Raw genomic sequence first — 131,409 nt, forward strand, 5'->3', positions numbered from 1 at the left:
CTAGTATAATATTATAGATATCGAGACTAGCATATGAAGTATGTAATATTATTTATAAGAGCCCTCGGAACCTTTGAATATGGAAGAGCAAGGAGGTGAACAATAAAATGAAGAAATGACGCTTGACCCTAATGCATTATGGTTGTTTTAATACTTCTTTATTTGTGATAATATATAATATAATTCTTTGAAATATTCTTGACAACAAATTATTACTCGCTTCTAAATAGGTTTGATCATCACTCTGTATCAAGTACCATCACAAAGATTATATAATCCTTTTATGATGGACCATACACATGCTGGAGGAAAATGAAAAATCTGAGAAAATGATGAGTGGGGAAGATGAATTTTGATGTAATCCTTTTGATATCTTCTGTTGTTCCTTGAAAACGTTAATTGTTATGTTTTTATTTGCAGATAATGAGTGGGGAAGATGAATTTTGATGAATTTTGGAGCGTTTAACTGTGATTTATTTTTGGGAAATAGAGATAAAGGATTTTGGGGTGTTTAACCGTACATTTTGTGGCATTCTTTAATTGGTTGGTTTAAAGTTAACTTGGTTATTTATTAAATTTCAATTCTAAAGTTTAGTTATATGTTTTCCACTGCAAAATTCTGAATAAGTCGATACGTTATCACACGGAAGATAATGCTTTGATGATTCTCTATGTTTTATATTTGAAAAGTATTTTTGGAAAAGAGAGAATTATCGTGGTGTTACAATAATAATTTAGGTTGTTCATGCAAAACCAAAATCTAGTATTCAATTTACATAATATAATAATTTAGGTTGTTTATTCAAAACTAAACTCTAATTTCTCGTTATCCAAAACTCCTCTTATGTATTTATACATATGTAGAACTCTATATTTTAAAATATTTTAAAAAAATAATTTACATGTAACAAAAATTTACATGGCGATTTCTATTTCATAGGTTGTATAACTATATTGTAAATGGATCTTATTTCTTCAAAGCATATTTCGAGCACTATCTAATGGAACAAAAATTTAAATATTCTGAATTACGTCGCAAAAGTTATACGTGATTTACTTAATATAATAATTTAGGTAGTTAATGCAAAAAAACTCTAATTTTAACTTATCTAAAACTCCTTATGTGTATTTAAATCTATGTTCAGATTATTATGATATCTTTTATTGCTCCTTGAAAATGTTAATTGTTATGCTTTAATTTGCAGATAATGAGTGGGGAAGATGAACACTTTGATGAATTTTGGAGCGTTTAACTGTGATTTGTTTTTGGGAAATAGACATAAAGGATTTTAGTGTATTTAACCGTGCATTTGGGCATTATTCCACTAATATAAGGATTTATTTTATAGTAGTTAGTTGATAACACAATTGGAAAGTTATTTTATTCTATGTTATATGATTTCCTTGTTAACTTTTTGTGTTTTTGTTTTTTTAAATTAAAATAGTTAGTTAGTGATAAGCTGTCGTACACCTATCAAAATAATTCCCGTAAAACCTTCTAACAATATAGTAGGGTCGAATCCACAGAGAGATGGCCGTTTTAATCAAGCTTTTAGGTATAGAGAAACTAAATAAGATCACAAATATTTGAGTTAAAGGTAAGATCACAAATATTTGAGTTAAAGGTCTAAACTAATCAAACCACGAAAATCAAACTAAAAAGAATCTGGGATAATGTTTACCATGTTTATAAATATAATCTATCAAAATATCATCAACTGTTTAATTAATCAGATATCTAGAGCATAGGTTAATCCTAAGGTCGGGTCTTAACGCTCTCGAATCAACATATGATAGTACGGTCGCTCAACATAATCAGATTTGCTAATTGTAGGTAAGCCTCTCGAATCATGTGGGGTCTTGTTTGATTCGTCTTGATATGTAGTTATAGAATATCGACTTTTTATATATTTTTTACAAATACAAAGTTAGAGATATAAAGGCTCAAAGTAGTGTATCGGCATGCGTGAAAAGTGTAAGTGTAACTATTAATTTGAAAACGAGGTAGTACCACGTAACCTAATATGACTAGGAAAGTAAGTTACAAATATAAGGAAAGTCGAAATATCATTAAATGGGGCGTGCCACCTTCAAGAAGCACATCAAAAGTTATGATCAGAAACAGTCCAACTTCAAAAAGGCATAACTTCTTGGCTAGAAGTCTCCTCGGGGCGTGCCACCTATCGTTGGAAATCTCTTCAAGTCTAGTTTCCAAATATTCTGAAATTATTTGATTCTAAAAAGCACATCAAAAGTTATGATCAGAAGAGTATACGTGACTCCTTTTTCACATTTCTTTTAATGATTTTCCGCTTTGTTTTCGCTCAAACTCGTATTATGACATATTCATACAATCCTTATGTATTGTAGCTTGCTTCTTTCCAAATACTCCTAATCATTAATTTTAGCTAATCATGCTCCAAATACGTCCTCAATCCCTGAAATTCATCAAAAACAAGAAAACATATCAAATAGGAGTAAAAAAACATAACTTAAGAATATAATGCAACAATGAACTAAATATGAAACTAATGCTCTAAATGCAACCGAAATTCACCTAAAAATTATATATAAATATGACTTATCAATTAGCTTCACCTTTTCTTTTTCTATTTTCTTGGTGTTAACTTCTCTTGACATATATAATATAGATACTAATGTACTTCTAAAATTATTAAATTAAATATATTGATGAAATTGTTTGTTTATAGTTTTTCATATGTAGTGATAACATAATACATATATATTGCGTTAAGTTTGTTATTGTTATTACTATTATTAGCATCAATGCTACTATTACTATTAGTATTTATATTGTTATTGTTAGTATTCCTGATTTTATTTATATTACTATTGATATTGTTCGCATTGTTATTATTACTGTTATTATTTGTAGTATTATCATTATTATCATTATCATCGTAGCTATTTACAAACTTATATATCAATCATATTGCTTATAATAATAAATTATTTATACAAAGCTTGGAATTGACCTTCTACTCGTTATTATTGTCGTTGGTTATAATATATAATATTAGAACATATGAACAGTTGTTCTACTCCTTTACTCATTATATTAGTTTTACGCAGTTGATTAGTCGAAATAAGAGTTGACTACACTAGTGGAAAAAATCCTATTTGTCACTTACTAACAGATGCGGTTTTTACAAAACCGCATCAGAGAATCAATTAAAAAAATATTAAGGAAAGCCGGCAAGAAAATCTGATGCGGTCCTCTTGTGGACCGCATCAGATTAAAAATCTGATGCGATTTTTTTGAAAATCTGATGCAGTTCTTACGACAGCATCAGATTTTCTTACTTTTTTAAAAAAAAAAAAACCGGAAACCCACCTCACTCAACTCACTCAACCCTTGGCCCATTTACTTTCACCATAATCCTCTCCTCTCTCTTCTCACTCAACTCACTCAACCCTAATTCTCTGCCCTTTCTCCTCACCCAAATCAACCCTAATCCTCTCCGCTCTCTCCCCACTCCGCGGCGCCCCCTCTCTCTCCTCACTCCACCAACATCGCCCCCCTCTCTCCTCACTCCACCCACATCGCCCCCCTCTCTCCTCACACAACTCAAGCCAAATCCTAACCTTCGACAGCATCGTTGTCTGCACGAGTCTTCAAGAACCCCTCGAGTCTTCACGAACGTCGTTGTCTACACGAGTCGAAGATGAATCAAGGACGAAACGAACGTCGAATCGAAGACGAAAATTTAGTTGAATCTAGAAAGGTTTTTTTCGTTTTATATTTTAGACGAAAATTTAGTCGGATCTTTAATTTACATTTTTTTTCTTTTCTTTATTTTTATTTTTGTAATTTTCGTTTATTTTCTGTAATTTATTTTTTTAGTTAGATCTAGTTCCTTTTTTTTTGTAATTTTTGTTTCGTTTATGAAATTTACGTTTTTTAGTTTGATTTTTTTTCCGTTCATTTTCATATGTATCGTTATTTAGTTAGATTTAGTTTATGTAATTTATATAATTTTCGTATGTATTGTTATTGTATATATATGTATATATACATTTTGGTTTTATTATATATATGTGTGTGCGTGTGTGTGTGTGTGTGTACCTTTGTGGTACACAAGCTTCAAAAAAAATTTTGTGTACTTGTGTGTGTGTGATCATACCCGTAAATGGATCGACATGTAAATGGAACGCTCAAACCTGTCCGGCATCCGACAATCCCATGATTCAAATGTGATTAACACAGTTGAACAATACATGACCAATTACGACTTGGGGCACTAACTGTCAGAATCCTGACTTGTCCGGGCCTGACCTGGTTCGTTGTGGATATACCTAGAACCTATTTGGGAAACTTTTTTGACACCTCTAATTAAACATATCACTTATTAATAGTCTTAGTTATGAAACCATGCTTTATATATGGTTGTGGTCTTTGTGAAGATATTAACTATCAATAGAATTCATTTCAGATGGATTGGTTGTGAAGTCTTGGTTTGTCTGTTCATTTCAGATTTATTTGGTAGTGTGATAAGTCTGTTTATTAGTGAATCTCAAAATTATATGAGAGCATCATATTGATCCTTCTGGACCTCTTCAATATCATGTATGATGCATTTATTTTACCTAAATTTACCTAAAACAAACCTAATAATTTATTAGAATTAGTTGGACCTAATTAACGACCATGATTCTTTATTTTAAAACTTAGACGTTATTATTATTGTTATCATTATTGAGTTTTGTCAGAGGGCTCTCCAAGGAGTGAAAATAGAGAGCTACTTCTTAGTTTTTAGCCAACAAAAGTGTCTCTTAAAGAATACACCATCAAGGAAAAATAGAATATCTTTTCAATGCCCCAAACCATCACTTGGTGACACATAAAAGAAATCAATGAGTTTCATTACTTGACATGGGATAGGGACGACAATTAATCTTGGACCTAGCCTAGATCCATGGATCCCTAAAAGTTGGACCCGATGGATTTGGTGCTCGGATCGCGGAGGCAATTCGATCCGTTTTAAAAAAAAATATATTGTAGTTTTACTCTTTTATATGTTAAACTCCTTCACGTTCTTTTTAATCTCCTGCTCTCTCCCCTATGTCAAAACCCTAATAACTCACTCTCGATTGATCTTACACCTCCCCTTATCTATTTCCTCTCTCCAGCAGCAACTACCGCACAACACCCCTTTACCGCCGATGACTCTCCACCAGCACCACTACCCCTTTAATCTATCCACCACCCTTCTCAACTTTCTCACCCACAAACACCCTTTCTTTTCCAGTCTCTCTCCACCAGCACGCAACGCTGCGACGCGCACCATTATCTCCACCATCGTTGCCACCAGTAGGCATGCATCTCACCACCTGTTCGATGTAGATATGAGTATCACTCAATTGGTCTATCTACTGCCTACATCTCATAATAGTCTGAACACTTCCCTTTTACGTTTATCCAAAATTAGTTTGAAAACTTCTCTTTTTTGCATGGTACCACTATCACTATATTATTTGGTTTACGCTCTTTTTGCCCACACTCTATATTTATTACTATAAAGTTACTCAACTTTCTCTCTTTTCTAATAAAAATACCCCCACTAACTCCTATCATATCTAATTTTTTAATACAATAATATTTGATAACTACACTATAATTTATGACAGCCTTAAATTACATGTTCCAACAAGTGTTCAGATCATTGTGGGACAGAGGGAATACTAAATACGCTCTACTATGTTGGTCAACTTTGATGTCAGGACAAATAACGCTTGATGGAACTATTATGTAGATTGGTTCATCAATTTGTGCTTATTACACATTATGTGTAGATCTACATGTAATATCCAAAAATTTTAAACATATTTAATAACATAATAAAGAAAGTTAAATTATTCACTTAATAATTATTTTAGTTAAGTAAATCTAATTATGAATTATTTTTGAGCTTTTAAATGAACTAAATTATTAATAAGTTTTGTCGTAGGAAGTAAGATTATCAAAGCTAAAAAAAACCATTAAGGACTGGGTCTAACAAATTTATACAACAAAAACTTGTCACAACTTCAATAAGAGAAATTAATATAAAATAAAAAAGGAGGAAAACTCCCTAAGAAAACCCACAGTCAAACCAACCACCCCCCCATTCTTCCATCTACTCCCCTCTTTGTTCCCTACTCTAACCTCCCCTATGTGAACCACCACTCATCATCTTTCCACCTCCATTTTGCCCCCCTAACTTCAGCTATGAAGACCCCATTGATTTGAGCTGCTCCTGCCTTCTTGCCACTGCCAGAGCTCCGAAGACCGACGGCCGACGCTGGTTGGTTTCCGCCGCCGACCTCCCATGCTGTCACATACACCGTTCGTCAGAGCTCGCCGAAGGCTCCTGCCTTGTGTTGTTTTGTCCCTGCTCCAAGTGAGCAGAGGTATAACACCTCTTTTTATTTTCCCTCTAAAACCTGATTTCAAGTATTACTAATGCAAGCCCAATTATTACCCTTTGATAATTAGTCTAAGTTGGGCCTAAAAACTGAATTCCACTAGTTAAACCAACTTAATTTAATTGTTGCATGTATACTAATTGGATTCAAATCTGATTTTTATAATGTTAGTTGAGCTACTTAATAATTGATGGGCTAATGGAGTTAAACTCAAACTGATTTAGTACTTTGTTAAGTCGTGTTGGTTTAATTTTTTAAGTTAAACATAATTTTGGGTTTAGAATCTGGTTTACTTAGTTAAGTCACCTGAGCTAATCTTGTTGCTTTGTTATATTGGGCTTAAGTGATTTGTTTTGTTGGATTTAATAAAATCGCTTGGTATAGATTAAACCTTTAACTAGTTGGGTTAATAATTACCCGTCTCAAATTAGGGGCAGAAAGAATTTCAGTCACAAATCTGCGCCGGAAATAAAATTGCGACGAGGTCTTTAGTGATGGAAAAAATAAGTCGTTAATCCGTCGCAAAATACACACACACACACACACACACACACACACACACACACACACACACACACACACACACACACACACACACACACACACACACACACACACACATATATATTGATTTATCAAGAGTCCTTATACTAACTTATAATCAATAGAGTATTAGAGTGGTTTTACAATTATTTTGATATCTTCTGTTGTTCCTTGAAAACGTTAATTGTTATGTTTTTATTTGCAGATAATTAGTGGGGAAGAGGAATTTTGGAGTGTTTAACTGTGATTTATTTTTGGGAAATAGAGATAAAGGATTTTGGGGTGTTTAACCCTGCATTTTGTGGCATTCTTTAATTGGTTGGTTTAAAGTTAACTTGGTTATTTATTAAATTTCAATTCTAAAGTTTAGTTATATGTTCTCCACTGCAAAATTCTGAATAAGTCGATACGTTAGCACACGGAAGATAATGCTTTGATGATTCTCTATGTTTTATATTTGAAAAGTATTTTTGGAAAAGAGAGAATTATCGTGGTGTTACAATAATAATTTAGGTTGTTCATGCAAAACCAAACTCTAGTATTCAATTTACATAATTTAATAATTTAGGTTGTTTATTCAAAACGAAACTCTAATTTCTCGTTATCCAAAACTCCTCTTATGTATTTATACATATGTAGAACTCTATATTTTAAAATATTTTAAAAAATAAATTTACATGTAACAAAAATTTACATGGCGATTTCTATTTCATAGGTTGTATAACTATATTGTAAATGGATCTTATTTCAAAGCATATTTCGAGCACTATCCAATGGAACAAAAATTTATATATTCTGAATTACGTCGCAAAAGTTATACGTGATTTACTTAATATAATAATTTAGGTAGTTAATGCAAAAAAAACTCTAATTTTAACTTATCTAAAACTCCTTATGTGTATTTAAATCTATGTTCAGATTATTTTGATATCTTTTATTGCTCCTTGAAAACGTTAATTGTTATGTTTTTATTTGCAGATAATGAGTGGGGAAGATGAAATACTTTAATGAATTTTGGAGCGTTTAACTGTGATTTTTTTTTGGGAAATAGACATAAAGGATTTTGGAGTATTTAACCGTGCATTTGGGCATTATTCCACTAATATAAGGATTTATTTTATAGTAGTTAGTTGATAACACAATTGGAAAGTTATTTTATTCTATGTTATATGATTTCTTGTTAACTTTTTGTGTTTTTGTTTTTTTAAATTAAAATAGTTAGTTAGTGATAAGCTGTCGTACACCTGTCAAAATAATTCCCGTTAAACCTTCTAACAATATAGTATGGTCGAATCCACAGAAAGATGGTCGTTTTAATCAAGCTTTTAGGTATGGAGAAACTAAATAAGATCACAAATATTTGAATTAAAGGTCTAAACTAATCAAACTACGAAAAGCAAACTAAAAAGAATCTGGGATAATATTTACCATGTTTATAACTGTAATCTATCAAAATATCATCAACTGTTCAACTAATCAGATATCTAGAGCATAGGTTAATCCTAAAGTCGGGTCTTAACGCTCTCGAATCAGCATATGATAGCAAGGTCGCTCAACATAATCAGATTTGCTAATTGTAGGTAAGCCTCTAAAGATTACTATCTCTCGATCCATGACTCGATGTTAGCAATATTTAATCAGACAATTGATCAGATTACAAGTTGAACAGTGAAAATACTAATCAATTAGAGATATAAGTAACTAATCAACCATCAATAAATATCAATCAATAATCATATCATATAAACATGGATTCCCAAAATAAGACTACTCAATCATGAAACAAAGAATAAGAACTACATCGTCTACCAAGGAATACATAACCAAACAAATCAATGAGAAAAGAGATGAAAATAATAAATTCATGAATTAATGATGAAGAATAACAACTAAGGTTTAGTAAACCTACTCCCTCCGTTTCCTAAAGATCTTTCTTGTTACTGTTACTACAGATACCAATGACAATTAATTTGTGTGGGGTGTGGGGTGTGGGGTGGGTAAAGTAGAAGAGAAAAAGGGGTTAAGATAAATAAACAAATAAAAATGGGTTAAAGTAGGAGAGAAAAAGGGAGTAAAATTGATTAATAATTTAATGGTGGACCATATGAAAGGGACATGAGAGGGTAAAAAGGGAAAAAAAATTTCAAATAAGGAATAAAGTAAAAGAGAGAAGATCTTTTGGAAACACACTTAAACGGAAAGAGGAAAGATCTTTAGAAAACGGAGGGAGTAGAATACAAAAATAACGTGATAAGAAGGGAGGGGAGAGAGAGGAGAGAATTAAAAACCTAATATCATTAATACTACCTCCGTTTCAAATTAATAGTTACACTTTCACTTTTGACACTATTCACAAATTTCGCTTTGACTATCATTTGTGAGTTATGGTTAAGAGAAAATATAGTCATGGCGGGTCTTGTTTGATTCGTCTTGATATGTAGTTTTAGAATATCGACTTTTTATATTTTTTACAAATACAAAGTTAGAGATATAAAGGCTCAAAGTAGTGCATCGGCATGCGTGAAAAGTGTAAGTGTAACTATTAATTTGAAACGGAGGTAGTACCACGTAACCTAATATGACTAGGAAAGTAAGTTACAAATATAAGGAAAGTCGAAATATCATTAAATGGGGCGTGCCACCTTCAAAAAGCACACCAAAAGTTTTGATCAGAAACAGTGAAACTTCAAAAAGGCATAACTTCGCGGCTAGAAGTCTCCTCGGGGCGTGCCACATATCGTTGGAAATCTCTTCAAGTCTAGTTTCCAAATATTATGAAATTATTTGATTCCAAAAAGTAAATCAAAAGTTATGATCAGAAGAGTAAGCGTGACTTCTTTTTCACATTTCTTTTAATGATTTTCCGCTTTGTTTTCGCTCAAATTCGTATTATGACATATTCATACAATCCTTATGTATTGTAGCTTCTTTCCAAATACTCCTAATCATTAATTTTAGCTAATCATGCTCAAAATACGTCCTCAATCCCTAAAATTCATCAAAAACAAGAAAACATACCAAATAGGAGTAAAAAACATAACTTAAGAATATAATGCAACAATGAACTTAAATATGAAACTAAATGCTCTAAAATGCAACCGAAATTCACCTAAAAATTATATATAAATATGACTTATCAATTAGCTTCACCTTTTCTTTTTCTATTTTGTTGGTGTTAACCTCTCTTGACATATATAATAGAGATACCATGTACTACTAAAATTATTAAATTAAATATATTGATGAAAATGTTTGTTTATACTTTTTCATATGTAGTCATAACATAATACATATATATTGCGTTAAGTTTGTTATTGTTATTGCTATTATTAGCACCGATGCTACTATTACTATTAGTATTTATATTGTTATTGTTAGTATTCCTGATTTTATTTATATTACTATTGATATTGTTAGCATTGTTATTATTACTGTTATTATTACTGTTATTATTTGTATTATTATCATTATCATCGTAGCTATTTACAAACTTATATATCAATCATATTGCTTATAATAATAAATTATTTATACAAAGCTTGGAATTGATCGTCTACTCGTTATTATTGTCGTTGGTTATAATATATAATATTAGAACATATGAACAGTCGTCCTACTCCTTTACTCATTATATTAGTTTTACGTAGTTGATTAGGCAAAATAAGAGTTGACTACACTAGTTGAAAAAAACCCTATTTGTCACTTAGTAACAGACGCGGTTTTGAGAATCAAGTAAAAAAATAGGAAGGAAAGCCGGGAAGAAAATCTTATGCGGTCCTCTTGTGGACCGCATCAGATTAAAGATCTGATGCGGTTTTTTTGAAAATCTGATGCGGTTCTGGTTCTTAGGACCGCATCAGATTTTCTTACTTTTTTTAAAAAAAAAATAAAAAACTGGAAACCGACCTCACTCAACTCACTCAACCCTTGGCCCATTTACTTTCACCATAATCCTCTCCTCTCTCTTCTCACTCAACTCACTCAACCCTAATTCTCTGCCCTTTCTCCTCACCCAAATCAATGCTAATCCTCTCTGCTCTCTCCCCACTCCACCCACATCGCCCCCCTCTCTCCTCACATAACTCAAGCCAAATCCTAACCTACGACAGCGCCGTTGTCTGCACGAGTCTTCAAGAACCCACGAGTCTTCACGAACGCAGTTGTCTACACGAGTCAAAGATGAATCAAGGACGAAACGAACGTCGAATCGAAGACGAAAATTTAGTCAAATCTAGAAAGGTTTTTTTCGTTTTATATGTTAGACAAAAATTTAGTCGGATCTTTAATTTACATTTTTTTTCTTTTCTTTAGTTTTTTTTTGTAATTTTCGTTTATTTTCTGTAATTTATTTTTTTAGTTAGATCTAGTTCCTTTTTTTTGTAATTTTTGTTTGGTGTGTGAAATTTACGTTTTTAAGTTTGATTTTTTTTTCCGTTCATTTTCATATGTATTGTTATTTAGTTAGATTTAGTTTATGTAATTTATATAATTTTTGTATGTATTGTTATTCTATATATATGTATATATACATTTTGGTTTTATTATATATGTGTGTGTGTGTGTGTGTGTGTGTGTGTGTACCTTTGTGGTACACAAGCTTCAAAAAAATTTGTGTGTACTTTTGTGTGTGTGATCATACCCGTAAATGGATCGACATGTAAATGGAACGCTCAAACCTGTCCGTCATCCGACAATCCCATGATGCAAATGTGATTAACACAGTTGATGAACAATACATGACCAATTACGACTTGGGGCACTGACTGTCAGAATCCTGACTTGTCCGGGCATGACCTGGTTCATCGTGGATATACCTAGAACCTATTTGGGAACGTTTTTTGACACCTCTAATTAAACATATCACTTATTAATAGTCTTAGTTAGTTATGAAACCATGCTTTATATATGGGTGTGGTCTTTGTGAAGATATTAACTATCAATAGAATTCATTTGAGATTTATTTTGGTGAGTTGTGATAAGTCTGTTTATTAGTGAATCTCAAAATTATAATGAGAGCATCATATTTGATCCTTCTGGACCTCTTCAATATCTTGTATGATGCATTTATTTTACCTAAATTTACCTAAAACAAACCTAATAATTTATTAGAATTAGTTGGACCTAATCAACCATTATTCTTTATTTTAAAACTTAGAACTTATTATTATTGTTATCATTATTGAGTTTTGTGAGAGGGTTCTCCAAGGAGTGAAAATAGAGAGCTACTTCTTAGTTTTTAGCCGACAAAATTGTCTCTTAAAGAATACACCATCAAGGAAAATAGAATATCTTTTCATTGCCTCATACCATCACTTGGTGACACATAGAAGAAATCAATGAGTTTCATTACTTGACATGGGGATAGGGATGACAATTAATCTTGGACCTAGCCTAGATCCATGGATCCCTAAAAGTTGGACCCGATGGATTTGGTGCTCGGATCGCGGATGCAGTTCGATCCGTTTTTAAAAAAATATATTGTAGTTTTACTCTTTTATATGTTAAACTCCTTCACGTTCTTTTTAATCTCCTGCTCTCTCCCCTATGTCAAAACCCTAATAACTCACTCTGGATTGATCTTACACCTCTCCTTATCTATTTCCTCTCTCCAGCCGTAACCACCGCACAACACCCCTTTACCGCCGATGACTCTCCACCAGCACCACTACCCCTTTAATCTATCCACCACCCTTCTCAACTCTCTCACCCACAAACACCCTTTCTTTTCCAGTCTCTCTCCATCAGCACGCAAGGTTGCGACGCGCACCATTATCTCCACCATCGTTGCCACCAGTAGGCATGCATCTCACCACCCGTTCGATGTAGATATGAGTATCACTCAATTGGTCTATCTACTCCCTACATCTCATAATCGTCTGAACACTTCTCTTTTACGTTTATCCCAAATTAGTTTGAACACTTCTCTTTTTTGCATGGTACCACTATCACTATATTATTTGGTTTACGCTCTTTTTGCCCACACTATATTTATTACTATAAAGTTACTCAACTTTCTCTCTTTTCTAATAAAAATACCCCCACTAACTCCTATCATATCTAATTTTTCAATACAATAATATTTGATAACTACACTATAATTTCTGACAACCTTAAATTACATGTTCCAACAAGTGTTCAGATCATTGTAGGACAGAGGGAATACTAAATATGCTCTACTATGTTGGTTAACTTTGATGTCAGGACAAATAACGCTTGATGGAACTATTATGTAGATTGGCTCATCAATTTGTGCTTATTACACATTATGTGTAGATCTACATGTAATATCCAAAAATTTTAAACATATTTAATAACATAATTAAGAAAGTTAAATTTTTCACTTAATAATTATTTTAGTTAAGTAAATCTAATTATGAATTACTTTTGAGCTTTTAAATGAACGAAATTATTAATAAGTTTTGTCGTAGGAAGTAAGATTATCAAAACTAAAAAAACCATTAAGGACTGGGTCTAACAACTTTATACAACAAAAACTTGTTACAACGTCAATAAGAGAAATTAAAATAAAATGAAAAAAGGAGGAAAACTCCCTAAGAAAACCCACAGTCAAACCGATCACCCCCCCCATTCTTCCATCTACTCCCCTCTTTGTTCCCTACTCTAACCTCCCCTATGTGAACCACCACTCATCATCTTTCCACCTCCATTTTGCCCCCCTAACTTCAGCTATGAAGACCCCATTGATTTGAGTTGAAATTCATTCCCAAAATCATAACAAAAAAACTCAAGCTTTCCTCTCTTTTTTTTTCTATCTCGGGCACCCCCGTCCATCTCTTGGTGTAACATGCCACCACCACCAGTGCACCACATTGGTGCAGCCAGGACTCCAACCATCAGTCACTCTCGCCAGCAACCTACACCGCACCTACAGCCCGTCGCTGCTCTCTCTTTCTCTCCTCTTTCCTTCGCTAACTCCCCTGCTTGGGCCAAGCTCATTGCTGCTCCTGCCTTCTTGTCACTGCCTTCTCTAGCTCTCATAGTCTCATACTTCTACCACTCTCTATCTCTCCATTAACTCTCATGCATAGCTGAGAAAGTACTCAAGCACTCATACTTGTAATTACTCAAATTTATTGCCTAGTAGTGGATTGGTGATCAAGACTCAAGAGTATCACCCGTGGTTTTTCCCATCATTGGATTTTCGACGTCAACAATTTGTTTGTTTTTATTCTTCTTTTATTTTCGTCATTTATTCTCGTTATTTGAGTTAATCATTCGAAAAAGTATGTAGATTTTGTTGTTGCCTTCCCAATTCCTTCTGCATACTTAGTACAAAATCGACATAAACGAGTGATATTAGGATTTCTTAGTTACAAGTTGCTGATCAGTTTTTAAGAATATAATAGCAATAGGATTGGATGATTTACTACTTTGTAGTAGTAGTACGTAGTTTAGAAGAAAATCCCAATTGTATAATTAGATCGAGTAATTTCATATTACTACTGTTAAGAATAGTAATTTCTTTATATACCAATCTATTTATTTATAATTTTTAAGGTTTATATAAGACTTTTAGTACAACTTCTTTTAGTACCCTAACTAGTATTTGAATCTGGCTGTGCCCTGAGTTAGTATTGTTTTTCAAATTTGATATGCATTTTTTATATTTCCATTAAAATATATTAAGGAAAACTCAACATTCTAAAGATACAAATATAATAATGTGAACACTTAAAACATGATTAAAAGTTGGAAGCTAATTTTACTTTGATTAGTTGACATGACTTGTGTACACATTGGACAATTCTAATAGAGTAACAGAGGTACCACGTGGCATGTATATATTGTCACGCACGCCATTTAATATATTTGTATAGATTCCAACTGTAGTCGCTTATGATACTTTTTTTAGCAACCCTAGTTCCAAGTGTAACTGATAAAAACAAGAGTAACTGACTAAGTGTTGAGTTAACAAGTTACTATCTATTGACTAATAAGTACTTGTTAACTTATTGATTTTACTTTTTAATAAGTTATGGTTAGCTTTTATAGGGGAGAATGATTTGGAGGTATGTTGTTATGTTTATTATTATTGTTGTGCAAATTTCTGAATAAGTCGATACGTTATCACACGGGAGATAATGCTTTGATGATTCTCTATGTTTTATATTTGAAAAGTATTTTTGGAAAGATGAGAATTATGTTGGTGTTACACTATAATTTAGGTTGTTCATGCAAAACCAAACTCTAATATTCAATTTACATAATATAATAATTTAGGTTGTTTATTCAAAACGAAATTCTGATTTATCCTTATCCAAAACTTCTCTTATGTATTAATACATATGTAGAACTCTATATTTTAAAATATTTTTTAAAAATAATTTACATGACAATCCTGGTGGCGCTTTCTATTTCATAGGTTGTATAACTATATTGTAAATGGATCTTATTTCAGAGCATATTTCGAGCACTATCCAGTGGAACAAAAATTTAAATATTTCGAATTACGTAGCAAAAGTTATACGTGATTTACTTAATATAATAATTTAGGTAGTTCATGCAAAAAAAAAAACTCTAATTTTAGCTTATCTAAAGCTCCTTATGTATATTTAAATCTATGTAGAACTCTATTTTTGTAAAAGATAAAAATAAAATATGATGACATGACAATCCTACATGGTGCGCTCTATGCACCCGAAAAGTTCCTCTTTTATATATAATTTTTTAAGTTAAACATAATTTTGGGCTTAGAATCTGGTTTACTTAGTTAAGTCACCTAAGTTAGTCTTGTTGCTTTGTCATATTGGGCTTAAGCGAACTGTTTTGCTGGATATAATTAAATAACTTGATTTAGATTAAACCTTTAACTAGATAGTTGGGTTAATAATTATGTTGAGGATTAGTTTAATATGTTATGTTAAATTAATTAACTCCTAGTTCATATAATCTGAATTTTATAATTGAATACTAGGAACACTCTAGTTTGTAAAAATGACTTTATATCTAGTTCTTAAGTATTATAATATATTAGTGGACATTAGATTAATGATAATAATAATTCAAGTTTAGTAATAACCACACCTAAGATTATTTATGAAATAAATTAGTAACTTGATGGTAATAAATAAATATCACTCATTAGCCTAGTTTGTAAACATATTAAAAATTAGGAATATCATGTTGTTATACATGAGTGTTGTTAAAATTAATCCATTTAGTAACATGTACTTATAGTTTATTAAAACATGAATTATAGGACAAGATTAATTATCATTAGAATCACCTCATTATAACTTGTATATTTAAAAGATGTAAAACATAGGTTTTATTAGAACCTCATTAAAGGAGAATAAGAATTAATATGAAGTATGAACTTTTTCTAAAACGCCACTTAGTTAGTAACAAATCTTGCTTTTTAATTTTTTATTAGATTAAAAGAAGGAACATTACAAGCCTCCCACGGCTCTCCAGAAAACTTAACTACGATATCAGGTAATGTCTTCTGCTAACGCCCACAATCCCTTTCTAATGATGTTTTATGGTATTTCACACTACGCCGTTGATGTATGGATTGTGGGATATGAAAGGTTTTACGAATATGATGATTTTCGATGATATGAAATAACATTGATGTTTATGAAAATATGAGTATGATAACACTATGATTTTAATTATGTTTTATGATTCCGATTACAATGATGTAATGTAATTATGATATGTAAAAGAAACGAGACATGATAAAGTAAAGTGAAAGATGGTTCTTGGCAATATATGGGCAACGAAAATGTCACCTATGATGTGGCGGTCGCCTTTTTGTGGGCACCGAAAGTGTCACTTATATTGTGGTCGTCATTCTGTTAAAATGTGGGCACCAAAAGTGTCACGTTGTGGCCGCCTTTCTGTGTGTTTTTGGGGAGACGTCCCTTATGTCATACTCGCCAAGTTAACAATATGATAAAGTAAGATGAAAAGATAATGATGAAGCTTATGATATATTTATGAAATGATCAGATATGTTTATGAAATGGTTTACTATTTATCTCCTCCCTGTTTGCTAACAAAATGATCTGAAATAATGTTTTACGATGTTAGAGTAGCATGTTACTAAGCCTCGACTCATGACATTTTGCCTTTTGTTTTAGGTACTGATGATGATAACGGGATGGCGTACGTAGCTGTGAGGAGTTGTTTAGTTTTAAGCTTTCTTAAAACATTTATGGTTTAGTTTATGTTAAACTATGTTAGTTGTTAAGTTTCAACTTTAGTCTTTATTAAAGGGACAAATTATGATGCTTTAAGTTATAATATGTTTAAGTTATGAATTTATGTTTGCCTTGTGCTCTCCAATCGGGAAGTACGGCGGTAACGCACCGACCTTCTAGGTTCCGCTGCTAATGACCCGTTAATTAACCTAATAACGATTATTAGAGGTCGGGGCGCTACACTACACCTGTTATTTGTATAATTCATTGTTCTAGTTGCATATTTTCAACAATGTTCTTGTTGTCAATTTGTGATTTTATTGAATTGAATTTGTTGATTTGAAGATGTCATAAAGTTGGTGAATTTAATTTCAAGTTTGTGGTAGTTGTTGAATTTTTTGTTATTTTGAATTGAATTTTTTTATTGACGGATTTGTTTTCAACCTGGAGCCGTAGGATCTACATTATATGGCTTTGGGGTCCTACTTATTCAGACCTGCTGGATTCGTTTCAGATTTGGAATCAATGGATAAATATGGGTCTAACATCTAAGGACCCGGTCCAGAATTGACTCGTTTACATCCCTACATGGGAATCACTATATAGTGAAAAAAATTAAATAAATTAAAGAGCTCTTTGAAGTAGGGGTGTGCAGCGGTCCAAAATTGGATAAGGACCAGCTAGACCGGTGGACTGAAATTTGGAAATTTTGTGAGCCGGAATCGGAATTTGTTCGGTCTGATCTTATTTTGCACTTGTTGGACCAGAATCTCTATCAATTTTTTTACTTGATTTAAACATATAAATTATTGATTTTAACAAAATTAATCATAAAGGCAACAAATAGTACTAGGTTTTTAGCTTTCTAACGTTATAACCGTTTCATATTTTTTACGAAAAAAATATAAACTTCATTCCTCCAATTCTATCGAAATTTTTCGAGTTTAGATCATGCTAGATCAGAAACCCGAAATCGAGACTTATGTGGACCGAGGACCGTTCAATATTTTTTAGTCTGGTAAGATTTTCGATTCGACCCTGATTTTTGTAAAGCCTTTTTAAAAAGCTTTATTTTTGTTAAGTATTTTAAATTTAGTTTTGAAGAGTAGGTTGAATAATAAGAATAGTTAAGACTTAAAAGTGTATTAAAGTACCATTATCATCGTAATCCTACATGCTTTATGGTGCTATATACAGCAAAAAAAGGCTAAATACAACATCTAAAATTATGCCTAAGTTAACCATGGTTAATTTTAATTTTTTTTAATAAAAAAAAAAAATCTCGTACGCAGGAGTGTAGTAATGCAGCAAAATACGTTACCATAAGTACTTGTGCACACAAGCCAACGTGTCACATTTATTTATAAAATTGGATGCGTTAGGGTTGGAAAAAAAGTCTATCGCATCCCCCTAACATAACAACCAGCGCCTAAAGTTTTCCTGTCAAGTTATATTATATGTTTGACGCGGCAGGGGTATGGCGGAAATGAGATTTATAGGAGGTCATTTGACCCCCATATGAGAGGTTATTAGTAATAGATGACCCCCAAAAGATAGATTAGTCTTTTAATATATTTTGTTGTATTAAATTTTTTTTCTCTATATAGCACGCCCCTTATGCTTATGCCTAACCGACAATACTAACTCCGCCTAATCACACCGCGAGTGTTGATAACCCCGCAATATATCAGCGCGTATAAACCAAGTTTTTAGGCGGTTCCCACTTCCTACTCCACGTCTTACTAGTACTACTCCTATTTTAGTAATTCCAAAACAAAAAGTATTTTAAATGTTTCCTACTTTCTCTCCCTATAAATACCCCCCTTCTCCATCATAATTATCATACCCATTCATAAATCAGGCACCGCACAACAGTAGATTAGATCGATCAATTAAATCATCACACGCCATAAAAAAAAATCCCCAATTTCTCTCTCTTCTTAGAAACTTTCTCTACAACCCTAAAGAAAATGGCAACAGGTGTTCTCCGACCTCACGATTGTTTGCGTAACCCTAACCAATCTTCTCGTTGTCGTCGCCGTAAAAGGAGTCCATCCGACGGAAATCGCCGATCAAATCGTGATTCTCTCTCAACATCGCAGCCATCAAAGAAGCTTGAGATGGGACAGGTGAAGATCCTTAAAAGAGGCGAAGAAATGAAGGCGAAATTGTTATTTGGAGGAGAAAACAACGATTTAGGGTTAAAGTTGTGTTCTACGGATCGTTTAGGTCCAGATCCAGATGTTGTGAAGAAAGAAATTGAGGTGCCGGATCTTTACGCTGGATCGACGTCGATGATTTCGCCTCCTCCGAGTTCGCTACCTTTTCCGGCGTTTTTGGCTCGCAGAAGTTTGATGGAGAGTAATTTGAGGAAATTGCTCGGAATTTGAATCTGAATCTGACCTAATTCGGTGGTTTCAGAAAGTTATGGAGAAAAATGATGGAGATCGATCTGAGAAAGTTGTGAATTGAAGATTTGATGCCGTTGAAAAATTGAGAACGATTTAATTTGGTTTGAGAAAGTTACCGATTATTGATCGCTGAAGATGCTCATGATTTTCATCTCTATCCTCGTTACGATATCATTATGGTCTACTCTTTCCTTGATATTTTTTCCAGAAGGAAAGTTTAGATTAGGTTATTCGATGTGTTCTGAAGTATGTTTTAGCAGCGGTAGTATAGTAGATTGTTGTACCTATGATCTTCTATTGTGGTAGAGTAATATTAGGATTTCTTAGTTACAAGTTGCTTATCAGTTTTTAGGAGTATAATATAGCATTAGGATTGGATGATTTAGAGTACTACTTTGTAGTAGTAGTTTAGAAGAAAATCCCCTAGGTTTTTTATGTACTTTCTTTACGAATTATGAATAAAACTCTTAGATGCTTCATTTGGAATTTGTTTTTTTGCTTATTACTGCATTGTATCATGTGGTGTCTTTTTCATTAGTTTTGTGTTTTCCATTTGAGTATACAGTGTCACATGACATATGGTTCATTGCAAGAGGTGGTTGTTGGTGATGGTTAGATTGTATCGGCTTGTTGGTTGGTGCAGATGTCGATGAACTATGTCGATGTTATCAGGCATATAATGTTTGTGATTGATTGATGATGGAAGAGGAAGTATGTTTAAACCAAATTATGGCAGAAGCTTGCATTTCAGTTTTTCATTGTTTGGTTTTGGAAGGTTTTCATGGTACCCTGTATAGAATTTGTTCTTGTAATGTTGGATGAATCTTGTTGTTTGGGTTTGTTTGGTATCTGAGTTGAACATTTTTCTACTCTTTAGCTTCTGAAGAGGCATTGAGATGATGTTGATTTACTTATGTATATTGATAATTTGTTTTTTGGAACAAGTATATACAGAACAATTGTTTTCTGAAGATTGGCAAAAGGAGAGCTGCTGAAGTTAGTGGTACTACTTTTGTATAGTGCCTCAGAGCTTATGTTATGTTTTCTTACTTATTTTGGTTGCTTTGGTATTACTGTGTATGCATATTGAGCATCCACTTCCTCTGCTTGGTGGCTTGGCCCATAGCAGTGCCTATCCCATAAAATTGCTAAAGAACAGAGGTGATCAGCTCTCCCTATGTACCTTACTTTGGGTACATAGGGAGAGTCTAATCCAGTTACCCCAGGAAGCGCGCAGAAGCTCTCTCCCGGCAATGAAAAAGCACACAAACCTTTTTACAAACCCTATAACGCGCAGCAGAGCAAAGATCAAGTGATACAACAATGTCAAAGCCTTAAACTCCCAATAAGCGGGGGTTGGTTGCAAGATGAATACTGAGTGGTGCTAGATCCTTAATGGAAAGAGGGGCCTATGGACATGCAACTTTCACTTTCCCAACAAAGTTCGCATTTTCTTGTAGGTTCCCCATTCTGCACTTCTGTTCTGCCATTCAATGCATATGCCGTATTTAATTGATGTTTGTATGTATGCAGATCACTTCAAACGGCTCAGTGTTGATATCGGCTCCTTTTGTGTCTGCTTTAAGGGGACTTATCAGTTGTTGTTCAGTGATGATTTTCAATTTTCCTGAACCTGGTTCAAGACAGCACGGTTCTCGTGGATTATCCTCAGTAGGACGCTTCTTTTATTCTAGCAGGCCATGATCACGATCTTGACTATGCAGAATGAAACAAGTAGATCATTTTTCCATGAACTTTGCTCGATGTTGTATCGTTTTGTCTCTCTCTGGGTTTCTCTCCTTGTTCACCTTTGTTTTATGTGTTCTTATGATTTCTTAGAGATATATATATATATTTTTATAACTCCTCACTATATGTTTGACATATTAGAGAAGCTCTACACTGTTTTGAGTGACAGTTTTTCACGATTCCTTTGCTGGAAATCCATTAAGGTTAGTTTTTAGAATAGCTGCTCTTGTTTGATATTTCCTTTGTTTTTTTCGTGGTGCATGTTAATATGCTATGCTTGCTTGTTGATCTGCATACACAGTAACATATTCGGTGCAGGTTTTGATTTTCCAGTTTCTACCCATTGTCTAAACAAAGCTTGCATAATTGTACTGTATTGGCAGTTGGAACTCTCCAGATTCCCCTTTTTTTTCTGCAATTCTGCTGCATGATTTATATTTCGGATCTCATTTCTGCATCATCTGAAGCAGTAGTGGTAAATTAAGGTTTTGTCGCCGCTGCTTTAGCCTACCCCTAGTCTTTATGGCTCTCAATGGAGATAGAATGTTCCTTATTCCAGTATCTACAAAATCAATGTGATAATTACGCTAGGTGCTTGGTTCAATTGACAGCATCTCAGTTACTTGCTATGTTTTTTTTTTGGGGGGGGTAAATGTTACTTGCTATGTTGAGTCTTGCTTCTTCGCAAGCTTTACATTGTCTTCTCTGAAGCGTCTTAAAAAGATGCCTTTCTTTTGACATGCTTTTGATATTTATTCTTTCTTCACAAAGAGGGCATTTTCTGGTTTCTGAAGAAAGGTTATATCGAATCAGATCTATAGTGCCATGATAGACACACTTTTGGGTAATATTTATGTGTACGAATTTTAAAAATTATGCATTTGTATGCATTCATGTGCATCATATTTGCTTATCTGGATTATGTGAGCATCAATTATCACTTATCACTTCGAACTAAAATTTAGATTCATATTAATTCACATTGTAAGTCGATGCGTATTTCAAAAAAAAAAAAAGAGGATTTTGAGTCAAAATTACGGAACAATGATTTTCTTTGATGACCAGGAATATGTGATTTTGAGATTAGCAGAGTCTTGACAATGGTTGGGAAGATAACCAAGGTAAATCCCCAAAGGTATATGGGCTAGAAGAATCGTACTACCAAGAGAGAGTTCATTAACATGTGTGGAGGAATCCTTTCTTTTGTTCTGTATATATTTCCATGCCTTTTCTTCTCTAAGTACACAAAAATCGTAGGGATAGAAAACAAAATAATTCAGCAACCACTATGCAGTTGTGTAAGCAGCACCTTTTCCATTATGGTTACCATCAATTTCGGCCTCTTGAGGCATTATTCTCTTCCAAAACCAATGCTTCCTCCATAATAGGATCATCTCTTCAATAGGGACACCCTTAGTCTCAGGCAAGAACAAGCATACAAAGATTGTCATGATGGTGATCCAGCCAGAGAAAAACAAGAAAATCCCGAACTTGAGGTGACACAGGAGGGAGAGAAAAGACTGCGCGATGATGAAAGTAAAGAGGAGATTGACTGCCACTGTTATACTCTGCCCTGCTGACCTCGTCTCCAGTGGGAATATTTCACTGGGTATAGTCCATCCTAGGGGTCCCCATGACCACCCAAAAGCCAACACAAAGAGGCATATTACAATCACCACTACGACGGAATAGCCCTTAGAGAGTTCCCCATTTGTTCCTAATTTTACTCCCAAGATTATTGCCACAATCACCTATTTGATGCGTGTCAGTCACAAAAGTGTTAGTGTACAATTTAATATGAAATGACATTTGAATTTAGATTTTCAGGATCCATGTCAAATTGTCATGAAAAAATTGAGATTATTTAAGGAATGATTATGCTTGAGGAATTTGGTAGATAGTGTCATGATCCTAACCTGACATGTAATCATCAGAATTCCTCCACTTATGAGCAACACCCGTCTCCCTAAACGATCAACAGCTGCAATGGAGATCAATGTTGAGAAAGCAAGCACAGCTCCTGTTAGAGCAGAGGAATAAAGAGAGGCATTTGCACCAAACCCCATACTCTGAAATAAGACAGGAGCATAAAACAGAATAGAATTTATTCCTGTAAGGATTTGAAATGTAGGCATGAAGATAGCCATGATCAGCTGTGGCCTGTTCCTACGCTCTAGGATGTTTCGGAAGGGGTTTTTGATTGATTTAGCAAACTCGCTTGCATCAACCATGTCCTGAAACTCTGCAGAAACATTTTCTGTCCCTCTAATTCTTTCAAGGACCTTGCGCCCTTTCTCGGACAATCCTCTCTCGATCAAGCTGTTGGGTGTCTCTGGGACAAGTAGTCCTCCGATGGTCATCAAGGTTGCTGGAAGTGCCGCTAGGCCGAGTGAGAGCCTCCAACCCCATGGTTCGAGTTTTGATGTTCCAAAGTTGATCATGTTTGCTGTGAATATCCCTAGGGTTGTTGCTAATTGAAACATCATGTTCACACCCCCTCGGATATGTGTTGGTGCCATTTCAGACAAATAAAGAGGAACTGCCTGAAAGAACAATTAGTGAGTACTTTTGTATGATATGTTAGGTACTCAGTAAGGAAATAATTACTCCACTCTATATTACTTATGATAGGAAACACTGTGATACTATGTTGAGAAGCTATACCTAGCTAGAAATTAAGAAAGTTTTGTAATAATAGCCAGTTTAATAACATATTCACTACCAAGCAATTCTATGGCTTTTTAGCATAAATTTCTTTTCCATCTGATAGGAGACGAGAGTAAATTATTTTCAACTCGAAATTTTCTAAGCTCACTACTACATTTTAAGATGCTTTACTCTATCAAGCCATAACAATACTACTTTATGTAATCTGAAGCTTTGTTAAACTCAGAAATCAGAGCTACAGTCTCTGTTTGGTGTATAGGACAATATGTGTAAGATTTCTTTTCAAGCTTTTCTAAAAGCTTACTACATAGATGATTTTGTAGGTGAGCAACAGTTTATGTAAGATAGAGGAATCCAAGGGGCTGGAACCTGGTTTCCGAATCCGATGCCAAAACCGAGCATGATCCGACCCAAGAGAAGCATGGCAAGGTTCACTGCAGCAGCATTAAGAGTAGCCCCAATAAGAAAGAAAATTCCACCGCAGATTATGGTAATGCGGCGTCCATAGTTCCGAGTAACAGGGGAGGCAAGCAAAGAGGCAACCAAGCCAGCAAGGTAGAGAGAAGATGTGAAAGCAGCAAGGCCTTGATCATTGAATTTGCAATAGTTGTTTTCAAGGGCATGTTTTTTCTTCTCGTATACTCCGCGGAAGAAATGATGTAGAAAACCATCCATGGAAGTGACTCCACCTGATCATCCATAAATGAAGTCAAATTAACAACTGGATTGAAGTTCATATCAGACCAAGTTACATAGGTGGGTCATTATCCAACTGTAAGTACACATTTTACTGCATGCACATAACTCGCATTGATGTAGGATAAGTTGTGACTTGTTTCTATTAATATAGTTGACCGTGTGCTCAAAAACTTGCTACTGTTTTTCTTAGTTTATGTAGTCTCATTATATATGTGCATCTGAAAACTTACATGATGGATCAGTGAAAACAATGCAAGCATATGATGGATGATGTATAACCTGAAAATATTTTTTCATCTTAAGAAAGTTGCAAGAAATTATTTAAAGCCATCATCACTTTAACCGTTCAATGATGTTTAAGCTTTACTTGAGATATCTACCTAAGTTAGGAACAGGAAGGAATGGCACTGGGCCATGGCTGGACTATGTTCAGGCTTAGTCAGGCACGGGCCAGGCGCGGCACACTGGCTGAAGGCCCAGGCATGGCATGATATTGTATTGTGCTTCTACACGGCCGTGTCATGCGATGTATTAGAATGGTCCGGATCATTTCCATCTTTAAATGGATATGTCTCCATATATATATTTCAAGTAGACAGAAAAGCTGGTCATTGGAGAGCAAGATTTTGTGGTAGTTGACCAGAAAAGATAACCCAGTTTAAGAAAGATCAGAAATTGGTGGGTTTTTCTTCTTCTTCTTTTCTTGTGTGGTTAAAATAAGAAATGATGTTAGAGAATAACTGATAGAGTATTAAAACTATTCTTGGGACTCCAACCATCAGCTTAAGCTTTTGGTTGAGTTGCTCCTCTGACATGGTATCAAGAGAGCGCGAACCCGTGACCTTTTTGTCACGCTGGCTCTTAATACCACATCAGAGGACCAACTCAACCAAAAGCTTAAGCTGATTGTTGAAGTCCCAAGAATAGTTTTGATACTCTATCAATAACAAAGGAAAAAAGGATTCTGTTATAACTACCTAGTACCTTTTTCTATTACAGCAATTAATTTACTTTGTTGCTAATAAATTTTCATAATATCTATAATCAGACTATATAATTAAAAAGGATAGGAAAGATGAGGCTAATTTTTTCAGTGTGATGCAAAATAGCATGACCAAAAATATTGGGAGAATCCAAAAGTGCAGGCTTTTTTTACTGTTGTGAATTTGCTTTTTGGGAGGTTGGTGGGGGAACCTTAATTGATCCAACTTTATGATCATGATTGATTCTGGTTCTGGTATCATGAATCATTGAATCTAAATCTATCATATTCCTTAACAATTAAGAAAACAAAAGCCAAAAATAGAATAAAATACAATAAAAAAAATGGAAGAAGATTACCAGAAATACCAATGTCATAACCAAATAAGGAGCCACCAACAGCAGCAACCATACAAGCAATGATAACATAGGAAGTGACTTTGCCTTGATACTCTTTTGCTCTTTCCTTTGACACCCCTGTCGCCGCGATCGATCCTCCTGCCATACCTTCTTCTCCTTCTCCTTCCTACTATTACTGTTCTCTGCTCAGGTAGTAGCAGTAACAATATGGAGTATTTCTTGTGGAACTTGTCTTTCAGAAATATTACTTATTCAGTGATTGTATATATTTATGTAAGAGGAAGGGTAAACTGGGAATTATAAGATGAGGAAGGTTGGTTTCTGGTTGTTCTGTTAGTGCTAGGCAAGTAGCACATGTTTAGTCAGTTTTCAGCCTTGACTATTAGCAGGAATTCTGAGACTTTGGGGAATTACTAACTTAAGTATTTATTATGGTTGGGTGATGAAATATAGAATGGTTTAAGTTAGTTCTGCTCAACCAGCAAACTAAACTGGGTTAGATGTTTCCTAAAGAGGAAGAATGAGCTGAAATTTATAGGTGACAAGGACTGCAAGAATGAGTGAATACCAAAGAGGTATGTTGTTAGTTCCTTGTTTTTTGGGGATGTCTATTTTCTTCCATGGTCTATAGTGTGGAAACGTAAACCATCTTCTTGATCACTTATTGATTCTTCCTTTCAACTATATTGTTTCTTTAATCATTCTCTTACATTAGATAGACCGGTATATCTGGCATGATGCATCCATGCCAATTTGAGTATTATTTAATTCTTACTTGCAGGATGCAGATTATCCCCTTCGTCTCATTTTAGTTGTCAAATTTTTCTTTTTAGGATGTTCTAAAAAGCGCAGATCTAATCTTGCTTGTTGATCTGTGGATAAAAATGGAGAATTTAAACAAAGAGTGAGAAATTAAGAGAGAAAGTTCTGTAAGAGAAATGAAGAGAGGGTTTGGAGAATGAAGAGAGATAAACTGATAAAGTATCATTCAATGGAACAAAAAATAAGGAGAATAGATCTGAAGTACTAAATGCGAGAGTCAAAACCCATGTAATGTGAAGAATGAGTACAAATTATGCCTAAATTTATGCTCATGAGGATATTTTTGGAATAAAACAATTGTATTAAAATGGAAATAAAATACATGAAAAGGACGTTTGGGCCAGTTAAAATGGAATATGATAAAACTATATTTTGGGACGGGGTTGTAACAAACAACAAAAGCATAAATGTTTAGCCAAACTCAACTTATATGGGAAACAACATGGTAATTGATGTTCCCTTATTCATTGTCATTTGCTAAATTTGACAACTTCCTCATCTTAATATATTCTCATAGGGTTTGTTTCTCCTATTTCATGGGAATTAGAAAAAGTGAAAAATGTTATTATTTGTATTATAGTATTCTTTATTAATATACTTGTACGCTGATTTTTTTTTTTCTCTTTTCGAAAAAAATTATGGCTAAAAGAACCAAAGCTACATTAACACTAATAAGTAGTATTTATTTTTTGGTATATACAAGTACTCTTAGTATTTATATGATTACTAACCTTAAAACATAGAGAGGAATAAAATTTTGCATGAATCTAAATAAACCAAAATTAACTAAGAGGATTACCTTAAAATTGTTCTTACAACTAATAGATTTAGAGGTCACAAAATTATTTTTTTAAATAAAGTGAACAATTTTTCTGGACCATCCAAAAAAGAATTTGTTTAGGCCCATTAAGCTCTAGTGGGCCACCACATTTCCAAAGTCCTTTGCCAGCATGGCAAGCCTGCCGTGAGACCCACCCATCTTGAATCCTGCGCCAGCCTGGCAAAGACATTTTCACACATTTCAACACCTATAAATATCGAGCAGATCCCCATTTATTAAGGTAATAACTTCTAGACAAACAGCTTCACAGATCCCAATTAATACACATCAACTGACTTGATCGTCGGATGGGAGATCCTGGATCCACCCCAGGGTAGTCTAACCTCGTCTTGTGCAGGTCTCCCAGCAATTTTCGAGCATCCGGCCCTCATTAACCTTAATCTCGATCCATCCTACATAATACAAGTTTTTACCCGAAACAGAATCTAAGAATTATATTGAGAGTTGAGACAGAGGGAGTATTATTGAATGTAAGGAATATTTTATTTGAACTAATTAATTTTATTATTTGATATCCTTCTTAAGGCAGATCTCCATCATTCCTTCTACATCGTATTTTCAGAAACTTACTCACTGTATTTTATAACTGTTACATTGGTGAATACATGGCACACCAATGATAATAGCATTTTCTTTTTTTTGGGGTTGACAGCAATGAATATTCAATACAAGTTGACATATAGATTGAGGTACCACATAGCTGTCTTTTTACGTGATTCTAAATGAGAACTCCCTAAGGATAAGTTTTGCTCCTGTATTTTATTTTATTCTACCTTCAATTTAATGCTTCATTGACCATTTCGCCTGTTACTCAAATTGACAACAAAATTTAATTTTGATGCATGTGCTCATGATTCATGCCACACACTTGCGTTGCTTCATTAGTTTCCTACTCTATGTATTCTATATAAGTTTCTCTCATAAACATGGTTTTGGGTGTTAATAAGATTTCTTATGATAAATTTATAGATCATTCAAATGTTCAATAAATAATGAATATGACATCATAGATCATCTTATTCCAACTTCCAATAACCGTTCAACTTTTCGTACAAATAATTCCGGTTAGTCATGAGTTACGACCTTGTAAATTTTTTTTTTTTTTGAGCACCTTGATAAGAAGAAAGACCTTACTGGACTAACACCTCGTTCAGGTCAGCAACCCCACCTACACAGGTCAACACTTGATAGTAGGGCAGAAATAAGGTAATCCCGGCTTCCAAGCATAAGTAGGTAGTGGGATTTGAACTTGTGACCTCCAAGTTAAAAGGTGAGTTCCCCATCACCTCCACCAAGCAAGCTTGGTTAGTTACTTAGATATGAGGGCGTATGATCATGTGACAAAAACTTGGAAACCAAAGATATATAGTACTACTTCTGTAGTTCTATGATATAGACAAATTTGATTATGATAAAGTTGCTACAAGGCATGTTAATCACAGTTAATTTACAACAGCTCACAAAACTGTAGATAAGAAATCTATAAGAGGCAAAAAAAAGTGTGTCAACTGTACAATTATGCCTTCAGTTCAAGAATAAAAGAAGCAATTCACACAATCTGCAATCTTGCATAACATAGACTCAAGTCACTCAACGGAAGGAAACAGATTGTCTTGTTAACCTCGTTCGAACTTTAACTCAGAATGCCACTCAAGAATCCCCTGCCAAGACATGCAACATAAAGAAATCAGCATTAAGGGGATGTGAATTAACTTCATGACAGATAACAAGAACTTATCTTACCAAAAACCAGACGTATCCTTCGCTTCTCTGCAACTCAACCATGAGAATGTAATAAGCCAATGTCACAAAGATATTGAAATACATATATATAGGTAAAATGTTTATTTGATCAAATATGGAAGTTTTTGTATTTTCAGAATAAGTTCAAGAGTTACCTTGGCTTTCCTAGGAATGCATTGTTAATATCGTCAGAAGTTGGCTTCTTGTCGAATGTGGACAACATGACATACTTCTCATTTCTAGGAGCTTCATCTACCCTCTTGTATACTTCATATGGAAAGGGATAACACATTCTGTTGAATCAACATTGTCATATGATTTTAATTTCTTGCTCTATATGATACAACATATATTTTTGGGTACAAGTGCTGATTAAATTCACTAGTCCTGTCACCTGAGAGCTCCCATGATCGGATACTGAGTTCCTGCATAATAGAGAAGCCGAAAGGAGTAGCAGTCCTCAAATGATGCAGCATACTCCAAACGCTTGTCACGACCCATTGTCTTTAATTTGCAGAACAGAAGATCAGAGTGAAAAGTTAGCTACTTGGTAAACAGATAAGAGGCAAAAAGGAAGATAATGGATATCCATACTGCGATATAGTTCTTTCATTTAGGTCATACTGATCTTTTTCTTACCTGCATAACGCCACCTGAGCCAGGCAAGTCCTGCACTCAAAGAAATCCAAAATGGGAATTATAATAAACTCTTTGAACAGTTTTCCTCACGGAAAATGGCAGGACACCGAACCTTAAGTCGAGGATTAATGAGAATAACTGGACGCTTCCCAGCAGCTTCAGTCATAGCTCTAAGATCCTGCCAAGAAACATGGTCAAACAATCAAAATGAATTGTTTTAAGATTTTGAGAAATAAAGCTCCTTAAGTCCTTACATCAATAATACAATTTCCAAAAGCATTCTGTGGAGCCACTAGAATAAACATGTCATCCTGCTCATCAACCTCATCGCCACCTGCAAATCATCCTGATCATAAACCTTTCCACTGTTGGGCATGAAGGCAACATATAGATATCACAAGAGCTTAAGTAAGAAGGGTTCTGATGGTGCTGATACCAATGGAGCCTATATTGATGAAAGTCCCTTTGGCCTCATAATCACCCCAGTCCATGAACTCTAAAATTTTTCGAGTGCCAGCCAATTGTAACGGCATTCCTGCTAGTGCACCTTCACCCATGGATCCTTGGACACAAACCTAAATAATAGGTGGAAGTTAGAAAAATGATTAAAAAGAGTTGTTGTTAGAAAACTAACAAGTACACGTTTTAACAAAATTTTGATTTTGTGTGAATGACAAATACCAACCTTCACACGTTTTCCATCATCAGCAAATGTAAGAGCTATGACTCGAACAAGTTCCATCAGAGTCCCGATTCTATAGACATCCTAGTAAAAATCAGGTGGCACAATCAAGTTCACTTGTTTCTGAAAGGCGATATCAAAAGAGAAATTTTCTTACCGTAGATGGGTCCAGCTCAGGAATACTGATCTCCACCTGTTAGATAACTTAGATTAAAGGTAGGAATCAGGAAAAAACTGGGATACAATTATGTATCGTCTCATCAATTGAAAGAAAAGGCAGGGGCCAAAGAGAAGCCATTTTCTTAGAACTTCATAATACTAAAAGAGGAGCTTATATATTATACAAAAGTTGGGGCACAATGAAAGGGAATGGACAATTTTGATGCCTTGCCTTCAGCCTCGTTTTCCCATCAATTACAGCTCTCAGTGTAGCTTGCAGTACATCATCATAGAAATACTCCCTGATTTCCCTAGAATGTGGAATGTTATTTAACTTTGTAGGAATCCCTCTCCATTTATCCTGTATAAATCTAAAGCTCAGCAAGGGATCAAATATAACAGATAAGTACAAACAGAGGGAATTTCTTTTACTCCTATTCTTGCAACATCTTATTACCCAAGGAATAACCTCTAAATGATAAATACCTTGGTTGAAGAAGCAAAATTAGAACTGCTGCTCTTACTTACTGCGTTTTCTGACACAGGAAAGATACCAGCAGTGTTAATACATAAAAGGCAAATATCTTCAACTTGGAAGATTAATACAACAGGAACTCGTGAAGTCATGAAGTCAAATCAATGAGAGCACTGGCAATATGCATCCTAACTTTGCTTCCTAACACTTTGTTTGGATGCGAGGAAATGGAGAGAGAGGGAAGGAAGGAAAAGGGAATAGCAAGTTCCATTGTTTGGATAAGGGATTGGGAGAAGGAGAGTGAAGGATCCATTTTCTCTCCCTCTTTAATAAACATCGTCCTCCCAAATTGCAGAGATTCGGAAGGAAAATGGAGCTCCATCTTTCCCCTCCTCTTCCTCCTCTATCCCTACACTTCCTTTCCCTCTTATATTGCTATCCAAACAAAGTGTAATGTTTTATGATTCTAGTTGTCCTTGAAACTATAGAATCTTTTGCAAGTTCATAGCATTAACAAGGTCCAGTTCTCACCTGTGGTGGCTGCCTTCTGTTTCTCATCCTGCACTTGGTTCAGTGAAGATTTTATTTCTTCAAAAACCACTTCTTTTGGGCGATTCCCATCAATCTGAATTGCCATACATAACATTAGATAGAACTTCAGCACAAAATTTTTAAGATGTGACCTGCTAGCAGAGAAGAAAATTGCATGATATCACTTATTAGTTTACCTTGTTCGTTATTTTCATATATGTTGCTAAGACCTCCTCCACATTTTTCTTGTATATCTCCAAACGAGAGATTACCTGGAATAGAAGTACATGAGTCTATCAGGGATATCGAAGAATGTAGGGGGGAAATGACAACACCGACGAACTTTGACATGCCAGGTGCTTTCCCACACAGTAGATGTCTTCCTAATGTGCAACATAACTATCAAATTTGTCTTTGGGATTATATAAAGCTAATTATGACCAATGAATTGCTTATCAATAATAAGACAATTATAGACTCACCAAACTTGTCATTTAGGTTAGTTTCAGGTCATGTAATATCATATTTGGGTCAGTTTTTAAGTCAAGCCCATTTCAAGTGGTTTTAGAGGTTGTTCCACAGAACATGTTCTTGAGACCTACTTTATTTATTGCCCTCTTTAACACGTAATTTTTTCCTTGCTTCTTTCATCATAATTCCTTAGAATTTACATACTTGGTTGGAAAAATCTCAATCAACATTATTCAATATAGAAGTTTTGTGATCCTGATTGAAGGTAGATTGACGTGTCAATGCCATTTTGTTATGGAAATGTCGTTGTTTCAACAATCTCTGACAATATACCTTTAATAAAGATCTACAAACCTTGTGCTGTACATTAGATGACACTTTTGTTTCACCTCAAAGCACCGTAATAAGGGATAAACTGATAAAGAGAGAGAATGAGTAAAAATGATAAGAGAAGGGATGCAGAGGGGAAGAGTTGCAGTTGCATACCTTTTCCTCAGTGTCATCAGGGCGAGTGACGAGTCTTGATTTAATTTCTTCCGTCTCAGGAGGAAAGTTTTTGATGTGGTAAATCTTCCCTGTCATTGGATCAAGCCGTCTGCCAACACATCTGTTGATCAGAATTTCATCAGGAACCTGAGTATCAGGAACCAAATTCATGTAAACAATCATTTCTATCTTGGGTTTAACAATGATTTTCCATCAGTACTCACGAAAACCAGGGCTCACTCTTGTTAGAAAATAGTCTAATTAACATTAGAGGCAATAAAGTTATAACCTCTAGCACAATATAAACATCTGGTCTGATCCCCAAGTCTTCAAGACTCTGAGCTTGTGCTGAAGTTCGTGGATATCCATCGAGAAGCCAACCTTTCTCCTTCGCATCTTGGAGGGAAAGTCGTGCTCTGACCATCTACCAATAAATGAATTAAATTCTCCTCTGAATAATAGTAGAGTAAGTCTATAGTTCAGGTGAAAATTCAAGACATAAAGAGATTGGAATAGAAGCTTATACAGCTGTCACAATTTCATCAGGCACTAAACGGCCTGTGTTCATGTACTCTTTTGCTTTGATCCCAATCTCTGTCTCAGCTGCCACTTCTGCCCTCAGAAGGTCTCCAGTTGATATGTGAACCAATCCAAACTATGAACAAAGAACACCATGTAAAGCGATTTGATAGTCAAGACACAAATTCTAACTCCTAGATCTTACACTCTAGATTCGGAAGTATGATATGCAATATGCTCCTGGTTAATGTATTCTTCATTATATACCTACATATCCGTTAATTGTATGTTTTTTATGTTTATCTTATATTACTATTATCGTACATTCAATTTTGAGCTACATGTGATTTAGGGTGCAGAATCTAATTCGCATATAAAAAGACAACCACCCCGAAAGGAATCTATGAGTGAACATCATAACCCATAAAAAGAACACCTACAATTTTGTTGATGATTAAGAACAAGACAGATGTTATAATGCACCTTTTGGACGATCATTTCACATTGAGTTCCTTTCCCAGAAGCCGGTGCCCCTGAAATCATGACCTTAAGAGGCTCATTGATGGTGCAACTCACCTGCAACTTCTATCAGAAACATAAATAAAAGAGTTAAAATGATCAGAAAGTTACTCAAATAAGAGTAAGCAACTAAATTGAAGAGAAGAAGTGAATGCTTACCTTACATTGGATGCGTTTCTTAGCAGGACATTCTTGGCTAACACAAAGATGGCGGCGAAGAAGAGAAGTCGACAGGGAGGAGGAGGAGATAGAGGAAGCAAAAGAGAGGGAAGTAGAAGATTGGAAAGAGGAAGAAGAGATACAAGTAGAGAGAAGGGAACAAGATGGAGTTGGAGAAGTAGCAGTAGTTGTAGCTTTCAGGTGAGAAGCACAGTGTAATGGACTGAGAAACATAGCTGATCAGCAATAGAATGATTCTGGTGTTCTTCAGGATGTGCACAAAAAGGTTGTGGGGGTGAGAGAGAGAGAGGGAAAGAGTGGGAGGAGTGGCTAAAAATAACTGAAAACGACCACCAGGGGTATATATGGAGCCAATACACTCAGTTAAGAAGGGTCACACTTAATGCACATGAGTGCACACTGTATATGTAATAGGAGTACTTCATCTGATCCGAATCCGATCTGTGCATGTGTTATCTCTACTCTCTCCCCATCTGGCATAGAATGTTATGGTCTCGAAAATACACTTTTGACGATTAATATCTTTCTTGACGATTAATATCTTTATTTATGTATTTAATAAATTAATAGTTTGAGAAGACACATTGACATGGATTGAGAAAAAGAATACATCATTGTTTTATTCCTACATATTGGTGAGAATTTATGGTCAAATTTTAAGTGAGAATATATGCTAAGAGAAGAAATCAACCATAAGCAAAACAAATAATCATCTAAAGAAAATTGAGAGAATATTACTTCCTTTATAAGAGAAAATCACGCGTAGGCCATAACCAAAAGGCATTGTCTCAGACTCTCAATGATTTCCACGTTTTTTTACTACTTCAAAAAGGTCATGTAATGTGTTTTCACTATAATGGTATTTTTTTCCTCCTAAATTGAACAATAATAACAGTTTAGTGTAATTAGTCCCTGTAGTAATGACAAAACCAATTTGTTCAAAAATAAAGATCCCTAAATAAGTTCTTGAAAAACGACGGCATAAGTTATTTCTAGAAAAAAGATCAGAGTTTCTCTTTGTTGGACAAATCCAATCTGTTTAATTGACTAACTTTTCACTCAATTTCAACATTTAAGTACACCTTAAACCTAGATCTAGATTTGAATGGTTACTTGCAATCTACATACAATTAAACAAAGGCTAGATCAAGCATTCAAGCCATTCGTGGTCATCAATAATAGTTCATGCCTTCAGGAAGATCTGTTTAATACATAATTTGGTGTGCCTAATTTTGCAGCAAGTGACAGCAAATTCTTTTGCCAATTAGGTTAGGATACTAGGATCCAAAACTACTTTTTTCTCGCCAAACATCAAACATGAGCAAACCATAGAATTATACCCTAAATACATAGCATGCTCTACGAAAATAAGTAGAGAAAAAAACAAAACCAAGTGCATCCTTGATGTGGGAGGAAAACACCATGATGGCAAAACTAGTGTTTTCCATGAAAACATCTTTTCCAAATAGCCAAATTCAGAATCACATGTTTTCCATGCTTCGTCTACTGGGTGCATATACTGCACATCCATACACCAGAGCATGAGGAATTTCCCCCATCGTTTGTTTCGATTCGTGCTTCTTTCCTATCCCTACCAAGGGAATGAGACGAATAATGTACAAACTAAAAGCAAAAGCAAAAACAACTCAACTTCCATTTCCATATCTAAATGTCAAGTACAAGAAGTTTATCATGAACCACTAGGAGGAGGGAAAAAAAGAAGGAAAATAAGCCCTAGATATGCAAGGTTGCAAGTAAACTATGTAAAATGATGCAGGTATCCCCCATGTTGTAATCAAAAAATCATGCAAAAGTTTATTATTACAAATCTTTATCAAATTTCCTAGAACACATAGAAGAACCTGAAACGGGTAACATATATTAAAGGAGCAGACTAAACAACCATCTTCCACCAGGAAAGATACCTCTACTAAATCTGGAAGAAACCTTGTAGTTGCGATAAAAAGCTTCAATCCAGCTTCACCGAGGAGAAGAGGTAATGCACAAACCAAAACGAGGATAGGAATCCAACAGTACCGGTGACTAGCATGATGGCCAAAACCATGAAGAGTGAATATCCCAAGTAGAGTGTAGCAGAAACAGGGCCGCTCAAGCTCTTGAGGTCGAATATGAGGTAGTTGATGGAATACAGGAAAATGTAAATGGCAACTGAACCAGAGGCAAAGAAAGATTTCCACCACCACTTCCAATCCTCAACACATAGATGCATGTATGTTAGAACAAGTGAGACCTCAGCGCACACAACCACAAGCAGGATCAGAACAATGAAGAGGAATCCAAAAACATAGTAAACTCTTCCCATCCAAAGGCTAGACATGATGAAGAAAAGCTCAATGAAGAGGGTTCCGAATGGGAGGGTCCCAGCACCAAGGACTAACAACCATGAAGGGTATTTCTGAGGTGGGATTTCTCGGGGAATTTGGTTGGTTCGCACAGGGTATTCGATGTGAGGAGCCTTTGCACCAAAGTAACCACCAACCAATGTGAGAGGAACAGAGATACAAAACCAGAGCAAGATAAGAATGACAAAGAGAGAGAATGGAATAGCTCCAGTGCTGTGACTTCCCCACAGCAAGAAATTCAAGATTGTCATTATCAAAAAGGCAACACCTGGGAAAAAGCAAGCAGCCTTCCAAGAAACTGATACCCATCCCTTGTGATCTCCACAACCAATAGTCCTCCACAATCGAACAGCCACATATCCAGCAGCAATACCAAGAACCAAGTAGAAGAACACCATCCCTGTGAGAAGAGTTCCCCTAGATGCAGGCGACATAAACCCTAGAGCAGCAAACATAATTGTCACAACACCCATTCCAAGAAGCTGAATACCATCTCCAACCATCACACAGAGCAACGACGCGTAGCCAGGAGCCCGGAAGACATCACCAACAACAAGCTTCCATCCCGACAGTTCCTCATTCATTTGAGCTTGAGCCTCTTTGTCCAATTCCTCATAACGAGTCAGATCTCGGCGAACAGTCCTCAAAAAGATCACAAGAACAATTCCAGCAAGGAAAGTGATCACCATCAAGGAGTTAAGAATAGAGAACCAATGAACCTTGGCACCTTCCATTTTCAAGTAAGCATCCCATCTAGATGGCCACTTGATATCACTTTCCACAAATGAAACCTCATAAGTGAAAGCCACAGGCTGGCTTTCCTTGATTGCCATCGACACAGTTGCCGGATCACAATTAATCTTCCCAGGGTACTTATCATAGATCTTGGAATTCTTAATTGCATTCATATCATGCTGAACACTGCAAGGAACAACCTCAAAACCAACAACCATGTAACCAGGCTCTACAGGTCCATTAGCTCCATTAGGGATCATCTCAACCGCATCTCCCGTTCCCATGACACGAGCCACATTGGGCTCCTCATACTTATGAACTAAAACATTCAACTTCAAATGATTGAATACATAATAAGCATCCTGAACCTTAATCCCAACAGGGTATCCCGTCCACCTCAACAAGAAATTATCCTTCTTGGTGTATCGAATAGCGGGGAGATTATCAAGGATCAAATTAACCTGATACATCTCATCAATTCTCTTTTTCATGAGCTTAAACTCATCCGCCGAAAGCGGGCTGGTTTTACACAAAAAGATCTCTGTCTCATTTGTGTACATCTTAAACCTATAAGGTGAGTTCTCAATCCTATCACCCATAAGAAGCTCACCGAGATTCTCGGCACTATCTTTTACACCCTCCTGGGGTTTACAGAAGGGTAAACTATAATAACTAAAGGGCATTTCAGTATCAATGGAGGTCAGAGAATTCACCTTCACTGAAAGAGTATCCCCAACTACATACTTGTGAGGGTAACTACCAGGTAAATAAAACCCATTTCCAGATTCACAAATCAAACAAATCACAACTATAAAGATCATAAATTTACCTAAAAACCCCATCTTTGACCCAAAATCAACAATTCTTCCGTCGGATCTGGCAGACCCAGATCAGAAATTACCCTAATTAGCCAAAAACAAACCAGATTCTTTATAATTGCGATATTGGGTATTCAAGATCTAATAATGTAAACCCTAAAAAACCTAAAATTGGGGATTTCAACAAGTCTAAACAATGATACTACGAAGATCTGAAATCGAGAAACTTAAAGAACAGAAAATGGTAGAAGAGAAATCAGAGATCTTACTGATTTTTCTGAGAGTGAAAATTGACAATGATGCACCGACGAAAGGACGTTGTGTTTGTGTAGAACTGCGAAATTTGGAAATTCGCAGGAGAGAGAAAGAGAGTGAGTCAGGGAGTCAGGACTAAGGAAGCGTAGTACTCCTCGGCACAGTTTATAGCGTAGGTTTTGCACCTTTGATTTGCCACCGACGTGTTTACAATTCTCTGACTTGTTTGGGTTAGAATGACTGATATATCCTTATTTCTTGAGTTTTAATTTGTAGATCTAAGGGCTTTTTAGGGATTATTTAGTCTACTCCACGATATTCCATGACTATGATTAATTAATAAATGGATTGGTGCTTAATTTATGTTTCTTGGACTTTTCAGATCTTCAAGACTCATAAACTAATATAATTTTTTTTTTTGAAAGAACAAATATAATTAGTAGCAAACAAGAGACCCATTAGCACATATAGACTATAGTTTGTTATTTAGGATCTCTTCTCATCAACTTTTTAAAATAAAGTATAAACTAGTATTTTTAATTCGGACGATGCCTCGTGTAGTTACAATAATAATCAAAATTACTCCCCCGTCTCAATATAGTTGCTACATTTTGACCATAGGCACTATTCACGTCATAACTTTGACTATCTTTTACTACATATACCTAAGAAAAAACATAATCATGTTAGATCTTGTTTGATTCGTCCTAATTTGTATTTTCCAAATATATAATTTTTATAATTTTTTTCATATATGTAACTCAAGATATTGGTGTTTGAAGTTGCATCTCGTAAACTGCGATAAAGCAAATGTAGCAACTAAATTGGGACAGAGGGAGTATTATTACGGTTTTTTCACCAAATACCCCTGACAAAAAAATTTATTCATCAAATACCCCAACTTTTTTCAAAATTCACCAGATACCCCTAACTTTTAAAAAAAATCACCAGATACCCTTACTATTAACGGACGTTAGTGCTCCGTTAGCTTATATTTACAAGTTTGCCATTAGTCAATTTAATTAGCCCTAAGTCAATCTAATTAGCCTTAATTAAGCCCTAATTAACCTAATTAACTTAATTAATCTAATTAACCTAACTAACCCAACCCCAACCCCAACCCCAAACCCTAGACCCACCACCCAACCCAGCCACACCCCTCCCCCTCCCCTCCCCCTCCCCTCCCCCTCGCCGGCCCCTCCCCTCACGCCGCCTTTCCGGCTTTCCCCCTCCCCTCCCTCACTCTCGTCGCGTCCCCTCCCCCTCCCTCCTTCCTTCGCGGTTCTCTTTCCGGCAGCGAATTCAACAGCAGCGAAAACAACAGCAGCAGCGGCGGCCGGCAAGAGTGAGGGAGGGGGAGAGGAGGCGCGACGAGAGCGAGGGAGGGGGAGGGGAGGCGCGACGAAGGGGGAGGGAGGCGCGCGCGACGAAGGGGGAGGGGAGGCGCGCGACGAGCGATGAGAGTGAGCGAGGGAGGGGGAGGGGGCTGCCGGAAAGAGGAGCGCGAAGGAAGGAGGGGAGGGGAGGCGCGAAGAGAGTGAGGGAGGGGGGGCTGCCGGAAAACTTGGCGCGAGGGGGAGGGGGGTTGCCGGCGAGGGGGAGGGGGGCTGGGTGGGGGGTTGCCGGCGTGGGGGAGGGGCTGGGTGGGGGAGGGGGCTGGGTGGGGGAGGGGGCTGGGTGGGGGGGTGGGTGGGTTAGGGGGGTGGGTGGGAGTTAGATTAGTTAGGTTTTTTAGGGTTTTTTAGAGTTTTTTAGGTTTTTTAGGGTTAATTAACTCTAATGACTAACGGAGTTAACCGCCGTTAGTCATTAAGGGCATTATTTGTCATTTTTTAAAAAATTTGGGGTATCTGGTGAATTTTTTTAAAAGTTAGGGGTATCTGGTGAATTTTGAAAAAAGCTGGGGTATTTGGTGAATAAATTTTTTTGTCAGGGGTATTTGGTGAAAAAACCGGTATTATTACTTATAAGTTTCATAATTGATTTTATTAGTTTTTCATAATTTCCTTTCTAGTGCGAAATTGGAAAATGGAATTTATGGCATGATAAATTATTCTAAAAATAGCAATGTCAATGAAATTGGGGTAAGAGAATGTTATTACTTTAATGAAAGTATTAGAGATCAAAAGACTTTGTATATGTCTTAATAGTTACATATAATTATAAGACTTTATTATATTTTACTTTGAAATATATATATTAAACATTGAAATTTGTAGTGGATTGGTGGTTAAACTCTTACATTTTATTTGAAAGGTCATGTGTTCGAATCCTAGTATCTTCACATTGTTAATATTTTTTAATGAGATCATAAACATGTATTAGAAGCTATGGAGTCTATAATGTCAGGCATGCCAAACTCCGTGATGCTTTTTTTGATCAGCTCTAGTTCAATGTAAGTATGTTAAGCTCGGCAAGATTAAGTCCAGCAAAATCATATCTATTTAGTAAAGTTAGATTTAAGTTTAGCAAAAATAAGTTTAGCGAAAAAAGGCTATTAGCTCTTTTCATATATAGCGTGGAAAACATTTACAGAATTATATGTATTATAACCTTGCATTCCATAACTGGAAAATGAATTTTGTGGGTGGTATCCAGAGGTGATCATGGGACTCGAAAATTACAAAATCTATACAAATATATTAAAAGGCGTGCATAAACAAGAAACTGCGCCACGTGGCGCTCTTCCTATGGAGTTTTAGTTCGTGTAATCCATGTACAATAAAAAAAATTAGAAATTGCGTAGTATATGGTTTGATCCCGAGACCTCAAGTACATAACTAAAGTTTAACCACTAGGCTAAGTTGAATCTAGTGTTATTATTTTAAAGTATTACATTAATAAATGAAAATTTTTCTTACCCGGGAAATAGCTCGGGCCTAATAACTAGTTACATGTATTAGATCTTGCATTCTGTAGGTTAAATTTTAGTTTGGTCGGGCCAAGCGTGCTTTTTAGGTCTACCCAAAATTTAACCTTAATACCCGGATTTGGGTTGCCCATAGCTTTGATTTTTTTACCTAAAAAATCGGGTCGAGCTTGAACCATGGGCCGAATATATTTCCCAAAACCCGCTAATTTTCGGGCACGATCCAAGTTGATCACCTTCATGTCTAATCTATCTTTATTTTCATTTAGTTTTTTTTTATAATTAAATTCGAATTTACAACTTATTTCTTAGTTTCACGTTCCATTTTTATTTGATTTGTAGGAATTGAGTCGGATTTGGATGATATTATCACCAACGATTATAAGATCGCAAATATTCAAATAGTTATACTATATTCATTTGATTTTTATTAATGCAAACATAATTATTCAACTTGTATTGTACTTTTAACCTATTGGCGGATGCGGTGACAATAATAATCATATTTGATCAGATTGTAAATAAGCTTCACTTTATTACACTCCCTCCATTTTCTTTTGTTGTTCTTGTATTCTCTATTGGAAAATTTTAATATTTTGTTATTATTTTGAATCTTTACATAAATAATATAATATTTGAATTAAATTTCATATTAGTTTTATGTTGCAATAAATGTGTTCACACTATTTAGTAGTCATTTTTTTTACCTTTTAACACCTCAAACTGTTATCTAATTGGTTGTCTAACATAAAGTATCTCAAAGAGCAATACATGTGTTCACACTAGTTTGTAGTTATTTTACTCTTTTATCCGACCCTCAAAGTTTTTGTATCATTGGTTGCATAACATAGGATAACTCACAAGGACTAGAATCTTTATTTTTAGTTAATTTAATTTATAATGGTGGAATCTTGCCTTTTTTTGAGTTGCATTGGTTTCTTTCTCGATTCCAAATAGGAATAACAAAAGAAAATGTAGGGAGTATATAGTAAGAAAAATGACTTTCTAAGGATTTCAATTTGTTTGGTATTTTGGTCCACTATATATGTACAAGTTAGATGCTTTTTTTAAAGTTGGTAAGATGAAGGATCCTACTGAACTGTCACCTCACATATGTATAACCAGCTAGGTTTGCAGGTCAGACTCCTTGAAGGAAGGGGGATGGTAAGGGAAACTTCACTCCAAAGAGCTTCTAGTGGGATTTAATCCCATGACCTTGAAGTCATGAGGCCAAACCTTTTACCACTAGGGCAAGTTTTTCTTGGTTACAAGTTATATGCTTAGGAGTAGGGAAAAAGAAGGGATCAAACTATAGAGTAGTATTGAAGTATCTATACAAATATATTAAAAGGTGTTCATAAGAAAGTTTGTGTGTCACGTAACACTCTCCTCTAAGGCTCTAATGCAAATACTTATTTTCAAGTCAAATCCTCAATTAAAAAAAAAAATAATGTTGCGTATTTATAAGGTATCGAACACGTGACCTTTGAAATGAAAAGTGAAAGTATAACCATTATCCCAACATAACACCATTTTTTAATAATTCAAACTATAATATCATAACGTCCTATAATTATATCTCATTAGTAGTTAGATACCTAACTTTTTTATGATAATAACAAAAGATTATTATAGACATGAACTCTTAATCCAATTCCTTGAGAAATTTAAGCTATGGCTTTCATCCCCAAATATATGAGGGTTTATTTTTTAAAAATCATGCAAAGTAACAATTTGAGGTATTACTCTGGACACTCACTAGTTGTGAATTGTGATATTGAAATTTAGGATATGGATGTAAGGAAAAAAAAAAAAGGCAGGATAGTTGAGTGGTTATTCCTCACAGCTCACAGCAAAATGGAAGTAGAAACGAACAACGTTGAAAAAGTGGTGATTCATGATTGTTACATGGAATTTGCAGAGATTAGCAAGTCACGATTATTGGTTTAGTTTGTTTGAAAAAGAAAGTTTGTAGTCCTGGAAAGTTTTTGAGCTTTGCACTTTGCTTGCAACGGTCTATGGAGAAATCAGGGGAACTTACCTAGGCTACATGGTATTCTACCAAACAAAGTTGTATTTTCATAGGCAGGTGATCACCCACTCTTATAGTACTTGTACGGGGATGATTAAGTTTCATATCGGTCCCGAGGAACTGCTAAAGACCGTCATGGTCAACATATTTGCGATAGGAACGTTGACTACATCATACTGGTTTTGTCAGAATACTTTGATGGTGCTCCTAACCTGGGCCATTCTCTTATGGGCCTGGTTCTGGTCCAGTGATTATCTAACATACCTATAGGCCTAAAAGATAAGTATCGAAAGAGGATAGAATTGTATCCAACCAATAGGAGTAGAGTCTTATCTCAGTTAGGACGCTGTCGACTCCTATAAATACCCCCTGATCTGAGTCATAAGGTTCATTCACATATATTATTATACTCCACTTGAGATCTACCGGTTATTACCCTTTATTGACTTAAGCATCAGACTGTCAGAGGGGTGTTTCTCGGATAAACTCCTGAGGTTAGTTTGCATGCACAACAAGAATCCGCGCTTTTAGCGTCTGCATTTTACCGTCCGCCTAACAAACAGATGGTAAAATCGAATTTACCGTCCGCTGGCTGTCCGACGGTAAATACCGTCCGTTTTTACTAATTTACCGTCCGCCTATGTTAACAGATACTAATTACTGTCTGCTCCTTAAGTTTACCGTCTGATATACAGACGGTAAAAGCATTAAAATTTTAAAAATATATATTAAAACATTTATCGTCCGCTTCTTTATTTTTACCGTTCGCTAAAACGGACGGTAAAAAGGTCGTCAAATCTGTTTAAACAAACAAGTGGGTCGTTAATCCCTTGATATATATATATTTGTTTCCCTTGTCACTCTCTCTGTTCCTCAAACGCCGCTTCAGGCCTTCTCCATCTCTCTCTCTGATTCTCTAAATTCTAAGTTTCACCCTCTCTCTCTCTTCAATCTTCTGACCCCAAACTCTCTGAAACGCTTCTCAAACTCATCCTTTAACCCAAACGCCAGGTGATTTTCGTTTTTCTAGTTATTTTCATTTTTCTTGGTTTTGATTTTCGGCTTTATGGGTTTTGATTTTCATCTTTGTGGGTTTTGGTTTTCATTTTCGTGGGTAAAATTTAGGTTTTTAGATCTATAAGTTCGTTCATTTCGTTTGATTTGAAATATGGTTTATTTTTAGTGGGTGAAATTGTTTTTGGGTATTCCGATTTTGACCGGGTAGGGTTGGGGTTTTTTTGGTTGCGGCGGTTAGGGTTTCGCGATTTTGGGGTGTCGGTGGTTAGGGTAAGGGGGATGGGGTTGTGCTGGGCTGGGCTTTTGGTGGGTATTTGGTGGGGTTTTTTTTGAGGGGTTTCGTTGGGGGTTACGGGTTGGGCTTTCGGGGTATGGTTTTCAGGGTTATAGGATGGTGGTTATGGGGATATGGGTTATCGGCTCGGGGTATGGGTTTGGGGATATGGGTTATTTGCTCGGTGGAAAGTGCTAGTATGAATTTTTTTTTTATTGATTTATGATTTTTGTATGATTTATGATTTTTTGTATGATTTACACAAGTATATGATTTTTTATTTATGATTTATTATATTTTTTATTTCTGAATGTTTTTGTATATGATTTTTGTTTTTAGTTTTGATTTATGTACAGTATAAGATTTATGACATTGATTCTTTTTTTTTACCAGATTGGAAAGATGGAAGAAGCAAAGATTGAAGAGAGATTTTTCAGTTACTCTATTGACTAAATTAATGCTGTAATTTATCACAAATTTTGATGTTTTATTTCTATTTATATTGTAATTTTTGTAATTGATTTAAAACTGTATTAATAATTGTTGTAATTACTCTTATTGCATTTAATAATAATTATTTTTTCCTTTAAAATCTGTTGGATTAAGACAAATAACACTATTGTTGGTTATTTATTAAATAAATTAGTTACTTAATATTAATTGATTAAAAAAAATCAATTACTAATATTAACAAAAAAATAAAAAAATAAAACAAAATAAATGTTGTCTGAACAAAGTATCTGACATTAGCAAACTTTTAAGGTCATAAAAAAGCAAAATAGAGGTACATGAATATTGGAATTAGCAGGGATGGAATTACCGTCTGATACTTGGACATTAGCGTCCGAGTCTAAAGACGGATGCTAATTAGCATCCGATTCTACAGACGGACGCTAATTAGCGTCCGACTCTAAAGTCGGATGCTAATTAGCGTCCGATACTAAAGTCGGATGCTAAATTTGAAATTTCGGATGCTAAACAAAGAATTATCGACTAGGGGTTTTGCATCAGCCTTTTAGCGTCCGTTGACGGACGCTAATAGATTTAGCGTCCGATCCCGCGTTTTTAGCGTCCGATTTTGGCAGACGGAAAAGGGTGACATTCTTGTTGTGGTGCTCTATTTTGCAGGACACCAAATTGGCTTATACATTTGAAAGATACCGGTTCACTCCGAAGCATTTATGTCATACCGGAACAATACCTTTTTTCTAATAAGACTTTATGGAGAAACAAATACTTGTAAATGTAATTATAACTAAATTCAGTAGAAATATACAGGAAAATAACACATATGTATACATTTTAAATGTAAGGAGAATAAAGGTGAGCAGAACTCAATTCTTATAATTTCTTGGTCCAGTATTTGTGGGTTAGAAGTATTAGAGTAGAGGGGCAAAGGTAAAGAGACACCGCCTCCAAACATTCTCGCTTGGCAAGATTCGAACCCAAGACCTTAAGAATTTAAAATAAGAGTCTTATCAAGTGAGCCAAACCTTAGAGACGGAATATTGATAATCCGTCTCTAAATTAGAGACAAAAAAAAGCTTATATAGCGACGGATTTTTGGAGACGGATATATATCCGTTTCTGATTTAGAGACGGAATATTGATAATCCGTCTCGAAATAAATTTAGAGACGGATTTTGAAAATCGGTCTCTAACTTAGGGACGGATATTGATAATCCGTCCCTAAAGTTAGAGACGGATTTAAAAATCCGTCTCTAAATTTACATATGAATATTTTATTGCACGTATTTTAATTTAAGAGACGGATTTTTCAAAATCCGTCGCTAATTTAGGGACGATTTTTAGAATCCGTCTCTAAATTTAGAGACGGATTCTAAAAATCCGTCTCTAAATATATCAAATTTGAGATTTTAAAATTTTAAGACGCTTCTCTCTAATTTAGAGACGGATTTAAAAATCCGTCTCTAAGTTAGAGACGGATTTTAGAAATCCGTCTCTAATTTAGGGACGGATTTGAAAATCCGTCTCTAAATTAGGGACGGATTTTTGAATCCGTCTCTAATATTTCTTCTACATATTACCAATATTATGTAGAGATACAAGTTGTATTTGGTGTAGTTGGTTGGAGCTTCTTCTCGTTTCTTTGAGGTTACAAGTTCGATTCCTACGAACAGCGATTCTTGCGACTGTGGAGTCTTCTTATCCTTTCCCTTGTAGAGCTGAACCGGGTTTACTTAAGGGATATTCCTAAATGGTAATGAGATCAACTTGAACTAGGTAGGTAATAATAGGTGATTAAATATAATCATGATAATATTAGGAACTATCGTGTTGTTAATTTCGTTTATATATTTTTTATATTTTCAGCGAATTTAGAGACGGATTTTCGAAATCCGTCTCTAAGCTTAGAGATGGATTTTCAAAATCCGTCTCTAAGTTTAGAGACGGATTTTAAAAATCCGTCTCTAAGCTTAGAGACGGATTTCGAAAATCCGTCTCTAAACTTTAGAGACGTATTTTTAAAATCCGTCTCTAACTCGAATTAGCGACAAGGGTTTTAGAGAGGGACAATATCCGTCTCTAAGCCCATATAGCGACGAATTTGACCTATTTAGGGACGGATTTTGTCCGTCTCTAAATGGACTTTTTTTTGTAGTGGCATTCATAATTTTGGATACGTATAAAGGTGCATGTACGAATAAGTGCATGTAATTTAAAAAGTTCTAAACCTTTAACATTATATTGTTTGTGCTTTGTCCTTACAGTACTAATCAATAATGATTTAAATATTATAATTTTTTACTGAAAGAAACAGAGGGATATATCCCACTGTCCCGAAATATAGTGTTTGTATTCTTTCACGGAATAAAGTGAGAATAGATGATGAAAGTTGTGGAAAGAGAAAGTTGAGGCAAAAGGGCCTAAGATTCTAAATTTCATTATGAGTACAAATTTTCATGGAAAAATGAGGACATAATGGGAACAAAATTATGACAATAATGATAATTTAGAAAAAATGTTTTTTGATTAAAATAAGACATTATATTATTGAGACACCCAAAATGAAAAACAAGGATTATATTTTGGGATGGATGGAGTGTTATATAGTATTTTTTTTACAGGAAGAAAAATGATTTCATTCATAATGGATAGCGAAACGATACTTGCAATCAATTCCTGAAAAATCGAAAATTCCGACACAAGTATATAACACCTTAGGATTAGATACATCGCAGGTTCGACTAAAAATAGCCTTAATAAAAATAATTCATTTGAAACAATACAATATGTGAGTTCGCTCTGATTCGGCTCGGCATAACTTCTCTGCTGATGCATAGTCGTTTGGCATAACTTTGACGATATATATCTCTAGTTTGTATTTGTAAAAATTATAAAAAGTGCATATTAATAAAATACATACTAAGACGAATCTAACAAGATCTCATATGACTATGTTTTTATTCACGTATAAATCACAAATGAGGGTCAAAGTGCAATTTGTGAATAGTGTAAAATGTCAAAGTGTAACAATTAATATTAAACGGAGGGAGTAGTAGTTAGAGCATATTTAATGGTTAAACTTTTCAATGGGTTTATCAAATACTATATTAATTTCTCTCTCCTCCACATCACTCATACAATCATACCCAATCTACTCAAAAACTTCTATTTTCTTACTCCCAATGGTTAGACCAACTTTTGAAGTCATTAAATTCTCTCTCCTACTATTTATCATACCCCCACTATATTTTCTCTCTCCAACGACCATTAATATATCACCGAATTTATGATTTTCGGTTAATTCAACATATACTTTTTTCTTCCCTTTGTATGATATTGATTTTTCTCTTTTGATTCGAAAGAACGTTTTAGATTGACCCTCTCGATATGTGTTAGTCTAACTTTTTTCTCTCCTTGGTAAACAAAATAATTATGACAGGTACCCCTGAGGTTTCACAATATTCACATGGTACCCACGCGTTTTCCAAAATTCACCAAGTACCCCTGTGGTTTGGAAAAATACCTCACATGACCCTACCGTCAACTTTCTGTAAAATATAACCCTAAAAAAACTTAATTAACCTTAACTTCTACCCTAACCCTAACCTTAACCCTCCCACCACCCCTACCCCTCCCCACCGCAGCCCCTCCCACCACCCCTGCCCTTCCCCATCGCATCCCCTCCCCCCACCCTTCGTGCAACGCCTCCCCCACCCCCACCCTTCGCGCAACGCCTCCCCCACCCCCACCTCTCGTGCAGCGATTCCCCTACCCCCTATCAAATTTCGCGCTCCCCTCCCTCCATCCCCATCGAAAATCGACTCATGGAGTATTTAAATTGTCAAAATCGACTCAAGGGAGGCGTTGCGCGAAATTCGACGGGGGGTGGGGGAGGGGAGCGTGAAATTCGATGGGGGTTTGGGGTGGGGGAGGCGCTGAGTGAGGGGTGGAGGTGAGGGAGGCGTTGCGCGAGGGGAGGGGCAAGGGTGGTGGGAGGCGCTGCGATGGGGAGGGGCAAGGGTGGTGGGAAGGTTAAGGGTGGTGGGGTTTGGGTGGTTAAGGTGAGGCGGGGTTAGGGGTTAGGGACAATGACAGGTTAATTAGGTTTTAAAAGTATTAATTAAGTTTAATTAGAGTTAATTAGGATTAATTAATATTAATTAGGTTTAGTTAGGCGTTAATTTGGTTGATTTAACCTTAATGACTAACGGAGTTGACGATAGTTAGTCATTGGTATTCTGAGTATTTTTCAAAACTTCAAGGACACCAGATAAATTGTTGAAATTGCGAAGGTATCAGGTGAATATTGTGAAACCTCAATGTACCTGGTGAAAAAATCGAAAAAATTAAGTGAAAGGGGGAGCACAATATTGAGGACACCAAAACCTAGACTTGGGCATGGGGCGGACCGGGATTGAAATTTCCAGATTTTGTCCATGGCCCGGTTCAGGCCCACGGGCCGGGCTTGTGCCTACTGCGAGCTTGACTCGTGTTTTATGTTGTTTTTTTTGTATTTTTGACCGTTTTAGGCTAAAAAACTAAGGAAAGGAGCGTTCGGCCTGCGGGCCCGCCTACACGGGCTTGTGCCAGTGCGGGCCTAAAATAAATTTTCTTGATCGTGACAGCCCCACTACCTACGTAGTGGACAATAGACCGGCCCGGCCCATGCCCACCTCTTCCAAAACCTTATCTTTAAAAAACGAAAAAGAATTTTATTTGTCTGAAATTCTACCCTTTTAAATACGCACAAACAAAAAAGAAATAGAAAAAGACAAGAGAAAAAACCTGGGCCTTCTTCTTAGTTTTTGTTCTTGCAATTTCATTGCAATTTCGTAGTCAAATTGTGTTTATTTCTACTCCCCACATTTTCTCTCTCTTCATATCTTTTGGTCTGGAAATGGGTTCAGGCAGTAGTCATCTGGGTTCTCCTCCACCACGCACAAAAGTCAACCGTACCAAACAAAGGCTTGCCTCCTTAATTTGTGGTGCTTCTTCTAGTTCTCAGGTTTTAAAAACCCCATCTTTTACTTTTTTTCAATTTCAACTAATTAATTTGATCAACGCGTTTTTGAACTTCAGCAAGATCGCCACTTTTTGTTATATGCTGACTCTTGATTATTTGGTTTATGCAAAAGATTGAAACTTGAATTTAAGGATCTTCCCATTTTTAATCTTGAGTTTAATTTGATGAACCATGGAGTGTTTCAGGGTATGGATTAAGAGTAAAGTATTATTTAGTGGGTATATGTGATTTAAGGGTATTATGAGCTGATTTTAGAATTTAGATTGTATATTAAGTTGGGTAGTTTTAGAACTCAAGAAATAAGGTTATAGGAAAGAATTGGAATAATTCAGATTTTATTGGGAATTTGTGATTAATTGTGGATGATTGAGCTTTTTCTAGTTATAATAGTACTAAGCTGCTAAAATGTTTAACTTATCAGGTGTGCAATGTTGATTAAAACTAATATTGTGTCATTTTTTATTCATGTATTTTTGTTTTTTTTTGCTGAGTTTTGATGTTTATCATTGTCAAAAGGAGGATTTTATGAGTGTTAGATGAAGGGATTTTCTGATTTCGGAAGTTCGGCTGTTTGTTTGAGACTTTAAGATAGTGGTCCTTTCGTTGCAGGAATCAATACTTCAGTTATCATATAGGAGTAGCACATAGTTGTGAACTGTATTTATATTGCAATCTCTGTGCGAAGTGAGAACCTTCTGTGTAATGCATGCGGAGGTACTGATGCAACTCTTGCACTTAATGTAAGATGAAGATGTTGAGCCTGTTCTTTATCTATATAAACCCCCCCTCCCCCCTTTGTGATTTACAATAGTCTGCTTAGAGTGTTAATTGTGTCTTCCTTTAATTCATACATGCATCTTTGAGCATGACCTGAGGTGGCTGCAAATTTTTCGTAAAGTTTGAAGGCGTAAGCTAATTGATCCGTACCTGGAAGTTTATTTCTTTGAGCTAAAAGCTTTAATAGTTTGGAAACCTTACACTTTCACTGGCATAGTTCTGGCTGATGCAAAGAGAAAAAAGAGGTGTAGCTATGTCCATGCTTACTGAATTACGAAGTAGAAGTATATGACAACCAATTTGAACCGAGGCATTTAGCTCTATCTTCCACAGTGTTTTTAGTCCTTTCAAGTTTCAAGTATTGCGAGGTTGTGATTGTAGTCTTATAGTCTGGCTGGCTGCTGGATTTCCTTTGCTTGGGATTTTTCCAGTCATCAGTTTGTATATGTTACTTTTGATACTATACTTCATGCATACACTAAGATATGTGCTTTAGACCATGGCGGAGACAATAATTCAACCTTTTTCTCCCTTTGTTTAGAGTGAAGATTGTGCAGCTGGGTCTACATTAAATTCTGCAGATTACTGTCAACAGAATACTAACAAGTCTTCAATCCCTGTAAATGACTCCATTTCGACTTCTAGTGTGGGGACTGGATTTAGTAGCTATTCCAGTCCTAGATTTGGATCTGTAGCCTCGTCAGAGAACAGTATTGTAAGTAGTGAGTGTGCCTCTATTCACGACGATTCTCATGTAGAATCATCTAGTAAGAGGAAGTCCTTTCCAGAAGGTGATGAAGCTGTTCCTTCTTCTGGGATTAGGCCTGAAAGTAAATGTTGTCAGCAGAGACTGGTTGATTCTATTAATCCATCTTCTGCAGGGCAATTACATCATATAAATCATACTTCTAACAGACATGTGACCAGAGAGATTGATGACTTAATCGACTATACTAGTTCAGAGGTTTCACGTCCTAGTGGTTTGCAGCATGAGGAACTGGAACAACCTACAATTCTTGAAGAAGTAGGTGATGTTATCGGAAGGGGAAGTTCCGATTCTGGTCTAACTCCAGCTGTTTCTGACCCTAGCATAGCTTCTCAGTCACGTGGAGATGCAGCCATTGAAGAGGTGGTTCCTTCAGGATTAGAGCTCTTTGTGTCAGATGGGCCCGAAGCTCAGCCGGAAGGAAGTTTACTTCATGTTGATGTAGTGAGTATCTCCCCTAATCTTTTGCCCAACATCAACAATGAAATAAGCACCCATGAAGCAAGAAGAAACAGTAGAAGAATGTTTTGGGATACATTTTCAAGTCGCAATTCCAGACGACATGCTGATTTCCCCGCCATACTTCTCACAACTGAAGATTCTGATTTAGTGGGATCTCATCGCAGATGGCTTCTTGATATCGGTGATGACTTTTTTGATGACGGGGTGGGTGCTGAACCTTGGCGCTTTGGCCGCAGAAGTCGCTTTTCACATGATCGTCGCCGAAACTCAAGATCTGAGGTGAGCTTCTATATGCTGTCTTCTGGCTTTCTTTATTGGTTTTGTCGGTGTCACAACTGCTGATTGGGCACAATGGTATACGACTATTGAAACCCCAATGATTTTGGATCTCTTGTTTGCTGGATTTGCACGATTCACATTCAAGTTTGAATGTTCTTAAAGCAAAAGTTTTGCATGATAACATGAAGTGGAGAGCAATTTATGAGGATTTTCAAGGAAATGAAAGCTAGCCTTTGCCTGTAACTCATACACACGTTTATCTGTCTTGGAGGATTCAGATGTCATTTTGATCTGAAAAAAGTAACAATTGATTTGAACAATTCATATCCACTAACTTTATGGATTTCTGCTAGTCTTTTACCTCCTTCTGCCTCAAGCCCTCAACACAATCCCCCCCCTCCCTCTCCTTATTCAGTTCATGCTTTAGTCATATTGCTATTCTAGCGGTTTGCTTATTTCATAGAAATGTTGTCAACCCTCCTGCAGTTCTGGGATAGACTGCGAGGTGCTACTACAGAGACTAGTCGTCGTACGTCCTGTCCGTTTGATTTGCATCCTGATGGTTCCTGCACATGTGAGGTTGATGAAGAAGCTAGCGCACTTTCAAGCATATCTCGAATTATCCTGCTTGCAGAGGCTTTATTTGAGGTATATTTTTGTATAAATTCTTTTCTTGCTAACTTGCTGTTGTAAAAATAGCTCTGCAAAGACAGTAGATGGATAACAATGTGGGACAAAAAGATTAATGTGTTAATGAAGCTGTGACGTGTTAGAACATTGTCTTAGAGGCAAAATTCGCCCCGACTATGGTGCAATAGGAAGTGGTATTGCCCCACAGCTATTCCCCCTAATGTGCACTCAAATAAGGGAAATTAGGAACTCATAATGCTCAAAAATAGAGAGAGAAAATCAGTACAGCAGAGAGGAATAAGATAATATTTTCTGTGTGTTCCTGAGGGCAGCAAAAGGCTTGGTTTTGAAGCCAAAAACAAATCGTAACTGAAGAGAGATTTTAGGAGAGAAATCTGCCAAAATAAATCTGTCAAATCAAGTCAGAAAATTAATCCATAAAATCTCTCTGGTTTTAAAGAAATAAATCAGATTTGGGGGAGTAAATAAAGCGCTTCTAGTTTAGAGAGATCAAGAAGAGTTTGAAACAAGGATGATTCCATGATATGAAATTGCAGATGAAGAATTTTGCTACTAAATTGTCTTTGACACTTCACAGCTTCATCAACACGTTAATCTTTTTGGCTCACATTGTTATCGATTTACTGTTTTTGCGGAGCTATTTTTACAACACTTGCTACTGGAGTATGTCCATGCTAATCAAGTGTTTTCCACATTGTCGACATTGAGAATGCTAATCCTTTTACTTCATATCACTCGTTGGTGGTGAACTCGTGTATTGCTTTTTATATGCTCTCTTGATGCTGCCTTCTTGGAGTTGCTGATTCTAATTATTACGGTCTTTTGCTTGTTTGAGTTGGTGCCCCACTGTTTTGTGCTTCTTGTGGCACCTCGAGGCTCAATGAAAAATATTGTTTGTTTAGTAATGTATGTAATGCTACCTTTATACGCTCTCCGTCCCAAAGATGTTAGTACGTATTCCTTTTTTGGATTTTCCAAATTAGTTGCTACCTACCTTTTTTAGCAAGTGTTTTCTCGTATCTTTTTCTTCAAAACTGGAAACCACACCCATCTGCTCACTTTTTTCTCTCTATTTTTTTTTACTTCCGTGATTATTTTTACCAAAAGTTTATGTATCAACATGTTTGCGACAGAGGGAGTATCTGTTTTTGTTACCTTTGATGGAGAATTTGGGAAGTTTTTGAGTTGCTTTCTGATGTTAGAGTAGTGGCGGATCTATGAAGGGGCCTGGGTGGCACGTGCCCCACCAAAGAAAAGGAAATTTTGTTAACACTGGACATATTTGTCAGATAGGTTAAAGGTATTATCTGTGATATATTTTTGTTAAATTCCACTTTGCTGCAGTGGTTAGACCTTTGCACACATAGGACGCTTGGAACATTGACGTGTGGGTTCGATTCTTCTTGTAAACCTACTTTCAATTTTTTGTTTTTTTTTTTTTATTCTCTTGAAGCCTTATTTCTATTTTTTTTTCATTTACTTTTTGGCTATTTTTATTTTTTCTCTTCATTATTGCAAGTGTAGCCATCTATTTTGATTTTAAGTCCAATCGCAAGTCTTCAAGACTTCAACCATATATTTTCTTATAACATACATTTACTAGTTACTCCCTTGTTCTTAAGAAATGCACTAATTTTGACTTCATGCATATTTTATATAATAAATTTGACTTTTTTTATGTAAAATATTTCATTTGCCTCTAAATTTATATTTTGTAGTTTTTTAACTTCTTATAAACATTAGTATATATTATTTAACAGATAGATCATTTATTAAAAAGCGTGATCATCAAAGTAGTATTTATTAGACACCATAAGTGTATCAAAAAAATTAATGAAAGTGTGATAGGACCCCCCAAATACAAAATTCGGGATCACTGTGTTAAACATGATGCTTGTCTAAATTCAGAGCTGATAATTGTGTCTTCATAAAGGGAGATTATCTGCTAAAGATTGGGCCGAGTAAGATGAGTTATGTAAGCTATTAGTTGGTTAATGTCATTGGAGAATTTTGATTTAGCATGCCATTCACGAGGTAGGAAGCAGTAATCATGTGTAGGGAGTTGAGGAGGATGATGTGAAGCAAGAGTGTAAAGGATCATGTTCTTCTGCAGGAAGGCAATAATTTATGGGGGGAAAAGGATTGCAATTCCATTTGTGGCTTTTGTCTATAAATGTGCTGACTCTCAGGGCCATCTGAAGTTGATACATTTCTAAAGAACATTTGATACTTTTAACTATTAATGAGTGATTACAAGGGCCTCTAGACTCTTTACTACTCTCTCCATTTCTTTTTAATTTACTCACTTCACTTTGGGAGAGAACCAAGGAGAAATGACTAAAGTATGAAAGAGAAACTGAAAATTGAGAGAGAGAAACAAAAGAGTGGGTTAAAATATTAAAAAGTGAATGACGGGTGGAAAAAGAGGAGAAAGTAGATGTGATATGTTACCAAAAATAGAAAAACAACAGTGTTTAGATTAAAAAGAAACGGGCTAAAAAGGAAAGTGTGTAAATTAAAAAGAAACGGAGGGAGTATTAAGCATAATAGTCGAATAAGCCTATACTGACATCCTTTTATACGGGCAAGTTCTAAGTTCTAACAAAGTGGTGTCTTAGATTGAGAACCTGTTGTTGCTAGGTGTTCTTGTGTCACTATTGGCATAGGAGGTTTTCAAGGTTGCTTTTAGTATTCCAATTCAGTAATGTATAGATTATGAAAGTGCAGTTTATGTTAAATTGGTAATGACTTCTAGTCTTGTAGCAAAAATGAGCAACTTTCACATTGAAGGAAAACTAAGCAAAGAAATATTTTCACAAAAAAATTAATATTGTAAGAGTGATTCTACATTTTAATGAATTTGAAGATTTCCAATATTATTTTTCATTAAATATGTTATCATTAACTATTCATTAAATAAGTGAACATTTAGGGGTAAATCAGTCCCTTGAGTTTCTCTAATTGTTTTGTTAATGTGTGTGCAGCACTTGGAATACTCCCTTAGTTTCTAAATCCAACACAACATGCTCTCCATAATTTAACTTTGACCACTAATTTCCCTGAAAATGAACAATTTATAATATGTATTTAATGTAGTTTCTTATACAAACCTAATGGTACAATTTTATCGTTCTTATCAGTATAGTCTGAGAGAAATCAATGATCAAAACAATTTCTCGATTCGCGTGGCTTGTGTACATATATTATGAAACTGAGTAACTTCTATCATGAGAGTTCCTGAAATGCTGCATTGTTTTCCAATGGGATATAGCAGCAAAATATCAAGCTTTTTTAATGTTCTTGCTATTGCATGACATATATTAGCATTTTCAGGACTACATCTGGAGCATGTGAAGCTAATTCTTTCGAGCTGTTTAAATTCTTGAATTTGTTCTGCGGCATTTGTTCTGAGTTATGACTTACTTTTGGAGCTCACAGGGCTTGTGTGTTTTTCATTCAACCCTCTTATGATATACTTTTTTTTTGAACTTGGAAGGTTTTGGATGAAATTCATCGGCAACCGGACTCATTCTCACTGTCTATGCTTTCAATCCCTGCTCCTGAATCAGTCGTGGACTCACTTCCTCTTAAAACATATGAAAAACCTAGTACAACCGATCATGGAGAGGATGCAGATCAGTAAGTTACCACCACATTTGTTTACGTCAGCTTTCAGTAACATGCTTATATTTGAACCTTTTATGATATATGGTTAGGTGCCATATTTGTTTGGTGGAGTACGAGAAAGGTGATCAAATACGAGTTCTTCCTTGTCAGCATGGGTATCACATGTCATGTGTTGATAAATGGCTGAAAGAAATTCATGGGTACCATTTCCTCCCTCCCTCCCTCCATATCCCCATCTCCATCATCTATTTGATTTCCTTAATACTAAAACTTACATCGTTGCAGGATATGTCCGCTTTGTCGTGGAGATGTACGAGGAGGGGCCACGGAGGTCTCTGCATCCAGCTCAGATGCAGTTGTCACATGAAAACTTGTATATAAAGACTGTTTGGTCTCCTTCAAAGTAGTTTAAACATCTTTCCTATACCGAGTTTTGGTCGTACCTAAATCAATGTTAGTCCGACAGTTGACATTTTCATGTAAATATGAAGTCAGATTTGCAACAACAGTTGCAAAATTCTGTACACAGAACTTTACTTCTTTTTTTCATCAAATAATATTGGCTCCAAATGAAGCTCTGTATGTATTATAATCACTGCCGCGTCAAAAGCGAAGGCGAAGATGGGTGTGTTCTGCTGTTCTTCACTTGGATTCAGGTGTCCAAAGTCTTCATCTTGTATTGTATATAGTTCATTTCTTCACTGTTTCTGCTCCATATTTTTGCCTAGTTCTTTCGAGTAATATATGTAAAATCTAAGGTTATGTTATATTTCATGAGATTCAAGAACTTTCACTAGAGGTTTTTAAAGTTATCTCTAGTTGTGTTGCTTATAGAAATAGTAAAAAGTGTACACACAAAAGATGGAGAAGGGATTGCAATACTTCAATATACTTGTATATATAATGAATTAGAATAATCGGATAAAGAGTTATACATACAGATTAACCCTTACAAACATAGTTTTGTATAAGCCAAATCATGTTGTTAAGAACTAGAAATAGGAGTTTGCTTTAGAGTTTGCAGGAGAAACTCGATTAGGATGGCAATTCTCATCATCCTCAAAAGTTGTCCATCTCTTGGAGCTGGTATACCTCCTCTCCAACGTAGTATTACGCATATTCTCCATTTCTCCTACATGATCTTTAAATTCCTTCTTCACCACGTCCAACACCACGTCACCATATCGTTCACACCAAGACCTACACCCACAAACGCGTGCAACAGAGAGAGAGAGAGAGCACGTCGTTAAATATTGGACATGCATAGTCATGTATTATTCTGATTGTTACTGATCAAAATGTTTTCACTATATATACAATTTTTCTAGTTGAATTGAAGAGGCCTCACTTGGGAAAAAATTGCTTAAGATCAGACTTGTCAACCGGCAGCTTTGTGGAGATAGCATCCATTTGATCATTCCTACAGCAATGGCATGGAAAAAGTCACAAGAACAAGTAGTATGAGAAAGCAAATTCCAAACAAGAATGTACTTCAATGAAAGCACAAAGAAGTCTGTCAGAACTCAGAAACAACACATACGAAAACTGGAAGTTCGGATTTGTGCTTGACAGTTCTGATTGAATTCGCGACAGCTCCTTCTTTATGTTATTCCCTACAACCTGAAAATTCATTGCAATCTTGCATAAAACTGTGCTGCTTCTGAATCAGCAAAAATAAGTTTAGCTCGTAAAGAACTCAGTCTGACTAATTGAAAATCCGGTTTTAACAAGTAATGAGATTGTTATTGGCCTTATTGTTACCTTATCAATGTAAAAACCAGATGAAGAACCATCAGAAATAAGCTTTCTTCTAATCTGTTTAGTATCAGGACCTTGCATATAAACACCACTTACATCAGTTGATCTCTCACTAAGTGGCATAGGAGTTGTTTCACTTTCATCATCTTCCACATTACTCCTCTTCCATTTCTTCAACCCATCAAACCCCCATTGCTTCTTAGCTAATTTCGCTTCTCTTTCGTCTGATTTATCTCCTTGAAACAAAGCTCGAAACGCTCCCCTCTTACCTTTCTCCACTCCATGGCATTGCTCCTCACCAAATTTATCAGAGTCTGATGATGTTAGACTGATGTCTGACATAAAAATAGACTTGGTTTCAGTTTCACTCTCTTTGTGAGTGTCATTCCAAAATGGGTTATCATCTGGGGTTTGATTGTGATTACTACTTGCATTATCAACTGGGAATTGATTACTACTTGCAGCAGGAAGATCAAAAATACTCTTCTGTTCTTTGGTTTTCCCCAATTTTTGGAAAGACCCAAACCCGAAAACTGAGGCTGCATCTTTTATGTGTTTCACTGCTGATACCCCATGCTTAGATTTGTTCTTGGAGCTTGAATTATCCTTGTTAATCAAACTCTGCTCGTCCTTTAAATCAATAACCGACCATTCCTCTTCCTCTGATTTTTCTGGCTGTTTCTGTCCTCCAACGATCACGTCCCTCGCCTCGAGCTCGGCTCCTTGTACTGCTAGTCTCTGTAGCAACGGCCGTTTTGATGCATGGTAGTCCTCTGCAGATATGCATTTTGCATATAGCAGCTCCTATTTGGACAAAATAACTCAAAATTCATTGTCTAAATTCAAAACAGCTCACCCACATTTTAACATTTCTATCAGAATACATTAAAATGTGAGCTAAAATGAGATACTTCATCAGGCTTAACACAAATGTTAGTCGTTCTCTCTCTATTTGTTCAATGTGGGACAACTAGTCCCGACTCACATAACTAATGCAATTCACAACAACAATAAAGCCTTAATCCGAAAAAGGACTTGGGGTCGGCTAACATGAATCGTCATAAAAAAATAAAAAAGGCGAACCTGGAGAAAAAGGAGCTTATCCCTCAGAATAGAAGGCTGCTCATTGTGGGGTCCCTTAGAAGCGATAAGGGTATCAAGGAGGTGAGTTCTGAAAGCAGAAACTTCAGTTTCAGCTAAAATGCCTTCTTTTTGAAGACCCATCATATTCAGGATTTGATGGTATGAATTTTGCTGCCATTTTAGATTATCAGATTGTTGCTTTGAAAGCTTCTGTTCTGCTGCTGTTAATCTTCGCTTCTTGAAAGAGAAAGGAAGGATTGTTTTGCAGATTGAAGTGATTGAATCTTGCAAAGATGAGTAGTATGCTGGTGTGTATGTATATCCCATGTTTTTAAGTGTAATTTTTTTCTTAAGAAAAGAAGATATTGACAAGATTAAGTTTTAGATGGTGAGATTTTTTGGTGAAGGAGAGATGTTTGTTATGAATCAGAGTATTATGAAATGTTGATGATTTTTTTGGTGATGTTGATTTTGAATTTTCTTTCGGTTACCTCAACGGTTATGTGGAAATGGAAGTAGCCGTTGCAAATTGCAATAGTCTCACATTGGCGGGACCCTCACTCTTTTTTTCTTTCCCTCGTGTGTTTTGGGCATGAGAAGTTTGGGCCCAGAGACCGGGCTATGCATGTCACACCATGGCTCAGCTAGACACTGTGGAGATTTTTTTAATGTAGAGAGAGTCACAAAGGTAAATGATATAGACGAGATTTGTGTTGGAGTTTATAATAAATGATTGTGAAGGAAACTCAAGAGTTGCTTCAAAAGAGAATATGAAGAGTCCCACATTGATAGAATAATAGGTAGTGTAAGGGGTTTATATACATTACACTTTCTATACCCTTTGAGTTGTGTGACATAAGGACTTTTAGTGGGCATGTGGTGAGTGGAGTCACCACACGCGCGCCCGGTCCGGGCCAGGCCCATGGGCCTTGGGCCATGGGCCATGGGCCTTGGGCCTTTTCCCGGATTTCCTCCCTTAATGAGCCGTTATTTCCTAATTACGGGCCATTATCTCCTCCCACTAAGTCGGCTGGTAACCACGTTTTAACCCTATTATCCTTTTATAAATACGTAGGTTACTGTTCTCTTTAACACACAGAAAATCATAAACACCTTTTTCTTCCTCTCTCGAAAATATTCTTTCTGGGCAATATTCAAGATCGTTCTCAATCTGTTTTTCCATCTACACTGGAATCTCAGAGACCGTGTAACCCTGGAGGTTGATTGCTAAGAGGCCGTGTGTTGTAGCGGGGCAAATTCAACTTTAGGGCAGTGAATTCTTCACGCCACGGTTTTCAGATAAGTTAAATTTATATTGTTAGCGGTTTTAGTTCCTACATTCTAAAGTTGAATTTTTTCGATTTTTTTTTTTTCCGGAACTATGGCTGCTGATATTCCTAATGAAGGTACCCGTATTTTAAATGATGTTCCTATAACCAATCCCTTTGTCCCTGATATGTCAAAGTTAGAACCTTTTGATGGGAAAAACTATAGGATGTGGTCTGATAAAATGGAATTTTTCTTGGGTCAGATTGGTGTTGATTATTGTTTGTCTGTTGATGTTGCTTTGAAAATTCTGTTAGGGATTTCGTAAAAGAAATAAGACATGTCGTGGGATGTTATTGCATTATATGACTGCTTCCCTTTATCTGATTTATAGTAAGTCTAAAAATGCTAAGGAGATTTGGGATGGTTTGAATGCGAAGTATGGGACTGATGATTTTGGGACTAAAAAATATGCGTGTAGTCGTTGGTTGAAATTTTCTATGAATGAGAACCTGTCCTTGATCAAGTTCATGAGTATGAACATTTATGTGCTGATATTGTTGCCGAGGGTATGGCTATTCCTGACCTTTTCCAAGCCAATTGCCTCCTAGAAAAATTGCCTGCTTCTTGGGAGAATTTTGTTCATTCCTTAAAACATAGGCAGAAAGATTTTACCCTTCAAGAGTTAGTGTCCCATATAAAAATTGAGGAGCAGAACCGTATCCAAATAAAGGGAAAATCAGTTGATCATTCTTCTAGTTCTGCTAATCTTGTGGAAACAAGACTGCTGCAGGTAAAGGACCAAAAGGCAAAGGTCAAAATAGTTCATGGTACCAGGCAGAATAACAACAACTTCAAGGGAAAAGGCAAATTTAAGGGTAACTGTTTTGTGTGTGGTAAGTATGGGCATGCTGCCAAGGAGTGCCGTCAAAGGAAGGAAACCCCAGTCAAATCAAAGATGGCAAACCTCAAGCTAACCTTGTGAAGATGATGATGTCATTGCTGCTGTGGTGTCCGAGGTAAATCTGGTAAGCAATGTTTCAGAATGGATCGTGGATACTGGTGCAACCCGTCATATCTGTGCCAACAAAGAAGCGTTCCAGGAATACCAGAAAGTTCCAGAATCAGAGTGCATCTTCATGGGAAACTCAAGCACTGTGAGTGTTTTAGGCAAAGGAAAGGTTTTCCTGAAATTAACATCCGGGAAAACCATTGCTTTGCAGAATGTCCTGCATGCTCCTGATATCCGCAGAAATCTCATTTCTGGTTCACTTTTAAACAAAGCTGGGATTAAGTTATCTTTTGAATCTGATAAACTTGTATTAACCAGAAATGGTATTTTTGTGGGTAAAGGCTTTTGTAATGCTGGACTTTTTGTTTTGGATGTTGTTATTGATAATAAAAACTCTGCTGCTTCTGTTTATATTGCTGAGTCTGTTTCTTTATGGCATTCTAGACTAGGTCATGTGAATGTTGCCTCTATTAAAAGGCTAAAACAACTTAGTCTTATTTCTGACTTTAGCAATACTTCTTTTGATAAATGTGAAGTGTGTGTAGAAGCTAAGCACCCTAAGAAAGCATTCAACAAAAATGTGTCCTTTATTAGAGTTAGTCCATAGTGACTTAGGTGACTTTAAGAATTCCATGAGTAGGGGAGGAAAGAAATACTATATTAATTTTGTTGATGACTTTTCTCGTTATACTAAGGTTTATTTATTGAGTTCTAAGGATGAGGCAGAAGAAATTTCTTATTTATAAAGCCGAAGTAGAGAACCAATTGGACCTTAAGATTAAAAGGGTGAGATCAGATAGGGGTGGAGAATATGATGGTACTTCCCTTAAGAAATTTTGTGAGTCTAATGGGATTATTCATGAGGTTACAGCTCCTTATACCCCAGAACAGAATGGAATAGCTGAGCGGAAAAATAGAACACTTAAAGATATGATGAATGCTATGCTTATTAGTTCAGGTATGCCTACTAATATGTGGGGTGAAGCTATCCTTTCTGCTTGTTATGTCCTTAATCGAGTTCCCCATAAGAAGTTAGATAAAACTCCCTATGAATTGTGGAAAGGCTTCAAGCCGAATTTGGGATACCTCAAAGTATAGGACTTCCTGACTTTCAAAGGAGTAAAATTGGACCTAAGACTGTAGATGGTATTTTTATTGGTTATGCGTCTAACAGTGCTGCATATAGACTCATTCTTAAGGATGCATCTGGTTTTGGTCCGATTAGAGAGTCAAGAGATGTTGAATTTTTTGAGCTATATTTCCTATGAAAGTTAGTTTGCAATCATGCTTGCCTGCTGCATCTTCTTCTGTTTTGCATCGTGACATTGCATCATCTAGTGAGACCTTAGAACCTAGAAGGAGTAAGAGAGCTAGAACTGAGTCTAGTTTCGGACCTGATTTTATTACTACCTTTCTAGCTGAAAAAGAGTGCTTAGATGAGCAAGATATCAATGCTTTTGTGTTAGAAGAGAACCCGAGAACCTATGCTGAGGCCATGAGATCGGTAGACTCAAGTTTTTGGTTAGAGGCTATTAACAGTGAAATAGAGTCTATTATGAGTAATAACACTTGGGTTTTGACAGACCTTCCTAGAGGTTGTAAGCCATTAAGCAGTAGGTGGATTTTTACAAAGAAATGCAAGCCTGATGGGTCTTTGGATAAGTATAAGGCTAGACTTGTAGTTGGAGGGCATCGCCAAAAACAAGGGTTAGACTTCTTTGATACTTATTCTCCTGTGACCAAGGTAGCCACCATTAGAGCTTTAATTGCACTTGCATCTATTCATGATTTAATTGTGCATCAAATGGATGTGAAAACTGCATTTTTGAATGGTGAGTTAAACGAGGAGATCTATATGAAGCAACCTGAAGGATGTGAGGTTCCTGGTCAAGAGGACAAGGTATGCAAGCTTATTAGATCTTTGTATGGTTTAAAACAAGCACCAAAACAATGGTATGATAAATTCCATCAAACTATTACTTCAAATGGTTTTTTGGTAAATGATTCTGATGCTTGTGTTTATTCCAAAATTGATGAACTTGGTTGTGTTTTCATATGTCTATATGTGGATGATATGTTGATCTTTGGGACCAATATAGACGTAGTAAATACAACTAAGTGCTTCCTAAATTCTGCTTTGAGATGAAGGATTTAGGAGAGGCTGATGTTATTCTTGGAATAAAGATTACTAGAACTTCATATGGGATATCTTTAAATCAATCTCATTATATTGAGAAAATATTAAAGAAGTTTGATCAATTTGATTGTGTTCCTGTGAAAACCCCATATGATTCTAGTATTCATTTGAAAAAGAATAAAGGTGATAGTATATCACAAGAACAATATGCAAAAATAATTGGAAGTGTAATGTTCTTGATGAATTATACTAGACCTGATATAGCTTATGCTGTTAGTAGATTGAGCAGGTATACTCACAATCCTAATCGGGAGCACTGGGTTGCCTTGATTAGATTGTTGAAGTATCTAAAAGGCACTACCAATTGGGGTCTACATTATCAAAGGACACCTTGTGTTCTTGAAGGATTTTGTGATGCTAATTGGGTGTCGGATAATGATGAGATACAATCTACTAGTGGTTATGTTTTCACTCTTGCTGGAGGAGCTATATCATGGAAATCATCAAAACAAACATGTATTGCCAAATCTACAATGGAATCTGAGTTTATTGCTTTAGAATTGGCAGGTCAAGAAGCTGAATGGATAAGGAGTTTGCTTGCTGATATTCCATTGTGGGGGAAGCCAGCTCCATCAGTTTCTATGCGGTGTGACTCGCAAGCAGCAATTGGGGTAGCGAATAATCAAGCCTATAATGGAAAGAGAAGGCATATTCGCTTAAGGCATGCCATAGTTAGAAATCTAATTAGAGAAAATGTGTTGTCACTCGAGTATGTAAAATCAGAGAGGAATATTGCTGATCCTCTCACCAAAGGCCTTTGTAGAAAAATGGTGCTGGAGTCAGCACAAGGAATGGGTTTAAAGCCTATTGGTGAGTGAATTGTGATGGATACCCTTCTTAGGAATTCCTAAGTTCAAAGGGTCAAACGAAATCACAAAACAACTCAAGATATATGTACTACTACCATTCCTATTAATAAAAGTGATGTAGTATTTTGTTTTAAATTACTGTTATATGTGTAAGGTTGAGTATAAGCTCTTAATAAGTTCATAGCCTTATTTGAGGTGGTTTGTGACAGTACAAACTTGATGAACTTACCTATGTGAATGTGGGGGTTACGCCCAATCCCCTATGAGAGTCCAAAGGTTAGGCTCTCTAGAGCATTCACGAGAATCCAGGCTAATTGTGGGGCATCTTATTATATTTGCGAGAACGTATCTTGATTTGAAAAAGGTTGAGTGCGCAACTATGTTTTGCTAACATCATGAAAGGTTCAAAGAGAAATCTACCTCTTATGACAGTAAGACATATTTGTATGCACTGAGTGTCAATTCAAGTCCATAAGACATTGATACTTCAAAACTCAGTATCTATTGCCCAGATCATCTGTTTTCACCCTGTTTTTTCCTGTTTTCTCTTTTGAATCATGTGGGGATTGTTGGAGTTTATAATAAATGATTGTGAAGGAAACTCAAGAGTTGCTTCAAAAGAGAATTGAAGAGTCCCACATTGATAGAATAATAGGTAGTGTAAGGGTTTATATACATTACACTTTCTATACCCTTTGAGTTGTGTGACAAAGGACTTTTAGTGGGCATGTGGTGAGTGGAGTCACCACACGCGCGCGCGCCCGGTCCGGGCCATGGGCCATGGGCCTTGGGCCTTGGGCCTTGGGCCTTGGGCTTAACTTAACTAAAGTTTTGGGTTAAAAATATGTTGTTTTTAGCCAGTAACTAGGTTACCGTTTTTTCCCGGATTTCCTCCCTTAATGAGCCGTTATTTCCTAATTACGGGCCATTATCTCCTCCCACTAAGTCGGCTGGTAACCACGTTTTAACCCTATTATCCTTTTATAAATACGTAGGTTACTGTTCTCTTAACACACAGAAAATCATAAACACCTTTTCTTCCTCTCTCGAAAATTCTTTCTGGGCAATATTCAAGATCGTTCTCAATCTGTTTTTCCATCTACACTGAATCTCAGAGACCGTGTAACCCTGGAGGTTGATTGCTAAGAGGCCGTGTGTTGTAGCGGGGCAAATTCAACTTTAGGGCAGTGAATTCTTCACGCCACGGTTTTCAGATAAGTTAAATTTATATTGTTAGCGGTTTTAGTTCCTACAATTTGATCTTAGATTAAATATCATCTTTTAAGATTTTAGCCAACTAAGCTAGGTATTGTAGAAATGTTGTGTGGATAAGTTTATATTATGAGTTATGACAAGTGAATGTTACGTGAAGAGAATGTACGCACAAGTAATACTGAAGGTAGGAATTGAGGTTGGTTTAAGTGGTGAACTTTTTCATCTTTTCTAACAAGGTCTAGGGTTCAATTCCTACCCCCACATATTTGTTTGGAATTTAAGAGGAGGGAGGGGATTTAGGGGTGTCTCAATTCCTACCTTCAGTATGTCTCAATTCCTACCTTCAGTTACCTCAACGGTTATATTATTTTTGGATGTCTCAATTTCATCTGATAAATACCTCTTTTGGTTAGGTTTATTTCTATTTTCTTTCTTAAGTAGACCCCTTAATAAAAAATTGTGCCAAAATCAAAATTTGCAATAATTTTGAGATACAACCATAAGACCAATAGTGTTGAAATCCATTAAATGCCCACTTGTGAGTGTCCCATATTGAAGAAAGAGGAGAGAATAAACCACTTTATAAGATTAGGAGTTACTCCTCTTATCACCAATTGGTTTTAGGATGGAACCTCCTAGCTTGTAAGTGGGCTAAACTCCCCCCTCCTTATTGAGTCATCCAATCCCATACTAAAAGTCCGTTTTGGGTTCGATCCTTACCCCCAGTTAGAGGTGTTCACTAGGCCGGGTGCCCAATGGCACCCCGAGCCCAGCCCATCAATAAAAGGGTTAGGGTTGTCTTTTTTAGTTTTTGAATGGGTTTCAGATGGGTTATTTATTAGTAGGGCTGGGTAAGGGCTTTTAAGGATTTTAAATGGGCTTTAAAGGGTTTAGAATGGGTACCCATTTTTTTTATTTTTCAATTCCACTTTCCATTTCTTTCTCCTAATAACTCACGTCTATTTCATTTCTTTCATTTTCTCTCTCCTAAAACCCTAAATCCCTCTTTCAATTTCGATTTTTGTCCCTTTTTTTTCCCCAATTTTTCCCCAAATCATAAACCCTAAAATTCTCTCTCCTCTTCTTTTCTCTGATTTTTTTTTCGTTCCTCAATTTTAGGTAAGTCTAACCCTAAATACGAATTTCTGTTTCTTATGAAGATTAAAATGATTCAGAAAAGCTGAATTTCTGTTTTTCGCCATCAAAGGTACGTACATCTCATTTCTTGTTTATAATTTGAGTTTTTTTACTTGTTTATAATTTGAGTTTTTTTAAGGGGATAATCTTATGTTTATTTTCGTGTAATTATGTCTATTTTATTTTGACTTGCTTTTTTTACTGGGTTTTACTTCACTATCTTAGATCTGCTGCTCACTATATTTTTCATCGTTTGTAAAATGTTCATTTCATTTTTTTTTCCGTGAGTTGATTTTAGTATTGGATCGAAATTATGTTATAGTAGCAGCAATTTCTGCTACAGCTCAATAAAAGCTAATTCACTCCAAATTATTATAGTAGCAGCAATTTCTGCTACAGCTCAATAAACATATAACATGTGGTAGGAAATCATTTTTGTTGATTCTTGGACAAGTGAGCTTTAATGAAGCTTAAATGGTAGGAAAAAAAAAAATTCATTAACAGCATTTGAGCACACTCCGAATCGCAATCAAACAATTTTCTGGGATTAGATGATTTATCTGGTGTTAGATTATTATGATTTTAAATTGTAGATTGTAATGTGAATAATAAATCATGGTGCCAGATGTTATGATTTGTGTTGTTTGATGTGAATATGGTATCTGTTATGTTTTATTTGTTGCACTAGACAGTTATATTTGATATGCAATTTCGACTTAATAATGTGCTATAGGTAATATTTGTAGCTTTAATTTGTTATACTTGCTGTAAGTCTCGATTCTAAGAAAATGCTACTAAACTACTCTCCTGGTGGTATTTGTTTAGTATGCACTAACTCATGTTTTATGGATTTGTAGATCGATATGGACAGTGAACCATTGTCAAGGCCAACAGAGGATGGATATAGCGAGTATTCCGGTCCGGCACCCAAGAGGAAGAAGACATCGAAGGTGTGGCTTGAGTTAGTTGAAGGGATGAATGAAAAAGGTGAGAGAATAGCTACTTGTATTCATTGCAAACTTGGCTTAGCTGCTGGCCCTAATAGTGGAACATCTCATTTAAAGCGTCATCTATTGGAAAGTTGTTCGTTAAGACCTCTTGGACTTGCACTTGGGGAGGGGGTACTAGTAGAGAAGAGGGTGAATTTGTGTTTGATATGAATGAGCTAAGAAAAGAAATTTTACTCTATATTGTGGAAGGGGCTCATCCTTTTTCAACAGTTGAAGAAAAAGGTTTCCGACGGATGATGTCTAAAGCAACCCCTCATTTTAAGACATGTAGTCGAGCTACCATCACTAGAGATCTTTTTTCATTATATTACTGTGATAGGGAGAAAGTAAAAAATATGTTAGTGAATGCTCCTGGCCGAATTTGTTTTACTACTGACAATTGGAGATCATCACATACTTGGCAACATTATATTTGCATTACGGCTCACTTTGTTGATTGTAATTGGAAATTACACAAGTTGATTCTTAGGTTTAGAGGCCTTTCACCCCCCTATGATGGACAAAGCATTTCTGAGGAGATTTTCATGTTTTTAATTCAATGGAAAATAGAGCACAAAGTGTTAAGTGTGACAGTGGATAATGCTACTTATAACGATACAATGATTAGTCATTTAAAACTCGTCTTTTCTTAAGGGGATTGTTGTTTAGTGATGGATCTTTTCTGCATATTAGATGTTGTGCACACATTATTAATTTGATTGTTCAATCTGGTTTGGATGTTATTGCAAGCATTTTAGACAACATTAGGAACTTAGTGAAAATGGTCACAAGATCTTCATCGAGAAGTAAAGAATTTTATGACACTGCTCAAAAGAACTTTGATTTGGATGTTAAGAGGAAACTTAATTTGGATATGAAAGTTCGTTGGAATTCCACTTTTAAGATGCTTGATAACATACTCTATTACAAGGATGTGTTTATTCATTTGGGGTTGGTGAGCTCTAATTTCAAGTTTTATGTGCCTCGAGAGTCGGAATGGGAAAACTTGTTTGTTTTTCACCGGTTCTTAAATATTTTCTATGATGTCACTTGTATGTTTTCGGCTGTTAATTCCCCGACCTCCAATTTGTACTTCAAGGGGGCGTGGATGGCTCATCGTTGCTTGATTGAGACGGCAAAAGGCCCACATATTTTTCTATCTAGTGCAGTGGAACCTATGTTAGTGAAGTTTGACAAGTATTGGTCCGAGTATAATGTGATCCTATCTTGTGCGGCCGTTCTTGACCCTAGATTTAAAATAAAGTTTGTGGAATATTGTTTGGTAAAGTTGTTTGGTGAAGAGGATGGTATGATACAAGTAGGAGAAATCTTAACTACTTTGAAAACTTTGTATAACGAATATAAATTGCAATCATCTATTTCTCCTATTGTTGCTCCTTCTCCTCCTAGTAGTGGGTTAGGCCAAAACTATTTTGAGGATTACAATAGCTACAATCCAAGAAGTATTAGTACGCAAATTGGAAAGTCACAACTTGATGTATATTTGGAGGATGAGGCACTTGACATGAACTCGGAATTGGATGTATTGGAATTTTGGCATCAAAATGCAATTCGATTTCCGGAGCTTTCAAAAATGGCAAGAGATCTACTAACAATTCCGGTTAGTACAGTAGCTTCTGAATCGGCTTTTAGCCTTGGAGGGAAAATTATATCTCCTACTAGGAGTTCATTGAAGCCAAAGACTGTGCAAGCACTAGTGTGTGTCCAAGATTGGCGCCGTGATGAGCATGGTATTTCTGTAGACTTGGAGTCTGACCCATATTCTTGTGACGAGGATTTAAATGAAGAAGAGGATGATGATACTAGCCTTTTCCATTAGGTAAATTTCTCTTAAGTCTTGAATAAATTTCTTTAGTCTTCAATAACTTTTTTTTTGTGTGAATGTAGAAATATCTGATTTATACTATGCTTCCAATATGTTTGAAGTCCACAAAATAATTCTCTGATTTTTGATAGAGAACGAGAAATCGAGTGGAGATGAAGGGATTATGAAGGCGAATGAGCGTGGAGAAATGGGTGCTGTTGTTTTTTTTTTCTGATTTTAGATGTATTGGTATTTCCTTTTAAGTTTGTGGAGTTCTTTATGCCAAGTTAGTGTCTGATTTTAGTGCAAATTTTATACAGGTGGTTGAAAGTGAAGGAAAGAACTTAGAAGTTGTTGTGATGACGAAAGCAGGTCTGCATCAGCTTGAGGAATCTGAGATTGATGCCATTGTTGCAGAGATTGAAGCAGAGAAGGCAGCAGCTGAGGCTGCAAAGAAAGCTCCTGCTAGTTCATGTTAACTTGCAGACTTTTGTTCTAGGCTGTTCACTTAGTGTCTTAATGCTTTCCAATTCCAGCTTTGTTTAGACTAAACATTGAATTGTTGCAAATCAGACTTGGATTTCATTTGTGCTGTTAGTAGACGTATAATATATGTGATACCATTGAAGTAGCTACTAATCAATGGGTGATTGGCTGATTTTGCTTCATTATGATTGGTAAAAGTATGTTCTTGCTGCTGTTGGTCTGACATTTTACATTTTAAGATGAGTTGGTAAAAGTATGTTCTTACAGAAATAATGGGCTGGGCCGGGCCGGGTCTCGTAGGCTTAAGCCCGGCCCGGCCCGATGTTGTTTTGACCATAGCCCGGCCCGGCCCGGTTCACTTCGGCCCGGCCCGGCCCGAACCCGGCCCGATGAACACCTCTACCCCCAGTATTATGCTGGGGTATTCCTTTGCATGTTATGCATGCCTTACCAGCCAATGTGTTGGTGTTTCCTATAGACTAGCAGTTTTGTAAGGGTTAGCCTTTGGACTGACTTAATTTAAAAAAAAAAAAAAAAAAAAAGCAATGTTTCTATCTGTATCATGTACGAATGAAAAGACTAGTACTCCACTACTCCCTTTGTTTCGTCCTCCAGGTGGCTCTTGGCTAGAATTTTATTCCCAACATTATTATTGCTTTCTAATCAAATACTTTTGGTGAACGATATCAGATGGCCGGTGATGGTTGTCGTATTGTATCATGATTTTTTTTGTTTGCAATTGTTCTCTTTCTTCGTTTTTCATTGATCGATATTTTTTGAGGTGGTTCTGTGTTTTAAGAATTTTTTTTTACATCATAAAAACTTACATCAATTAAAATTCGAATTAATTAAACGAGAAAGAGAGTGTTATATTACTAAATATGTAAATATTTTGTGTATCTTACTTTCCTTATTTACTATCCTTGCTTGTAAACCCTAGTTTGTATTAGTATATATGGTTAATTAATGGAATAGCCTCACTCAAGGGATTATCATATTCTGACAATAAGGTGATTACAAAGAGGTGCTTCATGAGGCTTTATTTGCCTCATAACACATTATGCGCTTAATAAACTCATGAGTTACATCTCATATTCTCACTCCACCCATCTAAAATCATCCAACCCATTTCACAAATGGATTTGGGTAATATCCAAGGATTGTCACATTGTGTGTGGTTATAGGACCCAATATATATTTGTGATTGGCCCAATTATACTAGCTCAAAAAATCGCAATTAGCTTCTAGCAAAATGTTAAGGTCACCTAATATTATGGAATATATTATCTCCATAATTTGTCCATATACATTTAGTTTGTTACACTTGATCGAGAACAAATCCTTCAACTGCTTCACTAAATTTTGAATAACCATAATAATGGTGCGTTCATTTTACCAAAAATTTCCTGAACATAATTACACTGAACTTATCTAAATTTATTAGAAATAATAAAATTTCATTTTATAAGGTAAAAAGAACACACCTTAATATTAATTTGAAGCCACTTGACAATGAAAAAAATATTTTCCGTCCGGTTCTAACAAGTTTAATGTACATGATTCATATACCAATCAAATCAAATCAAATTTGCCATACTTTTATTTTCATCCTCACCAAATTATGATTTATGAGTTCTATGAGGAATGATTTTTTCCCTAATAAAAGACTTACTTCTAGAGATCAGATTCTATTAACGTACACTAGAAAACTCAGATTGCTACCTAACATTTTTCATATATTTTAAAGCATCCAAAAGTTAAGGAATCAGCTTAAAGTCCTTTCAAGATCTCCAGTCACCAACCATTTGCATGCATGTGCCTCGCATTATGGTTTGCTTTCCATGCATATCATATTATATTTTTGGAAAATGTCATGTAATAATTGTCGTGATATATAATGTGTTTTTGGGTGCAAAATGGTACAAAGAATAATATATAACATATATTTAAATGGTACAAAGAATAACATATATAAGACTTAAAATTATGTTGCAAAATTAAAGATATTTAAGCTATAACTATCAATAAATGTATTATATCTCTATTATGTAAGTTAAGGGAAATAATGGTGTCCCCCTTGGAATTTACTTAAATGCCCCTCACAACATTCCACAAACAACCCTTCTGGCAACTAATCAAACGATCAACGCACAAACTTGCCAAAACAAAAAAATTAATCAAATCTCTTTTAACCCAATCAACTGATATAATGTTCAATCAAATAAACGTGCCAATAAAAAAAATCAATCAAAAAGATTCATTATCAATAACTTACCAAAACATTAATACCATATACATAACAAAAAAATTTACACGGCACAACAACATTACACAAACTCAATTACAAGCACAAATTCCAAAAGAAAAAAAAAAACAGTTTTCTTCATAGATTGGAGTTTCACGACATTCTCAAATATGGAACTTTCAATTTTGCCGATTCTTTACTATCAATCAGGTAGGCAGTTAGTTATTGAAAATAAAGTTATGTGTACTATTCTATGTTCAATAAATCTTAATAATATGGAATATGTTCGAGTAAATTAAACTCAAACTACACCAACTCTTAAAAATGTGCTGTATTAGGTTTTTTTCAAAAAAAATTAAACTTAAATTATAGTTTATTTAGAATTTAATTCGAAAATAGTTGAAATTCAAAATTAAACTTACTCATAAATACTCAAAAAAAAAAAAATGAAACTTCGACCAAAATATGAGAACTCGAATTGTTTTTGTGGCCATATATTAAAAAGAATTTGAGAAAAATAATACTTAAACTCATATATTAAAATCAAAAAATTATGCCTGTAATCGAATATCAACATAAACCTTAATTTGGGGGAAATTGAATTTCATAATAAACGGTAGAGCTTGCGCCATGACTTGCTTGAGATAATCCTTAGCTATTAATCGACGGTCTCAATTGAATATATAGAGACAGAGAAAAACGAGTGTAGTTTGATTTGGGGGAAATTGATGAAGATGATGTTCAATTAAATATAGAGAGAAAAAATATTGGATATTTAGATATATAGGTATGTGAATTGGGGGAGTAGTGGTTTGATTTGGGGAAATTGATGAAGATCCGATGTTCAATTGAATCAGGGGAAGTAGTGATTTGATTTGTGTTTGAGAAATATGGGTTCAGTAGTAGAGCGAATATGGGTTTGTTCAAGAAATAAAAGGAATGACATAAAAATGGGAGAGTAGTCAGTGAAATTTTTTTGTCAGTAGCTAATGTTGAAGAATTGAAGAGAGAGATAGAGTAGACTGAGTAATATGTCTCTTTTGTCATGGGACACATGGGGTGAATATTAACATTTTAGTGCAATATATCTATTTCTATCAAGCTATAATAACCAATAAAAAATCAAGCTATAATAACCAACAAAAATCAAGCTATAATAGCTGCATACAAAATGCAACAACAATTATATAACGTTGAGAGCTATATTTTAAAGTAGCATAATGTTTTAGTGCAGTGTTATCTCACCTCTACCTTTTTGTCTTAAATGGATATTTAGAGCTTTGACTTAAAATTGTAAATTGTTATGTATCTTATTAACTTAAAATTGTAATGCTAATTGATATAGTAATTGACTTAAAATTGTTATGCTACATGATAGTCGGCTAACTTAGATTTATCTTAATACTCTAAGTTAGTTCTATTATCTTAGATATATATTTATTTAATTGTTTATAAATACTATTTGTAAGTATTTCAAAAAATCTCATTCACAAAATGAAGATGAACTTAAATATACGAGTTTTCGTTTTTGGTTTATTTTACTACCAAGTAACAGTTATGTCCAACAATGTATCGCACGCATCGCGTGCATAAAAAGCTAATATAGATTATTACCTTTGGTCATGTATAGAAAATCAAGTTATGGTAGTTTCCTCTTTAATTAATTAGATCCTCTCTATGGAGTATCAATTCTTATCATTTTAGTAATTTTAAATAAAGCCATACTCCAACATCATATTTAGGCCTCGTTTGGTTCACATGGGAAATAATTTTTCATGGGAATTTACATTTCATTGGGAAATTTTTTCCCTTGTTAATTTCCTAGGAATTAGACAAAATTGTTTGGTTGACACCATAGGAAATTGCATTTCCTAGGAAATGACTCACCAGGGGGGGGGGGGGAGGGGCTTGGTGAGTGATTTCCTATGTTTCATGGGAAATTCTATTTCCCTTGGAATTTGTATTTCCTATGCTTCTTCCATTTCCCTCCAACCAAACACAACACCCATAATGTATTTCCTAGAATTTGTATTTCCAAGGAAAATAGCTTCCAACCAAACAACACTTTAAATGTCTAGTTGTATGCCTTAACATTCCTTAATTTCCAAGAAAAAAATTAATAAGAGAAGACAATCCATACAACATATGTTTTTATTTGTTGTTATTATTGTTAGAGAGTGACTAAGCGAAATGATGAATATAATAAGATTTTGGGTACTATTCTTATAAGACATTATCGACTAAACTAGATGACATTCCCACATGTAGCATATATTAATGATTGAGATTGAAAATTTTGGTGCGGAAATTAATATAATATCTAAATGAATGAAAGACTATTCCAAATTTGAGCATAAAATTACTATGATGAAATAGAGAAAGTACTACTATAATGGATATATTAGAATAATTTTTGGATGTGTTAGATGTAAAAACTTACATTTTGGATGTACAAGCATAGTTTATGTACAAGAAAACTAATGGATGCAAGATATACAAAAATCATTATGAATGTGCAAATATAGTTTTAAGATGTACAAAAAAATCATAGATGGATAAGATAGATTTTGAATATACAATATATACTATGGATATATGATAATTTTTGAAAGTGAACATAAAAAAATTTAGAGAAAAAAAAGACTAAAAAACAATAAGTGAACATTTCGCCATTTAAACTTAAGTCTTTTTTCTAGTCCTTTTGATGTCTTTAGGTAGTACACTAGAGTCGATATATTAGACTTGAGCTAATAGATGGAGTGGGTGTTTCACATTTTTAGGGAGGCTAACCAGGCAGCGGACTTCATGGCTTACAAGGGTCACTCGTAGCGTGCTCCTCGCTGCTATACTCGTTTCCTCCTTACGTGAATTTTCTCTCCTCATCCGGAAGGATGTTTTAGGTTGGCTCCAGATTGATGGGGTCTCTTAAGTTTTTCTCTCCTTATCAAAATAAAAAATAAAAAATTAAAGTGGTGATTTTAGACGCTTTGAATTTTTGCAAGAATTGTCACTGGATTAGACTTTGTCGCTTAAAAATTTGTCATTGATCGAACCCCATGTACTAGTTTTCCTTTTGTTGAGGAATTTTGGATTTTGCTACCTTTCTTCTATTATCTTTTTGAAATAACTATCTTTTTTTTAATTTCTTTTCTAATTTAACTACTTGTAATTTTTTTTTTTATTTGAAATTGTTGGTTTTGCTACCTTTAAACGGGTTCATCCAATTTTTACATTAAGTGGGATCCACTTTTGCTTCCCCTATTTCCTCGCATCTTTCCCTTAATTTTTTTTAAATATTGCCTCTTTCATCAAACTTCAAACACAATTTGTCAATATTTATACAAATTTCAAATCAATCTTCACAAGTCTGAATTAGGAGGTTTAGAATTATTGTTCATTGAATTTACAAAAGTTTGTCAATATCAACAACTAAAATTAATATTTAAGTTTCAATTTTGGAAACTTGAGCCCTTAAGAAATTAGGGCTTTTTCAAAATCGAAAGTGTTTCAAACTTGGGACTTCCAATACGAATTGAAGTATATACTATGTTATACATTAATCATGTCAAAGCTTCAATTTTGCTGAAAAACTATTCAATTATGCACATTTCATTACCAATTACAAGCTGTATTTTCATGAAATTTCCAATTGAAATAAGATCCTCAATTTAATATGGAAACTACCCCTAGAGTGAAACAAAAATGTGCAACGAACTCAAAATTTAGGTGGAAATCATTCACCTTTCTAGTTGAACATAAACCATATTTGTATAGCTCTCTCTCTAGATTTAGAGTCTCTCTCTCTAAAAAATTTTGATCACTGGGGATTATCTTTAGGTCTTTGACCTAGAGGCCTTGGGAGTCAATTTTTTAGAGATCTCCGTTGTTTAGTCCATGCATTCAAGCAGCATCCAAGATAAGGTTCCTCCGGATGATTCTCATGGTATATCTGATATGGATGGAGTTAAATCTCAAGTGGTTGGTTCAGAGATTAGTTCTGATAGAATTTCGTTCAAAGAAGTAGTTTCTAGCTCATCCCAATGGTTTCCCGAAGCTAAAGCTGTTTACCTCAGCTCCATGGAATGGGATGAGCCGGAATTAGAAGCTCCAACTGGTGTTAATGTTGTCCAATTTTCGAAAGAAAAGTTAACCCAGCTTCGTAAGCCTTGGGGTTTAACTTTGATGGAGAAATGTCTGGGCATTTCAGTAAGGCCCTCCTTCATCACTCAAAGAGTGAGGTTGATGTGGAAACCTCGTGGTACTCTCGAAGTTATTGATTTAGGTTATGTTTAGTTCACCTGAAATTTTCTGATATGAACTTATCTGATCTGATCTGAACTTATTTTTTCTGATCTGATCTGATCTGATCTGATCTGAACTTATCTGATCTGATCTGATTACAAGATCTTATCTTTTAGATTTTTCTCAATATAGAAGAAAAAATATAGTCATGTGGGGTCTTGTTTGATTCGTCTCAATGAGTACTTTATTAATATTCAATTATTATAATTTTTACTAATATGTAATGAAAGATATAATGATTTTTAAATATAAGCATAATCTGAACTGAACTGATCTGATCTGATCTGAACTTATTTTTTCTGATCTGATCTGAACTGATCTGATTAGATCTGAAATAAGCAAAAATAAGGTGAACTGAACATAGCCTTAGGCAAGGACACATATCTTTTTAGGTTCAGTCTTCAGGATGATTATGAGAGAGCCTTATTTGGCGGTCCATGGTATGTGTTAGATCACTACTTAATGGTTACTCAATGGCAACCAAATTTCAGACCAACTCATAATCCTTTTAGTTCCATGGCAGTTTGGATTCACCTCCCAGAATTACCTGTTGAATATTATGACAAAGAAGCTCTGTTCACCATAGCAAGTAAATTGGGTAAGCCAATTCGTGTCGACTATGCTACCAATCATCTCACAAGAGCCAGATATGCTCGTATTTGTATCGAAATTAATCTTTCAAAGCCCATTACCTCCAAAATTTGGATTGGAAATCAATGGCAAGTGATCCTATATGAAAATCTTCATTCTCTATGTTTCGTTTGCGGTAGGATTGGTCATCAGAAAAACCAGTGCACTGAATCCAAAGGAAAAGCTGTCATGGCTCAGCATGAGTCAGGAAGTGGGGAAGAGACAGATGGCTCTCAGTTGTATTCTTCTCAGAATATTGATACAGGTGTTTCCAATGCAAAAGATGATGGGGGGACATTTGTCTCAAATAATCAGAAGTTGCAAAGTCCAACTAGGAATCCTCCTAGCCCACTGAAAGTTTCTACTAAGGAGAGTTTAGGGGAGGAATTTGGGCCATGGACCATGGTCTCACACCGTAAAAGATTTTCTAACTTCAATTCTCAAGCCCAAAAACAAAAAAGTTCTAATAAAGGGAAACTTCCCATTCCTACTCTCGCTCCTGTTTCGTCCGAAGCCCGAAAAAAAACAAATAACCTTTCTTCTTCCAATGGCGTCTCCACTAATAATTTTTGGAGAGTTTTAGACAAGGGCAATAATGCTTCTCAGAAAGATTTTGAGGGAATCAATGCTGATTATTCAAATATCGAGGCTTCTAATACTTCTCCAGTACCTATTCCTCTTCCGTCTTTTCCCTCTTGTTCAATTCCCAGCAACAGTCACCCTACCCAGATCCTCCACATGGCAGTTGAGAAATCTAATTCTTCAGTTGATAATATATCCCCCACGTTACAAGATATTCACATGCAAAATCCTTCATCTTCCACTGAAAATTCTCCTCCTTTGTCTTCTCTCTCCAATGGAAAAGAGCTCATCTTCAGAGAAAACTCCGTCAACCTCTTCGTTGAACCCAGTACTTCCATCCAATGTGTCTCTTCCACCTCCCCAACCCCCAATTTCTCTCTCATCTCCTCCTCTTCTTCGATCACTAGCATTCCGCCAACCGTTCTCGCACTTCCCCCCCTCCTCCTCCCACTGCTCTGAAAACCTCTCGCCCATCTCCTCCGACACTTCTCAACCTTTATCCGGCTCACCCTCAACCTCTTCTCTGGAGCTCCATCGAGTGTCCTCTCACATCATCCAAGATGGAAATGATGTTATCCTCCCTCAAATCCTTATGCCCCTCAAACCCATCCTTTCTCTCTCTTGCGAGGTCTCCGGGTCCTCCAGCAGTAGGTTTAAGAGCCATGCAACCCCCCCTTTAAACATTCCAACCTTTCCCTTGTTATTAAAAAGTCACGGGCTAGACCTAGAGTCGACCAAATTCAACATCATTATGTTCCACATTCAAAGAGAGGTAGTGGGAATTCAATTAGAAACTCGACACTCCTTGTTTGTGAAGGAAAAGTTGGAGATAAATGCGATGATAACTCCGATCAGCTTAACGGACACATGGAGCTTGGGAATGTCGCAGATTTGGAAAAATTGGGAAAAGTTTATACCTCAAATATCGAGGAAAGGGAAGGAGATAGTTCAAAATAGCTCTGGTTCTCTATCACCCCTTCCTAACCTAAATATGAAGATTATCGTATGGAATGTTCGGGGAGCCTCGAATAATACTTTTGTACCTCATGCATGGGATGTAGTCAGGTTGAATAAACCATCCATCTTTATTATTTTTGAAGCCAAGGCCGAGGAATGTCGGGCTCGTCAAGTTACTAGGTTACTTGGGTTTGACGATTTCAAAGCCATTCCTCCTCATGGCCTGAAAGGAGGGATATGGTTAATGTGGAAGAATTCGGTTGAACTTGTGAGTTGGAGTGAGGTATCTCCCTACTATTTTCATTCTCTCTTTAAGTTCAGCCCTAATCATTCGGAAGCTCTTATCACGGGCATGCATGCTCCTAGCACGGCTAGAGAACGTCATGAGCTTTGGAAGAACATGGAGCAAAATCTTCCGCCGGATCAGACCCCATGGATGGTTGTAGGGGATCTAAATGAGGTTAGAACTCAGGCAGAAAAGTCCGGAGGTAGGGCGTTCCGTAATTCTCAGTGTAAGGCCTTAAATTCCTTCATGGATGCTGCTTGCTTGGTTGATCTCGGGTTTGACGGTAACCCGTTCACTTGGACTAATGCAAGGGAAGGGGTTGCTCTTATCAGAGAGAGACTTGATCGGGCCTTGGCTAACCATACCTGGATCTCTGAATTTCCAGGAACACAGGTAAGTCACCTTCCTAGGTCCTATTCGGACCATTGCCCGGTTTGTGTTAATCTTAATCTTTCTTCTTCCTCAAACCAAAAGATGTATCCCTTCCGATGCAAAGAGGTTTGGTTAGCTCATCCGGACTTTAAAAAATTTTTCATCAATAATTGGCTTAACTCTCCTGTTGATTTTTTAGCTGGTAGAGATAATTTCCTAAATAATATTAAATCTTGGGATTGCCGCATTTTTGGGAACCTTTTTCAAAAGAAAAAACGCATCTATGCTAGGTTAAATGGCATTCAAATTGCTTTAGCTCGTTGTAATTCTTCCTTTCTTTCTAATCTGGAAATTCAATTGCTCAATGATCTTAATGAAATCCATCTGATTGAAACGCGGGTTTGGGCCCAAAAGGCGGGGTTTGATTGGCAACGTTCAGGAGATCTTAATACCCGCTATTTCCATGTGCTTGCGAAAATTAAAAAATCAAAAGGGAAGATTCATGCTCTTCAAGATTCAAGGGGGGTTTGGGTGTATGACGATTCTACCCTAAAAAATATGGCTCGCCTAGCCTTCATGGACATTCTCTCAACTAAGCACTCTTCTAGCTTGCTTAATTCCTCCTTCATTTCTCCTGTTGCTCTTGCATCAGAAGACGCTTTAAGTTTAGGTAAGCTAGTCTCTCTAGAGGAGCTTAGTCATGTGATTAAGTCAATGTCCCCGATCAAGAGTCCAGGTCCTGATGAAATTCAACCTGTTTTTTATCAACAGTATTGGGAGGATCTTCATGAGCCTATTGTTTCATTTGTGAATAAATGTCTTGTTGAGGGTCGTATTCCTGAAAGTATTAATAAGTCCTATCTTTGCTTGATTCCTAAGAAAAGTGCTCCCTCTACAATTGGTGATTTTCGGCCTATTGGTTTGTGTAACACTATTTTAAAAATTTTAACCAAAACCATTGCCACTCGCTTGAAAACTCTCATGCCAAATCTGACTAGTCCACTCCAATCTAGTTTTATAAAGGGTAGATCCATTGACGAAAACATTATTATTCTAAAAGAAGTAGCCCATTTGTTTAATCGTGCTAAAAGAAATAAGAGCATTATGGCCCTAAAAATTGACCTTACGAAAGCCTTTGATAGTCTTGAATGGTCTTTCATTAGAGATACTCTTGTTGGTTTTAATTTCCCAAAACACCTGGTTGACGTGATCATGAGTGTTGTTACTTCCCCTACCATTTATGTTCTTTGGAATGGAGAGGTAACTCCGGATTTTTGTCCTTCGAGAGGTATTAGGCAAGGGGATCCTTTATCTCCCTATATCTTTGTTCTTTGTATGGAACGCCTTTCCCTTCTTATACAACAAAAATTGGATATTAAAACTTGGAAACCTCTTATGATCACTCGTGATATTGGCTTATCTCATTTATTTTATGCGGATGATGTTTTCTTATTTGGGAAAGCTTCTTGGGATAATCTGAGCCTAATGATGGAAGTTCTCAATGATTTTGGCGTTCTCTCAGGTTTGTTTCTTAATAAGCTTAAATCTACTATCATTGTCCCCAAAAAAATGGACCATAATGTTAGACAATCTCTAAATTCTTTCAGTGGTCTGCTTGTCTCTTCTAATTTTGGGAAGTATCTAGGGGTTCATATTTCTCCTAATAAACTTCGAAAGTTGGACTACTTAGATTTACTAGATAAAACTACTGACAAAATAAGGGGGTGGCAAGCAAAGCTTTTAAATATGGCTGGAAGATGTACCCTAATAAAATCTGTTCTAAACTCTTACCCCTTGCACGTAATGCAAACTAATATCTTGCCCATTGGTATTCTTGATGATCTTAAAAAGAAAATTAAACGTTTCTTATGGAACAAAGTTGGTCAAAGACATTATATCTCTCGTACCTCCTGGGATCATGTCTGCAGACCAATGATGGAAGGAGGGCTTGGAATTAGAGATTTACGTCACTGGAATCTTTGCTTTATGGCTAAATTAGGCTGGAAATTTCTGACTCAACCTTCGAAACTTTGGGTTAAAATTCTAAACAACAAATATTGTAAAGGAACTAACTTCATGGATGTCATTCCCAATGCCTCTCAGTCTACTATTTGGCGCGATATTTTAAAAGGGAGGGACTTACTTGCTCAGGGTATTATTATGAATGTTGGGAATGGGGAGGATATTTCACTTTGGTACCATCATTGGGTTGGGAGGGAACCTCTTTATAAGTGCCCTGACATTGTTATTCCGGATTCAAAAGCTCATTGGAGGGTAGCCCACATAATTAAAAATAGAACTTGGTCTCTTGATCAGATTGCCTATTTATTACCCCAGGAGATTATTAAGGAAATCAAGGCTATTCCCTTGCCTACAATATCTTCCGTCCAGGATGAGTTAAGATGGGTGTTCTCATCGGATGGTGACTTTTCTATTAAATCTGCCTATCGAAAACTCAACCCAAATATTCATACTCCTTCTCAAATTCCTAACTTCTGGCCAAAACTATGGAAGATTAAGGTTCCTTTTAAATATAAAATGCTGTTCTGGAATGTTGCTCACGAAATTTTACCCACTGCTTCTAACCTTCAAAAAAAAATTCAAGGTTTTGATGCTACCTGTCAGTGTTGTGTTCAAGATCTGGAAACTCATTTGCACCTATTTCGGTAATGTTTTCATGCTGCTATTCTTTGGAAAGGAATTTTTCAAAATTGCCATTTAGCTAAAGCCTTAGATGTTCACTGTTTTTTCAATTTTGATTGGGACGATTGGATTACTTTTAATCTCAAACAATCCCTTGATTGGTTAGAAATGTTTGTTATTGCTTTATGGCATATTTGGAAAAATCGTAACAGGGTGGTGTTTGAAGGAGCCATGGCTAGACCTTCTTCCCAATATAATCACTTCTTTCTTGATTACATTCATAACCGCACTGTTTTTCAGAATCAGGGCAAGATGAATACTAATCCTCAGCACCCAATTGCTTGGAAACCCCCTGTTCATGGCTATTTGAAGTTAAACACTGATGGTTCTTGGAAGGCAAATGACAAAGCTAGCGGTGGAGGGGTGATTAGAAGAACTGATGGGTCTTGGTTCATGGGTTTCTCCATCAAGTTTGGCGCTGTTAACCCGGCTGCAGCAGAGTTAATAACCATAAGGGAGGGTCTTTCTCTCGCTAAAGACCACAACATCTCTAGACTTGAGGTTGAAACTGATGCGCAAGCTCTCAAGATTATGCTTGACAGAGCTGAGCAACTTCCCCATCACCAGTTGAGTGCCATCATTTGTGATATTGTTAAGCTTCTCAAAACCAACTGGGTGGTAGTTTTTCTCCATGCAAAACGCAATGCGAATATGGTAGCTCACAAGCTCGCTAGATTCGGGATGGATATGGAGGTGGACAAGACTACTCATACTTCTCCTCCTCAATGTGTGATGAAAGATTACATGCAAGAATTGGTCAATCCCATGGCTTAGCTGTGTTTTATCGGTGGCTGTCTTGTTTTATTGTGTGTAGGAAGGTGTCTCCATCTTTATCTAAAGTTGTAATCTTGTGGTTATGGTGGATGCTTAGTTTAGAAGCTGTAACAAACTGATGTTTTAAATATATGCCATCTTTTGTGTTAAAAAAAAACCTCAAAATTTAGGTAGTTGAAGATTGTTTGAAAGAACTTGATGAAAAATTTGATCAAAGGTTACCTTGCAAAATATGTACTCAATAAACAAATGAGTGTAAATAAAACCATATATGGAACCTTGACAAAAGAGTATAACACATATAAACAAGTTTGCGACATAATAGAATTACAAAAGGTATTAATTTCTTACACGAAACTAATTGTATAGAAAAATCTCTTATATGAAAATCAATTGTATAACTTAGCTTTCTTTATTTAGTTAATATATTTTGAGAGAGATATTATTGGACAATAATCGATCCAAAAGAGCTTTATTATTTCTAAAGAGCATCCTATAATATATTCATAGAACAATGATTTTTTGGAAAAATGGTCCCCATGTAGTTAAGAAAAGCAACTCCTATCTAATTTATTGCCTATCTATCTCTCAACCAACTGTATCAATTTCAAATGAATGTCATTTCATATTCATAAACTTTCAACTATATCATCAAACCTAACCCAAATTGATTGTAATTGAAGATTTCTGCTACAAATGGTTAAAAGAGTACTTAGTCACACCAAATTTTGGACTTTGCCAATTAAATCATATTTCATATAGGAGTATCGAGTATGACTGTATGGGAGTGTTTTACAAGCGTTGCTTTTTTGTAAAATCACATGAGAAAGAATAAAAATGAGGTTAGGTGAGAGATGAGGTAGCTAAATCACAAGATACACCAAGCAAAAATGGTCAATATACATCAGCAATTCAATATAGTCTCACACTCAATCTGTGGCAAACCTCGTAATACAACAAACCTCATAAAAAATGAAAAAGGTGATGTAACGTTGGGATACTTTCACACTAAGTAACATTAATCTAACCCTTCTTATGCGAGTTGTTCTAAAATAGTCTTAATAAACATGATCGTGAAATCTAGTAGTTCAAAATGATTCTAAACCATTAGATCATAAACATGATCATATATCTATATCTATTATGATCACCTAAAAATCATCTATCCAATACAAAAAATGTGTGCGCGCACGGCTAGCTAGCTCTGTGCACGCACGGCTAGCTAGCTCTGCGCGCGCACACACAAATGGAAATTTACAGTGTGGGTAAAAATGTTACTAATGGAATAATCTTGACCACTGATATGAGTAGATGGAAAGAGCTAGGAGAAGATGGAGGTCCTGCAGCAAGGGCATTGGGCATTGGTGTGAAGCCAAGGCACCAAACACCTGGAATGAAATCTATGAGCACAAGGTAAATTCACCAGATTTTCACCCACCTTAAATTCATCCAAACAAACTGCACATTCTTCTTGCTCCCCTGATTTCCACCCTAACTTTGCCCACCCTATTAACCTCTTTGCTCCTCCATTCTTCTTTGATCCAAATACCTCTGTTTTCAACTCATATCTTGTATTTACTCTTGATCTTCCATTCACTCTCTCTTCACTCAAGTCACTATTATTCCTGAAATTTAACCCATTAAATAATTAGTAAAAAAACAAAAAACTAGATTACCCTAAAAAAAATTAGAAGAACCCACTAAAAAAGTTTTTATAATACAGGCCTAAGAGTAGTAAAAGTCCCTACTATCCTTTTACATACAATAATACTCTAATATTCTTGATCAGACTATCTTTTTACTTTTTACCTAGATTTACTAGTTGAGTGCATTCATCATACATCCGGGTGTGAGATAAAGATGTTACACTTTAAACAACTAAAATGTTTTCTCTATTTCACTTATTTTAACATACTTGTATGAAAATAATTTCAAAAACAAGTTGATAAATAAATTTTAGCTAGTGACTCCTAGTACATACGGAGAATAAGTTGAGATAAGTACAAGTTAAAGATAGTCAAAATCAGCTTAATACAAAACACTCTTAAAATATGAGATGATTCAAGAAATTATTCATAGAATTTCATTATTCAAAAACTCATGTAGTGAAAGAAAATATGATTATTAAAAAAAAAGTAAGTAGAACTTTAGATTTTGGTTTTGATTATAGTTTGTACTTTGTAGTAACAATTTGTACCTAATAATTGATTTAGTTTGAGCTCTGAGCTTCTCATGAAGTCTTTCCTTAGCTTGTCGAGCCAATTGTCCTAGCTTCTCATCATCGTGGTATGTCCGGTTCGCTGAATGCGACTACATCACCATGTAACAACCATCGTCAATCGTCATTCAAATAGTATACTTCCTCTACTCGTTATCGATAAAGTCGAACTAGGAACATCAATATGGAACGGAGGGAATATAATTTATAACTCGTAAGTCGAAACATTATTTTTAAGCTTAACTCAATCTGAATCCCAGATCTCAAACAACCAGATCTCAAACAAAACATATTTATATATGGTCAATATGTATCAAATATTCAACTTTCACTAATTGATGTAGAAACTAGAAAACAATGATACCATATTAATTAATATATACTCCACCCGTTTTCGAAAGTTCTTATTTTCCTTTAATTAATAAAAAGATTTCGAATAGGAACAACGAAAGAAAACGGAGGGAGCAGTAATGGAGCATAATGGTAATATAAGGAAAGAAAAAGTACCAAGAAAGAGGTGGAGGAGTTGGGAGAGAAGAGAGAGAAAGAAGAACGTCTAGAAGATGGAGATGCACCATTTCCATTAGTTCCACTGCTTTGATGAAATCTTCTCCTTCTTGCTGCTTCTACTCCTGGAAGCATTCCTGCCATTTTTTTCTCTTTTTTTTGGTGATGAAATGAAAAATATTCCTGAAGATTCTTCTTTTAATAAGAACAATAATCAATGAGTGATAAATCGACAGGAAACAAAGTTTCACAGCTGCCAAAAGTGACTACCAGAAAAAGGAGAGAGAGAATATTGATATGAATGATGTGATTTAATTACGTTGTTGCAAAGATGTAACGTTAATATGATGGGGGTGGGGTGAATTAGGGAGGAAAGAGGGAGGAAATTACAAGGGAAAGTTCATAGTAAGTTCACTGAGTTTGTGTGTTTCAGGTGATCCTATTTTTCTAATCAACAGGATATGAGCTACTTACTAATTTGACTACGACATTATTTGACCATTCCATTTTGGATGATTCTATTGTAGGACCTCAACTCTTAGACTCTCACCCACACTTTCAACCCCTTTGTATTCTTTAGGTAGTATCCTAGGTGCTCCCGGGCCCAAATTAGATCCTACACCTATGTGGTTGGCTTTTGTGGCAGTATTTTTGAAAGTAGATCAGCTCTTTTTCTCTCATCACTCACTCATTCACTCTCTTTCTCTCTCATTTATTTGCTGAAATAATTTTTTTAATGTACAAATGCATATGGATTGGTGTACAATAATATACGAGTGTACATTTGGGGATGTTCAGTGATCAAAGTAATGACCATCAGTGTATATTGTGATTTATTGAATTTCGGTATGGGACTGTAATTGTAAATATTGAATTTCATTAGTGAACAAACATCAACACACCAGTGTACAAAGATTGGAAATCACTCACTTGACATATTTCGGTATGGGACTGTAATTGTACATATTGAATTTCATTAGTGAACAAACATCAACACACCCAGTTTACAAAGATTGCAAATTACTCACTTAACATCAGCTTCAGGGATTGGGTTACTTTCAGCTAGTGGACTATCATTGTACATTTTGATTTTGTTAATGAACAACCACAAAGCCAAGAATGTACAAGGGGGTTGAGTGTGGAAAAGAGAGAAATGGTGAACAGTATATGGGGGGAAATGATGGCGGTTGACATTAAATCAGTTATTAAATGGTGAACAATAACTGTCAAATCAGTTACTTTTTGAATTTTCGACATGTACACTGGATGTAATGAGAATGTACTTTGGCTATCAAATCAATTACTTTTTACATGTAATGGTGCGTTTCATTCTTCTTGCCTTGCGTTTTGGAGCTGGTGTAGGATGCTCATCCTACACCTTGGTCCAGGATCTAATAATTAGCTCCCGGGAGCATATGTGCTACCAAGTGACTAAGGACTCTTTAGGTTAATGGTATGACTTCTTATCTTACGACTTACACATGAAAAATGAAGGAATCTTGGTGGTAACATACTTTCATTGTTGGGGGAGGGTTGGAGCTTGTTGCGTCTTTGAGTGAGTGACCCTACGCGAGGGGAGCATAGAAGAAATTCTTCTTATTAAAGGATTTTCAAAAAAAAATGTGCTACCAAGTATATTCTTTCACTAATCCGTCACATATTCTGCTGAAATGTGTAAACTATAAAATGTGTAAAAAGTGCAAGAGGAAACACTAGAAAAGCTTTATACTTTTTTAGGTTGATAATAATTGTTAGTTAATAAAAACATAAAAATGTGAGTTTAGAATCATTTTCCATTGTTAGTTTTTTTTTTTTTTGTTATAAAAATTTAATATTCAATAATCCATTGTAAGGTTAGCGTGAACGTGTTATGTGTCCCTTTTATTACATGTGACTCTTTGGGCTATCAAAGTGTCTTTATTCTTTTATGTGATTTTGTGGATGAAAATTGGTTATTCTTGCCAAAAACAAGGTCCAATTATTTTCCATATAATTGAGCATGTAGAGCCCACACATATACAAAAAATTAGAACGTTAGAACTCAATATTGAAAAAAAAGGGAGAAATTGCTCACTATCCAACTTATGGCACATATATATGTCGAAGGTGTCAGCTCGTGTGATGCATACTATGATACAAACATGGATTTATATTGCTATGAATACTTGAAGAGCCACCATGTTTCAAAAATCCCGTTAATTTGTTTCCGAACTTCCTTGTTTGCTTATTCCCTTTGTGTAAATAATCTTGAGCAACAATACTATAATATTGAAATTTGAAAGTAAGTTTCAAATATAACATACAAGGTCTATTTTATCCTACTATGTTGTTATGCACAAACTTCCAATGCAGTCAATGAAACTATCATATACTTTAGATCATAGAAGTCGGAATATCTATACAAATATATTAAAAGGCCTGCGTGACAATGCACACACGCCACGTGGCACCTCTGTTACTCTACTAAAATTGTCCGATGTGTACGTAAGTCATGTCAATTAACAAAAGTAAAATTACCTTGCAACAAGATCTGAACCCGTGACCTTTGCTATTATACATGACACAATTACCATCTCAACCAGCTTTTAATCATGTTCGTTTTAAGTATCTACATTATTATATTTGTATCTTTTAAATGTTGAGTTTTCCTTAATATATTTTAATGGGAACGGAATAAAATGCATATCAAGTTCGGAAAACAATATCAACCCGAGGCAACGCCCGGAACCAAATACTAGTTTTACCTCACAATACGAAGATAATGATATAAATGAAAGAGCATCATATAGCTAATTAATATGAGCAAAAAAAAATAAAAAATTCTTGTATGTACCATACTTATAGTCCACTTAAGTATATAATAATAACGTTTTTACTGTTTTTCAGGGAAACTAGTTATTAGGCCCGGGCTATGCCCCGGGTAAGAAAAAATTTCATTTATTAATATAATACTTTATGATAATAACAATAAACACAACTTAGCCTAGTGGCTAAGACTTTAGTATATGTACTTGAGGTCTCGTGATCAAACCCTATACTACACAATTTCTAAATTCCTAGGGGTAGTACTGTAGTGGTCAACACTGCTCTTCAAATGGTATCATGCATACATAATAATTAATTTAATGAACATGCAAATTTATTTATTTTTAAGGAGGCAAGGGATATGTTTAATAACATTAACTGTGGAAACATGGATCACTAAGAGAAGTTAGATGAAATGGTGATTCTTTGAAAACCCTTACATACATAGTCAGGGGTTCGAGCCCAAACTTCAGCTTCTGGTGGCAGGAGGAGGGTGCCACGTGGCGCATCGACGTTGTTTCGCATGCCTTTTAATATATTAGTATAGATTTCTTTTGTTGAAGTAAGCAAGGTTAGAACCTGTAACTTCAATTTTTAACATTATTTATGATTGTTTAAAGTAATTCTGAAATTCGAAACTTATTTTTAAGAGTGTAAGAGCAACGCCCGCACTCCTGATTACTGTATCCGAGCTAGGCCAAAAGAGAAATGCGTGTGATGAAACGACTTGAGAGTTGAGACGCTGGGTTTCGGCAATGTGATAAGATTACCCAATACCCACTCACGGCCCATAGTATTGTCGTGTAACATCAAGATAGAGATCGATACCACAAATCCACCAAACAAACAATTATACCACACCTAACGGACTAGAATCCTTATCTTTATTAATGTTAGCTTCAAAGTTCTGATTGGAACTCCAATTTGCCACTGGATACACTACCAACTATAGATAAATAATTAAGAAATGAGATTGATGTAGGACTTTAGATATTTAATGCGGAAAAAGAGTATCATCTACCTAAACATTTAACCGCAAGAACTTTGCATAAATTAACATGAATCTAAAAAGAGCATAAAATTATACCTCTTGATGCGTGAATTCCTTTTACACCACAAGCCTTCTAGTGAAGATCCGTTAGAACGTCAAACGTCGTTCCTCTAATGTCGGTCCACGAACAACTCTTGGATCACCACGTATGCTAGTACGGAAGAGAGAAAAAAAAACTCTGTAACTTTTGGGGTGTATGATGGTTGAATGGGGAAAGGAAGAGCAAGGAGAAAATCAAAAATTTTCCTCTCTAAAGATGATGTAAAAGTTGTACTACTTTGTAACCCCTATATCTCCATATATAGAGGTTACAAAGAGGTGTTTCATGAGACTTTATTAGCCTCATAATGTCGCACATTATGAGCCTAATAAACTCATGAGTTAGTATCTTATTCCACCCATCTAAAAAACCGCCAAACCCATTTCACAAATGGGTTTGGGTAATATCCAAGGGTTGTCACATTGTGTGACCTCATAGGACCCAATATATATTAGTCGTTGGCCCAATCATATAAACCTAACAAACCGCAATTAGCTTCTAGCAAAACGTCACGATCACCAAATATTATTGAATATATTATCTCCATAATATGTCCATATACATTTAGTTTATTACACTTGATCGAAGACAAAATCCTTCAAACTTCTACTTGTCTAAGAACAAGTGTATAACCTTCAAACTCCTTAAGTCGCTTAATGTCTAACTTGATGACATGGTAAAATCGTATGTAAACCATAACAATATTCATGTTGTTTCTTGAAATTCGAGTTCGAACCATCGAAGCAAATAATTAACTCCTTAATCAATTTGAGCACGGCTAGGGGCACTAATCGAGTTGAGCAGCTCGCGAGCATCCTGTGATCGACTCGAGACCTTAACAAGTCGAGTTGAGCAAGCTCCAACTTGACTCGATAAGCTCGTGAGCAACTTCTTAAAATTTTTTTTATATAAATTGTTGAAATGAGAATGAAAAAAAATACACTTTAAAAGAAAGTAAGGTAAATAAGTTAGAAGGGGGGGGGGAACAATGCATAAAACTTATCCCACATTGGTATAAAGACAAAAAATTAAAGCCTATTTAACTTTATAAAAAGATGGTGGCTTAAACAAAAGTCCCACATTGGTTGGAAACTAAAAACCAACGCTTCTTTTCTTTATAAAAGGGAAGGATGACACTTGAGAGTTTGGGTTGAGCTTGATGCGTTTGTGTTGGGTTGAGCATAATGAGCCCAAGTCGAGTTGAGCTTAACGAGTTCGAGCCGAGTCGAGTTGAGCATCAATAATTCTTATCGAGCACGAGTCGAGCTAGGAAATTTTGTTCTCGACGAGTTTCGAGTCAATTCGAGCACAAGTTAGTCGATTTTCGAGTCGAGGCGAGCATACCCCAGCTCGCGATCGACTCGCTCGATAGGCATTTTTCATTTCTCGCTCTTTAAGAGGCCAAGACACCATACCTAACTCTTAGGAGGACTTATCCAGTCTTGTATAAATAAAATTCCCGCTCAATTCGTAGTAGTTCCAATCACTGTCTTTATATCCTCCCTTTATGGACAACGTTTTACAGTGTCTAAAACATACAAATCCTTAAGTAAGAATAGCGTCATACTCATGTCAAAGGAATCCACTAAATATATTAATGAGACTCTCATAAACCTTTTAGAAAACTCCCACTAGGTCTGCCCGAAGTGTATCAACTAACACCTATGCAAATGACTAGACATCTCCGTGTCCCCATAGCCCTTGAAACTGCACTATCAATCAACTTGCAATCTAGTCCATGAAACTGAATCATTTATGTTCAACTTTGATGATTTGAACTAGGGACCAAGGTATATTATAACTCCTGTTCACTAGATACGGTTTCATTTGTCAAATCACGTATTTGACAAACCTATCAAACGTTATAGAATACTTTGAATGTTTTATTTAATATTAAACCAAGATTAAATAACAATAATATAACCTTTTATTGATAAATATAACCAAACATATTATAAGAGTAACTACAATTGTGAACTAATTAAAAGTAAATAGTACACAATCAAAACCACTCTCGCTCCTACATGCTTAGCCATGTAGCCCTACTATGGCTCTCATGCTTAGGCTGAGGAAATGGTTTAGTAAAAGGATCAGCGACGTTGATGTTCATATGAACTTTGCTAACTATTACATCTTTTCTCTCAACGATAGATTTCTCGAATGAGTTGAAACTCCCCAAGTACATGTTTACACCTTTGATGTGATCTTGGTTCCTTAGACTGAGCTATGACACCATTGTTATCACAATGTAATAATACAATACCATCTCCAACAGTAGGCACTACTCCTAGCTCCAGAATGAACTTCTTCATCCAAACAACTTCCTTTGCTGCATCTGTTGCATCAATATACTCGGGTTCAGTTGTAGAATCAGCAACTATGCTTTGCTTTGAATTTTTCCAGCTCAATGCCCCTCCATTTAGACAAAAGATGAAACTAGATTGGGATCGAAAATCATCTTTGTCAGTTTGGAAGCTCGCATATGTGTAACCTTCAACAATTAACTTACTTTCACCTCCATACATTAAGATATTATTCTTAGTCCTTCTTAAGTACTTTAGGATATTCTTAGATGCACTCCAGTATGCGTCGCTTGTATTTGATTGGAATCTGCTACACATGCTCAAGGCATATGAAACGTCTGGGCGAGTATAAATCATGGAGTATATAATGGATCCTATAGCTGACGCATATGGAACATTACTCAATCGCTTAATCTCATCAGGTCCAGAAGGACATGAGTCTTGCTTAGCGACATGCCATGTTGAATGGAAGAAAACCGACCTCTCTTAAAGTTTTCCATGGATAAGATCAAATAAGATAAATAAGATGTTCTTTTCAACATATCTTCACTCGTTTCAGAAAAAGATAAGATAAGATCAGATAAGTTAAGAGAAGAGATGAGATAAGATAAGAGAAAATAAGTTGAACCAAACACTAGTAGAATAAATAATTATTGATGTGGTCATTAAGTAGCCTATTGCGGCGGTTTTGGCAGCAAATGTCTTCAGATTCGAAGATGGAGTTTGAGAGAAACCTATCATGAATCTGAATTGCAACCCAGTCCCGAAAATTGCAGCCAATTCAGAATCTGAATTGAAATCGAAATAGTTGAGCAAACCAGTAGAAACGAGATTATTGATAATAAGAGAAATGGAAGTTAACGACCGACGGTTAAGGAGAGAGAGGACGAAAGCAGCACCGAAGAGGAGAGAGAGAGGAGAGAGGAGCCACAGTTAATGAGAGAGAGGGATAAAACCCTAGTGAGGAGAGAGAGAGGGCGAAAACCCTAGTGAGGAGAGAGAGGAGAGAGGATAGTGAGGAGAGAGAGGAGAGTGAAGAGAGACGGCTGAGCTAATGAGGGAGAGGGGTAAACAAAACCCTAGTTGGGCCTCAATTTTTTTATACTTAAAACAACCTATTGCTGCGATTTTTTATAAGAACCGCAGCAATATATTAAAATAATATATTTTTTTATATTATTTTAATATATTGCTGCGGTTTTTTCGAGAAACCGCAGCAATATGTTTGCTCAAATAGTAAAAAAAATTTCAAAATTTTTTCTTTGAAACCATATTGCTGCGGTTTTCGGCCGAAATCACATCAATATGGTTATTTTATATTTTGCTTTTTCTTTTTACGTGATATATTGCTGCGTATCGGTAAAACCGCAACAATATCACCGCAGAAATAAACAAATATTCTACTAGTGAAACAGACCCTTAGAATACAACTCTACCTTTTTTATTCAACTAGACTACTTTTTAATTTTGTTTGCTTTCTTTTAGTATTAAGTTTTATGGAGCATTTGTTCATTTATTTTTTGGGAAAATTTCTCAAAGAACCCCAGCTTTTACCCACCTTATAATAATCTATACTTTACAATTTTCAAAAACACCTAAGTTTAAGGGCTACCTTATCGAAATAATATGAGCTCTTAAATTTTCTATATACAATATACCCAAAATATATTTGATAATGCAAAAAGATAAGAGTTTGGATTAATATGAGAACCATACCAAAATGTGAAAATATATAAGGATCAGTCATATTAACTTTTATCCACTCTCAATTATTTTAAGAATCAGAACTGTATGGGAATAATAATGACGCTACCTAAAGCGGTCTATATTCCCGATTACCTTAACAATAACATATAGGCCCAATATGAGTATGATCGTTCCTCTATTGGGAATAACTCGTTATATGGCCCGTAGGCCCTAAGAGGCTTATTTTCTCTAATTAACCTAATAAGTCATTATTATAAATAGGGGACTTATGGTCAAGGTAAAGGGATCTCTCTACCCTCTCTACAAATTACCTACTTTCTCCCCTTATATTTATCCATCTTTGTGTACTGACTTGAACGTCGGAGGCCCCGTCATGCGGACCCAACCCCATGTTTGGAGTTCATATTGCACATCTTACCGGCGAGGTTCAAGGACTATTATACATGACGACCTCGTAATATCTGGTACTGGCGCTAGAAGGAGGGGTAATAATAATTAATTATTGCTCCGAAATCTCTGGGAGAGATAGCGGTGGAGATTGCGGGACGGTCAACCTATTAATTACATACCTATGGCATATGGAATTATGGATGGCGTTCACTGACTTCACGCTATAATCAATTATAGAATTACCGCTCATAATTAGCTACTCTACTTGGCAAAATTGAAAAAATCAGAAAGATACATGGAAGGAAAATCATGGTCAACAAGAGAGAAGTACAGCCAAGCGTGTGATTCAATGTTACTGGCTTACTGCTAGTACAGCCGCGATACTACGAATTTTTCACCAGGGGTTTAAACAAGGTGGAGTCTTTCATTTACTACACAAACATATCAGATGAATGTGACTCTCAAGATGAAGCTACTGGAGTAGGAGAAGAACTAGGCAGTCTAGGCTCTGGTATATGTTGTTGACTGTTGTTACTTGGACGACCTTCAGTACAACTAATGCCAGATTTTCATCGGCTTCTCTCTAGAACAAGAATCACAACGAACCTTCACAAACAAAGAGAAAGAATCAGAACTTTCCCAAACAGAGGGCAAGAACTCAATGAAAAGATAAGTTCTCTATCTTTGCCATTATTGTTGATATACAATTTAGAACTTGAAATTGTGTACAATGACTTGAATTTTGGTCTGCTATTGTTGAGATCAATGTATGTTTACATCAAATGAATATACCTTTATCATTTTGGGGTTAGATTAATCAATGAATGTTAGGTAGGAAAGCACATATCGATAATGCACATAGAGTGTTTGATAATATGCTTCAATGAAATCCCTGCATCTCCAACGTTTTGCGTCAAGTATTTCAATCTGATTTTGCACCCAAAATAAGGTTTTCATTGTCCAACATCTGCATTCTCTTTTCTTTTCTGACTAGTGAGAACATCAAGCTAGTGTTATGTGTGCCTAGGTAGCACCACTATTGAAATCAATATGGTATTAATGTGGTAGGGTGACTTGAGTTCACCTACTATTCTATTGGATAATAATCACTAAACCAAGTCTCATTGGTCTTTAGAAATTCCAATCACAGCATATTACTACAATATGACATTAATTTTCTTGAAGTTCCTTATTATTTGATGGGATCAATTAAGCATTTATTTGGACCTGTTGTTTGCACATTAATCATTCAACAAACTGCTCAGGAGAAATTCATTTGCTATTTAGACACCCATGATTTGTGCACTCTCTAAGCAACCATGTGTACTCAGGAGCAAATGCACTCAGATTATCTGTGAAGTTACTCTAGTACTCAGGAGCAAATGCACTCAGATTATCTGTGAAGTTACTCTAGTACTAAGAGGGCTGGCAGAGGCATCCTCCGGAAGTCACGGAGCATTCAAACCTTGATCGGCCGCGAGTTCTGCCGACCGACTTGAGCTGGCTACATATGCAGAAGCTGCCAGAGGAGTAGATACGCTAGCAGTTGCGCCAGTTCTACGCTGATAAACAGCTTCAGTATTATCATCGCGAGCCATGACGGTAGCAATTGAATCGCTGTCGTCACCTGAATTAATAACAGGAGGGTTAGGAGTTGCAAACTCCTGCAAGCGGTCGTAAAAATCAGACGACACCCTAACTCCGGCATCCGCTAGGCTATCTAGCCAAGCATGCTCTCTAAGAGGGGTGACATCAAGGCCAGGAACGGCATCGGCTGGCGGATGTCTACGGGACCGTCTAGCAAGGATCTGGTGCCTAAGTATTCTAAGCATAGGCCCTAAGAGGCTCATTTACTCTATTTAACCTAATAAGTCACTATTATAGATAAGGGACTTATGGTCAAGGTAAAGGGATCTCTCTACCCTCTCTACAAATTACCCTACTTTCTCCCCTTATATTTATCCATCTTTGGGTACTGACTTGAGCGTCCGAGGCTCCGCCATGGGGACCCCAGACCCCACCCCATGTTTGGAGTTCATATTGCAGGCACATCTTACCGGCGAGGTTCAAGGACTATTATACATGACGACCTCGTAATATCAGGTACCTCTTGTTCAATACCGAAACAAGAACTAATATTTGATTGTGACTCTATATATTATTTTTGAACTTTTGCGTTCCAATTTTCAGTTTATAAATAGTTAATATGTAGCTATTTGGATTTGTATTTATTCCAAAAGAGTTGAGGATATAATTGTCCTTTTGTAAATCTATATTTTTGAATGCTCAAATATGTGTTGCTGCTGGTAATGCATAAACAACTTTAATTAAATTTCTCCCGGGTTTTCTAAAGGACTTCGAGCCCAAGTGAGTCAAATCCTAGATCCGCCACTGTCCAACACTCTCTCCATCTTTTTTTCTATTAATATCATGATTCTTGACCACGAATAGTTGCTGCCTTCTAAAAGTAAAATGTTTGGGAGCTTCAAACTTTAGTGATTCATGTACACGAAAACAAAATCGGTACCAGTTAATACGTTCTAGTCAGACAAAAAGGATTACTAAAAGATGGGCATGGGAGCATGTCTGATGCATAAGCCATGATGTTCATGACTGAGTACGCCCGTTGAAAAGGAATTATTGAAACTTTCGCGTGTTGTTTAAAGAATGTCATTGAAATATATAGAAGGAATGAACTAAAAAGGCAAAGAATGTAGAAATAATCAACAATATGAAGTATATTCTCAGGAAAAAAACTTTCCCAGATGAGAAATGAATAAACTAAAGCAGAAGACAAGAAGACTGAGTAATGATCAAAACAAATAGAAATATGATAACTGTCAAATTGATCACTAACATTTCTACTGATGAATAGACAAAACATTACCTCACTGACATTCTTTTACCCCACTCAATACCAATACCTGGTTATGATGAAGATGGCACAAATCAAGACTCATAATTTAAGTCATGGTAGTAACAAGCTTCTTGTGCTTCAATTGTTGCTACTGGTTGGTGCAGTTTGTCAAGGATGGTGCTTGGAATTCTCCTATTTAAGTTTTCCACAAGAAGTTGAGCAAGATTTCGAAAGAAGTGGGGATGCATACATAGTTGGAGATGCCCTTCAAGTTACAAGGGACAATCGTGATTCCATCCACAATCTTTCAGGAAGAATCCTATATAAGAAGCCCATCATACTATGGAAGGAGGGGCATGTTGCAACTTTCAACTCTACATTCGTGCTCAATGTGACACCCGAGTCTAATCCTCCTGGTGATGGGCTAGCCTTTATCATGACTGAAGATATGAGGGTTCCAGATAATAGCTCAGATCAGTGGCTCAGAATAGTTAACCCCAGCACCAATGGATCCTCTGCCAGCAGAATAGTCGCGGTAGAAACCAAACCACATTGACTAGTTCAGAAATTATTATTGCATGTGGTAAAAATCTTACCGCTATGATCATCTATGATGGTCGGACAAAAACCATGACTATATCTGTTTTTAAAGGGAATTTTGTACAAGATAAATCTGCCGTTTTATCAATTTCTAATCTTAACCTTTCTGAGTATCTTCCTTCAAAAGTATATTTCGGGTTTTCCGCTTCAACTGGACCCTATACAGTTGAGCGGAACTGCATTCGAGAATGGTATTTCAGCATTAACGGCATAGATGAAGACCCTATACCTCCATCAGAGCTAGAAATCCTTCAAGTGCTACTTTGGATTGGGATATCTGTGATCATTTTGGGTTCATTCTGTGTAGTTGGTGGTTACTTTTACCGCATAATACGAAAAGGGTCATCTGATGTGTACAATTTACCCATATTTTCAGGAGTTGGTCCGAAGAAGTTCAAACTCAAGGATCTCAAGGCTGCTACAGGGAATTTCAATAAGAAAAATGAACTTGGGAGAGGAGGCTTTGGCATAGTTTTTAAAGGAACTTTGGGGGGACAACTAGTGGCGGTAAAAAGAATAAAAAACGACACACCAAAAGGAATGGAAAATCTGATTGCTGAAGTCACCACGATTGGTAGCCTTCATCATAAGAATATTGTAGAACTAATTGGATGGTGTTATGAGAGAAACGAGCTCCTCTTAGTATACGAGTATATGCACAACAGAAGTTTAGACACATTGCTATATAACGACGAAGGGAACTTAAGCAAGGAGACTTATGATATAAAGATAAGTTGGTATAAGAGATATAACATTCTCTGTGGCGTTGCCCAAGCTTTGGATTATCTTCACAATGAGTGCTTAAGAAGAGTATTAGTGTATTACACAGGGATATAAAAGCCAGCAACATAATGTTGGATTTCGAGTTTAATGCAAGACTTGGAGATTTTGGACTAGCTCGAATGTTTAAACTAAGTGAGAAGACTCATCATTCAACAAAAGAAATTGCCGGAACACCTGGGTACATGGCACCAGAGATCTTTCTCACCGGTAAAACAACAACAGAAACAGATGTATTTGCATTTGGTGTTCTGGCACTAGTGCTAACCTCTGGGAAAAGAACAGGAATTCGATGGGAAAATGAATATGTTGACAATATAATTGATTGGGTATGGAAACTTTATTCATCAGAGTCGATTACCAGTGCTATAGACCTTAAATTGAAGGGGAATTGTGATGAAAAGCAAGCAAATTGTATGCTTCTATTGGGGTTAGCTTGTTGCCATCCAAATCCAACCATGAGGCCATCTATAAGATATGTTCTGCAGGTTTTGATAGGTGAAGCAAGTCTACCATCAGTCCCTATCGAGAAGCCTGCCTTCGTATGGCCAGCGCCTTCCCCATCTTTCACCTCTAATGATTCTTGTGGCGGAGGAATGCTAAGTACAATGTCTAGCCTCAGTGGAAGGTGATTCGTCTTTTCAATGTCATCATCTTTTTCTTAACTTCTGATCATGTTCTCGTTTAACAATGTAATTTTTTTAAAAAAAATTTCCATGATTTAATCTGTATTATGTATGCTTTGTTTCAAAGTAATTGATGTTGTTCTAAATTAAATATTACATGTGAGTACTTGAGAAGTTGAATATATATGAATAAAAGATCAATTTCCCTTCCATATATAGTTGTGCAGATCAAGTGGATTGCTAGTTCTTACATTTGAAATTTGGTTGAATAGTATTCCCTAGTTAAGACCCTTTTTTTTTTTTTTTGCTGAAACCATGTTTTATAAGGTGAACAAGGTTATAAAATTACAAAATATTGCTAGAATGTTTATTACAATATTTTGTAGAAACAACACAATCTGGGTAGATCAGAGAAAGCATATATTGTAATCATCCTTATTTTATTTAGTCTAAACAAAGAGGACATAGTTCAATACTTTAAATATTTGTTCTCATCCAAATATAACTCCGTCAATCAATTTGAGTTAAGCAATGTATGATCTAAATCAAGAATTAGATATAGTTAGTTACTTTTGGTTTAATAAAGGATTAACTTCAGGATTATGTAACTAAGTATTAACAATAATGGGGACATAATAAAAGGCTCATCTATACACCAATTGTTGAAGGGATTTATATGCAGACACGGATGATTTATGTGCTCTGTTTTAAGTCTTTTGATCAATGTGAAATGGTTATATTTAAAAAAATCAATACATTATTGTGAAAAAACCTTCAAAACAAAGATGGTAAGATTCTCTTAGATTGACTATTTCCCACTAATGGTCTAATGGATACCAATGTCAAAGTTCACAGAATGACATCTGAGGACATGGTGAACTCAAATCATGTAGCAACATTAGACAGCTTGAGACGTTGAATATCTTCAATAACAGAAGTTAAATCATCATAAGAAGAACCACCTTCCTCAACTGCTTTCTTAGCAGCAATTCCAAACTTGTTAGCTCTGCGTCGTCTTTCCTCAGCTTCCTCATGATCACCCATCAACTCCCTCAAACCATTCTCTATATTACCTCTTTCCACTAACTCATCTGTTCCATCAATCATGGAGCTCCACTTCATGTTCCCTACCCCAACTCCGGTCTTCAACACATCAATAAACAACCTTCGATGGTAGAATTGTTCCGCGGATAGAGGCCAAGCCACTACAGGTAACCCTGCAGTGATGGCCTCCATCGACGAGTTCCATCCACAATGAGTCATAAATCCGCCAGTAGCTGGATGCTCTAATATCTTCGCTTGGGGTGCCCACGCCATGAGAACCCCAATACGTTTCTGTGTTATCCTTTCCTCAAATCCCTCAGGTAACCATTTATCCCCTTCTTCCCCTGTTTCCTCCTTTTTCCTGACCACCCATATAAATGGATGGCCTGAGGATTCGAGTGCCGAAGCAATCTCAAATAACTGAGCTGAACTGAATCGCGACAAAGTTCCAAAACTTACATATACAACTTTTCCTTTTGGCATTGTGTCCAGCCATTCCAAACATGGGTGCTTCTTCTCTTGCTCTACTTCATTACTTTCTTGGTTGATATTGGGGTTGAGTTTGCCGAGTACAACATCATGGTGTAAGAAAAGTGGGCCGAGGCACCAGGCACGACGACCCAATGTGTTCCTGTAGTACTCTATGTAGTCCTTCTCCAAGTCATAGAAGCTATCAACAAGAGCACCATAACAATTGCGATCACCCTCAGTGACTTTGTTGGCGAAGGTGGTGTAAGGACTAGGAGTTTGGATCCATTGTGGAAGTTCTGATCGGGTCATGTAGATCGGATGTGGGAGGCCTGGAATGAGGAAGGGTTCTTCATCGGATTGGATACCCTCATGAGGAGCAAGCCTACATGAACAACAACATACTATGATCAACGAGTGATCCAAGTAGAGAAACAGAGAACAAATAAGCTTAAAAAGTGCAAATGTTGATTTTATTGTGATGCATTCACTTTTAGTAAGTGTTAAGTTCATAGATAAAAGGATGGAGTTGTAGATTGTAATGGATGCAGTCTTACAGAACAACTACAATAATAGAAATATTATACTTTGCCAATCGATTTTTAAACATCTTTCATAGTTTTGGTTACTCTACTAATTAGGATGAAAAGAGTGTATTAGGCCAACAGTTTTTTGGCAACAAATTTAATTTTCATGTGTCTTTCATTTGAATTGATGGTGAAATAGTGTTCAATAAAGTAAACTTTAGTTGAGATACTGTTTTTAAGGACATTTAGAAAATTCGCTTTTAGGTCTATGTATATAAATATAATAATTATTGTATACTAATCTAACAAAGGACTAGTAGACTATCAATCTAATGATTACAACTAGCACAACAACTAACCTCTACTATAACCACTATCATTGTTAAACATTACTTATGTCATTTTAGAGGCCAGGATAGTGTTTGTGATAAACTAAATGAGAAACGATAACTAATAGACCGTAATAAACTAGCATTGTAACTAACATCTATCACATCTACTTATGTCGAGAAACCATATGTGAGAATAGTAAAAGCGAATTTTGAATGATTGTGCTAACCACAACCTATACCTCTACAAATGGAACTATTCAATGTTTACTAGATATGAAAGAAAACATGATTTTGTCATGGATTCCTGACAATTCTACCAATTTGAAAATGTATATATTGCGTTTTGGCCTAAGATTAACAAATTTCCAAAACCAGAGTACACTTGAAGACATAAAAAGCATATAAGTATTAGTCCAATCAACCAGATAGTGTAGAAATATTGACCAGCATGTATAGAATTGATTGATCTAGTAGTAGAATTAAATTGGCTTTTAACATAATCTATTGAGTATAAGCAATAAATTAAAAATAAAAGTGAAGTTTATGGTACCTAGCAATAGCATCAACAGCAGCCAGAGCAAAAAAAGCTCGAACATGATAGATCAAGCGAGGAATACCAAGCTCAGCAGCAAGCTCAGTAGCCCAAAAGCAGTGCATATCAGCAACAACAAAGTCAGGTTTAGCCGCCCTAACCTTAGCTTCCATAGGACCTTGAAGCATGAAAAAAGCTCGAAAAACTTTTCCAGCTACATCCAAATTTGTTGCAGTGCTAAAATTCTCAACCCCCTCAGGTAAGCCAACTTCCTTACTAGGGAAGTCGACATACTCGAGATCAATGTGGAGGCCAAGTTTGTTAAGGGAGTCGATGGTGTCGCGAAACGAGAGCGCATTGTGAGGAGTGCTTAGGAAAATTACGTGCACTCCGCGGGATGCGAAGAGCTTAGCAATCTGAAAGAGGGGTATGTAATGGCTTGGTGTTAAGTATGGTAGGAAGTATGCCGTGAGCTTGCTTTTTGTGCTTCCATTTGCTACTGCTTTTGACTCCATCTCTTATTTGTTTTTTTCTTGATCAAAAGCTTTGGTTGAACAAGGGTTGGATTCAAGGATTATATATGTTGGACACTTTCGTTATAGCAATGCTATTGCTAGCTCGTGTTGCTCGAGGATACGCAAGACGGCAAGAGTACGTAAATAGATTTTAGATCTAACTCTTTTTTTAGCAACAGGTGATAGCCTAGCGAGGAACTTATATATTCTGGGATCGAGTCGTACTCCATACAGAGAGAAATCCCCAATCTCTCCCCTACTTGCAAGCGATTTCTTACCTTACTAAAAAAATAGATCCGTTTATTATATTTCCTCACTTTTGTTTTTTACATATTTCAATGCACTACTTAAATTATTTATTATCGTTTCAATTTAGTTGTGATACTTTCTATTTTGGGAAGTTTTAATTTAGTTGTGACACTTTAATTTATTTTGGGTAATAATTTCTCTCTATCTTTCTTCTATCACATGAGACCATTTTATTTCTTTTTCTCTATCTTTATCCTCTTCAAAATTTGTCTAGGAGTTCGTGATTTTAAAAGCATCACAACTAAATTGGAATAGAGAGGAAGTATATTTAAGTATCGATGAATAAATCTCTATACATTTTGAGACTAAACCATCAATACGTTACTTCTTCAGTTCTAAAATACGTGAAACATTCTATATTTATATGAGCGTTTTTTCAAACAAATTTTTCAGTTATTTTAAAACAAATAAGGTGTATGATAGCATTTGTATTATATATTAGTTTTAAAATGCGATCAAAATTAGTATTTAAATAGCGCAAAATTTTCTTTAAACTCGAAAGTAGTATCTATCAAATTTCCTTGCACACTAATATTATTAAATTAATGTTTATATTCTCCGTACAAGATAAAGCAATTACAAGAAACTACAAATAATATTCATCGAAAAGCTAAAATCTTCAGGAATCACCCCCCGTCCCCCCGTGCCACACGAGGCACCAAAGGTGGGATATTGTGGATTTGTGGGGGAAAAAAGCTTTAAAATATTAAATTTTATCAAAGTGACACGTGAGTATGTGAATTTACCATTTAGCCATGAAAACACCCAACTCCCTCGCGCATCACGAGCCAACCAACAATATATAAAATATTTCACAGAGTAATAACCTTTCATTATACCAATAAGAAAAATCATAGACCAAAAATATTCGATTATAAATATATGTAGCATCATAAAGTGATAAAGTATTCACAAAAGCATTTTCAGCAAGTAAAAAATCGAAAATGAGGTCAAGTTTAAGGAGCTCAAAAGCAAGAAATGAAATGGGTTTTCTGGGTTTAGTAATACTAATAATAGGAATATCAATATGTATTCCAAAAATTGCGAGCTCAGAAAATAGTATTAGTAAAGATGAGCAAAAGAAGTTAAGGTTCAATAAAAATGGAGAATTTAAGATACTTCAAATCTCAGATATGCATTATGCTAATGGGAAAGATACACCTTGTGCTGATGTTTTGCCCTCTCAAATGGATACTTGCTCTGATCTCAACACTACTGATTATCTGCGCCGTTTTATTCAGATGGAGAAGCCTGACCTCATTGTTTTCACTGGTAATACTACCTCCGTTTTTTTAGTTGCAACGTTTGACAAATTGCACTATTCATGTTATCTTATTTGATCACATTTATTGATTTATATGTTAAACAAAATATAGTCATGTGGGGTCTTGTTTGATTCGTTTCGATGTAAGTTTTCATAATATCAAATTTTTATAATTTTTACTTACATATAATTAGAGATAAAACGATTTGAAATTATACATTGGCAAGCGTGAAAGTCAAAATATTGCAACTAAATAAAAACAGAGGTAGTATTTACTTTCCTTCATGTTTTTCCGCATGTCTGAATTATTTCAACCTACCTTTTTTCCGTATAGTGTAGTTGCACATATTTTTATTTTTTATAAGGTAAAGAAAAACCTTGACAAGTTGGGAAATAAAGAGTTCGCAATTTATTTAGGGCCGTCAAAAAAAATTGTTTAGGATGAGAATTAAGAGAAGCTGTAACTACTAGGCCATTCCTTATTCTTAATGGAGTTGCACATATATCTAGTCTGTTTTCTAAGATGCAGTATTTGTCTTTTCGGTAGGTGGATTAATTTTTTTTGGTAAGGTGAATAACTTGTGGGTTGCTCTTGCATAAGGGCCGACCCACATGGTCATACACTTGGAATAAGGGCATGTTCTCTTCGGCATAAAACAGCTGGACTGAACTGAACTGAACTGAATTAAATTGAACTGAACTGAATTGAATTAAATTGAACTGAATTGAATAGAACTAAACTGAACTGAAATGAATAGTGATATGTGAGAGCAAAAGTATTGTCCAGCTGAACTGAACTGATCCGAACCGAACCGAATTGAGCTGAACTGAAAATAAGCTGGGGAGAACATGATCTAAGGGGGTAATGTAAGTGGAAATCTCCTCCAAATGCCTTCATTTGGTCACTTGAGGTTATGAGATAAAATGTTTATTAAGTGAGCGAAGCTAAACTTGATATTCAATTACTTCTATATACTAAAAAGATTGTTACACTTGATATCTTTCACTATTTACTAATTTTCCTTCTAACCATCATTTGTGAGTTATACATAAGGAAAAATATCTATACTAATATATTAAAAGGAGTGCGGAAACAAGAAACGGTGCAACGTGGCGCTCTCCCTAGGAAGTTTTAGTTCATGTTATCCATGTACAATAAAAAAATTAGAAATTGCATAGGATAGATTTTGATCCCATGACCTCAAGTTTATGTACTAAAGTTTTAACTACTAGACCAAGTTTTATTTAGTGTTATCATATCAAAGTACAATATTAATAAATGAACATTTTTTTCTTACCCGGGGCATAGCCCGGGCCTAATAACTAGTTGTCAAATGAAATCTTGTTAGATTCGTTGTAATATGTATATTAAATAAATATTTAATATTTATAATTTCTAAAGATACATAATTACGGTATTGGTATTTAAAGTTTTGCATTGACATAAGTGAAAAATATAAATGTCTTTTTGAAAATAAAGATAGTATAATTTTTTATTGGACTTGCCCAGTGCCCACATGTGATGAGAGCCTCGCCATGGGTTTTACCCTAAACCAGTGTAGTACCTGCATGATGCCAATATAAAATAAAAAAATTATTTTTTTTGGCAAAAAAAAAAAGTCCGAAGGATATTCTATACTAAACCAAATGAGCTTTTGTAAGAGGAGAGCTCGGTTCACATACAAGCCCAAATAACATTTCATATTAAAAATTATTGACAATGGTGGGAGTAGCTCCTCTAACTTACAATGTAATAGTTTTTATCTTCTTTCTCAAATGTGGGACAATCTATGTTACTCAGACACGAATTGAGTGTCTACTCGGATACGGGTGTCCAAGTGTCCGACTCGGCTATTTTGTAGAAAAAAGTCAAGTTTTTAGTTTAAAATGAAGTATCCATGTAAAGTGTCGTGTCAGTCACAACACGACACAACACCCCGATTTTGAGGTATTAACACTGGGAACAACTATTTCCAACTGTGTGTTATACTCTTAACAGCCCAAATGTGCAAAAATTACAATCTTATATACTTCTCATACGGACCATATAATATAAATCACCTTAAATTAGTACTACTTTATATGAGAGGTTGGATGCTCATGTTTGTAGCTTCATCAAAATTATACTCCCATTTTTTGTGGATTAACTAACTAATGCATAGTTTACCTTGATTTCTTAATCTTATAATTGATAAAACTTAACACAATTGTCTCATAAATGTAGGTGACAATGTGCATACAATTGATGCCTATAACTATAATAGATCCATGGATCAAGTATTTGCACCAGCAATTGAGTCCAACATTCCATGGACTGCTATACTTGGCAACCATGATGTGAATGTTCTGCAGACTGGAGTTTCAAGAGAAGCAGTGATGGAATACATAGCGGGAATGAAGAATACCTTATCCCTTAAGAATCCTGCCAATCTTGAAGAAGGTGAGGAAATTTGGGGATGGGGAAACTACAACTTGGAGGTTGCTGGTGTTGAAGGTTCCATTTTGCAAGATAAGTCTGTCTTGAACCTTTATCTCCTTGATACTGGTGATTATACATACAGCTTGGTTCCTCCTATCTACTTTGGCTATGAGTGGATCCAACCTTCTCAGCAATCATGGTTCCTTCGCACTTCGAAACAACTTCAGGTAATTATCTCATCTGATCCCTCCCTTTTCTGCTTAAATGATTGTTTGGTTGCCATCTAGGGGTTGTTCGAATTCTCTGTAATGTCAAAAATTGTGTGGTCGACTATAATTTGTGTGCGAGTTAGGCTGTATTCTCCTCAACCGATTATTGCTGAAAGTAAAATCTTTTAAACTCAAACTTAAGGTTTTGCTTAACAAACTTATTTTTGCCAATCATAACTTATATCTGGAAGACTTGCTGTTTATGAGGAGACTTCAGGCTTGGGGTACGGTCTTGAGGCTAAACAGGATGAACACAACTAAATTCTGTATATTTCTTAAGGGAACCATGTAATCTCCAATTTTAACGTATTTGAGAAAAATATACTCCATATAAGATAATTTGTAGACAAGTGGTATGATAATACTGATTACGAATGCAGGAAGCCTACCAGAGTGCACCAGAACCACAAAAAGGTCCAGCTCCCGGGTTGGTGTTCTTCCACATTCCAATACCCGAATTGAACAACATCAGTGAATCAAAAATGATTGGTGTAAAACAGGAGGAAGTGATATGCCCAGGTGTAAATTCTGGGTTTTTTGACACCATGCGTGCAGCAGGGGATATCAAGGCTGCTTTTGTTGGACATGGTCATGTAAACGACTATTGTGGTAAGCTTTGTGACATACAACTTTGCTATGATGCTGGATTTGGTTACCATGGATACGGTATAGCTGGTTGGCCGAGAAGGGCAAGAGTGATCAATGTCAAGCTGGATAAAACTGAAGATGGTAACTGGGGTCCTGTTAAGTCTATTGTTACATGGAAGCGACTTCATGATGATTATCTTACCCTTATTGATCCTGAAGTCCTTTGGACCTCTACTCGTAAGTGTGCCGTACTTCTTACTCAAAAACAATGGATCAGTACTGCATGATTTATGTTCAGTTTTCTTTGCTCAGTTCACTTAAGTTTTGTCTGAACTTGTTCCTTATCTGAACAACGAAACTCGTTTAAATTGAGCTTGATGTTAACCATTAGGCTTTTCCTATGCAGGAGATCAATCTGCATCTTTGTTCAAACCAATCATGAGCGAATAAGGGGTACCGAAAGCTTATTTGCGTATGTTATGGCACTGTTCGCAGATGCAAACAGTAGCTAGGAGTATTTAGCTATTAGAGTTTAGATGAAAGAGTAGCAAAAAAGAAAGAGGGAGAGAGAGTATATAGTAAATAAGATTTCGCTAAGTTACTTCAAATCTTAGCCTTTCAAAATCCAAATATGCATGTAACTAGAGGAGTAGAGGTTAAGATAAGGAGTTCCATGAAGTATCTTTTATTTATGCTTGTGTAACTCTCTATAAGTATTATCCTTTTCTAATGTGTTGTAAGTAAACTTTGATGAATAAGACGCTTGCAGTCATTGGTGTGGGAGATATGGATTTCTCTCAAGATTTTGGAATTCTTTTTCTCCCTGTTTGATCCTCAAACAAAGTAGCTAAATGAAGTATAATTTTGATTCGAGATTACCCCTTTTTGGCTTCATTAGTCTCTACTTGGTGTTGGATTAGTGAGCTAAATTCTTGATATGAAATCCAGGATGGTGACTCATGGATCATATACCAACTTCTGTTGAGAAAAGAAGCACAAATACAAGCGGAAACAACAACACACTCTTTCCCTTTTAATGGTGTTAGATCAGAATTCAACACTATGAACCAATTAATCTTTAAACAAGACAACAATCAAGCACAAACACACACATCCAAAACATTCCACACACAAATATATGAAAATCATTTGAAAAGCGATATATGTGGTAAAAGCCTAATACGGGAAAACATCCACGAACACCATAAGTTGGCACCAAGCCATTCCACTAATTGATCAATAATTGATTAACGTACCATCAAGACTCAAGTCTTCTCTAGAATCAACTAGAGGCATATACAAACATCACGGAATTACCTTGGTATTTTTCATTTTTTTGGCTTTTTTTGACAGGAAAAGGGTAACATAATATTAAGACGAAATATCAGTTGTCACCATTGGCATTACATCAGGTGGAATTTCTTCCAACCGGACCTGAAGTCCATCACTCTCCAAGCTACATCTGGCTAGAAGATGTGCTACTTGATTCCCGATCCTTTTAACAAAGCAAAATGAAACATTCACACACTGCAACAATAAGAAATAGATGTCCTATAAGATAAGACCAAACTCTCAGCTAATCTTTTTTTTCCTTTTCAAGGCTTCACATAGCAGCATATTGTCTGTCTCTAGCACAAAGCTTTTAAAGCCCGCTTCCATAGCCACTATTATACCTTACCTGGCTGGCATAGCTTCACCCACCTCCGCGGTGCAGCTCCCCTTCCTGGCCTTCCAGCTATCACACATAGCCATCAAAACATCCCCAACTCCAACCCCCAGCACTGCCCCCATTCTCATCTTCTCTCCTTCCCTGAATGCTGCATCCACATTCAATTTCATCCCCTCCCCACTTGGTGGAACCCATTTGGTACTCAACTCCACCCCTTGACTTCTATTAATCATAGCACAACCCTCAACTTTTCTATACAATCTTATTCATCAACATTTTAAAAACTTGCATACTATACATTGGAATTGCCTATGCTACTACTTTTATAAGGACTTCTCTTCTTATTTGAGGCTAGAACTTCTCCTTCCACCCTTTTAACTTCTTCAGACTCTATCTTAAATAATTTGGAAAACTTCCATCTTAAGCAACGTATATAAGTAGGAAGCTATCTACTAGAGATGATAAATAGTCCTTGGCCCGACCCAAATCCGCAAGGACCTGACCCATTTTATAACGGTCTGGGTCTAGAAATTTTAGACTCAATGGGTCCGGGTCCCAGAGAGCACAGGTTGGGTCTGGATCCACATATGCTAGACCCAGACCCGATCCGCAAATTCATTTACATATATTAGAAAAAAAATTACCTAAACTCTAAGGTTTGAGTTAGGATTTTGTGAACTCATTAGTGTTGTAACTCGATCTAAGACTTATAACTTTGTAAGTTGTAACATTTTAAGATTTTATGAGTTAAATTTTTAAATTTTGTTTTGATAAAGCTTTAACCATGGATGCATGACCTATATATATTAGGGCGAAAATTTTTAATTACATATATTCAAAAATGTGATGAAAACTTTAAACTAAGAAGGACCCATTTAGGACCATGGACCCTCTAGACCTAGCGGATCTGGGTCTGGGTCTGAAAAATCAAGATCCAATTGGTCGTCACCTTATTTTCGCTCAAGAGATACTCGCGTATGTTGTTCAACAATGAATAGAAGTACATAACTATACCACTAAATAAACTCGAGGAGTACCAAGGATGTCTTGGCCTAGTGGTTAAGATTGAGATGCTGTGAACAATAAGTCACATGTTCGAATCCCCCTTCCCGTTCTTTGTACTTTGTACTGTCTTCATGGCTCATATGGATAAAAAAACTAGAGGAGTTACTTTTCGTTCTTTGCCAAATTAATTTTAAGAGCAACTAACCTTTAAATTTGTAAATGGTACAATCTCTCCGGAGCAATCCAATCTCATCCCAACAAGATGAAAATTAGCATAGTATCAAAACCCAAGTTAAGCCCAAAATTTTGGGTCAAAATAATAAAAAATAGGAAAATTTGTCAAAAACCACCTTTTATAATCACTTTTTTGTGAGAAACCACCTTTTAAAAAATTTTGGTTAATTAGCCACTTTTTTGGTTCTTTTTTTTGTTGGAAGCCACCACTTGCCGGAATCCGACGTTGACTTCAATTTTCCGGCGTTGACCATTAGATTTTCGCCATTCTTCCCCTTTTATCTTTCTCCCCCCTCCCCCCTTAGCATCCCCGGCAACCAACCCACCCTCTCGCATCCCCGGCAACCCCCCTCCTCCCTCGTAACCCGCCGGCAAACACCCCCACGACCATCTCCACCCTCCAAGCCCTAAGCCCATCTCCTCCCTCGCATCCCCCGACATCTCAGGTGGAAGAAATGGCGAAAATCTGTAAAAAAAATAGCGAAAATACGATGGTCAACGCCGGAAAATCAAGGTCAACGCCGGATTCCGGCAAGTGGTGGCTTCCAACAAAAAAAAAGAACCAAAAAGGTGGCTAATTAACCAAATTTTTTTAAAAGGTGGTTTCTCACAAAAAAGTGATTATAAAAGGTGGTTTCTGACAAATTTTCCTAAAAAATAATCAAGGGCGACTCACACGTTAGGGTGAGTTTTAAGATCTCAATTTCCCAAGATGTTTTTTTTTTGTTGTTCATTGTTTTCAATCTAACCTCCAACAATGTGTGAGGCATAGACCCTTCCGGGTCCTATTTTGCTCTTTGAAAAATTGTGAGATGAACAAAATAAATTTGTTTCAGAGCACTAGGTTTATCGAAAGCGATAAATCTATTATACATTTGAGAAAATTTAAGGGTATAATTTTTTTTAACAAAGATAAATTTCATTAATCGAAAGTCATATGATAATAATGAACCAGATCTCTTTATGATAATATCATATGCTTAAAGGAACCATCTACATCATTATGAAAAAAAAATGAAAGACAACCTAACTTGATCAAATAAAGTTCATTTACGATATAACTATGATAATAACGAACTAGATCGGACAATATTGCATAGCCCCCATTTCTAAATCGTGCAACTTTTTATGAGAACGTCTATCATTCTGACATAATTTTGAGAAATAATAATCTCTTTATTAGACCGTGTAAAAAGTGTAAGGATTCTCAATACTGATTGCAAATTTATACGACAAATCATCAATAAACTGAGACAAAGAACCCAATAATTGGGTATTAAACTCTTCAATAGAGAGAGAAAAGAAGATTATTATTAATGAGATTTACACAAATAAGCACATAAAAATAAAAATTGAAGTTGACCACCATCAAAAAGGATGGTGGTAGCTTTTAGCTAGCCGATGAAAAACTAGGGCATTTAGGGATAAGACCGAAGAGAAAGAAAGAGATGACCAGTTACGGTTTATATAACCTAAAATGAGGAAAAATGAAAGCATTTTATCAAAGGGCAAAGAGAAGTACAAAAGTTGAGAACAAATACAGGTGAAAAAATTTATTGAAAACCAAAAATAAGAAGAAAAAAGAACAAAAAAATCTGAAGCAGTTAATGTAAGATCATACGGTCCGCACCAAAGCCGGCCTACAATAACCAACTAGCCACACACACAATGTCAATTGACAACCCTAAAACAAGAAAAGCCTCTACACATTAACCGCTCTTCCTCTCATACCAACAACTTCATTTTTCTATCAAAATCAAAACTAGTCGTCCCAAATTAAATTCTCGACTTTTCTCTCTTCAAAATCAAATCTAAGGGAGCCATTCTTCCTAGAACAACAGTTCTTCTGGGTCGTTGTGGTTCCCTATGATTTACCTAATCATTCTTTGATTTTGCATGAGAAAAAAGGTCCATCTTTGTCAAACCATCCCAAATTTAGGCCTAATTTTAAATTGTTACCACTTTTTGGCCCTACAAAATGAACGAGCGATTGGAGTGTTCTCCAACGCTAAAACATAGGCTAAAACACACAATTTGTGGGTGTTTTACGCACCACCCAAACCAATATGACCACTTGTCCAATGACTCATCCCCCACGTCGAACCACCGCCAAAATAACCCTCAGCTCACCCGTACCACCTCCTATGGAGGTGGTAGCGGTGGCTTGGCTATGATGAGGTCATCGAAATCCGACGAGTTTAATTTAAAAGGTAAATGTCGCAGCCTCATGAGCCGAATAGGGACCACTACCCCACGTGGTCACCATCATAGGAAATCTCATTCTACAGATTTTCGTTATGACCCTCTTAGCTACTCTCTTAACTTTGATAATGATGCGTCTGATGTTGATGATTTTCCTTTTCGAAACTTCATCTCTCGGCTACCACCCTCGCCGTCTCGTGGTCGACTGCAGTCTAGTCTAGCTCCACCGAGGTCCATTTCTGATGGTGCGCTCGTTGAGGCCGCGTCTCAAGCTGAATCATCCATTCCCGTGAGTGATCCTCCACCTAGGGAGATAACTGCGTACAGTTAAAACTTTTATTTCTTTTGTTATGAAATTTTTTTGTTACATATTGCAACATATTTGTTCATAGATGTTCTTTTAGATCAAGAGAGGAAAGAATATAAATGATATATGTGAGTTGACTTTTGCGTGCATAGAAGAATTTATAGTATGGTCTAGAGATATATATCGATTGTGTTATGAGTCGATTGTATTGCATGGATATGTTGTAATCTACATTGGTATGGTCGTATGGATTAATGTGCCTCCTTTGTAACTTCTTATACTTGTAACAAATTAGTAACAACAGTCATACACAATTCTTTTTTCTTTTTTTTTTTTTTGAAGGGAACTTCTTTAGTTTCGCCTATTAGCAAATTCGATCACTGTATTGAGAACGAACTGAAATTCTGTAAAGACTAAAGTTCTTCTTCAAACACATCGCCATTATGTTTTCATGGTGAATATGATGGATAATTGAACAATTGTAGGCGTTGTTGAACATTGATAGTAACATGCATAACAGAAATTTTTTATTCACTTTAGAGGATCATGTATGGTGGTGGTGTGATTATGAGAGTGTACGTTATTGTTTGTAAATGATTTTAAGATTAGAAAAGAGAATTTTTAATTTCATTTTTAAATGTGGATCATGAAGTGCATGTTGAGTTCGGGAAAGTAGGTGCAGAATCACTTCTGCATGTTTGATGTCCTTAGTTGTGAGACAGCATACATGTAAGTTTAACAATAGACATTATTGTCTTTCTAGACCAACAAATAAACAATCCACCACAGTTGTTCTCGGCATTAAACCCCGTACACCAATGAACCCTAGCCTATTGAAAATGGGTTCAAAAGAAGAAACATTACATTTTGTTAAACATGTCTTTAACAACCAATACCAATTTCAATATCTGTCACATCCTTTCTCATCAATTAGTTACATATTTCTACAATAAGGGTTAGGAAATCTTACTAAACACTAATTCCTAAATATATCCAACTAGATTTCCTAGTTATATAATAGATAATTTATACTTACTCCGTTTCATAATAAGTGAAACACTTACTATTTTAGAACGTTAAATAAGTGAAACTACCTTAAATGGATAAAAGAAGTGATAAAATGACAAAAGTGCCCATCACAAACTTGTGTGGTTTGCTTTTCTCTCTCCTCCTTTTGATAATAAAAAAAAGGTATTTTATGACTTTTTGGCTTTTGAAAGTGATGTTTATTAATCTTGTGCTCAATCCCTATGTTTCACTTATTATGGAACGGAGGAAGTATCTCCTAAATCTATTATTAATTTTACGGTTTTTTCACCTGATACCCTCGAGTTTCAAAAAATTCACCTGGTACCCTCCATGTTTTCAAAATTCACCAGATACCCCTCAGTTTCGAACTAATACACTCATATACCCTTAATGACTAACAGCGTTAACCACCGTTAGTCATTAATACCCTAATTTCCTATTTTAAACCCTAATTAACCCCCTAATGCTAATCCTAATCCTAACCCCTGTCCTAACCTACCACCCACTCCCCCATCCTCCCACCACCCCTGGCCCACTCCCCCACCCCTGCCCTCCCCCATCTCAGCAGCCCCCTCCCCCACCTAGTTCAGTTCAGCAGTCCCCACCCCACACTCCCCGCTCCCCATCCAGTTCATTCAGCAGTCCCCACCCCCGTGCCGCCCCTCCCACCTAGTTCATTCAGCAATCCACCCTCTTCTCACATCGCGCCCTCGACCCTCCCTGCGCTCGCGCTCCCCATGAACCCCCCCCCCCCGCCGCCGCAACCCCTATATTTTTCTTCTTCCCTCTGTTTTTTTGCAATCTATGTACTTTGTGTTTTGCAGAAATTGAAGGAGAGTGGTGCTACGGGGATGAGGGAGAGGTGCGAAAATGGAAGCGGGGTGGTGTTGTGGGGGCGCGAGTGTGGGGGGAAGGGGTGAGATTTCGAAAATCGAATAGGTGGGGGAGGGGGGTTGGCGAGGTTGCAGGGGTGGGGGTTGTGGCTGCAGGGGGTAGGGTGGGGTGGGTGGAGGGGAGGGGGTGGTGGTTGGGTGGTAGTGGGGTTAGGGTTAGAGTTTGAAATAGGGGTTAGTGTAGGGTTAGAACTAAGATGTTAGGATTTAGTTAGGTTAGCTAGGTTACTAAGCCTAATTAGGAAGTCGGAAGATAGGGTACAAAAATAAAAGAAAAAAAATTGAAAAACTCCCTGTTTAATGGGTTTCAGACTTTTAGTCCACGACCATTTATTTATGGAAGAACAAGTCTTGTAGGACAAACAATCCAACCAAACCATTTTGGTTAGACCTCTTAACTTATTTCAAGAACAAGTCTTAAGGGGCCTTTGGTTGGAGGGTTTCAAGAAAGGGAAAGAGAATTGAGTTCCTTGTTTCCCTTTGCGAGTGTTTGGTTAGTGTGTTTTTTCAAACCCTTTACCTATTTTTCTTATTAGGATTACCCTCTTTCCTTAGATTGATTCTCCACCACCCTAAGGTTTGGGATTACCCATCCCCTACATAAATTATTATTATATATTATTATTATTATTATTATTATTATTATTATTATTATTATTATTATTATTATTATTATTATTATTATTATTTTATTATTTTTATTTATATTTTTATTTATTTTTTTATTTTTATTTTTATTTTTTTATTTTTATTTTTATTTTTATTTTTTTATTTTTATTTTTATTTTTTTTTTTTTTTTTTTTTATTTTTATTTTTATTTTTTATTTTTATTTTATTTTTATTTTTATTTTTATTTTTATTTTTATTTTTATTTTTATTTTTATTTTTATTTTTGTTTTTATTTTTATTTTTGTTTTTGTTTTTATTTTTATTTTTATTTTTATTTTTATTTTTATTTTATTTTTATTTTTATTTTTATTTTATTTTATTTTTATTTTTATTTTTATTTTTATTTTATTTTATTTTTATTTTATTTTTATTTTTATTTTATTTTTATTTTTATTTTTATTTTATTTTTTTTTATTTTTATTTTTGTTTTTATTTTTTTTTTATTTTTTTATTTTTGTTTTTTTTTTTTTTTTTTTATTTTATTATTATTATTATTATTATTTTTATGTTTATTATTAATATTTATTATTATCATTAATATTATTATTTATTATTTATTATTATTAAATATAATAATAATAATAATTTATTATTATTAATATTACTATTTATGATTTATTATTATTATTTATTTTTATTTTTTTATGATTATTATTTAATAATAATAATTATTATTATTTATTATTATTTATTTTTATTTGTTATTATTTATTATTATTAATTATTATCATATATTATTATTATTATAATTTATTTTTATAATTATTTATCATTATTGTTTATTATTATTATTTTAATTATTATTATAATAATTTTTATTTTAAATAATTATTTATTATTATTACTATTATTTATTATTATTTAAAAACTATTATTATAAATATTATTATTTTTATTAATATTAATTATTATTATTTATTATTATCTATTATTATTATTATTTTAATAATAATAATAATTTTCCAATTTCTTTGATGTTCGTAACCAAACAACATTTTAATCAAAGGGAAACCCTTTCCATTCCTCTTGTAACCCTTTCTCATACCCTTTCCCTTTCCTCTCAACGAACCAAACGCCCCCTAAGTATTTAGAGTTTCATGTAGATACTTAACTATTTAACTTATTACCTTATTTTTTGTAACTATTACTACTTTTTGCTAAACGAATTGAGTATTTTCTAAGACTTTGCATTCTAGAATCACCATTATAATTGAGATATTTAAATGAGAAATCATAGATTAGACATAGGCCTGTTCTTTTATCAGTTACTCTTGCAATTCAGTTTTTCTCAGGTCAACTCAGTTCAACTTAGTTCAGTTTCAATTCAGTCCAAAAGAAACGGGACCTATGTCTAACACTTCATATATCTTTTTGCTTCCAATACTCATCATCGTGACACAAGAGTTTTACCCCCTAAGAAGCCATGTTTCGAACCATTTTAAGTCAATATGACTTTTCAAATTCCTTTCTTCTATTAAATTTTGGTTTCATAGCCTCAAAGCTCAGAAGGCACCAATAATCCATGATCTTTCAGAAAGGTTATCTTAAAATAAATAAATAAAATTAGCAGCTAGGATATGATAATTCATGATGTTGTTGAATCTTATGATGTACCGTTGTTGTCAACTTGTCTTCCACTCGTGGTGTCCTATGCTTCGCATTTCGATACCAATGATTTCAAATATAAATGCTCAATGAATATAAAATGTCCAAACACAACAGGTGGGAAAATCTTCTTCTTGTTCATATTTCACTCAATCTTCTTCTTCTACTCCACATTCTTTTCTGTTGAGAAAAACTTCCCACCACCGCAGATTGCTTCTTATCACCAATACGCTTGGCAAATAAATCATAATATGCGATTTTCGTGAAACTTTTTGAGTGTTTTTTTGGAACCATTTCTACATCCTCTACCATTTGTCCATCTATATCTTCCCTACCTGCTGCAAGGACTCTGATATGTTTAACTTGGAAGCTCGAATTAATTACAGACGAATGACCATCGGACAAGATTACAGCACCAAGGATCTCCCCTAAAAACATGTCCTGCATCATAATAGTTATCACTTATCACTACCACTTGCTAGTGACAAAAAAAAAATTGTTAAAGAAGGATTTTTTTGTCAAAAACCACCTTATAAAACAGGAAATTTGTGAGGAACCATATATAATTTTTTTTGCGAAAACAAACTTTAAACAATTTCTTTTTTTGCGAGAACAAACCTTATGCGAGATTCCGATCATTGATCCGGATTCTGATCATTGATCCAAGATTCCGACATTGACTATATCATGGATTTTGTTGGATTTAAAAAGTCACGTGCGTTGCACATGACATGGTGAATGCCAGAATCTTGGGTCAATGATCGGAATTATGTAAGGTTTGTTCTGGCGAAATTTTTTTTGTTTAAGGTTTGTTTCAAAAAAAAAAAATATATAAGGTGGTTTCTCACAAACTTCATGTTTTATAACGTGGTTTTTGACCAAAAAAGAAACAATAAATAACAACACTGGTTGTAAGAAAAGTTACCACATGCTGATATCGACCACGTTCTTTGTGTAAACTGTGCAATTTAGAGATGAGGCGATGTGTAAAGCGTTCTTCTGGGGTGTTCTTAGTTCGGGAAAGATTGTCGAGAATCGAACGAAATGAGCGAACCCTTTTTTGAGCTTCCAAGGGAATCAATGTGATAGGAAGTTTTGATTCAATCACCATCTTTGCAGACAAAGGGTCAAGAAACATATTGAACTCAGCATATTTATTTGATGGCACTGTAAAAAGGTTTCCTTCTCCTGTGGTACCATACATATTTAGGTGTCCACCTAAAACAAAAACTTCCTGAGGTACGGTGTGCATAGTTTGTGAGTGCTAGTTTGGTATTTATGTGAAAATTAACAGAATATATACTATCCATTTTTACCAACCTGAATTTTTGACACTGCATTTTTATCTGAAGAGAGTATTTTGGATAAGGTAGTTAATGGTCCATTGGTTAGTATGGTGATTTTCGTCGTGGGACTGATTGTTTTTGTAACATTGTTCCATATCTCGAGTGCTAGAGGTTGTCGTAGTTCAGGATGATGGGTATCACGTGGAGAGTACCTGAAAAACACACTACAAAATTACTACTTTAGCTTAGAGGTGATTAAATAGCGGGCTGAGATGGGATAGGTCGGGCCACCCTTAAAAAAGTGCCCATTATTTGGGCCGGACCAAAATTCGGGACAAATTTTTGTACCCAAAGCCTGCTATTATTTCGGGTCAAAAATAGTATTTTCGGGCCAGAATCGAACCAAGTCGGGCTAATTAATTTGATTAGCTCTATTTTAGTTGCTCTGTACAGATATCATGCTTGCTGGCAATTGGCATAGTTGAAAACTTGACACTAGTTAGCTTAATTTATACTGGGCATAAATTGTACTTCCTCCGTTCTAACATAAGTGAAACACTTCTCTCAAAAATCTATCGCATAAAAAAGAGAAGTGCTTCACTTATTTCACAATGGAGGGAGTCTTTTCACCTTCTGGGACTGCGTGGAAATCCTCTCGCAAGGCCAAAAAGGGTGTCAGAGTCCAAAAATCCACCACTCCCATGAGGGATAGCCTTAATATATTTGCAATCTCCAACCGCGAACAAGGAAGGATCAGACTGGTTTTTTGCAAAAACATCTCCAAGACCCACTTGGATGTCATCTCGGCCCATCATATGCAATAGATCATATACAATATCTATAGTTGCGGCATTTGCCCAGCCTGTTGGGGTTATAAATATTGCCTACATAAAGATTGAGATTGTATTGGCGTTAGAATTTTTTAATTGGATTTTCTAGAATTATTTTCCTAAACCTTTTTATTTTATGAAATTATTAAATCAAATACCTCAAGGTTAATCACTTCAACTGGAACTTTAAGTAGATAGAACAAAGCAATAAAATCTCCTGCACTCATATCCATGTCTAAGATGACAGGTTTTCCAAGCTTTTTACGTCGAAAATCTGGCCTATAAAGCACCTCTTTGTAATGAGAAAATTGTGTTGTAAAATTGAATCTTCCAGATTGATGAGGATGATTCAAAACCTGTATGAGGCGATATGATTAACAAAACAAGTTTTATATATATCATAGTAGTATATATCTATATATGTAAACTTTTTAACAGTATTTTAAAGGTTACATCCAAAAACTCTTTGAAAAATTGTCTGTCAATAGGGCTAGTAGGATCCTTATTTGGTTTAGCTCTTGTAGCAACGAGAACTCGTACACCTTCTGGACCACTTATCTCCTCTGTATAAGCATCCTGCATTATGCTCATTTAGTCAGTGGCGGATCTTGAAAGAGTTGCTACATATTAAAATCGGTCTATGCCCATATATAAGCTAGCCTTGTAAATTTGACAACTAGACATAATTATGTTTATAAACATACAGATCAATATACCTTACATCTGCCTTTTTGGTTCTTAACAAGACAAAAAGGATCACGGAGTGACTTCTGGACATGACCACTGTGCACCCCATTTTTCTTTAGGTGAAATTTGGGAGTTTTACGTCCATTAAAAAATGGATTTGAGCCATCTAATATCCCATACGGCTTGTTTGAAGTGCGGACAGTTATGTTCATGTACTCCATTTCTGCAAATTCATTTTCTGCGCTAGGGTTGTTATGTGGATTACTCATGATTGAGACTGCTACACCAGCCATGAAAGAGTCCCACATAAAATAGCTCTGCCGATTTAATAAAAATTGCATTACCTTACGGAATACATAAGAACGAATCAGAAAGGAAAACGGACCAACAGTTGTAGGTGTAGGTACTTACCGAATAGAATTGGTCGTTAAACCAAGTATCACTAACCAATTTTAAGGACTTGAAGATGTATTGAGCCTCATATGTTTTCTGATTCTTCTCAAAGATCTCAAAGAATTGTTTTGTTACGGGAATTGTGTTTGTTGCATCTAAGGGAACAAGAGTGATTGGGATCCCTGAATGTATCACCTATCATAAATACAAACAACTAGTAACGCAGTGAAATCTAGTGATCGAATATATACTTCCTCCATTCTGAAATAAGTGAAACACTTTTCTCAAAAAGCTCTCACATATAAGAGGGAAGTGTTTCACTTATTTCAGAACAAAAGAAGTATAAAACTATCAAGTGTTTTTAGTACATGAATGATATAGACAACTCTTATGCTGGAATAGATTGTCAGAGGGTCATCTCATTACCTGATATGCGGAAAACGGATCTCCAAATATGTTAAACTCTGCATAAGGATTACTTGTATAATCACTAAACACATTACCATTTGATCTTACACCACCACCCATTATATAGATATGTTCCACATTTTTCTTTAGTAGGGGATTACGCATTAGGAACAAGGCAAAATTTGTGTGTGCTCCCATCAAAAACACGGTTGTTGGACCTTTTGATACGACATCGATCATAACTTGTTGTGATGTAGGTTGAAGAAGAGGCAAATATTTCCTCTTTCCCTAATTCCATTATTAAGAGTTTCATAAGCCAAATATATATGAGAAAAACCATTATAATTGAACGTTATTACATTTTGTGGTATTACCTGGGGAAGAAAATCTTTACGGAGGCCATAATTTGTGTCTGTATCTAGTCGCCCTCCTTGACCGAGAGGCATAGCTTGCCTATATCGGCAGTATCCTGTTGTTGTCATGCCCTGCATGTTAATATATCGAAGAGGCTAAGGGGTCGTTTGGTTCAAGATATGGAATGAAAATGGAATGGAAACAAATAAAGAAGGAAAATGGTAATAAAAATGATTATATTTGTTGGGTGTTTGGTTCAAGCCATGGAATGGTAACCATTACCACCAACTAATGGATTTTGTTACTTGAGGGGGAGGGGAGGTAACAAATTGGGGGAGTCAATTACCACCAAGTAATGGTAATAGATTGGTAAGGGGTGGAACCAAACATGAAGAAAAGGTATCGGTAATTGATTCCATTTCTTGGATCCTAGAAATAGTGAACCAAACGAACTCTAAATAGAGAACAAGCAGTGGTGTTCACTAGCGAACATGTTCTTCAAATAGAACCAACTTTTCTAATCTGAAGCACGTAAGAAACTCATAGTATAAGCAAGATTCTGAACTTGGTAAGCTAGATAGAACTTTTTTTATGGTAAGAAAAATAACATTAGGAAACACTATATAGAAAATATAGTTTACCATCTTGTGTAATACCAGAACTCAATTGTGTAAAATCAGAAATCATGTAAGAATATGAATGCAACCAACTTACTAACTTGTTCAATGATAGGAAGATATCCACCAACATCAGGGAATATATCACCATCTCGCGAAATTCCACCTTCACCTCCGACTCCCACAAAAATGTCATCACGACCCATCATGAAAAGCATGTCATACATATGATTCACAGCATGACCAGCATTCGTCCATGCGTTTGTGTTAATTGTCACTGCCTGCATGTCATATAGATTATAGATATAGTGTCAATGTGTCATTTTTATGTGCTGATACATAAACCCAAAACTGTGACTTTATGCTGGATTAGATCAATTTATCCACCATTATCAAGATCACGCATTAAGATTTTATTATAGCACCAATTGATTTTATTTGAATATTTATATATATATATATATATAGGGTGATGCTCCTTTTGTTTTTTATTAGCATCATCTGGGCTAATAAATTTATCTACTCCATGTAACATCTCTAATCTATACTAAAACTAGCCTTCTATACATGCGATGTGTGCCTTGATTGTTTAGGTATGTTCTTAAATTTCATCTAAATATGATTTTGAAGGTGTAATTTATAATCATTATAGTATAAAGGAAAAATTGTTAGAAACTACCTATTAAAGACACTTTTTTTAAAAAAAAAACTATCTTATATCATGTTTATTTTACAAAACTACCTTATAAGTGGAAAAACTTTAAAAAGCACTACCAAATTCAGAATTTACTAACCATGGTTAACTATTTCCTCCAATTATCACTCTAATATAAGATTACTAAACTACCCCGACCCCTCTTTGCTAATTTCCCTCACAGGAGCATTTAACTATTGAATTCCCCCTTAAATCGTTTGTGTAATTTCTTCTCCCAACCTTTTGCTTCACCAATTAATTCTTCATTATGAGTAACAAAAGCAGATAGAAATTGGGTTTTGGGTCATGAATTGATGTCGTTGATGATGATGAAGAATATGGTTTGATGATGGTGCAAAACTTGCTCTACTAGACACTTTTACTGCTGGTTTGTTTTTGGGATTGACTTTTGGGGGAAAGGTGTGCTTGTGTTTGCCACATGTATATTTGAGAGATAGAGCATCAAGTGATCAAGAAAGTGATGATATCGTAATTGTAACGTACTGAATTTAGGGGGTATTTTCATAATCTTATATTAGAGGGATAATTGGAGGGAGTAGTTAACCATAGTTAGAAAATTATGAATGCTTTTTAAAGTTTTTCCACTTAAGGTAGTTTTGTAAAATAAACATGATATAAGGTAGTATTTTTAAAAAAAAGTGTTTTTAATAGGTAGTTTCTAACAATGTTTCCTAGTATAAACTAATGTAATTTATAAAGTGTTTAGAAATTGTGATGATCATTTAGATGTAAAGCCTTATAGTCAAATTAAATTTGTAAAAGTTTTTTTCATTGATTAACCAGTATTCTCATTATGTGACGTTACTTTCCTAATGCTTATTTAGTTTATTATTGGAATTTAAAAGAGACACCAATACACACCATGACCCCGTCATATTTAGCTAAGGACAAAAAAGACTTTTCATATAGGGACATCATAGCTCCCCCTTGGTTTATATAATAAAAGCCTTTTAAGCACGCGATGCATGCAACGACAACATATTGATATTTTGTAATGTCGAGTGGATAATTTTACATGCACGCCATACACATGCAGCGACAACTTATTATAATGGTTTATAATAAGTTCACAGTTTTTCATTGTTCAACTTCTTAGAAGTTATTTTGAGCAAAAATAAGTTTAGATCAGTTCTTGATCTGACCTTATTATCCTCTATGTAATTGATTTACACAAACTGAAATTATGTAAACCCATTAAAACGATCATTTTCTTATATAACTATAATGTTATTGGAGTATATTGCTGATTTTTTATTTTGGCAATTTTTCTTTTTGATGGAAGATTTTGATATTCTTAAATGAATTTGTTATCTTTGTTTTTTTTGTCTTTCCTTTTTTTTAACCTAAAATTTTAAGTTATTTTAATTGTAGTTTTTAAAAATGACAAATATTGGGATTGATTGATTACCCATTGATATTTTAAAAATTCAAACAAAATTGATGTAATAAAAAAATAAGGGTAATATAGTCATTTAATATGGGGACAACATGCCTCCCCCTTCACTTATATAATAGAGATATATAATAAAGATATATTAAAAGGCATTCCTATCAAAGGAATTGTGTCACACGGCACTCTTCAATGTATGTGCCATGTGGTACTCTTCTCAAACTTCTAACAGGATATAGGAATTGAACACATGACCTATGAAATGTGAGAGTTTAACCACCAATCCACTACATTTTCAATCTTTAATGTTTCAAAAAACATAATAAAGTCTCATAATTATATGTAACTATAAAGACATAGACAAACTTTTTGATTTCTTACACTTTTTTTTGTTAAGGTAATAACATTCTCTTACCCTAATTCCATTGAAATTGTTGTTTTTATCCCTAATTCCTTAAAAGTTTTTTAAAACAACTTATCACGCCATAACGTTCATTTTTCAATTACGCACTAGACACAAAATTACAAAAAACTAATAAAATCAATAAACTGAATTTATGAATAATAATATATTTGATAATAGTAATTGACCAGGGACATCACTCGAGCCAAAATACTAGTTTCTTTCTTAAACTATGTGTCGAGCCCCCACATGGTAGAAGTATGAAAAACGAGCAAGTATAACATTAATGGCATGTTACATTACCCACCTAGCATACTGCATGGAGTAGATACTGATGACTTAAATGAAATAACAAATTGCATTAGGAAGAGAAAGAGCAAAGCATGGAAAATTAAAGAGAAAAGACAACCTTCAAGTCAAACACTGATCTGTTGAGCTTCAAGAGGTAAAGCAAAGCAAAGAAATCATCTGTATCAACATCTGTATCCACTAATATTTGATGCTGCTTTGCGGTTACTGCATGATTTTGATGCACTCCAACAACTATATTGAACCATAAAAGTAATAGTAATACCCATGAATTATAATAGCTTCCCCACATTCTTAATATCTTGATCCTATGAGGCTAAGACTTCCCAACTGCTGTATCAAACTGAGTCAAGAAAAATATTATGGGTAATAATAATTGGCTTGCCTTTCTCATTAATCATCATCAATATATATACAAGAGTTTCCTTGTAAACCATCTCTATCTTTAGGAAAGAATCCCATCAAATCAAATACTGCCCTAATAGATAATATTGCTCAACAAATATATCAGATGCATATTTCAACACCCTCCAAGTTGGAGCATGGCATCAAGAACGCCCAACTTGCTAAGTAAATATATATACTTCCTCCTTTTTAATTTAGATGTTACACTTTTAAAATTACAGACTCCTAGACAATTTTTAGAGAGGAGAGAGATAGAGAAAGAAAACAAAAGGATCCCATGTGATAAGAGAGAAATTGAGAAAAATTATTACCCAAAATGAAAGTCTAACATCTAATTTAAAACTTCTTAAAATAGAAAGTGTAACATCTAATTTAAAACTTCTTAAAGTAGAAAGTGTAACATCTAATTTGAAACGGATAAAGTATGTCATATAATTATCAATTATATATGAATTCATAATTGTACATGAATAACTTGTTAGTGTATTTGTATATTACATGATACACCAACAATGCTCGATATTTTAATTAACGATTTTTTCACCAGGTACCCTTGTGGTTTTTAAAAATTCATGGGGTACCCCTGGTTTTAAAAAAATGCACAATGTACCCTTATTATTTAAGTTAAATGCACCAAATACCCTTAATGACTAACGGTGTCAAGTTTCCGTTAGTCATTAGAGTTAATTAACTCCTCTAATCCTAATTAAATCCTAATTAAGCCCTAATTAACTAACTAAACCCTAACCCAATAACTTGAAACCCTAACCCCACACCCACCACCCAACCCACCACCCAACCCACCTCCACCCCCACCCCCACCCTCGACAGCATACCCCCACCCCTAACCCCGACAACATCTCCCCTCCCCCACCCCTACCGCCGGCAACATCCCCCCTCCCCTAGCAGCAGCCACCACCTCCTCCCTGTAGACCGACAACCACCACCTCCTCTAAAATTGATTTCAGAAATCATTTTCGAAAATTAATTTCGAAATCATTTTCAAAAATCATTTTCCAAAACATTTTCGAAATCATTTTCGAAAACTTTTTTCGAAAACCTTTTTCGAAAAAATTTTCGAAAACCTTTTTCGAAAACATTTTCGAAACTATTTTCGAAAAACTTTTTCGAAAACCTTTTGCGAAAACCATTTTCGAAAACCAGTTTTGAAATCATTTTCGAAAACCATTTTCGAAATCAGTTTTTGAAATAAAAAAAATCAATGAAGAAGGAGGAGAGAGAAAAAGAAATGAAGAAGGAGTTCCTGGGTCGACTTGCGGTGAGGGGGAGGGCTGAACGGTTGCGGGTTGGGGGAAGGGTAGAGGGGTTCTGGGTGAGGGGAAGGGAGAGCCGCTACGGTGGGTGTGAGGTGTTAGATGAGGCGTTAGGGTTGGGCTAGGGGGTGGGGCTGCTGGGGTGAGGAAGGAAGGGGACTGGGGTGGTGGGGTGGTAGGGTGTTAGGGTTAGGGTTAAGGATTTAGGGTTAGGGGGTTAACAATGGCAAAATGGTAAATATGACTAACGGAAACTTAACACTGTTAGTCATTAAGGGCATTTCGTACATTTGTTTGAAACAGTAAGGGTACTTTGTGCATTTTTTTAAAACCAGGGGTACCCCATGAATTTTTAAAAACCACAGGGGTACCTGGTGAATGGGTTTGCACAATCAAAACTCAAAAGAGAGCATGATCTTATAGAAGCACAATAGTGTTATATCCTAAAATCAATCGACAATGGATGGACTGATTCATTGGTCATTAGGTTGACTATCCTACCTTTTCTTCAATAATGTTAGACAATTAATCCTAACTCTCATGTATGGCTTTCTTTTAACACTAACTATAATGGCTTTTCACTCTAATGTATTATATTAATTTTGTTCCCTCTTTTCCAATCAATGAGGTTTTTATCTGATTAACTGGTCATCCTTGTATAATGTGCCTCAACATCAACAAAATGAACGCTTCCCTAGTACAAATCGAAGCAAGAAGGGTTGAAATACATCCTCTATTAGAGCCAATTTGACAAAAGTGGCGATTCTGCTTGTTAGAAACAAGGTGTTGTAGTTTGATTAATGCGGAATAGAAAATCAATTAAATAATAATAAAGGTGAGAAAACAATAAAGATGAACAAACAAAGAACACAAAATTTTACGTGGTTCAGTCAATTTGACTGACATCCACAGGTGGGGGATTAGAGCTTCTTCAATTCACTATAATGGAGAAAATCAGAGAGAATAATAGAAGGAGTCCTAAATTCTAGAGGCTAAAAGTGTTTCATAAGTTGTGTCTATAATAATGAACACCAAGAGCCTTTTTATAATCGTAAGGACCCCCGTACAAACCCTAAAAGATAACTCAAAAACGAAAAATAACGAAAAATGCGTGCAGCGCACAAACCGACGCATCGCCCGATCGGGCCCGAGACGAAACAATTTTGTCAGTTCTTCATAAAACAGCCATAATTTTCTCGTTTCTCAAAGGAATTGGGCATATGACCTATCGTTGGAAAGCTCTTTGAACAATCTATCACCTCCAATTTGAATCACATCAAAACATTTATAGATTGAGAGATATGTGCATTCAAATTACCTTATGCCATTCACAAGATTTCAAGTCATATAACAAATCTTCACCTTAACTTGAAACCGATCAAACAAGGTAAACCCACCTTGAACCAAGAAGTGATGCTCAACCAAACACCATAAAACCTCCACCTTAACCAAAAATTCCATAAACCTACCCATTATAGGCAATCCAGAAAACGGACATCTTTTATAATTGTGTATCGATGCGTCTTCGAACACAAAATCCGTATACGAAACCATCACATGGCCTAGATCGAGAGTATAAAGTCACCAACACTAAGTATGCTTCCTCAAATTGACCACAATCTCTTCAAACACTTCTTCATCTCAACAACAAACTCAAAAGCAATTCTAGAAACTGAATGACAACAATAATTTCTAAATTGCAATTGTACTTAATAAGTACAAAAGTACCAAATTTTAGATAAGAAATAGCATAACTAGAACAAAATGTAATGCATAACCAAGATTGTACTTTATTAAAACTCAAAAACAATCTATCATAGACTCCAAAAAAAATCCACACGGTTTCTCGTTTTACCAAGAGATCTCAAAAGGGACCAACATAAGAGATCGTAGAAACCGCAGCCCCAAATCTTGTAGCCCTAAAGTGCAAGATCATCATCAGATACAGCGTCGGCAATATTTGCAGATCGATCCTCAATGGACCTTTTCCATTTTTCTTCTTTAATTTCCAATACTCGTATTTAATATGACCCTTCACATGACAATAGTTACAGATTTTGCCGAATTCTTTCCACCATGAGCAACCAAAGCATTTGTGTGAGCAGAATTATTAGATTTATTAACCAATTTATTGTCAATTAAATCTCTCTGAGTTAAGGCCTCCTTAACATCCTGCAAACTCAAATCATCTTTACCATATAATAAGGTATCTCGAAAGTGCTTATACGAAGGTGGTAAAGAACACAACAACCTAATAGCCATATCCTCATCATCGATCTCAACATCGATGTTTTGCAAATCCATAATTATAGAGAAGAATTCATCTAAATGAGACTCAAGCGGTTTACCTTCTTCTAGACTGAGATCATGAAGTCTAGATTTTAGTAGTAGACGGTTGGTCACAGACTTTGTCATATACTGTGACTCCAACTTCAACCACAAACCCGCAACAGTCGTCTTTTTGCAACCTCTCTCAAAACTTCATTAGATAACTTAGATGAATCACTGAGAGTGCCTTCAAATCTATCTCCTCCCACTTGTCATCCGTCACACCGAAGGCTTTTTGGATGCACCTTATAGAGCCTTGTGATAGCCACTTTGAACCAGGATGGCTTTCATCTTTAATTGCCATAGGCCAAATTTACTTGCCTATCAAATTTCTCAATATCGAATTTCATTGACATAATAAAAAATCAAACTTTTTCTATAAACACCTAAGATCTTAAACAACCAAGCTCTGATACCATTTGTTAGGAAACAGTGTTTGTAGTTTGATTAATGCGGAACGAAAATCAATGAAATAATAAAGGTGAGAAACAATAAAGATTAACAAACAAAGAACACAGGGATTTATGTGGTTCAGTCAAATTTGACCTACGTCCACATGTGGGGGATTAGAGCTTCTTCACTATAATGCATGGAGAAAATCAGAGAGAATAATATAAGGAGTCCTAAATTCTAGAGGCTCAAAGTGTTTCATAAGTCGTGTCTATAATAATGAACACCAAGAGCCCTTTTATAATCATAAGGAAAAAAACCCGTACAAACCCTAAAAGATAGCTCGAAAATGAAAAATACCAAAAAAACGCATGCAGCGCACAAACCGACGCACCGCCTGATTGGGTCGGGCGAAATCCGCCCGATCGGGCCCGAGACGAAACAGTTTCGTCAGTTCTTCGTAAAACAGTCATAATTTTCTCGTTTCTCAACGTAATTGGGCATATGACCTATCATTGGAAAGCTATTTGAACAAGCTATCACCTCCAATTTGAATCACATCAAAACCATTTATAGATTGCGAGATATGTTCATTCAAATTTAGCCTTATGCCATTCACAAGATTTCAAGTCATATATAACAGTGCTAATATCTATAGTTCTATACTAATATATTATATACTAATATATTACAAGGTGTTCCTGAGAGCATATATATGCCACGTGTCACCATTCATCATTCAATAACATTCTATCTACGTCTTTCTCATATAGTAAAAAAAAGAAGCATTGTTAATGTGAAGATTGGAACCCACAACCTCAAGTATGAAAGAAAGAGATCCAACCATCACTCCACGGCTCTACCATACTATTATTGCTTATTTAATCAAAATTGGTGATAATATATGAATGAAAAACTTTTGAAATCCATATAATAAATTAGATGACTTTTTTTAATGAGTATGAGATGACTTCTTTAATTACTTCTAAATTGTAGTACAGAGAAACCCTGGGGCATCGTCCGAACCTAAATATTAGTTGTTAATTGTTAAATATTGTACTAATAAATGTATATTGTTTAATATAGTTCTTAATATAGCTTTTACGTTATTTGGTATATGGTAAAACTAGTAATTCGATCAGTATATAAATGATAAAAATGAATTATAATTTTACTTTAAAAGCTACCTCTATTTATAAAAGCTACTACAACTTTAGTTATTTTAAAATAGTACCTCAACCGTTAAAAATTGCTTGCACCTTATAACACTAGCTCATCCATACCATTTCTCGCGTTTATTGCAGGTTTGCAGTGATGTTAACTTGATTAAACTTAGAGTTTATCTTGTAAGAGATCGCCTACTTTTAAATTAAAATTAGGCAATGGTAGGTCCAATATTAAAAAGAGAATTAGCCCAATAGTGACTAAGTTAATTTCTTTCGATGACTAGTTTAATCTAGTTAGTTACTAGATTTACTTTTATATTAAAATTAGACCGTATCTTTTAATAATTGTTGTTAAACTTATAGTAGAAACTTGAAAAAAGTTGTTGAACACTTGAACATGCTCATTCAAGAAAATGGGGGAGGGGAAGAAAATAGATTTATGTTTTGGTTTATATAAATGGGCTAATATGATGTGACAAAATCTGGAGCTGGGGGACTGGACCAAGTTTTGCTTGTTTCCGTGGACTTTGGGCTTTGTTGGGTTTTAAATCACGACTACTAATGACATGATTCGTCTCAAGTATATTCTTACGGCAGCATGAGTAGTCTATCACTCACTCATTACTGACAAGATAAATAATGAGATAAAGATAATCTTATTGTTACAACTATATGTGATATATTGTTTAATATCGTTATTCATCTAAATAACTATTTGCACAACATTTTTCACAATTAGCTTATTGTTACAACTATATGCAAAAAGATATCTAGACGAATAACAATGGTGGGGTAATTTATCTCTATCTCAATATTTATTATTAGTAAAGTCACTCAGGGCTGTTCTCCCCAACTTATTTTCAGTTCAATTCAGTTCAACTCAGTTCAGTTCAGTTCAGCTCCGGACAATACTTTTACTCTCACATATCACTATTCATTTCAATTCAGTTCAGTTCAATTCAATTCAATTCAGCTCTTTTACATCGAAGATAACAGGCCCTCACTTTAGAATAATATGTACATCTACTATATGTTAATGCAAACCCATTTAACAAGGGACAAATGATTTACTTACCTGAAAGAGAATAATCCCTTGATTATTTCCATTAACCAAAACAGTTAATATACTATACAAACTCAGCACTATTCTAGGCTACAAAACAGGAAACTAATATATACTTTGACTAATACAAAGATATGCTAATATATACAAATATATTACATATGTCTAACACACCCCGCAGTTGAAGGGGGAGGTTCACGGACACTGAGACTGTTCCTGAAATCCTCAAATAACACCAAAGGGAGACCCTTGTAAAGATGTCTGCAATCTGATACCGAGAAGGTACATGCAGAACTCGCACTTGGCCGCGAGCAACTTTTTCCCGAACAAAGTGTATATCCATCTCAATATGTTTAGTGCGCTGATGTTGAACCGGATTCCCAGAGAGGTAGATCGCACTAACGTTATCACAGTAAACCAAAGTAGCCTTAAGAATAGGACAATGAAGTTCCAACAACAAGTTACGGAGCCAACACGACTCGGAAACCACATTGGCAACACCTCTATATTCGGC

The 131,409-nt window shown here is 35.5% G+C and overlaps 12 protein-coding genes across 16 annotated transcripts; 5 read left to right on the forward strand and 7 right to left on the reverse strand.

The window, feature by feature from the left end:
• The first annotated feature begins 18,956 nt into the window (after nucleotides 1–18,956).
• On the forward strand, nucleotides 18,957–20,032 carry LOC104901825 (hypothetical protein). Its single transcript, XM_010689449.3, has one exon. It carries the CDS (start codon nucleotides 19,106–19,108, stop codon nucleotides 19,523–19,525), a length of 420 nt encoding a protein of 139 aa, XP_010687751.2. The 5' UTR covers nucleotides 18,957–19,105; the 3' UTR covers nucleotides 19,526–20,032.
• A 2,385-nt stretch (nucleotides 20,033–22,417) lies between these two features.
• Nucleotides 22,418–27,036, reverse strand: LOC104901826 (sugar transport protein 7). Of its 2 annotated transcripts, none has more exons than XM_010689450.4 (4): nucleotides 26,003–27,036; nucleotides 24,332–24,651; nucleotides 23,212–23,838; nucleotides 22,418–23,046 (listed from the first exon to the last, which is right to left on the reverse strand). In XM_010689450.4, exons 1-4 carry the CDS (start codon nucleotides 26,145–26,147, stop codon nucleotides 22,582–22,584), a joined length of 1,557 nt encoding a protein of 518 aa, XP_010687752.1. In that variant the 5' UTR covers nucleotides 26,148–27,036; the 3' UTR covers nucleotides 22,418–22,581. The 2 variants fall into 2 exon arrangements, with proteins under 2 accessions (XP_010687752.1, XP_019106931.1); XM_019251386.3 differs by lacking the exon at nucleotides 26,003–27,036 and adding an exon at nucleotides 25,042–25,236.
• Nucleotides 27,037–29,048: 2,012 nt separating this feature from the next.
• Nucleotides 29,049–34,385, reverse strand: LOC104901827 (adenylate kinase 5, chloroplastic). Of its 3 annotated transcripts, none has more exons than XM_048634250.2 (19): nucleotides 34,049–34,385; nucleotides 33,854–33,946; nucleotides 33,378–33,506; nucleotides 33,141–33,275; nucleotides 32,852–32,998; nucleotides 32,092–32,166; nucleotides 31,895–31,988; nucleotides 31,375–31,424; nucleotides 31,121–31,249; nucleotides 30,887–30,922; nucleotides 30,733–30,813; nucleotides 30,484–30,622; nucleotides 30,302–30,381; nucleotides 30,160–30,225; nucleotides 30,048–30,077; nucleotides 29,803–29,912; nucleotides 29,564–29,701; nucleotides 29,409–29,435; nucleotides 29,049–29,326 (listed from the first exon to the last, which is right to left on the reverse strand). In XM_048634250.2, exons 1-19 carry the CDS (start codon nucleotides 34,280–34,282, stop codon nucleotides 29,299–29,301), a joined length of 1,821 nt encoding a protein of 606 aa, XP_048490207.1. In that variant the 5' UTR covers nucleotides 34,283–34,385; the 3' UTR covers nucleotides 29,049–29,298. The 3 variants fall into 3 exon arrangements, with proteins under 3 accessions (XP_048490207.1, XP_010687754.2, XP_010687753.2); XM_010689452.4 differs by having other exon boundaries at nucleotides 33,854–33,952; nucleotides 34,049–34,384; XM_010689451.4 differs by having other exon boundaries at nucleotides 33,854–33,955; nucleotides 34,049–34,384.
• A 1,315-nt stretch (nucleotides 34,386–35,700) lies between these two features.
• Nucleotides 35,701–38,399, reverse strand: LOC104901829 (transmembrane 9 superfamily member 11). The gene has a single exon (XM_010689453.4). The coding sequence runs from the start codon at nucleotides 38,007–38,009 to the stop codon at nucleotides 36,039–36,041; it is 1,971 nt and encodes a 656-aa protein (XP_010687755.1). The 5' UTR covers nucleotides 38,010–38,399; the 3' UTR covers nucleotides 35,701–36,038.
• Nucleotides 38,400–49,651: 11,252 nt separating this feature from the next.
• Nucleotides 49,652–57,254, forward strand: LOC104901830 (hypothetical protein). Of its 2 annotated transcripts, XM_019251387.3 has the most exons (7): nucleotides 49,782–49,905; nucleotides 50,533–50,637; nucleotides 51,242–52,207; nucleotides 52,694–52,855; nucleotides 56,355–56,497; nucleotides 56,575–56,685; nucleotides 56,771–57,254. In XM_019251387.3, exons 2-7 carry the CDS (start codon nucleotides 50,626–50,628, stop codon nucleotides 56,850–56,852), a joined length of 1,476 nt encoding a protein of 491 aa, XP_019106932.2. In that variant the 5' UTR covers nucleotides 49,782–49,905; nucleotides 50,533–50,625; the 3' UTR covers nucleotides 56,853–57,254. The 2 variants fall into 2 exon arrangements, with proteins under 2 accessions (XP_010687756.2, XP_019106932.2); XM_010689454.4 differs by lacking the exon at nucleotides 50,533–50,637 and having other exon boundaries at nucleotides 49,652–49,905.
• A 100-nt stretch (nucleotides 57,255–57,354) lies between these two features.
• On the reverse strand, nucleotides 57,355–59,802 carry LOC104901831 (hypothetical protein). The gene is made up of 5 exons (XM_010689456.4): nucleotides 59,327–59,802; nucleotides 58,247–59,047; nucleotides 58,026–58,105; nucleotides 57,834–57,905; nucleotides 57,355–57,685 (listed from the first exon to the last, which is right to left on the reverse strand). Exons 1-5 carry the CDS (start codon nucleotides 59,651–59,653, stop codon nucleotides 57,478–57,480), a joined length of 1,488 nt encoding a protein of 495 aa, XP_010687758.2. The 5' UTR covers nucleotides 59,654–59,802; the 3' UTR covers nucleotides 57,355–57,477.
• Nucleotides 59,803–77,325: 17,523 nt separating this feature from the next.
• On the forward strand, nucleotides 77,326–83,113 carry LOC125492674 (uncharacterized). The gene is made up of 3 exons (XM_048635379.1): nucleotides 77,326–78,349; nucleotides 79,122–82,302; nucleotides 82,492–83,113. The coding sequence occupies exons 1-3, from the start codon at nucleotides 77,326–77,328 to the stop codon at nucleotides 83,111–83,113; spliced, it is 4,827 nt and encodes a 1,608-aa protein (XP_048491336.1).
• Nucleotides 83,114–84,004: 891 nt separating this feature from the next.
• Nucleotides 84,005–86,325, reverse strand: LOC104901832 (E3 ubiquitin-protein ligase SDIR1). The gene is made up of 3 exons (XM_010689458.4): nucleotides 85,839–86,325; nucleotides 85,311–85,423; nucleotides 84,005–84,738 (listed from the first exon to the last, which is right to left on the reverse strand). Exons 1-3 carry the CDS (start codon nucleotides 85,980–85,982, stop codon nucleotides 84,435–84,437), a joined length of 561 nt encoding a protein of 186 aa, XP_010687760.2. The 5' UTR covers nucleotides 85,983–86,325; the 3' UTR covers nucleotides 84,005–84,434.
• Nucleotides 86,326–94,309: 7,984 nt separating this feature from the next.
• Nucleotides 94,310–99,003, forward strand: LOC104901894 (probable L-type lectin-domain containing receptor kinase S.5). The gene is given in 3 exon segments (XM_057391597.1): nucleotides 94,310–96,237; nucleotides 97,968–98,401; nucleotides 98,404–99,003. Coding segments are annotated over 3 exon segments (1,113 nt in total). The 5' UTR covers nucleotides 94,310–96,158.
• A 708-nt stretch (nucleotides 99,004–99,711) lies between these two features.
• On the reverse strand, nucleotides 99,712–102,562 carry LOC104901833 (anthocyanin 3'-O-beta-glucosyltransferase). The gene is made up of 2 exons (XM_010689459.4): nucleotides 101,919–102,562; nucleotides 99,712–100,894 (listed from the first exon to the last, which is right to left on the reverse strand). Exons 1-2 carry the CDS (start codon nucleotides 102,413–102,415, stop codon nucleotides 99,883–99,885), a joined length of 1,509 nt encoding a protein of 502 aa, XP_010687761.2. The 5' UTR covers nucleotides 102,416–102,562; the 3' UTR covers nucleotides 99,712–99,882.
• A 1,001-nt stretch (nucleotides 102,563–103,563) lies between these two features.
• LOC104901834 (probable inactive purple acid phosphatase 29) lies at nucleotides 103,564–108,075 on the forward strand. The gene is made up of 4 exons (XM_010689460.4): nucleotides 103,564–103,996; nucleotides 106,213–106,634; nucleotides 107,057–107,501; nucleotides 107,671–108,075. Exons 1-4 carry the CDS (start codon nucleotides 103,669–103,671, stop codon nucleotides 107,712–107,714), a joined length of 1,239 nt encoding a protein of 412 aa, XP_010687762.2. The 5' UTR covers nucleotides 103,564–103,668; the 3' UTR covers nucleotides 107,715–108,075.
• An 8,656-nt stretch (nucleotides 108,076–116,731) lies between these two features.
• LOC104901895 (nucleoside hydrolase 3) lies at nucleotides 116,732–124,590 on the reverse strand. The gene is made up of 12 exons (XM_010689517.3): nucleotides 124,370–124,590; nucleotides 121,554–121,733; nucleotides 120,856–120,966; nucleotides 120,500–120,769; nucleotides 120,092–120,268; nucleotides 119,710–119,997; nucleotides 119,447–119,569; nucleotides 119,152–119,349; nucleotides 118,794–119,047; nucleotides 118,198–118,375; nucleotides 117,803–118,111; nucleotides 116,732–117,318 (listed from the first exon to the last, which is right to left on the reverse strand). Exons 1-12 carry the CDS (start codon nucleotides 124,559–124,561, stop codon nucleotides 117,016–117,018), a joined length of 2,583 nt encoding a protein of 860 aa, XP_010687819.3. The 5' UTR covers nucleotides 124,562–124,590; the 3' UTR covers nucleotides 116,732–117,015.
• Between the last annotated feature and the right edge of the window lie 6,819 nt (nucleotides 124,591–131,409).

This window comes from Beta vulgaris, chromosome 8 (assembly GCF_026745355.1).
Source record: "Beta vulgaris subsp. vulgaris cultivar EL10 chromosome 8, EL10.2, whole genome shotgun sequence".
Taxonomy (NCBI): domain Eukaryota; kingdom Viridiplantae; phylum Streptophyta; class Magnoliopsida; order Caryophyllales; family Amaranthaceae; genus Beta; species Beta vulgaris.

What these genes read in the sequence shown, in the direction of transcription:
- LOC104901825 (XM_010689449.3), top strand. Translation starts at nt 19,106, where the DNA reads ATGGCAACAGGTGTTCTCCGACCTCACGATTGTTTGCGTAACCCTAAC.
- LOC104901826 (XM_010689450.4), bottom strand. Translation starts at nt 26,147, where the DNA reads ATGGCAGGAGGATCGATCGCGGCGACAGGGGTGTCAAAGGAAAGAGCA. An exon ending in TTATGACATTGGTATTTCTG is followed by an intron (nt 24,652 to 26,002) that starts GTAATCTTCTTC and finishes ATGGATGATCAG; the next exon opens with GTGGAGTCACTTCCATGGAT. An exon ending in TTCTGATGATTACATGTCAG is followed by an intron (nt 23,047 to 23,211) that starts GTTAGGATCATG and finishes CGCATCAAATAG; the next exon opens with GTGATTGTGGCAATAATCTT.
- LOC104901827 (XM_010689451.4), bottom strand. Translation starts at nt 34,282, where the DNA reads ATGTTTCTCAGTCCATTACACTGTGCTTCTCACCTGAAAGCTACAACT. An exon ending in CTGATGACACTGAGGAAAAG is followed by an intron (nt 32,167 to 32,851) that starts GTATGCAACTGC and finishes CTTCTATTCCAG; the next exon opens with GTAATCTCTCGTTTGGAGAT. An exon ending in TCATTAATCCTCGACTTAAG is followed by an intron (nt 30,078 to 30,159) that starts GTTCGGTGTCCT and finishes CTTTGAGTGCAG; the next exon opens with GACTTGCCTGGCTCAGGTGG.
- LOC104901829 (XM_010689453.4), bottom strand. Translation starts at nt 38,009, where the DNA reads ATGGGGTTTTTAGGTAAATTTATGATCTTTATAGTTGTGATTTGTTTG.
- LOC104901830 (XM_010689454.4), top strand. Translation starts at nt 49,798, where the DNA reads ATGGGTTCAGGCAGTAGTCATCTGGGTTCTCCTCCACCACGCACAAAA. An exon ending in TTGCAGAGGCTTTATTTGAG is followed by an intron (nt 52,856 to 56,354) that starts GTATATTTTTGT and finishes TGAACTTGGAAG; the next exon opens with GTTTTGGATGAAATTCATCG. An exon ending in CATGGAGAGGATGCAGATCA is followed by an intron (nt 56,498 to 56,574) that starts GTAAGTTACCAC and finishes ATATATGGTTAG; the next exon opens with GTGCCATATTTGTTTGGTGG.
- LOC104901831 (XM_010689456.4), bottom strand. Translation starts at nt 59,653, where the DNA reads ATGGGATATACATACACACCAGCATACTACTCATCTTTGCAAGATTCA. An exon ending in CTGGTTTTTACATTGATAAG is followed by an intron (nt 58,106 to 58,246) that starts GTAACAATAAGG and finishes ATGAATTTTCAG; the next exon opens with GTTGTAGGGAATAACATAAA. An exon ending in AATCCGAACTTCCAGTTTTC is followed by an intron (nt 57,906 to 58,025) that starts GTATGTGTTGTT and finishes CCATTGCTGTAG; the next exon opens with GAATGATCAAATGGATGCTA.
- LOC125492674 (XM_048635379.1), top strand. Translation starts at nt 77,326, where the DNA reads ATGGCAGTTTGGATTCACCTCCCAGAATTACCTGTTGAATATTATGAC. An exon ending in CAACCTCTTCGTTGAACCCA is followed by an intron (nt 78,350 to 79,121) that starts GTACTTCCATCC and finishes TTATTTTTGAAG; the next exon opens with CCAAGGCCGAGGAATGTCGG. An exon ending in ACTCATTTGCACCTATTTCG is followed by an intron (nt 82,303 to 82,491) that starts GTAATGTTTTCA and finishes AAATCGTAACAG; the next exon opens with GGTGGTGTTTGAAGGAGCCA.
- LOC104901832 (XM_010689458.4), bottom strand. Translation starts at nt 85,982, where the DNA reads ATGGCAGGAATGCTTCCAGGAGTAGAAGCAGCAAGAAGGAGAAGATTT. An exon ending in ACTCCTCCACCTCTTTCTTG is followed by an intron (nt 85,424 to 85,838) that starts GTACTTTTTCTT and finishes ATGGTGATGTAG; the next exon opens with TCGCATTCAGCGAACCGGAC. An exon ending in CAAACTAAATCAATTATTAG is followed by an intron (nt 84,739 to 85,310) that starts GTACAAATTGTT and finishes GTTAAATTTCAG; the next exon opens with GAATAATAGTGACTTGAGTG.
- LOC104901833 (XM_010689459.4), bottom strand. Translation starts at nt 102,415, where the DNA reads ATGGAGTCAAAAGCAGTAGCAAATGGAAGCACAAAAAGCAAGCTCACG. An exon ending in GCTGTTGATGCTATTGCTAG is followed by an intron (nt 100,895 to 101,918) that starts GTACCATAAACT and finishes TTGTTCATGTAG; the next exon opens with GCTTGCTCCTCATGAGGGTA.
- LOC104901834 (XM_010689460.4), top strand. Translation starts at nt 103,669, where the DNA reads ATGAGGTCAAGTTTAAGGAGCTCAAAAGCAAGAAATGAAATGGGTTTT. An exon ending in TGACCTCATTGTTTTCACTG is followed by an intron (nt 103,997 to 106,212) that starts GTAATACTACCT and finishes TCATAAATGTAG; the next exon opens with GTGACAATGTGCATACAATT. An exon ending in GCACTTCGAAACAACTTCAG is followed by an intron (nt 106,635 to 107,056) that starts GTAATTATCTCA and finishes TTACGAATGCAG; the next exon opens with GAAGCCTACCAGAGTGCACC.
- LOC104901895 (XM_010689517.3), bottom strand. Translation starts at nt 124,561, where the DNA reads ATGTGGGGAAGCTATTATAATTCATGGGTATTACTATTACTTTTATGG. An exon ending in TTAACGACCAATTCTATTCG is followed by an intron (nt 119,998 to 120,091) that starts GTAAGTACCTAC and finishes TTAAATCGGCAG; the next exon opens with AGCTATTTTATGTGGGACTC. An exon ending in TTTCCACGCAGTCCCAGAAG is followed by an intron (nt 118,376 to 118,793) that starts GTGAAAAGACTC and finishes TGTGTTTTTCAG; the next exon opens with GTACTCTCCACGTGATACCC.